Source organism: Vombatus ursinus, unplaced genomic scaffold, assembly GCF_900497805.2.
Source record: "Vombatus ursinus unplaced genomic scaffold, bare-nosed wombat genome assembly UNPS02014812.1, whole genome shotgun sequence".
Taxonomy (NCBI): Eukaryota; Metazoa; Chordata; class Mammalia; order Diprotodontia; family Vombatidae; genus Vombatus; species Vombatus ursinus.
In genome coordinates, this window is record NW_020954590.1 from 49,334,894 (window position 1) to 49,464,287 (window position 129,394).

General features: G+C 37.7%; 2 protein-coding genes across 2 annotated transcripts in view; one reads left to right on the forward strand and one right to left on the reverse strand.

The window, feature by feature from the left end:
* The first annotated feature begins 53,886 nt into the window (after positions 1 to 53,886).
* LOC114054189 (THO complex subunit 1) lies at positions 53,887 to 121,460 on the forward strand. Its single transcript, XM_027877350.1, has 21 exons — positions 53,887 to 53,982; positions 68,537 to 68,610; positions 68,704 to 68,764; positions 72,155 to 72,221; positions 80,088 to 80,206; positions 80,670 to 80,718; positions 81,571 to 81,666; positions 91,300 to 91,382; positions 92,559 to 92,632; positions 98,267 to 98,375; positions 99,328 to 99,459; positions 100,904 to 101,004; positions 103,488 to 103,554; positions 103,773 to 103,823; positions 103,919 to 103,989; positions 108,028 to 108,123; positions 108,823 to 108,888; positions 110,546 to 110,629; positions 118,369 to 118,516; positions 120,361 to 120,439; positions 121,051 to 121,460. Exons 1-21 carry the CDS (start codon positions 53,929 to 53,931, stop codon positions 121,344 to 121,346), a joined length of 1,977 nt encoding a protein of 658 aa, XP_027733151.1. The 5' UTR covers positions 53,887 to 53,928; the 3' UTR covers positions 121,347 to 121,460.
* A 3,133-nt stretch (positions 121,461 to 124,593) lies between these two features.
* LOC114054306 (ubiquitin carboxyl-terminal hydrolase 14-like) overlaps positions 124,594 to 129,394 on the reverse strand; it is a 33,894-nt gene continuing 29,093 nt past the window's right edge. Inside the window, exons 13-16 of the mRNA XM_027877523.1 lie at positions 128,445 to 128,573; positions 127,110 to 127,170; positions 125,520 to 125,627; positions 124,594 to 125,394 (exon numbers count right to left, since the gene is read on the reverse strand). Of these exons, the coding sequence (XP_027733324.1) occupies positions 125,243 to 125,394; positions 125,520 to 125,627; positions 127,110 to 127,170; positions 128,445 to 128,573 (450 nt within the window). The 3' untranslated portion in view covers positions 124,594 to 125,242. The remainder of the gene's footprint in view (positions 125,395 to 125,519; positions 125,628 to 127,109; positions 127,171 to 128,444; positions 128,574 to 129,394) is intronic.

Here is a 129,394-nt window from a genome sequence, read left to right on the forward strand (position 1 = left end):
AGAGTTATCAAATCTTTCACAGTTGAGCATCATTGAGACATTGCTGTTACTGTGCACAATGATCTGGTTTTCTCACTTCCCTTTCCATCAATTGATATTGGTCTTCCACGTTGTTGTTTCTCTTGAAACACCTCCCCATCATTTCTTACACACAATAGGACTCCATCACGATCACATGACACAACTTGTCCAGCCATTACCTATTTTCCTTCAACCCCTTCAGCATTTGTCATTTCTGATAGGTGTAAAGTGGTACCCTAAAGTTGTTTTAACTTGAATTTCTCTAATAAATAGTAATATAGAGCATTTTTCCATATGACTATAAATAGCTTTGATTTCTTCTTCTGAAAGCAGACTATTCATATCTTCTAACTATTTTTCAATCATAGAATGGCTCTTATTTTTATACATTTGACTCAGTTCCCTGTATATTTGAGAAGTGAGGCCATTATCAAAGAAACTTGCTATAAAATTTTCTCTTTATTTTTTTTTTAGGCAATTGAGGTTAAGTGACTTGCCCAGGGTCACACAGCTAATAAGTGTCAAGTGTTTGGTCTGAGGCCAGATTTGAACTCAGGTCCTCCTGACTTCAGGGCTGGTGCTCTATCCACTGCACCACCTAGCTGCCCCACTGTAAAAATTTTTGATACTACTTCATTGTTTATGGTTGTTTACAAACATTGTTTATGTTGCTGTTGTTCATCATATCTGATTCTTCATGGCTCTGTGGACCACACTGTCCATGGGGTTTTCTTGGCAAAGATACTGAAATATTTTGCCATTTCCTCTTCAGTGGATTAAGGCAAAGAGAGGTTAAGTGACTTGTCCAATGTCACATAGCTACTAAGTGCCTGAGGCCAACTTTGAACTCAGGTCTTCCTGACTCCAGGTCCAGAGCTCTATCAATTGAGCCACCTAGACGCCCCTCATCTATGGTACTTTTTAGCAAAATATAGTTTCCCTGATTATTTAATTAAGTCTATTTTTATTTTTGCTTTGTCTAAGATTGTGATTACTGCCCCTGCCTTTTTTACTTCAGCTGAAACATAATAGATTCTGCTCCAGTCCTTTATTTTAACTCTGTGTGTATTTTTCTGTTTTAAGTGTGTCTTTCCTAAACAATACATTATTGAATTATGGTGTCTCGTCCATTTCTCTACCCACTTTCGTTTTGTGGGTGAGCTCATTCCATTCACATTCACAGTTCTGATTACTGTGCATTTCCCTCCATCCTATTTTCTTATGTTTAACCTTCTCTCTCTATTCCGTCCCTTACCAGAAGCCTGCTTTGCTTCTGAGCTCTGCTTCTCTTAATCCACCCTCCCTTTGATCATCTCCACCATACCCTTTATCCCCTCACCCTTCCATTTTTCTATTGAGTCAGACAAATCCCTACACCCAACAGAGTGTGTCCACACATAGATGTCCTCCTCTCTTTGAACCAATTCTGATGACAGTGGAGTTCAAGCAGTGTTCACCCCCTCATTTCCCATGCCACTATAAAAGCTCTTCCTTATGCACCTGTTTTATGTGCAAAAAAACTCACTGTTCTACTTGCCCCTTCTCCCAGTGCATCCCTTTTTCTCATTCTTTCTTTTTCTTTTTTAGATAGTCCCAACATAATGAACTCACACTCATGCCCTGTCTATGTAGACTCTTCCCAGCTGCACTAATAATGATAAAGCTCTTTGAAGTTACATGTATCATCTTCCCATATAGGAACATAAGCAATTTAAACGCATGAAGTCTCTTCTGATTTCTCTTTCATGTTTGCCTTTTTATGCTTTTCTTGAGTCTTGTGTTTGAATGTCAAATTTTCTATTCAGCTCTGATTTTTTCATCAGGAATGCTTAAAAGCCCTCTATTTCACTAAATATTCATTTTTTTCTCCTGAAGGATTGCACTCAGTTTTGACACATAGGTTATTCTTTGGCATAATCCTAGCTCCTTTGCCTTCTGAAATATCATATGTCAAGCCCTCTAGTCCTTCAATGTGGAAGCTGCTAAATCTTGTGTGACCCTGACTGGAGCTCCACAGTATTTGAATTGTTTCTTCTGATTGCTCACAATATTTTCTCCTTGACCTGGAAGCTCTGAAATTTGGCTATAATATTCCTGGGAGTTTTCATTTGGGGATTTATTTCAGAAGGTGATCAATGGATTCTTTTCATTTCTATTTTACTCTCTGGATCTAAGATATTGGGGCAGTTTTCCTTGAGAATTTCTTGAAATATGATTTCTAGGCTTTTTTTTTAATCATGGCTTTCAGGTAGTGCAATAATTCTTAAATTATCTCTCCTCAATCTAATTTCCAAGTCAATTATGTTTTTCTAATGAGATATTTTACATTTTCTTCAATTTTTTCATTCTTGTGACTTTATTTTATTGTTTCTTGAGGACTCATGGAGTTATTAGCTTCCATTTGTCCAATTCTAATTTTTAGGACTCATTTTCTTCAGTGACCTTTTGTACCTCTTTTTCCATTTGGCCAATTCTGCTTTTTAAGGAGTTCTTTTACCATTAGGCCAAGTCTGTTTTTTAAGGTTTTATTTTCTTCAATAGTTTTTGTGCCTATTTTACCAAGCTGTTAATTCTCTTTTCATAATTTTCTTATATCAATCTCATTTCTTTTCTTATTTTTTCCTCTGCCACTGTTTTCTCTTTCTTTAACTTTTCCAGAAATTCTTGTTGGCCTTGTGTCTAATTAGCATTTTTTGAGGCCTTGCTTAAAGCTGTGTTCACATTGTTGTCTTTTTCTGAATTTGTGTCTTGGTCTTTCCTGCCACCTGGTAGGTTTTTGCAGTCAAGTTCTGTTTTTGCTATTTGCTCATTTTTCCAGACTGTTTTAAATTTGGAACTTTATTAAAAAGTTGGGCTCTGCTCACCAAGGGTTGGAGAGACACTCTTCCAAGCTTTAGGCTTTTTCGTGCTGCTTTTTTCAGAGCTAGTTCTGGGGGTCTGCACATTTTTGGTGCTTCCAAGGTGGCATTATGTGAGAGTGGTGTTGTCACTGCTTTCCTGGTCTGTACTCTGGTCTTTACCCAGAAAGGGCTCCTGCTCCCCTGAAGCCACAAGTGCTAACACTCCTCTTGGCCCTGGAACTGTGACCAGGTCCCCTACTCTCCCACAGATGTAAGCATTCGCTCTCCCCTCCACAGTGGAGCTGCAACCAGGGCCCCTCTTCCCCTTGTGACAGACCACAAATGCTCCACTCTACCCCGGAACTACAACCCCAAACTCCTTATGGGCAGTAGAGTCGACAATCTGAGACAGCTGCATTCAGAGCCAGCAAAAGGTCACTTGTAATCTCTTTCTGACCATTTTCCTGACCCCTTTATCTATGCTGAGAGTTCCCAAAGCTGCTGCTGTTGCTGCTACCTACCACCTCCAAAGCCTGCCACTGGCACTACCTCTGTGTGCATGCACTCCAGATAGACCTCCACCCTGGTGTCAAAGACCCCTCCTGCCTACCTTCTAAGCTGTCTCAGGTTAGAAAAATATCTCACCCTGACCTTTTGTTTGCTCTGCTGCTCCAAAATTTGATTTGAGTTTAAGTTGTTTGGAAAGAAATGTTGGGAGAGTTCAACTGGGTTGCTGCCTGTCCTCTACCAACTTGACCTCTAATCCCTGCCCTCTGATTTCTAAGACATTTGAGCCATTTCCCATGATTTCTTGAAATAAAATGTCTAGCTTCTTTTTTTATTCATGGCTTTCAGGTAGTCCAGTGATTCTTAAATTATCTCTCCTCAATGTATTTTCCATGTCAGTTATTTTTCCTGTCAAATATCTCACATTTTCTTCTATGTTTTCAGTCTTTTGGTTTCATTTTATTATTTCTTGATGTGTCACAGGATTATTAGCTTCCATTTGGCTAATTCTAATTTTCAGGGAATTTTTTTGGGGGGGCAAGGTTTTATGTCTCTTTTACTAAGCTGTTAATTCTCTTTTGTTAACTTTCCTTTCTTCCTCTACCACTCTTTTTTAGTACTTTTAAAAAACTTTTTTCTCTTTTCTATCTTTTTCTTTCACTCTTCCAGGACTTATTGTTGGGTTTTATCCAATTTGTGTTTTTCTTTGAGACTTTGCTTATTATTGATGGTTTCAAGTCACTGTCTTCTGTGTTTGTGTTTTGATCTTCCCTATCACCATAGCAGATCTTTATGGTTGAGTTCTTTTCTTGTTTGCTCATTCTTCCAGTCTATGTCTTGATTTTGGACTTTACGTTAGTATTGGGCTCTACTTACTCCTGGGGAGGATTCTGGCTTGAACTTCTGCTGCTTTCATGATCATTCTAGGAGCCTACAAGTTTTCAGTGCTGCCAAAGTGGTGTGATCTGGGAAAAGATCTGTTCACAGCCCCCTTGGCCTGAGCTCTACAAGTTCCTGATCCAGGTTTCAGTCTGTTGATGGGTGTGTAAGTGAGTTTCAGTACACTGTTGCTGGGCTCAGTCACTGTTAGCCTGCTGAGAGGTTCTGCAGGTTCAGTAACTGAGCTGCTGGCTCCCTTTTGGTCTTGTTCTTGGGCCCTCATTTTCTGCTGAAGTTTTATGTGATGGACTAAAGATTAGAACTGATTAACCACTCTGCTCCTTTGCTCAGAACCACACAGATAAGTTTCTGGAATTTGATGGGCTCAGTACTCAGGTAGGGCCCTGCACTTGGAGATGGCTATTCCTCTCTGTCCTGGATTTGTGACCTGTAACTGGGTTATCAGAAATAGAACTGCCAGATGATATTCATTTCTACTCCCAGTACTGGTTCAAGGGTCTCCTGGGATCTCTTTCCTGGCACTTCCTGACCTGGTGCTCTCTTGCCTCCCTTTCTTTCCCTGGACACTAGAATGCTCCTGGTCCTGCCACTGACACCACTACCACCAACCTGCACTCCTGGTCTACCCATGGTATAGACTTCTTTGTCTATCTTCCTACGCTACCATGAACTGGAAAAATGACTCACTGTGATTTTTTTCTTGACTTTCCCAAGCAGTATTTGGCCTGGAACTTCTTCCAGGTTGTTGTGGAGGATGTGTGTTAAAAGAGCTAGGCAAAAACTATAATTTTCACTCTGCCATATTGACTCTACCCCTCCATACCACTGAATTTATTGAATGTAACTAATATTGATTTATCTCCAAATGGAGTCTATGAAATGGATCAGATATAAAAGTACAACAAAAAGGTCTTCCTTTCATGTCATCTTCATGAATTCAAACAATGATATATTGACAAAGAAATTCTGAACAAATGGCTGAGGCATGCAGTTTCATTTACAAAAGCAAAAGTGCATATGATAGTGATTCAGGGCCTCATCACTACAACCTGAAATTACAGCAAGGTCATCCATAAGTAACTTGCACATAGTGATCAATGTACATTATGCAAGAAAATGGTAGAAAACTGAACAACATATTACTTCAAGATGCAAAAATTTACCCCTACTTAATACCTAAAAAGATATGATCAGGAGACCAGAATTATACATCAGAAGGTCTCCATGCTTCATAAAATGCCTAGACTACAAATATAAACCCAAAAATATCTTTGAAAATTCAACAAATAAATTGTACTGAAACCAGAGCATTATCAGTTAATCAATGTGCAACTGAAAAACAACTGGACAAACAATAAATATGCATTTATTAGGTAAGCATCCACCATCTGCCAAACACTGTGGTAGTCTCTGTGGATGCAAAGCTAAAAGCAAAATGGTCTGTGCTCCTTGACAAGTTTAGATTCTAATGGAGGAGGTAACATTACATATACAGCTATTACAAAATAGGTACACGGTTACCTTGGGAGAGGAAGCACTAGCAATTGGGAGTGGGAGGAGACAGGAAAGGCTTCAAGCAGAAGATGGCACTGGAACTTGGCCTTGAAGAAAATAGAAGAGATTCTAAGACAAATTGTTGCCCATAACCACCCAGATATAATACTTACCCATAAAAATTTAAGAACAAATGCTGATAATAGATATTGCCATATAAAATATCCACAAACTTCAGACTAAGTGAAATGAAAAGATTTTAAAATATAGAGACCTAGCAGAAGAAATTAAAACCATGTGAGAACAGAATGAAGTTTATTGCATGTCATTGTCTTATCTACTAGTGGAGCTATCCTGAAGATGATTTCAGTGAGCATACAAAAGATGATCTTGTATTCCAATATTTTTATTCAACTGCAAAAAGTAATCATTTTATCCACCTGGTCAATAGTCCACCAAACATTAAATATAACAAATACAGAATAGAGACTTTTCCTAAGATTTTTTTCTATCTGAAATCCACTGAATATAAGAACCAAAATAATAATAGAAATAACAAATGGCATTTACATAGTAATTTAAAGTTTGTAAGGTGCATTACATACATCATCTCATTTTTGCATCCTCATCCTCAACATCATAGCTAGAATTTATAGAGTACTTTAAGGTTTGCACAGTGCTTTACAAATATTATCTCATTTTATCTTCAAAACAACCTTGGGAGTTAGTTGCCATTATTATCCCTATTTTGCAGATGAGAAAACTGAGGAAAAGAGGTTAAGTGACTTGCCCAGGATCACACAGCTAATAAGTATCTGAGGACAGGTTTAAATTTAGGTCTTCCTGACTCTAGGTCCAACATTCCATCCACTGAACCACTTAGCTGTGAGGTATTACAGGTAATGCATTTTACAGATGAGAAAACTGAGGCTCTAAGAGGTTAAGTGACTAGTCCATGTTTACACATTGAGTAAAAAGGAGAGCAGGGATTTAAATCCATAACCTCTTGATACCTTACTCAGCAACTACCCAAGTTACTTCTTGGGAAACTAGGTTTTTATTAGAAGACTATCTGAAAGACCAGTTTCTAACACTATCTAGTTAGTAAAGTATTGAGCACTCTTTGAGTCTTCACTTTGCATCAGTTCATACAAGTATTCCCAGATTTCTCTGAAACCACTTTTTTCATCTTTTCTTTTTTTAATCTCTTTTATTTTAGACTTAAATACTAAAACTTAAATATACAATAAGAAAAGAAAAAGAAACACATTATAAATTTAAATATTAAAACAAATACAAAGTAAGGAAAGATTTTAAAAACATTCCACATACATGGCAAAATATAAGAGAGGATTCAAAATATATAGCAATAAATTTCCATTTCAAAGGGGCAGCTAGGTGGCACAGTGGATAGAGCACAGGCCCTTAAGTCAGAAGGACCTGAGATCAAATCCAGCCTCAGACCAAACACTTGACACTTACTAGCCGTGTGACCCTGGGCAAGTCACTTAACCCCAATTGCCTAAAAATAAATGAATGAATAAATAAATACAAATTTCCATTTCAAGAAAGCCTATCTCAGGGGTGGGGAACCTGTAGCATCAAGGCCACATGTGGCCCTCTAGGTCCTCAGGTGTGGCCCTTTAACTGAATCCAAACTTCACAGAACAAATCCTAATTTAATCCTAATCCTAAAATCCTAATTCTAGGGGATTTGTTCTGTGAAGTTTGGTTTCAGTCAAAGGGCCACACCTGAGGACCTAGAGGGCCACAGGTGGCCTTGATGCTACAGGTTCCCCACCCCTGGCCTATGTAATAAATACTACACACTGTATTGAGAGCTGTCCATCTTTTCTTTGCTCCCTTGTAAGTTTTCTTTTGTTCTCTGCTGTGCACTGTTTACTTTGTTCTTTTTTCTCCCTTCCTCCCCCTCCTCAGAAGGCTACAATATTAAGAATGGATATATTTATATATAAGTATAGATATATACATACACATATACATATATACACATACATATATAAACACACTTTCCCTAAGAAATTCTACTCCCGATCTTAGTTTTTATGTTTGTGCATATCTCTTATTTCCTACCCTGCCTGACTCCTCTACTTCTATCTTGCCCTCCGATTACTTAACCTACCCCTCCAAGATCCCTCCCTTTATCTCCCCATTCCCATAAATCTAAACAGTCTTCTATACCCCCTCTGACCTATTCCCTCACCCTCCCCTTTAGAGATCCCTCCTTTATGTTCTCACCTCTCCTGTCCCCTTAGCGTTCTATTTCTTCCTGAATTTATAAGATTTTTATACTCTTCTTGATATATATAGTTCCCTCTTGAACCCATTCCCGATGAAAGTAGGTTTCCAGAACCTCCCCCCCATCCAATTCCTCTGTGTCGCTTCTTCTCACAACTCATTTGTATAAGATAATTACTCTTTTAAGCTGTTCCTAAATGGTTTTACTTTTTAAATACATAACATACTCAGGTCTACCCCAATCTTTCTTACAAACTATCCAATTACTAATAACAATCTTAAACATACATTTTACATACATAAAAGGTAAACATTCTGTCCTTATTGAGTCCTTTGTAATTAGTCTTTGGCATGTACCTTATATTTCTCTTGGGTCTTGCACGTCAAATCTTCTATTAAGTTCAGGGTGTTTTTTGTTTTTGTTTTTTTAACAAAGTCCTGAAAATCTGACAATTCATTAAATGTCCATTTTTTTTTTCATTCAGGATTATGCTTAACTTTGCTGGGTATGATATTTTTGGTCGGAAGCCCAGTTCTTTTGCTCTTTGATATATAGTGTTCGAAGACCTGCAGTCTTTCAGTGTTGCCACTGCTAGGTCTTGTGTGATTCCAACTGTGGCACCACCACATTTAAATTGTTTTTTTCTTGTTGCTCGTAATGTTTTATCCTTGAGCTGGGGATTTCAGAATTTGACTATATATACTGCTTCTGCACTCACCAGGCATGTGCTGGTTCCTTCTGAGTCTGGCATTCCTTGTCAGCAGAGGTTCCCTCAATCTTCCCTAGCTCAGATGCCCAATTCCCCTCATTGTGCCAGGGGTAAAAGTTCCTATGGCTGGGGCTGAGGCAACCTCTCAACCCAGCTAAACCCAGGGCTTGCCGTTTGTTGTTTAAATGGACCCTAGCTTGGAGGTGTTTACTCTTCACAGGGACCATGCCTTGTCTTGGGGATTTTTCTTCAGATCTTCTCTGATTGTCCCAGAAGGACCCCTGTTCTGCCCCTACTCTTATTTATTTTTACCCACTCTATGTTTGCCCTAAGGTGCTATTTTCTCTTTTGTGGGGGAAAATTTTGAGAACTTAGAATCTCTTGACCTACTCTGCCATCTTCCCAGAACCCTCTCTCTTTTTCTTCTTTTCTTCTAATGTGCACCAGATTCTCTTATAGGGTGTGCCAAATATTCCTAATATGATGTCTTCATATGCAAATTTTATTATAACAGTTATGGATCATATCAGTATCATCATCAACAACACCACTAATAGGTGTTCTCTATTGCTATGACATTTCCATTATATCCTCAAACCTATTAATGGTGTAGGAGGAAAGAAGAAGATTTATTCCCTGGTCTAGTATCCTTGAGCCTTCTTGTGCTCCAGACATGTTAATTAAGTTCAGCCAGTTAGTTATACAATCTAGAGGAAAGGAAGAAAGGACATGAGTTCTTCTTTTTATATTAAATTGCAAGGTTTATTGTTGTTGTATGAACTGATGCAAAATGAAGTGAAGGAAAATGATTTACATAAGAATAACAATACTGCAAAGAAAAACAACCTTGAGAGACAAAAGAATTCTGATCAATGCGATGACTAACCATGGTTTCCAGAGAACCAGTGAGGAAATGGGCTTCTTACTGCCTGACTGAGAGGTGAGAGACTCAAGGGACAAAATGAGACATACACTTTTTGACACAGCAAATGTGTGTGTGTGTGTGTGTGTGTGTGTGTGTGTGTGTGTAGGGGGAGGGGGTGATGTTTGACAATGCACTTTTTTTTACAATGATATGCTTGTTTTCTTTCGATGGGTGTGGAGAAGTTGGGAGGGAATTAGCAATTGGGTTCAAAAATAGGGTGAGAAAGATGGTCGTTGAAAATTTTTTGTTTTCATTTTTTGAGGGTTTTATAAAGCACAGAAGTCCCAGTTAGTCTGTCTGATCTGAATTCATCTGCTTAGGCTGATGTTGTAGCACATTGGTAGAGAAGTGGAGCTTATTGGTAAGCTTCTTTTTCTGTAACCCTTGGCCTCCAAGGGCCAAATATTGGAGGACTTAAGTGCATCTGATACAAGGAGAGGAGAAAGGAAACAGAAGGAAGTTTGTAAACTTGTAAGGCATTTTTGGACTATGTTATCATAATGAACTTTCAGCCTATTACAAACAGCATTTTCATCTGTAACCTCTATGCTCTGGACTCCAAATTAAGCAGATCTGTTAGTCTAGAATTCACTAGTAAAGTTAGAAGACAGGCATTTGTGCTATTCGATCACATCTGCTCCTAATTCTTCTTGATTCACTGTGCATATATGTATATGTAGATAGACCAATTTTTTTTTGTACTGGTCAGAATACAATGTGAAAATGCAACAAATAACAAAAGGCAAAGTCAATTTGAATAGGGATTAAGAGAAGAATAATAGGGTCACTCAAATAGACTTCATCTTTTTAAATATATTTTATGTATTTCATTAAATATTTCCCAATCATATTTTTAAATTTTTAATTCTTTTTTTTCAAATTTTGAGTTCCAAATTCTCTTTTCCCCCCCATCCTTCCCCTACCCCTTGAGAAGTCAAGCAATATGATACTGATTACACATGTGAAGTCATGCAAAACATATTTCCATTATAGCCATGTTGCAAAAGAAAACATACACCAAGAAAATAAAAAGAAAGAAAAAAGTATGCTTCAATATGCACTCAGAATTTATCAGTTCTCTCTCTGAAGGTGAGTAGCATTTTTCATCCTGGGTCCTTTGGAATTGTCTTAGGTTATTGTCTTGATCAGAGTAACTAAGTCTCTCACAGTTGATCATTATTACAATACTGCTGTTACTGAGTGCAATGTTCTTTTGGTTCTGCTCATTTAACTTTGCATCAGTTCATATAACACTTCCCAGGTTTTTCTAAAACCAACCTATTCTAAATTTCTTACAGCACAAGAGTATTTCATTATAATCATATGTTACAACTTGTTCAGTCATTCACCAAATGACGGGCATTCTCAATTTCCAATTCTTTGCCAACACAAAAAGAACTGCTATAAATATCTTTGTGCAAATAGGTCCTTTTCATTTACTTTTATCTCTTTGAGAAACAAGAGTAGTAGTGATATTGTTGGGTCAAAGTGTATACATAGGTTTATAAACCTTTGGGAATAGTTCCAAATTGTTCTCTAGAATGGTTGGAACAGTTCACAACTCCACCAACAATTTGTTAGTGGGAGAGGGAGGAGATCCCACATTCCCTCTGAGTTTGTCATTTTCCTTTTCTGTCATGTTAACTAATCTGATAGGTGTGTGGTGGTATCTAAGAGTTGTTTTATTTACATTTCTCTGATCAATAGTGATTTAGAGCATTTTTGTGTGACTATCAATAGCTTTGATTTCTTCTGAAAACTGCTTGTTCATATCCTTTGACCATTTGTCAATTGGGGAATGGTTTGTATTTTTATAAATTTGGCTCAATTCCTTATATATTTGAGAAATAAACCTTTATCAGAGAAGCTTACTATAAAATTCTTTCCCAGTTTCCTGCTTTCCTTCTAATTTTGGCTGCATTAGTTTTGTTTATGCAAAACCTTTTTAATTTCATATAATCAAAATTATCCATTTTACTTCCCATGATCTTCTCTATCTCTTTTTTTTTTTGGTCATAAACTCTTCCCTTATCCATAGATCTGGCAGATAAATTTATCCATGTTCCCCTAATTTACTTATGATATCCTTTATATCTAAATCATTTATCCATTTTACTTCGTTGGCCTATACCTAGTTTCTGTCAAATAGCTTTCTAGTTTTCCTAGCAATTGTTGGCAAATGGTGAGTTCTTACCCTCAAAGCTTGGATCTTTGGGTTTCTCAAACACTAGATTACTTGGGTTATTTACTACTATGAATTGAATATGTAATCAAATAGATTTAATCTTAAGGTATTCTGTGAGCTTTTGTTGACTGCCTGACTGGAAATGATAGTTCCCTTGGCTATGCACTAGAAAAGTTTAAGCTCTCTCAACTAGAGAGATACTTACTAGATGCTATATTCCCCAGCAAATGGCAGCAGAAAGCAGCAGATGAATGAAGAGAATGAAGATCTTCAGATGATACTAGAAAGTGATCACAAGATAAGTGGAATTGAAAAGTGAAACCCACATCCAGCAGGGATGATTTAGTGCATTGTTGAAAGGGGAGGCACAATACCAGGAGAGGATAAAATCAATCAATCAACATTTATTAAGTGTCTATTATGTGCCAGGCACTGTGCTAAGTGCAGGGGATACAAAAGAGGCAAAAGATAGTCTCTGCCCTAAAGGAGATTGCAATCTAATGGGGATACAACATGCAAACAAATATATGCAAAACAAGCTATACACATGATAAGTAGGAAAATAATTATCAGAGGAAAGGCACTAGTATTAAGAGGGTTTGGAGGAGGCAACCTGTAGAAGTGGGATTTTTGTTGGTCCTTAAAGGAAGCCAGAAAGGTCAGTAGTTGGAGTGGAAGCACAGAGCATTCAAGGCAGCAAGACAATCAGAGGGAATGCCTAGAGCCAAAAGATGAAGTGTTTTGTTTCTGGAACAGCCAGGAGCTTAGTGTCACTGGATGGAAGACTGAAGAGTACATAATCCAATTCACTTGTAAGTCAAGATATCACCCTCCTGATGTCATCGGTCCGCTTCAAGAAAGTACCACAAACAATAATCTGTGAGGGAGTAAAGTGTAAGAAGACTGGAAAGGTAGGAGGGGGCTGGGTTATAAAGGGCTTTGAATGTCAAACAGCATTGATATTTCTTTCTGGAGGCAACAGGACATAATGACAACACCAGAAAACATTGGTGGCAAAATATAGGTTTGAATTATCCTGGTTACACATGCATGTGCCTGATTTTATTCTACAAATTGTTACTAAGTCTAAAGATATAATGTTTCATAGAAGAAAACATGCAAGGATAGAGAATGCAACTCTCATATATAAATTTATAACACCTTATAACCCAGTTCATCACTATAAGGAGGCTATTGGTGACAATAAGAACATATTATGAAAGTCTTAACAAGGGACTGGGATGGAGGTAAAACCAAACAGAAGAAAGTGGTGTGACTGCTTCATTTACACTAAAATGAAAGCTAGTTTAAAGATGATGTCACTCATGTCAAGACAGAGAGAAAATACAGGGGTCTGTTCTCTTTATCTCCATAAAAGGCCCAATAATTTGAAGACAGAAGTAGGACTGGTGAGTATATCCAGAAATAATTATGATGTAAAAAACAAAAAGCATCAATAAAACAAAGAAAAAAATAAGGAAATTCGAAACTCGGAATATGAAAACCAGCTAAGATAGAAAACTATTTAGATGGGGATGTGTATTAATGGAGAAATGTTTGAACAATTGTGGGATGTGAATGTAATGGAATATTCCTGCACCAGACAAAACAAATAGGAGGAAATCAGAGAAAAATGGGAAGATTTAAAGGAATGAATTCAGAGTGAAGAAAACAAAAGCAGGACAATACAGAGCATCCCAAACATCTTGTTATAGTTAAGTTAAAACTGCACTAAGACTTTTGGGACACCCTATACATGCAATGACCATGATAATATAAATGAAAACAACTCTAAAAAGCAATCAAACTTAGATTTATTGCAGCAACCAACACTGATTCCAAGATAAACAGATGATAAAACACATTTCCTTCCTTCCTATAGAGAGGTGGAAAACTCATGGGTATGAAATAGTACATAATCTATCAGATAGTTTTGTTTTACTGTTTTCTCTGTTATAAGTAAGGTTCAGCAGGGAAGGAGTTTATTACAAAATGACTGTGATGTAAAAAACAAAAGGCATCAATCAAAAAAACATTTTTGAAGAAAGGGTAAGTCAGTGTTGGAGTGGGAAATGAATATTAATACCATTTTTGTTTTGGTCCTAGAGAGACCAGACCTATGGAAGATGCTTTGCAAAGTTCTAAAATCCAATGGTTGCAAATGTGTTTGGCCACTGTGCTAATTACAAATGGTGAGTGGAGGAGAGCGACCATGGAATATGCCAATACATATGGAAATACTCCAACATATTTTCACAGTAACGTTATAAATACATTATAATCAAAGCTCAATGCAGAATTGCAAAACCCCACCATAATGCTGCTAGGCCAACAGCCACGTATAACATTGTTCTTATAAAACTTACTGTGCCATTCTGTCATTTCACCTAACCTACTGTTTTTGCGGAAACAATTCATGACATTAGGTAATGTATATGTATGTACATATATATAATTTCTATATTATGTGGAACTGTATAAATTGGCAGAGTAGTGAGATTTTAATCTCTTCATTCAAAAGTTTATTTCTCTAAAGAATTAAAATAAACAGTGAAACAATTAGGCTGTAGTGGAAGCCTACCCCACACAGGCTTTGTCTCAGACATGCACATGCCATTCTGGGCAGAGCTGCTGTTTGAAACCCTTTGTGAAATAATTGCCATTTGTGGAACAGATCCCCAGGCTAGGAGGTCCAAACACATGCTTTCCACGTGAAAGACAGTAGTCACTCCTTTTCACTAACCAATTTCTACATGCTGGTCCCCCTTTCCCCTCTTTGATACAAATATGGGTCATTAAATGGTGAAATGAAGATTCTTTTGCTACAAGAGTGACTAGCCATCAACAAGACCCTTTTGAATGACCATTTGTGTGTGTTACTATTTGGGTCAGGAGCCTGAAAATCCTGAGGCACTTGGGAGGCTAGTTTCACAAAGAAGCAGGAATGAAATCTATCCTCTGAGAAGGAAGGTAACAATTATTTTCCCCACAAATAGTATTACAAAAAGTCATTTTGACCAGGCCATTCACTTGTCTAGAGAGAACTTCATGTTCAACATTTGCAAACACTTCAAAAAATGAAACCAAAGAAATCTCAACTTTAAAGGCCTTTATTAAATTAGTTCTCTAGAGTTAGCAAGTAGATTTTGGGTTAATGTTGGCATCTCTCTTACCCTGAACATCACCCACTATAGGCACATAAACGCAAATCTATTTGCTCAAACTACAGCAGATTATTTATCCTTTTATTCCAATGTCTACTTTCCCTATTTCCTTTAGGTAACCACTTACCTGAAAACCAAGCCCTTTTTGTTGCCACTCTTGCCCTAAATAAAAGGATTATAATGGGCTACAACTGTAGATGCATAATATGAAACGTGTGTAACAGCTAAGTTTTACCTAACACTTTAAGGTTCACAAAGTAAACTTTACTATGTTACATCAATTGATGCTTACAACAACTCCATGAGACATATACTATTCCCATTTTATGTCTGAAAAAACTGAGGCTGAGAAAAGTTAAGTGATTTGGCTGAGTTGGCATAGCACAGCAGGATTTTAACTCAGACCATCATGATTCTAGTCAAGTCCAATAGTGTATCCATTATAACACTTGATAACTTCACATAACTGATTTATTTCAGTCAATCAATCAACAAGTATTTATTAAGCACTTACTATGTGCCAGTTACTATGCTAAGCATTGGGAATCTAAACACATCTGATAAGGAAGACAATATATAAAAAGAAGCTGCAAGGGGCTGGGGGTGGAGGAGAACAGCGCAGGAACATGATAGAGACATCAGAAGGGGTACAGTCTGGTGAGAAATAAAGAGAGAGCTAGTTGTGGGGAGGGGTACTCCTTAAGTGAAGGTTCTGGGAGAAGCTAACCAATCAGAGGGAAAGGCCTCAGGGGTGCTGGGTACTTCCAGTATGAATTTCAGGGCTGAAGTGATCCTCCAGGATGAAGAGATTTCTTGGACACGGTGGAGAAATTGAGAAGAGTGCAACCCAGTTGGAAATGGAGGATAAATCAGCAATTGGAAAGAGGTATGAAATCATTTAAACCAATGTCCATATAGTAAATCTAACCCCAAGAGCCATATTTATGTACCCTCATTCTGATGTTTTCTCCTTCAAAAAATAAAAAGTAATTACATGGTTTGGTCACAGAAATAATAGGTGACTAACTCATACCAGAGAGGTGAATGGATGACTAGTTTGGATGGATGAATATAAGGTGAAAGATCCTATAAGACCCAACCTACAGAAACGATGCCAACTGCGGAAGAAAGCTGAGGGAGTAGCCATGTCTACTGAACAGCAGTGTGCTATAGTGGAAAGAGCTCTAGACCTGAACTCAACAGACTAGGGTTCAAATCCTATCTCTGACAAGTCATGGGATCATAGATTTTAGAGTTGAAAAGGCCTTTAGAAGTCACCTAGTCCAACTCCTTAATTTTATAGATGAGGAAACCAAAGCACAGAGGGAGTAAGTGACTAACCTCAGGGTCACCAAGGTAGTAAATGTGTGACCTTGATTTGAGTCTATGTCTTCCTGACTCCAAATCTGGTAATACACACACACACACACACACACACATTATATATATATATATATATATATATATACACACACACACACACACACACACACACACACACGTATGTGTGTATATTTATATGCGTATATGTATATAGTATATCACGCTGCTTCTCTGACAAATTTTGCTATTAATAACTTTCAGAACGTGAGTTCCATCTAATACAAAGCCACGTGTGGCACAACATCCATCATGCCAAACTAGGATTCACTCATCACTTCTAGTGCCTTCCTTCTGTTCGTTCTCTCTAGTATATCAAGTATGTAGCCTGTTTGTAAATAGTTGTTTGAATGTTATTTCCCCCATTAGATTGTGAGTTCCTCCAGACAAGGAACTAATTTTTTCTTGTATCCTCAGCACTTAGTACAGAGTCTAGAACATAGTAGGCCTTTAAATGTTGATTGAGAAATGATGAGCAGGCAGACTTCAGAAAAACCTGGAAGGATTTATATGAACTGATGCTAAGTGAAGCAAGCAGAACCAGGAGAACATTGTACACAATAACAGCCACATTGTGAGATGACTGACTTTAATAGACTTAGCTCTTCTCAGCAATACAAGGATCTAAGACACCTCCAAAAGACTCATGATGGAAAATGTTATTCATATCCAGAGAAAGAACTATGGAGTCTGAATGCAGATCAAAGCATACTATTAGCTCTCCCTTTTTTTGTTTTGTTTTGTTTCTTCTTTCTTGGGGTTCCTCTCATTCATTCAATTCTTTTTTACAACATGACTAATGTGAAATATGTTTAATAAGAATGTATATGTAGAGCCTATATTAGATTGCATGCCATCTTGGGGAGGGGGTAGGGGAAGGAGGTGGAGAAAATTTAAAACTCAAAAGCTTATGGAAGTGAATGTTGAAAACTAAAAATAAATTAATTAATTTAAAATTTTTTGAAAAATAAATAAATAAATGTTGATTACCTTCCTAGCTGGGTGTATAGACCAATTAATCTGTGACCAATTTGATTAAGTGATTTATTCCTCATGAGAGAGCTTTGCACAGTCTCTTTCTGGGAGCATAAGGCAAGAGCAGGGAGTAGTGATACATGCCTGCCATATCTCAGAATAGGTTTGAGGTAGGAGCTAGGAAATGGCTAGGAAATGCAAACAAGCAACAAAGAAAAGGCTGCCATGCTATAAATGGCCAAATGCAGATAGTCTATGGAGTTCCAAACAACTGTTGTTCACCACAATATACAATTATGAGTTGAATCCATTCACTCACTAAAACCTAAGACTGAAATGTGTGGAGTAAGAAAAAGTATTAATACAACACAAGACAAATTATAGCTCTGTGTGAATTTGGGTCTTGATTTTTGGAGAAGAGAATATTTGTGATACTTTTCCAGCTTCAAGGATTCCCTTTCTTTCTGTCTCTTATGGGCCTGAAGAAGTAACATATTCATCCTGGCAACATCCTGGTAGCTCATAGCAGCAAACCAAAAAGTCCCTACAATCAAAATCTGTTAATTTGGAGAAGAGATGGTTGAATGAATAAATGAAAAATCATTTATTAAAAACCTACTATGTACCAAGAACTATGCTAAGCACTAGATATGTAGATATGAAAAGAGAGGCCTTGCCCTCAAGGAGCTCACATTTTAATAGAGAAAGACAACACAAACAGAGGAGTGATGGCCAGGGAAGGGATCTTTGGTCTGGGGAGTTACAAATATGGTGATTTGCTCTACAGGTCAGTCAATTGACACAACCTTTCCAGAAATAATGATATAATTAATTTGATTAGATTAGATTACTACTCCCAGAGCAAAAGAAAGAAAGTGGGGTGGGGGAGGAGGGGAGAGGAAGCCAAGAGGAAGGGAGCTCCAAAGATGAGTGGATTAATTTACCCAAGAATTTAGAAATTCCAGGGTATGGAGGTCAAGATCTGGTGTTGACAATGATAATCTGGTAGGCAAAAGCAGGGCAGTGGAGCAGGCATATTATAAGATGATCGGGGTAGACAGCAGGATGACCAAAAGGGACATTAAGGTGAAATGCAGTCTGGTGCTTATAAGGCCAGAGCTAGATATAGTGGGCTAAAGTATCCAGTTTGCACTCACTGAACCACCAATCAACTAGGCTAGGCCCTAGTGTAGGAGCACTAAATATGAGTGTATTAATTCATCTGGCTGGTCAGAATAGTATTCTTCTTAGATAAAAATTTTCAGGAAAGTAGATAGCAGACAAATGTGAGTGTTACACTCTTATACTTCAACTTTTTACTCTATGATTTCAAAAAAAATTGTCTAACTATACTATCTTTGATAAAGCCATTGTAATAATGATAAAATTTATAATATTATGACTTTCACCAAGGGTGGTGAAATAATAATTATTATTACTATGAGTTCAAAAAAATTCAAACACAACTAATTTCAGCACCATTAGTGAAATAAAATTTTTCCCTTCATCTTTACAATTAAGAAAATTGATACACACACAGAAATTGAATGACAACCTCCTTGAGCCTGTTTCCTCATCTCTAAAATGAGGGAATCTCCCTATTTAATCTCTAAAGTCCGTTCCAATACTAAGATTCTATAAATCCATGACTAGCCCCATGTTCCATTCATAAGAGGACAGGATGCAGGATTCTCATGTCCTGAATCAAAGTTCATTCTTCTAAATTGTCTCTCTGTTCCAATCTCTGAATAGCAAGAAAGTAAGTCTTAACTTAGGGAGACTATGAGATCCTTTAGAGACACCTAGGCAGCAGTTTACAGAGAATTGGTTCGAGAGTCAGTAAATCAGGTTGACATTCTATGGTAGTACAGTGGTCATCCACAGACAACAATTTCATAGAGTAAGAAAACATCTCTGGAGGGAGTACCCAAATCAGTGAAATCTCAGGTCTATTAAAATGTTAAAATATTGAAGTACAAAGTACATAATAATATTGATCCAACCATCTCATATCTATCTCCTGAATGATCAACAATAAACATTTTCAAGATAATAGGCCAGAATTTGGTATATAAAACATGGACATGGAACAGAACAAACCTGTCTGACATACTAAGAATAAAGCTATCTAATATGGCTTCATTAATGCCATGCTCTACCAAGTGAGAACCACTCATAGCTCAAATTAAGATAGCACTAAGACCTTTTCTGATCCTCCCAGTTAATAATAATAATAATAATAATAAATAGCATTTATATAGTGCTTTAAGGTTTGCAAAATACTTTATGAACATTATCTTATTTTATCCTCACAACAAACCTGTGATATAGGTGATATTATTATCCCCATTTTATAACAGAGGTTAAGTGACAGAGGCATATAGCTAGTAAACATTTGAGGTTGGATTTGAACTCAGGTCTTCCTAACTCCAATTCCACTGCTTTGTCCATTGTGCCACCAAACTGACCCTTTTTCAAATAGTTTCCCCCAAAAAAATCATCTCATACCTATTATATATAGATAGGGTGTTGTTGTTCAGTCATGTCTGACTATGGACCATATCTTATGGACCATAGCATATCAGTGCTGTCCATGGGGTTTTCTTAGCAAAGATACTGCAGTAGTTTGCCATTTCATTCTCCAGTGGATTAAGGCAAACAGAAGTTAAGTGATTTGCCCAGGGTCATATAGCTAATGAATATCTGAGGCCCAATTTGAACTCAGGTCTTCCTAGTTCCAGGTCCAGCACTCTATCCAATAAGCCACCTAGCTGCCTCTATACCTATAGATAGGTTATAGATCTTCAAATATGTACACATCTCCCCCGCTAGACTGTAAGTTTCTTGAGGGCATGGATTGTTTATACTTTCGTCTTTGTATTTCCAGCACCCAAGGCTCCTGGCACATCATAGACACTTAATAAATGCTTGTTGATTGATTAATTCATTGATTAAAGAAAACACCAAACAGAATCCACGGCCCTTGAGTTGAATCATGACATTATTTAGAGTCAAATTCTGATTTGATGCAGTCAATAATCAACTCTCCTGAAGACAACCGAGCGCATAGTCTAAATGTTAAAATCATCTTACTATTTTTTGTCACTTTGGGTTAACATTAATGATATTCTTAAAACCTGAAACCATACTTCACATTTGAGACATACATGTCCTATCAAGGATGATAATGTTGCTCTAAAAGACGAAAGTTTTCCCTGTATCTCCTGACCCATCATAATGAATTGCCCATATGTACAGGCTCTGGTATGATAACCTCCTGAAGATAAAAAAGGGGGTGAGGGGAAGGAGTAAAATTCCCATGATACCAGACTACCTGAGAGACTTTGTTCAAGACAGATTCCAGGCTATTAATTATCTTTCCAGTCTCTTTGAAAAATACAAAAAAGTGGTTTCCCTTTAGATCACTGCACAAATACTCAGTTACCCTCTGGGAAGTCCGGCCCTGGCTCATAATCTATGTCTTATGCTACAAAGAAGTTGGCATTCTTACTAGAATGTAACAATTAAGAAAGCTGCTAGGGGTTGACTCAGGAGGGGGTAGTCGAGTGTTTTCTAGGAATTTAAAAGCTGTTGGATATTTCAAAGTAATAAGAAAGACTAATTTCCCTTTCTCTGGATTTACATCTTGAAAACCAGCCAAATCAGCATTCTTTCAGAATTGAAGTTGTCATTAAAAAATGTAATCAGAAGCCCTGATAGCAAAGGTTATCAATGGCACACACTTGAATCACAATCTGCACAGCAGCTGGAAGCAAACTGTCAACTTTTGGTTCTGAGATCCTATAGTTAAGGAAAAGATAACTTCCAAGTATTCCTGAAATCTCTTGTTTTCCTTTGAAACTAAGGCTTTGCTTATTGGTTGAGCCTGGTCAATCTAGGAGAATTATAATACTGGCCAAGAATGTCCTTGAGACTTGTTTGAGTTATTATTATTAAATCTATGCGTAAAGTCCTTCTTAGTCCCCCTAATCATTACTGTTCACTCCTACTATCATGTATATATTTATCTGTTTACATGTTCTATCTCTCCAGCAGAACATAAGCTACCTGAGGGCAGGGAATTTTTTTTTCTTTTCTTTGTTACCTATCACCTAAACTCAGTGCCTTGTAGATAGTAGGTACTTAACAATTGCTTGTTAGAGAAGACTGAATCAGTGACTGCAAGAATTCTAACTCCTCAGAAAGAAGTAAATCTGTATGTTACTCAAGAATTCCTTCTAGGGAACCCCCCAGACACACCTTGGATCATGGCTACCAGTTCTCCCATGGCTTCCCTGAACCAAAGCAGTGCTCTTGGGATGGAGTTCATCTGTATCCACCATGGATAGGTTTGTGGGTATTCTTCAGGCACATTCCAACACTTGAGTAATATAATACACAAACTCCTCCTGTGGCCCCTTAATGGCTAATAATAATAAAATCTAGTGTTTATGTAAGGCATTAAAGTTTGCAAAGCAAATTATATATATTATCTGATGCTTACAACAACCTGTGAGGTAGGTGCTATTATTATGCCCATTTTATAGATGAAGAAAATGAGGTTGAGAGGTTCAGTGACATGCTTAGGTCTCACAGCTAGTATTTGAATAGGATTCAAACTCAGATTTTTCCTGACTCCAACTCCAACACTCTATCCACTGCACTACCTGTTTCATACAGCTCAATATAAGCCTACGATATGATGCAGTTGCTATAAAGATAAATATGGTCTTAGACCGCATTAATAGAACTTTAATGTTCAGAACAAGAGAGGTGATGGTCCTGTTTGTACCCTACTGGTAAGATCACATCCATACTACTGTATTCAGTTTAAGAAAAACATTGATGAGCTAAAGTTCATCTAGGAGCAGCAAGTAGCATAGCAAGGGGATAAAAAAAATCTTGCTATATAAGAGGATGAGGAAATGTTTAACTTGGAGAAGAGAAGCCTTGGAGAAATCTTGGTTGCTGTCTCTAAATATTAAAGGGCTGTCATGGAATAAAGATTAGATTTATTTCATGTGGTTCCAGAAGGCAGAATTAGGGTAAAAATAACATGGGGAGGGGCAGATATCAATTCACTATAATGACAAATTTCCTAGCAATTAGAACTGGCCTAAAATAGAATAGATTATACTCTGAGATCATAAAATACCTTCAACTGGAGGAAGCAATGTTTTTTGAGTAAGAATTGAAAAAGTGACCTCTGAGGTCTCTTCCAACTTTAGAATTCTATGATTTACATCCCCAAATTGAAGGTCTGAACCTTGGGAGACCATTAGTGGACCAATAACTCCCTTCTTGGTCCAAGGGGATGGCCAGACTGGAGATGCAATTCTAGGGACCTCTGGGCCCCAGAAAGTTCCATAGGAGCCTAGTTTTATCCAGATCCCTAATGACCCTGCTGAAACTAACTTACTGTTTCCCTTTCTCAAGCAACCAATCCCACAGTGTTCAAGAGAAAATCATCTATCTTAATTCACAGCACATGAGTCCCCATCTCCACCTAATAACCCTAACCAAGTCAGAATAGAACCTATGACATCAAAGAAAAGGAAAGAACATTAACTTAAAACAGAAAGCAAGCTAAATAACAGGGTTTAAAACCAAGTGTCCAGCATTCACACTACCCATTTCCCAAAAATACAATCTCCTTCACAAGTTTGAGGCTGTAATTCTGCTCATCTCTACTCCCCATACTGATCCTCAACATAGTATTATAGGTGTAATGGGTATAATATATGCTGTGGACTACTCTCCCAACCTTTTTTTGCACTAGGAGCCTAGGGCCCCAAATCAAGGCTGCTGCATCACCTCTAAGAGCTTCAAGAGCAGCCCTGAGAAGTTTCATGGTATTTCTTGAATGCTGTAGCTCACAAGCCCTGACTTGTGTGTTTCCTCTATAATTATTGGTTGATTTTGAGTAAAGATTACTATACTTAATTAGCTTTTAAAAGGGGGTAGTTACTAAGGTGATATGGTAAGAATAGTTGATATAAAATATCCCTCCAAAAGTCTGTGACACTCTCCCATGGGAACATATTGAGTTTTGGGGAAAATGGGCTCAAGCTTAGAAAGCCCAAGTGGCAAAAGGGAACCTTACTACTTCTAAATGCACAAAGTCCTTTTCTCCCCTTAATGGGCTCATCACAAAATTACCCTTAGGTTTATTGTGGCTTTCTGATAGATTCTTTGTAGGTCTTAAACATGTCTCTCCTCATTTTGTCTAGTTTATCCTAGGTTTATGCTACAGATGCTGCTTGTTGTTCCAAGAATGCTGCTAAGACTCTAATGGGTGGTACAAATGGGCACCAATGGGCAGTACAAAAATCTTCAACCCTCTAAGTTCACAAAGTTCTTGTCCAGTAAAAAGGGGAGAGGGTTCCAAGGCCACAGTTCTTCTCCTCTTCTTCCCTTAATTACTTATCAGGGGTTTGCCTGGAAGTTTTCTACCTAAGCTACCAGAAGCTCAAACCTTTCAGGGCATGACCAAGTCACAAACAGATTTCCTGAAACACCTAATTGAAATATCTCAGATGGATTGATTCGATGCATTGAATCCAATGCTGTTCTTGTTCATACCTAGTTCACATCTCAGACTGATTAATTCATTGAGATGTATTCTCATCCAACCACGTATCCCAAGTAGTTTTTGTCAGTTACTTTAAGGGAAGTAAGTTGATTTTGTTGATTGATTCAACAGATCCCTATTACAGAGGGAACTGGAAGGGGTGTTTGAGGTCTTCCTATTGGACAAACAGTGACTTCTTGATGCCAGAAAGGTACCACAAATGCTGGAGCCTCAATTCCTGGAAGGTACTTTTCAGCACACAAGTGGTAAAGCCTCTATACCTGGAAGGTATTTCTTATTAAAAGACTTATTCCTTCCTCTTGGGACCTGGGGGGATAGAAATGCCTTTTGCTATCCCTTCTACCAGCTGGTACTGGCAATAGCTAAACATAGCTGAGGGAAAATGTTTCCTACCACTAGTAAGCAGCAGCATAAACTAAATGTATCTAAGGAGAAATGTTTCACACTGCTAGCCCTGGCATGAATTAGACACAGCTTGCATTTCCTTCTGCTCTCTCTCTCTGTACCTCTGTTGACCTGGCCTCCAGGCTGTCTCACCCCACTGAGATTCCCTTCTTCCTTTCAAACTGGGCACACTGAAAGCTGCTGAGTTAACCTGCAGGCTTTTGGTAAATGTGGTTCAGATGCTCATGTACCCTTTTATGGTAGTAATACCAGAAGCACTGGCATCTTCAAATACAAATATGAAGTCGAGGTTGAAGGGGAATTAGACCACAATATAGAAACCAATAGAACATATAGAACAGTATAGAGGCATTAATCCTATGATCTTAGACAAATTTTTGATTCTTTATTTCCATTTATGTAAAATGGAGAGGGGAAGGATTTCAATTTGATGATTTTAATGAGTCTTTCAGTTTAGCATTCTATGATTATAGACATTATTGCTTATATTCTAAAATTCAGTTCTTTGGAAACACTAATAGGTAAATAATTTTATATCAAGAACTAGGTGTATGGGTAAATAAGAATTTTGAATAATTTTCTACAAAATAGCAATAGATGTTATTTTTGGCTACTCTCTCTCTAAGACTGTGAGTTGCAGAAAAGGTAGCAGTCTGCATTAAAAGAGTTAATTCTTCCCTAGGAACTCTACACTATTGAAAATTACAGGCCCATAACAAAAAAAATTAAACTAAACAACAAGTGTAAATTTTAAGAGATATGGTTTATGTTTTGTTTATTCAATAATCTTTTTTGATTCAACAGTTCTAAATCAACTTCTATAACCCAAAAGCTAAGCCCTAGTATATCACATTATTTATGGGCTGTTGGAGGACGAGAGTGATCAACCTTTCACCATACAAACTGTCAAGCAATCACTTGAAAACAAGTCCATGGGGTCAGAAAGAGCTCTTCATCATCACGCTAATGCAGAACGACATACAAAGCATGACCCAGATATCAAACAGAGGCTAGTACTTTTAGCAGATGCCCCTTGTCGTTGAACTAAAAGACGCTGCTATCTGAAAGGCATGTTTAACAAAGAAAATGATGAAGGGTTTTTGGGTGCTGGAATAAGCAACAGTATGTTGGGGAAAAGTCAAGATATGACCAGAGGGGAAAAATAACCCTGGAACTCTTGGGAGCAGAAAATGAGTTTAAAAAAAAAAAGTGGTCTGAATGACTTCTGCAAAAAGACCAGTTATTTTAAATACACACACACACACACACACACACACACACACATCACTCTCCTTAGTTAGCTCGACTGTCTACCCCCACATAACTTGTAACTAATTCAAGAATTAATATCATTTAGATCCACACTAACCAACATAGTATTACATTGCTAAATATATCTTTTCAGTGAGGTTCAGAATGATCATAATGTTGAAGAGAAGGGACAGGTCTATTCATCTCCATATACCCCCTTAATGCTTTATTTAAAGTAGACATTTAATAAATATTTGTTAAAATAATGTTTGCTGAGTTCCCTACGGCATGGCTTTTAGAGCATCAGTTCCATTAATAGCTATAACAAAAGGTACACGGGGGAATACTATATCCAGTCTTTAGAATACTAAGATCAGAAAGCCAATGAAGTCTCAGAAATTTTTCCAAACAATTTAATTTTTTAAAATCCTTAAGAGGGGAAGCTAGCTTAAGCATAGGACTGGCACCCATATCAGCATAAGACTGACTTCCTAAATGATACCTTCTTCTTGAAGGAATGATATTTCAGTTTGGAAATTTCTAATATCTAATCTCTGCAAAAGTATTAAAACATGTAATTAGAAGAATAAAAGAAAGAACCTAAGGAAGAAAGACAGGCCCAAGAGAGTATTTATCCTACAAAACAAGCTAAAAATTGGATTCAAGCTTGAGGGAGGGGAATGAAAGGGAAAAAAAGGATGATAAGGAGATAGCTTTAAAAAAAAAAAAAACAACCAACTCTTCTGCCATTGAATTGCTTTGGATTTATTAGCAAATTCCACTCAACCCACACAGGAATTTGTGTGCTGTCCAACCTGAAGACAGGGAAATGGATCAATCAACAAATATTTATTGAGGAATTACTTTATAGTAGGAGCTATGAGGGCACTAAATGGCGTCTCAAATGTGCTTTCCAACTCTAGAATTCTGTAATCTTGTGTGATCAAAGCTGATGATTTAAAGGCTTATCCAGTGCTGACTTCCAAAAAAGGAAGCTTTCACTGCTTTCCATTCACAAGGAAGGTAGAAAGAAGTGGAAATTGGGTCAAGTAATACTGTGGATGGAAAGTTTAACCTCGGTCAACAGTGGCTGTCCCTGTTTTCATCCCTTAAAAGCAAAACATTTCTTTTTTCACTGAAATATTAAAAATTAAGCATGTCATTAAAATCTTAAAGGAAGCATGAATATTCATACTACCCACGTGTATGATTACTGTTTGTTTTTAAGAATTATCATAGGTAGAGTAACTGCTTCAGAGAAATCAACATTTAAGGCAACAAGGGCTTCTCACTGGCACCATAAGACCATGTTAAGTGGCATGCTAAGGAAAAGTGGTGTGACAAGGCAGCACTTTCCCCCTACTCTTGCACAAAAATTTTCTTGAGTATTTCACGGACAAGCTTTGGTCAGTTTAAGACTCAGTTTAGGGTCAGTGCTGGAAACCCACTGAAATGAAAATCTATTTTTGTCTTAGTTTTTTCATTTTTTTTTTTTAGGAGTAGTTTGCCATGCAAATACTGTCCTCTAGTGGTATGAAAAAAAATACTGTCATGCAATTATTTGACTTATTTTGCAGAAGGCTACAAATCTATAGTATTTAAGCAAACAAATTTGTTGATACTAACGTGAATGGGAGAAAGCAAAATCAATTAAATCCCCACATTTTATGGTAGGATATTTAATAGTTTTCTCATCCATAAAATTCATTTTCCTTGATAATCATCATACCTTTTAATTTCCTTTGTCTTCATTAAATTTAAACTTTCTGCTTCATCCTCATCCTTTTCAACTGCTATCCCTAATCCCTCCAACTAAGCACATGCTTGATCTTTTTTTCTTGATCCTTTTTTTCAAAATCACTTTAATTTATTTTATAATACCACTATGCATGTGGGAAGTCCTCCCTGTGGTTACTAGAAAAAGCTATCTTTTCCATTATGAAACCACAGACTTTTAAAGCTCAAAGAGACATTAGAGAAAATTGTGACCAATCCTCTCCTTTTGCAGATGGAAAAATTGAGACCCACAGTAACCAAGTTCTCATTGCTAGTTACTGGCATGGCCAAGACTAGAGCCAAAGTTCAATTCCAGGCCAATGATCTTTCTACTTCATCTGATGGCCTCCAACATCTTCTTAAAATACATAATATTTCTTCTCAGAACTCTTCTCTGAGCCAATACAGAACCATCAAAAAATGCTGAAAGAGGAACAGCTAGGTGTCATAGTGGATAGAGCACCAGCCATGGATTCAGGAGGACCTGAGTTCAAATCCAGCTTCAAACACATAACACTTACTAACTGTGTGACTCTGGGCAAGTCACTTAACCCCATTGCCTAGCGAAAAAAGAAAAAAAATGCTGAAAGAATACAAACAAAAATTGAAATTATTTTCTCTGGATCCTTGATCCTCCAGCTGCTAATACATTTTCCTCCAAGGTTACCTTATATTTGTTTTTGTTGGCACATGGATAAACCTCATCAGCTTAGTTGACTGGTGCAAGTTCTCCACATGAAGGAGGCTAAGGAATTTGCTTCTAAAGTCTTGATAAGATGGAATGGAAGTGTCCCTAAGGGATGTAGAGCATACGTGGGTATTCTGGAACTGATTCCCATCAGCTAACCATGTGGTGGAGAAGAGGTTCTTTGGCTGTCTTCAGAAATAGTCAAAATGGTTTATCAACACCTCTTTTGCCCCACTCGTTCTTGGGAGACTCAGTAACTCTTTTCCTCATGGTGTCCAGTGACAGAACATGTGGTAACAGAGATCTTCTCTCCTCTGAAACCATATGGTCCTGAGAAATATGCCTCAGTTTTCGGCCTTTTTGTTTGTTCTTTATGTTCCAGGTGAAAGAAATGTCATCTCTTACCTTAGGAACTTCTGTGGTGGGGAAAGTGACCCACAGAAATCCAGGAGTCACAATTCAGGCTATATTTTGCTGCCAGCAAATCATCAATACCCTAAGGATGAAGAAGGCATCTCAGAACTTCAACCCAGTAGAAGGATTCACCCAGCAGTCATGATGCATCTAAACCAGAGATTGGTGGAACCAATACTATGTAGAATCTGAGCTAAGTTGAGGCTAATCAAGAATTAACCTCCAAAAACTGACAAGATATAAGGAAGATTAAGTCCTCTAGGTGTTGGGGAAAATGTTTACACTAGTTTTTTTTTAACTATACCTTCAAAGTAAATTCTCTTTATAAAGAGTAATCAATGGTTAAGTGGTAAAAAAAAAAAAAAAAGGAACTGGGATTCTAGTTAAAAGCCCTCAAAAATTGGGGGGGCAAGAAGGAAATTATAGTCAGTGGGAGTTTGAGCCAATGGCAATAGAGAAGACATATCTTAAACCCTCAGGGTAAATCCCTGAAATTCTGAGGGCAGATGTAACAGTTAAGCTCTGGGAAAAAAGGCCAGAGCATCTCAGTGCATTTTATAGTAAGTAGCTGCTTCAACAAGCTTAAAACTTCACTAGGACTTTTGGGGTACTCTGTATGTATCTATGTCTTACCCTCATTCATTGAATATAAAGTCCCTGAGGGCAGGAAATATTTTTCTGTGTATCCTCATGCTTACCATAAATTCCAACACATATTAAGCTCTTAATAAATGTTTTTGATTGAATGAACTAATGGATGAAAAATCATTTATTAAGTGTTGTGTGCCAATCACTGTGCTAAGCAGGAGGCTAAAAATATAAAAAGTGATATGACTCAAGGGGTTTACATTATAATAAGAGAACACAATACATCTAGGGGAGTGGTAACTAAATAAAAGTGTTTTGGTCTGGGATATTACAAGGATGGTCAGTGGAGTCAAAGGCCAATTGTCTGATATACTCTTTCCAATAGTGGTAGTACTGATTTATTTACTGTTCTGAGAGCAAAAAGATGACAAAAGGATGACAGAAACACTTCAGTATGTCAGGAAGATGGCATGAGTACAGCATGGAGAATCTGAGGCCTGCTAGACTTGGTGAATATTTATCAATCAAGAGAGCATGGAGAAGATGGCAGAGCACAGACAGCAACTCTGCTGAATTCTCCCAACATTCCCCTCCAAATAACTTGAAAATAATTCCTCAACTCAAGTTTTGGAGCAACAGAGCTAAGAAAAGCTCAGAATGAGACATTTTTTCTAGCCTAAGACAACTTAGGAGGTCAGTAGAATTGGTCTGTGACACCAGGTTAGCTCTCAGCCCACAGTCAATAAAGAGGTAAGACAACTGGTCAGAAAGAGAGTATAGGTGACCATTTGCTGGTACTGCCTGGCAACTCCATTGTTCATAAGCAGTTCTAGATTGCAGTTCCAGGGAAGAGAGGAGCACTTCTTGTTGGTCACAAGAAGCAGGGGACCTAGTCACAGTTCCAGAGCCAAGAGTAGCACTAGCACTTGTGGCTATAAGGGACCATGGGCCCCCACTGGGTAAAGACCAGAGTGAAGACCAGGAAAACAGTGATCACACCTCTCCCCAATCACATCGCATTAGAAGCACCATAACCTTGCAGATCCCAGAACTAACTCTGAAAAAAGCAACTGAAGCTTAGGACATTGCCTCCCCACCTCCAGCTAAACAGAGCCCAACTTTAACTTAAAGTTCAAAGTCAAGAAATAGGCTGGAGATATGAGCAAACGACAAAAAAAGGACTGGACCATAAAAAGATACTATGGTGTCAGGGAAGATGAAGATATAAACTCAGAAGAAGACGACAATGTGAAAACAACTACAAACAAAGTCTCAGAGAAGAATGCTAATTGGACCCAAGCCCAACAAAAATTCTAGAAAGAATTAAAGAAAAAAATACGAGTAGTAGAGAAAAAAATTGGGAAAAGAAATGAGAGTGATGCAAAAAAATTATGAAAAGAGAATTAACAGCTTGGTAAAAGAGTCACAAAAAATACTGAAGAAAATAATACCTTAAAAACTAGAATTGACCTAATGGTAAAAGAGGCACAAAAATTCACTGAAGATAAGAACTCCTTAAAAAGCAGAATTGGTCAAATGGAAAAGGAGGTGCAAAAGCTCACTGAAGAAAAAATAATTCCTTAAAAATTAGGATTGGACAAGTGGAAGATAATGACTTTATGAAACATCAAGAAAAAATAAAGAAATTAAAAGAATTAAAAATAGAAGAAAATATGAAATATTTCAACAGAAAATGACTGCCTGGAAAATAGATAGAGGACAGATAATTTGAGAATTATAAGACTAGCTATGAAAGCTATGATCAAAAAAAGAGCTTAGACATCATATTTCAAAAAATTATGAAAGAAAATTGCCTTGCTATCTTAGATCCATAAGGTAAAATAGAAAATGAAAGAATCCATTGATCACCTCCTGAAAGAGATCCCAAAATGAAAACTCCCAGGAATATCATAGCCAAATTCCAGAGCTCCCAAGTCAAGGAGTAAATATTGCAAGCAACCAGAAAGAAAAAATTCAAATATTGTGGAACCACAGTCAGGATCACACAAGATTTAGCAGCTTCCACATTAAAGGAGCAGAGGGCTTGGAATACAACATCCAGAAGGCAAAGGAGCTAGGACTACAACCAAGAGTAACCTACCCAGCAAAACTACACACAATCCTTAAGGGGAATGATATTTAATGAAATAGAGGACTGCCAAGTACTCCTAATGAAAAGATCAGAGCTGAATAGAAAATCTGACATTCAAACATAAGACTCGAGAAGCTTAAATAGGTAAACATGAAAGAGTAATCATAAGAGGTTCAATAAAGTTAAACTGTTTATATTCCTATGTGGGAAGATGATACATGTAACTCCTAAGAAAATCATCATTATTACGGCAGGTAGAAAGAGTCTACATAGTCAGAGAGAATAAATCTAAGTCAATTATGTTGGGGTGATCTCCAAAAAAATTACTGGATGAGAAAGAGGGACGCATTGGGAGAAGGGGGAAGGGAGAGGTAGGATGTGGAAATTTTTCTCACATAAAAGAGGCTTATAAGGAAGAACTTTTATACTGTAGGGGTGAATGGGGCAAGGGTGATGTTTGAGCCTCACTCTAATTAGAATTGGTTCAAAGATCAGTTGGGTATAGAAATCCATCTGACTCAATAGAAAAATAAGAGAAAGGGATAAGAGAAATAAAGTGAAATAATAAAAGGTAGGGCAGATTAAGGGAGGCAGTGGTCAGAAACAAAATAGACTTTTGAGGAGGTATATGATAGAGAGAAAGAGAAGGATAAAGAGAAGAAAATAGAATGGGGGGAAATACATAGTAAGTAATCATAACTGTGAATGTGAATGGAATGAGCTTATTTATAAAACAGAAGTGGATAGCAGAATAGATTAGAAACTTATGCTGTTTACAAGAGACACTTGAAAAAGAAAGCCACACATAGAGCTAAAATAAAGGGCTGAAGGAGAATCTATTATGCTTCCAAGAAAGTAAAAAAGCAGGGGTAGCAATCATTGAGCTCAGACAAAGCAAAAACAAAAATATACCTAATCAAAAGGGATAATCAGGCAAACTACATTTTGCTAAGAAGTATCATAGACAATGGAGTAACACAAAAAATTTTACAGCAAGTTTCTCTGATAAAGGTCTCATTTCTCAAATATATAGAGAACTGAGTCAAATTTATTAAAAAAAAAAGAGCCATTCCCAAATTGATAAATGGTCAAAGGATATGAATAGGCAGTTTTCAGACAAAGAAATCAAAGCTATTTGTAGTCGTATAAAAAAATGCTCTAAATCACTATTGATTATAGAAATGCAAGTTAAAACAACTCTGAGGCACCATCTCATACCTATCAGAATGCCCAATATGACAAAAAAGGAAAATGATAAATGCTGGAGAAGATATGGGAAAACTAATGCATTGTTGGTAGAGTTGTGAACTGATTCAACCATTCTGGAGAGCAATTTATAACTATGCCCAAAGGTCTATAAAACTGTGTATACCCTTTGACCCAGCAATACCACTTCTAGGTCTGTATCCCAAAGAGATCATAAAAATGGGGAAAAGACCCACAAAAATATTTATAGTAACCCTTTCTGTGGTGGCAAAATATTGGAAACTGAGGAGATGCCCATCAGTTGGGGAATGAGCTAAACAAGCTGTGATATATGAACGTAATGGAATACTATTGTGCAATAAGAAATAGCGATCAGGCAGATTTCAGAAAAACGTGGGAAGACGTGTACAAACTGATGCGAAGTGAAATGAGAAGAACCAGGAAAACATTGTATCAGAAACATTGTATGATGATCTCTATGAATGATTCACCTCTTCTCAGCAACACAATGATCCAAGGCAAGCCCTTTGTACAAAAATATTTATTGCAGCTCTTTTTGTGGTGGCAAAAAATTGGAAATTGAGGGGATTCTCATACATTGGGGTATGGCATATGATTTTGATGGAGTACTACTGTGCTATAAGAAAAAATATAGGGAGATGGTTTCAGAAAAAAAAACAAACAAACATCAAGACCTAAATGAACTGATGCAAAGTGAAGAGAGAATAACTGGGAGATCACTGCACACAGTAACAGCAATGTTATAATGATGATCAACTGTGAAAAACTTGGCTACTCTTATCAAAACAATGATCTGAGATAATTCCAAATGATTCATGATGAAAAACTGCTATCCCACACCATTAATGAACTCTAAGAATAAATTGAAATATAATTTTCTCACTTTCTTTTTTTTCTATATGACTGATATGAAAACATATTTTGCATGATTTCACATGTATAATTAATTGATATCATTTTACTTGGTTTCTCAGTAAGTGGGAGAGGGGTTGGAGTAAGGGAGAGAATTTAGAACTCAAAATTTAAAAGGAAAGAATGTTAAATAATTTTTTAAAAAGAGAACAAGAACCAGGGCTATAGCTAGAGGCCTGGGTTGAAGGAGATAGCACAGCAACAATACAATTGGCTCAATTGTTCTAGCAAACAATTTTGAGTCAAAGGCTTGGCTGGAAAGTTCTCTCCTCTCTATTATCAGACACTCAAATATAAATTCTACATATCTACACTCAGATTTCCCAGTCCCAAAATGCTTTGATAAAACAATGTGCCAGTTTGACCCATAAGATATAAGCAAATTTCTTCAGCCTACCTGAAGATATTTCCTATGCAACATCATTCCAGTTAATCAAGGACTTAAAAAAAAAAAACAGTAGAAAGCTGATGATTAATTAATTCAACAGAGAAGTATTATCACCTGACTAAAGTGTATGGGCTTAATATATTGATAATTACCTAAATAGGGTGGAGGGTTTGAGTGATTTATTTAATAGATTCCCCCCACACCGTTAACAATAAAGAAAAACACAAATCAGCCCTCATTCCTGTGCTGCTTCTGCAACCAGTGGCAAAATGGAGGAAAGAGTAGCAAAGATGCTAAGAATTAGAAAAATTTTGGTCCATCTACAAAAATGTGTTACTCTAAATAGGAGATTCTTGACCAATGACCAATGAGTTGAAATACACTGAAAAAAACTGAATCATATCAATTTTTACAGTCTTGCTATATGGGAAACCAGAAGACAAAAGAAAGTTGTGGCTTAAAGAAAGGATTCTTCTTGGAGAGACACTCAAACGAGTTAGCTAAATTAGTTTTATTGTGTATCCAAAGACAATAAGAAACATCATTTCACGGGACATTTGGTCATTATCTATTATAGTATTCATGGTAAGTATTTGCAAGAAGACCACCTTGAAAATAATTGCAGTTTATGAACCACCTGTCACAGAGGATGAAAAGGTAAAGAAATGGTGCTGATAGTGATATGGACCAAACAATATCACAAAAAATGAAGTTAATTGTATGTCAACAGATAGGAAATGACTATTAATGTAGTCATCAATCCTGAATCAACTATGTACAGTTACACCACTCATTTGTTAAGGCAAAGACGAAAATTAGTACAAAACCAGAAGAAGAATAAAAATGAAGGGGTAAATGCCATGTAATTAAAAGAATTCTAACTTGACATTTAAACAAATTATTGACGCTAAAAATGAGAAATGGTTGGGATAAAGGACATAAATACTGATTATGACAATCTCCTATGGAAGTATAAGCAACATAAATTAATTGCCATAACAAGGAGAACAAAAGAGCCTTACCAAATAAATAAATAAATAAAAAACAACAAAAAGGCAGAGAACCTTCACTCCACTGAATCAACTCTTAGTTTTCTTGATGCATATGCTTGTTGAGTATTCTTCCTCTACTTTGACTACTTTGACTAGGACTGGAATATTGGAGTATTTATAACTATTGATTCAGCAAAAGTTCAGTTAACTGTGGTATAATTATTAAGCCACAGTATCAAAAAAGAAATTAATCACAGAGATACTCAACTTCATTGTCATATTTATACTTCATTTGTACAATTGAAAACATAAAGGAAAAGATTATGAATAATCCAAGGATCCATTTCTTTGGATCACATAAAAGTGATCATTTTATGTATGACATAGACTTCTCCATGTGACTATTTTTATTGGGCTCTTAAGTCCAGGAAGACAATGAAACAATGTGTTAATTAGCCAGTCATTGACTTTAATTAGTTACAATATTTGAATTACCCAACAGATGGCACCTTACTTAAACAACTAGCCAAGGCCACCTAGGCCCTCTCCGGAACATGATCACAGCAGAAGTCTTTTTTCCCTTTTTAGTATACTGTAGCATCACCCCTTGGCCACTAGAGAGTAGTAAAGGCTGAAAATAATGTAGTTGCTCTCGGGAAGCTTTGGTTAAAGTCTCACTGGCCTGGTTCCAAATTTGTTAGAGAATGAAATCTAAGTGTTCAAAATACTAAGATGTATAATTTACTGTCTTTATCTGACTGAACCTGTGAAATATTTCATTTTCTTGAGTCCCTTTTTGATGCATTCATAGATTAAGGCCATTAAGCTGCCTGTTATTATACAGATTATCAAAAACTAGAAAGAAAATTAAACAAGGAACTCCTATGTGAAGGCCGTCATTACCAACTACCTCCCTATCCTAAGATTCCCTCCATCTCTCTTCCAAATCTCTAGGAACAGACAGGAGGAATACTAGCTGCATACACTGGCAGCCAATGGAAAGAAATGGAGTTAAAGGAGGCATTTACTTCTTACTTTATCTCATGGTCAAAAAGAGAAATGAGTTTATCCAAGATACTTAACCAAAACCAAGCAACTCTGGATCTTTTTCCTCCTCACAGCCCCTGGTCACCATCTCTGTTCCAAGACTGGAAGCTCTCCCAGTTTATCTTCCTCATCCCACTCCCCTTCCTCTGATCCTTATGGTACCTATAGGAACACTGGAGTCATGGTAGCTGCTGGACCTAGACTGCTTCTAGCCAGCACTGACCCTGTATCTACACTTCTTGTCCATGCATGTCCCTAATCACACAATCACCACTGCCTCTCTGCTACAAGTCCAAATGATAAGGTAAGATGAAGAAAGCTAGTAAGTGGAAAAGGGATCCACAAAAAACAGATTGTTGTTGTTTAGTAGTTTTTCAATCATGTCCAACTCTTGGTAACCCCATTTGGAGTTTTCTTGGCAAAGATACTGCAGTGGTTTGCCATTTTCTTCTCCAGTTCATTTTACCGATGAGGAACTGAGGCAAATAGGGTTATTTGACTTGTCCAGGATCACACAGATAGTAAGTGTCTGAGGACAGGTTTGAACTCATGTCTTCAGGCCTGGCACTCTATACTTTGTCACATAGCTGCCCCAAAATACAGATATCATCCTTTTATTCTAATGTGACTCTGCCCCTTTCACAAGGTGAAGACTCATCCCAAACCTAGAGTGGGAATGGTTAATCAACTTATAGTTATAGAGTATCACTGGGAGAATACCGGTGTTGAAAAGACAGGTTTTGTGTGTCTGAGCAGCTTGGAATTTCACAAAAGTAATCTGTGTGTAATTTCACAAATGCATTATGTCTTAATCTCCTTTCAATTCTGGGCTTAGTTTATTGTCCATCTGTAGTACTGCTGAGGTTTAGGGGAGTTGGGACCCCAAAATCACAATACCCGGGTCATGCCCGAAAGAATTCAACCCAAGCCTTCTTTCAGCCAAAGACAAGGTTCATTAGAACATCCATCATGTTGAGCAGACTCTTAAGGAGTCTGAACATTAGTGAGCTATTGGCTAGATTTTAAGAATCTGAGCATCTTAATGGAGACAAGATAGATCCTATATACAGAAAGCCTACGGGAGGGATCTAGGAGTGGCCAAGTAGTCTATGAGGTAATAGAACTCCAGAGACCTGGACCATGTGGCCAAGGGAGAATGGAGCCTAGATAGGATTAAGTGTGGGAAGTGGCTAGGGCCATAGGGAGGTAGGGCTAGGCTAGGTTAAGGGTAACAGAGAATTGAGAGATTGGGTACAGGCGAATGCCAATTTGGCCACGTGGGAAAGTCCAGGGTTTTTCCTTTTTGGGGTCTAGATCCCATCCTTATCAGTACCTATCCAAGACAGATTTACTTCTAGCAATGGTGTGGTGGTATGTTGTGAGCCTAGGCAAGTTAGTCATTCCTTCTCACTAGCCTCCACCCTTAGGTAGGTCAGGTTACTCCTTTCTAGCCACTTCCTTATCTCCTCCCCTCTAGGGAAGTATTCTTCCTTTCAAACTAGCTTCTGGAAAACAATGGGAGGGGAAGTGGCCAATATCCTGCTGGCATCTCAAAGCCAGCTAGCTCAGCACAGCTTACCTCAGCCAAAACTTGACTCATTTGGAAAATGGATCAATAATTGTTCTTTTGTTCACCCCAAGTTCTCAAGCATAAACTGCCCAGGAAAACATATAATGCAGTTGTAAAAATCTATTTCTCTCCTTCGTTGGTGCCTTCCTCTTTTGTCACTCTCGGCTACATTTGAGTATGAAGCACATGGCTGCGTAATGCAATAATTAACTATATTTATCTTTGAACCAGCCTTAAAGAGAAAGTAAAAAGGAAGGTAAATAAATTTAAAGAAGCTGAAATGTTTTGTTTTTGTTTTTTGTTTTTTTGTTAGGAGGTACACACTCTATCAAGACAAGTGGAGGGAATGAGGAGGAGAGTGAGGAATCGCCATTTTGGAGTTCTGTCCTGCTAGATGAGTTAAGCAAAACTAGATCCATTCAGACACACTTCCTGACTCCAAAGTTCAGTGCTGGCAATCTCATTACTGTAGTTCTCCTGCTTCAAGGGATTGCTTTCCCAAGCTTCTTCTCTGCTGTTTGTGGGAGATGTTCCAGGGCACTCCCTCTTCAGCCCACATGCACTGGTACGAGCTCAATTTCCCCTCTTGAAGGCTTCCACCCTCTCCCTCCCTTAGAATCAAAGGGGCTAGCTTGTCAACCAATGTCCAACTGATCAGTCATGGGATCAGTGCAACTCACTGCAAAATGCTAAGAGAGCTTTGTACTCTTGAAGGATGGTTGACCCATCCAATTGTATTTAATTCTTTCTTTAAGTCCATACATATTTCATTAGTATAGGGAACTCTCCCTATACCATCTTCATTTATGCTTAGATGAAATTCCTTCTACTGAAGCAGATTGGCAAACCTTTGGTTAACAGTCTTAGTGTAGTCTGGATACTGAGAAGTTAAGTAACTTGCTGAACTCAAGTTGTCCTAATTTTAAGGCCAGCTGCATATCCACTATCTAATAAATTCTTCATTCATTTGTTTGTTGGTTGTTTTTTTCATGTCTAGATTTCACCTTCAGAAGATGGCAGAGTAAAAGCAGTGACTTGCTTAAGTTCTCCCCCAAACCCTTCCAAATACCTGTAAAATATGGCTCTAAACAAATTCTAAAGTAGATTTTTACTTCAATCTCTCAAGTGGTCACAGAGCTCATTAAGTAGGCTCTGCAATGGTGGAGCTTAATACAGTTAACACAATATCTCCCATCAACTGGAGCACCTGGGAAACTTCTCTTTATACCAGGATCACTTGCATTTGGACTCTGAGCATTCTCAATGACCATGTTAAACACATTTGACAGACACATGACCTTGTTTTATGTCAGACTTATCTCTGCTGCATTGAACAAGAAACCTGGTATGATCCTGATATATGCTAGGGAGACACCCTGTTGAAGGAGAATCTTTCAAGCTATAATTTGCTCTACCAAATCAAATGTTTTTTTAAAAAATTAATAATTGGGGCAGCTAGGTGGCTTAGTGCATAGAGCACTGGCCCTGGAGTCAGAGGAACCCAGTTCAAACCTGGCCTCAGACACTTACTAGCTGTGTGAGCCTGGGCAAGTCAGTTAACCCCAACTGCCTCCAAAATAAATTTTTTTTTAAAAAGTTAATAAGAGACAAAGTCAGATCTTATATTTTCTATCCTACTCATTCAAACGTACGACTGTGAAGATGCTATCTGTTATATAAAATTGTCTGTAAACATCTGTTAAAAATATTAATAGCAGCGTTCTTTGTAATAGCAAAAACAAACAAAAGAGCCCCAAGGGTGAAACCCGTGTGTCTAATGGAAAAGGAAATGACTAGACAGATCTTGATATGTGAACATAAGAGAATATTATTTTACCAAAATGATAAAGGATACAAATGTATATACATATACATGATTAGTACATATTTGATTACAGTATACACCCAGGGAATTTTTTAAAGCTATTTATTAAATGCCAAATGATAAAGGATAGTTTTTTTATTCATCAAGTAAACTAAAGAAATAAAAACTTAAAACTAAACTCTAAAAATACTAACTTTCAAAATTAGATGCAAAATATCATATTTTTTAAATTAGAATATGCCTGGGTACATGTAGCACATACTACACATATGCCTATGTACAAATGGGAAGACATGAAGTACTTGAAAAGGAAGATATATTTCAAGAGGAAAACAAAGAGGAAAAAGGACATAAAAGGGGAATGAACACCAATGTTTGGGGTGTTAGAGGGTAGAAGAGTATATAGAGAAGGAAAGACCACAGATCGTCCTTCCTTTTGGAAGAAGACCAATGACATCACAGGGTGAGGTCTCAACTCACAAGTGAATTGGATTTAAGTTAGACCAAGATGCACAAAGCTGTCAGCCTCACTCTCTCTTTCACAGTCAGCTAAGTCAAGCGGCAAGACAAAAGTCAAGAGGACTTGCGATGGCCCAGAATGCATCTTAAATATTTAACCAAGCTCTAAGCATTCCACAGCACCTGCTCCAGTCACCATCACGGCCATTGGAACAAATTGTTCTCATCTGCCCCTTCTGCTGAGGGAAGTCTTCACATGAGTGGAGTAGACATCCCTCTAACTGACCAACAGGTTTGAGGCCTGTCAGTTACCCTCAACCTGGTTAAAACCATTGTGATGGAATGCTACTGTGCTATAAGAAATGACAAGCAGGTTGATTTAAGGAAAATATAGAAAGACTTGCATGAAATAATTAGTGAGATGAGTAGAGAATGTTGTATACAGTAGCAGCAAAATGTTATACCAACAATAAGTGAATGACTAAGTTATTCTGAGTAATATGAATATTCAAATCAACTACAAAGTACCTATGAAGGAAGATGCTATCCAACTCCAGAGAAAGAACTAATATATGGAAGTATATATTTTACGGTTTCCACATATATAAATATATATATATCTGTGTCAAATGTTGGCCTTCTCTAGTGCGGGTTTGGGAGGGAGAAAGGAAATCGCTCACAACTCAAAATGTAACCAAAAAAAATTTTTAAAGGAAGGGGAAAAAAGAAAATATAGCAAAAACAAAAGTACAAAATCCCACCTCCAGCACCTCAGAGGCACACTCACTCCATTACTACTTTGGTCTTGGTAGAGAGTGGGCTTAGATTTAGCTCAATCACTACACAGCATTAGTCTCAGGTCCAAAGGCAGCATAGCTGCTAAATGAGTTTTTGTCTCAGCTATCAATGGGGTGCATCCTGAGGGTCACTCCTGAAAGTCACTTCTTGTTCACTAGGCTATATATGGAAAGATTCACTATAAAACCCAGCATCAATTCCTAGAATCCTATACCACAGTCTGGACTACTGGAGACTTATTCTCCTGACCTTTGGAAACTCACAAAGTTAGAGCCTCCAAATTAATCTCCTTTACCTAAACAAAAGAAGAGGAAGTACCAAGGCCTCCCCACCCTGAATCTCACCACGTAACACTTTCTTTTACCTGACACTATTAATGAAGGAGTCAAAGGAGGAGCAGAGATCCATAAGAAAGCAACTGAAGGAGGCAGCTAGGTGGCACAGTGGATACAGCATCGGCCCTGGAGTCAGGAGGACCTAAGTTCAAATCTCAGACCAGACACTTGACATTTCCTAGCTGTGTGACCCTGGGCAAGTCACTTAACCCCAAATGCCTTTTAAAAAAAAAAGCAGCTGAAGAGAATGACTAAAGTTCTGGTCTGTGAGTGCCTTTTCAAGGCACTCCCAATTCTAGTCAGAAAAATCTCCTATCGACATGGTTGTCAGACTGCAACCAATTACAAAATGTCTACGTATGTTATGTTCTAGTCTTTCTCTGGCACCTCCATTGCCCATCATTACCCTCCCAGAAGCAGGGTCCCCAGCCTCTTCTACATGGAGAGTAACATTAGAGAGTAATGTAAGTGCCCGTTTCCTGTTACACAGACATTTATGTTTCTGGTATGCTTTTGCCAATGCAGCTCTTTTGTAAGCTATGGAGGTTCCTCCATGGCTGCAGATGCCAGATTTTGGACTCCATGCAGTGGCAGCCTAATTGCCCTGTGAAACCTGTCTTTCCATGCCTGGAACAGGAGCTGCAGATTTCTGATGACTCAGTATCCCTGAAGCAAGCAGCAAAGGCTTGCAGACACTAAGGCTGCACAGTTTCTGCAGCAACGGGCAAGCCTCTACTACCATGTCCAATGTCCTTGATTAAGCAAACAAGTTGAAAGGAGAAGTGCAGGGCTAGGACTGTGGTTGGACTTGCAACCTTCTGCCCTATATGTTGGAGGTGGGGTGGATGGTTTGGGGAAATAGGAATTGAGTAGTTGCTATGGATGCTTCTTTCTGCTATTTTCCATGCTTTTCTGTATTAAGTAAATTGTCCCTTTTTGCACCATCATGAGATGTAGAACTGATTATTGACTGGTTATGGGAAAGAAATTCAGAGGGAATATGAGTTCATGACATTAATCTGAATAGAAACAAACCTGAATCCAGTTTAGACACTTGGAAATAACATAAGGGATCTCTCTGCAGAATTTGACACTGTTGATACCCTCTCCTCCAGGATAGTCTTCTCTCTGGGTTTCCCCAATGCTGTTTTCTCTGCCTTTTCCTCTCACCTGTCCAACTACCCACTCTCAGTCTCCTTTGCTAGATCACCATCCATATGCTACCCCCTAACTATATGGCATTCTGGACCCACTTCTCTTCTCTCTCAGTACCCTCCATCAGCTCCATAGGTTTAAATATCTGTACAAATGACTCCCATGTCTGTCCGTCTGTGTCTGTCTGTCTGTATCTATCTATCTCTAGTCTCCTCAATTCTAGTTTTAAATTACCAACTACCTACAGGACATTTTAAACTATCTTGTAGGCATCTCAAATTCAACATGTCCAAAACAGAACTCATCTTCTTCACACACACACACACACACACACACACACACACACACACACCCTTCACCCTTCTTCTGAGCTTTCCTATATCTGTCCCTGGCCTAGGTTCATCTGAGGTAACACCCTTTCAATGACTATGGGTTAGGTAAGAATTGAGACAAAAGATGGCCTAATTTACTATCACAAAAATATCAATCCTCTTCAAGAACAAAGAATGAATGATAACATCATTTCTGTCCCAGGCACCACTATACCTTTCAATTACCCAGATTCACAACCATGGAGTCATCCTCCTCACTTTACTCTCCTTCACCCCACAGTTGCTAAATCTTGATTTTTCTACCTCCACAAAATCTTTCATGTATGACCCCTTCTCTTTACTCCCATCTACCACCCTCATTTAGGCCCTCATCACCTCTTGCCTAGGCTATTGTAATAGCCTCTTTGCCTCATCTCTCCCCTTTCCCACCCATCCTCCACACAGCTGCCAAAGTGATTTCCTAAAGCACAAGTCTGTCCAGGTCACCTTACTGCTTGATAAACTTCACAGTTCCTTATCACATCTAGCATTAAGCACAAACACCTGTTTAGCATGTAAGCCCCTTCACAACCATGCTCCATCCTACCTTTCCAGAACTATTATACATTATTCCCTTTCATGAATTCTATGGACCCACCAGACTGGATTTTGATACTTCATATTCTATATCTGTGCCTTCGTTGAGGCTCTATGCCTACAATTCATTCTTAACAACTGCCTTTCTCCCTTAGTGCCCTTCAAAGTTCAGCTCAAGTGTCACCTTTTTCATGAGGTCTTATCCCCCAGCTAAAAGTGCCTTCCCCCCATATCTGAAACAGGAAGGTAGCACAGTGGAAAGAGTACTAGGCCTGGAGTCAGGAAGAACTGAGTTCAAGTCCAGCCTCAGAAACTTACTAATTTTGTGACACTGGGCAAGTCACTTGATCCCTCTGTTTGTCTCAGTTTCCTTGATGGGAATAATAATAGCACTTACCTAGCTAGGTAGTTGTGAGAATCAAATGAGATAACATCTGTAAAATGCTTAGCAGAGTGCCTGGCACACAGTAGGTGCTCACATAAATGCTTATTTCCTTCTTTGCCCTCCATTTATGTATAACCGGGCTTATCCAGGCATGTCTAGTTTGCCTAACATGGAGGTTACCTTGAGTAGCCTTTGAAACATGTCTAGATTGCCTAACATAAAGGCCTCCATTCCCTACCATGTGGGTCGGGATAGCCTCCTTTGATTGGCTGTCTGTACCTTTAAACCTGGCAAGACTGAGGTGTTCGCTCTCCACTGCTGTTTTCAGTCACTCTTATCGAGAGGATAAAAATCACAGTTCACCCACAGCATGGGTGCCATGAACTGAATCAGTGAAAGGAGGCTTTTCCTTCTCCTTCTCCTTCTCTTTTATCCCGTCTCAGGAAACAGACCTGGGGGCATTTGTTTCTATTCTGTGTCATTTGTTCTCAGTTTCAAATGCTGGAGGCAATTCCCAAAGGACCAAAGAGTTGGAGGCTTGGAGACCCTGAAACCAGGATTGCCAGTAGAGTGGTACAGCTAGCCAGCCTGGCATGGAAGCTGCAAGAAGCCAGGATGCTTGGGATTCAAGCCCAAGAAAGGTTTTGGACTTGGAGCTGAGACAGTACTCTATGAGAACCGAGCTAAAGCTATGAACCTAAACCCTTTCCCCTCCCTAGAGACTGAGACAGTACCAAGTGGAGGGGAGGGGTCATCCAAAGCATAAAGAGAGTAAGTTTGTATATTTGACACTATAATTGGAAGTAAATATTTCTTCATAAAAGCTAATCTATCACTGGCTAAATGGAACAGGGGTGCAGGGGTCCACTTGAGGGAACATTGGTTGGGGCTAGAGCCATTTGCAGAGAGCCTAGACACCCCCAAATCCCTTTGAGGGTACTAGAGAACCCTGTAAGGTGAAATGTACCCTCACTGGCCTTCAGGCAGCAGGGGCCAGGGTGGTATATGTTATATACATATTTATTGTGCATGTGTATATTCTTATATATGTTCATATCCATACATAATTGCCATATTATCTCCCCTGATAAAATGTAAGCTATTTCAGGACAGAGACTATTCCCCCCCTTTTTTTTGGCAGCTAGATGACCAAATTGAGTGCCAGGACTAGAGTGAGGAAGATCTGAATTCAAATTTGGCCTTAGACACTAGCTATGTGATCTTAGGCATACCACTTAACTACCGTTTGCTTCAGTTCCCTCAATTGTAAAATGGGGATAATAATAGCCCCTACTTCCCAGGGCTGTTGTGAAAATCAGATGGAATGATATCTATAAAGTGCTTAGCACATTGCCTGTTACACAGTAGGCACTCTCTAAATGGTAGCTATTACTAGATACTAGCATTTTTTTGTTTCTGTATCCTCTGCAGCATCTAGCACAAAATACATACCTAGTAAATGTTTGTTGATTGATTGATTATATATTATAAATATGTACTCATGTAAAGAAGTCTAGGAACCTTAGGTGAGAAACATGGTCAAGAGTATTTGGAACGGGCAGCTAGGTGGCGCAGTGGATAGAGCACCAGCCCTGAAGTCAGGAGGTCCTAAGTTCAAATGCGGCCTCAGACCAAACACTTGACACTTAGTAACTGTGTGGCCCTGGGCAAGTCACTTAACCCCAATTGCCTAAATTAAAAAAAAAAAAAAAGAGTATTTGGAAGAGGATCTATGGAGGGGAAACCAAAAGTAATATTGTTGTAGGATGACTACGACATAAGAAGAATCAGATAAGGAATTTTCAAAATATCACAAACCTGGCAAAGAAACATGATATTGTTGTAATGGAGAATTTGTACTATCCAGACATCTGCTGAAACTCTCTCCTAAAAGCAAAGCAAATAATGAAATCTGCACTTACCTTAATGATACTCACTTCAGTCAATCAACAAATAGTTTAAGAGGTACAAGAAATGTTGCTGAAGTAAAAGAATGAACCTTAAAGGCAAGGGACTGTCCCATCTTAGAGTTTATCACAGTGAAGGTAAAGGAAACCATGCAATATGATTTGCATTTTATGACTTAGACTTTGGGACAGCAAATTTCAAAAGGTTCAAAGAAAAAACAAGTAAGATTAGTGTTCAATGGCCTAATATTTTTGCAGGGGAAGTTTTCCCATGAAGAATAGGAAGCTCTCCAAAACGAAATTCTGAAAAAGAAGCAAAAATGAATGAATGCCATAAGGCAGGGAAATATAAGCATTCTGAAGAAACTGATGTGGACATAAATGGAATTAACTCATTACTGAACTCAGAAATTAAAAAGATAAATACAGAAAATAGAAGCAAAGGCAAGTAAGTGAAGATTAAACACATAAATAATGTGTCAGGAGTAGCTAAAGTTCAGAACAAATGGGGAACCAACGCTAAAGAAACTAAATTCTTAAACAAGGCCTCTAGTATTTCAGGTGGACTCCCTATAGAGAATTTAAGATAGATGGGCTGATTTAAACTTATAACAGAAGGAAAGAATTGTTAATTATCTTATATTTTTCTTCAGTTCTAACAAGGAGAATGGCTTTTGGACTGGAAAGGTCAGAACACCAACCATTAGCAGAACAGGGAAACCCAAAATGAGATGATCAGGCAGTATCTAGTAACCCACAATGAGTTCAAGCCACCAGCCCAGAAGAACAGCCCTAGAGAATTGAAAGAATTGGCAAATATGATTGCTGAACAGCATGAGGAAGTAGTTACTAGAAACAGGCAGTAATTGCCAGTGTGGTAGCCAAGCAATCTTTACAGGTGATGACTGTCCCTACATCAACAAGCTCCACTTCTTATAGTAACCATTATTGAAATCTACCCATTTGCCACTAAAGGCAGACAAAAACCTTGGTCTTATTTAGCAGCACTGGCTAGGCCTTTAGGATGCAACTCCATAACTTTGCTATAGATTAGGCATGGAATGGATAACCTTTATCGTTAGATAACTAAGGGAACTTATACTTGATTAGGTGGTACAATTAATGCAAGAGGAAAGGTCGTTATTGGAGAATTATCTGTGATTCAAACTTAGTTTTTGACAGTTTGAGGAGTTTGAGGACAGATGCATCAATGATGATATTGGAATTAAAGCAAGAGAATTGGTCAGCATAGTACTATAAAAGAAAGAGTGCTAAACTTGGAACTGGGAGAGACTTTAGCTAGAATCCTGCCAAAAAACCCTTACTATAAAATTAATTTTAAGGAAAGGGAAAAGTTAAAGAAGTGAATAAATTTTTTTTAAGTTCCAATACAATGAATAAGCAATGTAGAACAACAACAACAACAACAAAAAGCCAAAGAGAAGATACCAGAAAATGATAGTTTCATCCTTGAAAAGGTGAAATATAACTTCATCCAAGGCTCTAGAAACAAAACTGGATCTATCATAAGGCACTAGAACTAAAGGAAGTTCTAATATCAAAGGCTGAATTTAAATTAATAAAAGAAAGGAAGTAAGTTTTTAAGAAGAGTGACAATTAACACAACTTCAATCAGTGAAGAATATTAATAAAATAACAGACTTGACTTTAATGTACACCTGAGGGTGCTGTGTGTAATATATTGTATACTACAGCATTTTACATTTTTAAAGTTGAGTTTCAATAAATTACAATATTTTGCCCCCCCAAAATAAAATAAAAATAACAGAATTGTTGAAAAAATATACGTGGAGTAAAAATGACAGAACAAACAATAAAAAAACAGAAATAAATACAACTGATAGAATAATTGTGAACTCTATAAGTAAAGGTAATAGAACTAGAAAACAGAACTCAGGGAGATAACCTGAGAACTACTGAAATACCTGAAAAAATATGAAGAGAATCTAAATGGTATATTTCAAGAAATCATGAGAAAGTCAAGGTATAGAAATCAAGATACAGGGTCCAGATTGACAGATCTAGAGACGATGGCACAATAATACATAGAAGAATCCCATATTTAACTCACCCAGATATATCATCAAATTTCAAGAATAGAGTAATAGATATTATTTTACAAGCAGCCAAGAAGAAATATCACATATCAAAAAACATCAATGAGAATCATGCAGAATTTTTTTTTAATCCAGGATGAGAAATGGGAGAGCTGGAATATAACGTGCTGTAAACCAAGGTAAATTGGGCTTTGTTAAATAACAATTACCGATAAAACAAAACCGAGAATCTTTTATCTTCCCTTTTCGATGCATTTTATTTTAACAAAATACAAAAATATTTTCATCCTTCTGCCTCCCCCATCCCCCTCCAGCCCCATCAAAGTACATTCAATGAATGTACATGACATAGTTCTTTTTTTGGTTAAATGTTAAAAGAAGGAATTGATACCTTAATAGCTTTGTACAAATACTGTTAGTATGACTTCAGAGGTTTTTGTCTTTAATGTTGTCTTTATTTACATTGTCATTGTGTATAGTTTTTGGGGGACTCTTTTCTTCATACTGCATCACTTCACATAAATCTTTCTAGGTTTCCTGGAATTCTTTATATTATTTTTATGGTATAATATTAAATTATATTCCCAAATCACAGTTTGTTTAGTCATCCCTTGATTGATAAAATATTTTGTCTCTAGTTTTTTGCTAATATAAATAATACTGCTACAAAAAATTTTGTATGTATGGTTTTTTTCTTGCTGACATTAACCTCTTGGGTTGTCAGTACCCTAATCTGAAGCCTTTGGTCTAATCTAAATAAAAACTTGATTAGTCTTTAACTATGAATTTTGAAGTAGTCACATACTAAAATTTTTTATTTTATTATTCTTATCAAAAGTCTAACCAGTTCCTAACCCATCCCTGGGCCTATCTGATTATCCCAGGACTCCTCTTTCAAATGATTAGGATAATGATCAAATTAAGAGAAGTCTTAATGGAAGTATCTTATGAGCCCACCTTTGCCTCTTTGAAACAAGAATCCTTTAAGGGAATACAGACAATTCTGGATTTACCCAGATACGTGCTGCCTCCCAACCACCCACCAAAAAACAAACAAAAAAACAGCCCTCCAAATGAAAGCAGATGTTTGAAGAGAACGTCACTGAAGCTGGACCAGTTGCTTGACTTGAGACCTCCTGCACTAAGAGGGGACCTTTGCCCACTTTGCCCACCCACCTGTCCTCTCCAGCATCTTGTCTTCCATCCCTCCCATTTGGATCCCCTCGACTCTGTCTTCTCCTGTCTGTGCCCATGTCTGGTCCCCACACATCTACCTTCCCTGCCCACAAACCTGTTCTTCCTCCAGGGTTCCAGTCAGGCTCCACTGAGGCTGGCCCTGTGCATTCTTCCTCCTGCTCTCCCTTCTCTGTCCTTGGCCCCCCACATCCGTGAACTACGTGCTGGCCCCCTCACTCCCTAGGTTGTGTGGCCCCCCTCTTGCCTCCCTCTCATCTACTGGCAAATTCACATTAAGTTGCTTTATCAAGGGGTCTGTGGACTGGTCTACCAGACTGCTTGTAGTCAAAAAGGAATTGAATGATTTTAGGAAAATCATTCTTTAAGGTACGCCAAAAATTAAGTGACTATTATTTGCTGGAGACTATTATCTAAACTCTGAACCCTTCTTCAATCTTGACTGTAAAAGTTTGTTGTTTGAAACTATAAATTGTAACTCCAAAATGGCCTGTGTTCAAGGGATTTCCAAGGATATGAGGAGTTTGGATTTTTGTCTAAGGCGAAAAATGCCTAACTAATCTAAATTAACAAAAATTGTTTTTAGTAGGTTTGTAACTAAAATGAAGGGTATAAAGTTTTCTTCTACATTACAAATTAATCATGGATATTGCCTTTGATACGCAAACCCACCAACAAAAAGAGCTTTATCAAGGTAAAGCAACTTCAAAACTATGAATGTGTTGACTCAAAGTACCTTCAACTTATTTTGAAGAATTTAGGGAAAAGATTGTTTAATTTCCCTTATTTCAAGAGAGAAAACAAAGAAATAATGGCCATTAATTAACAATTAACCCCAAAAAGATAAAAGGAATATTTTGATTGAAGATTTTTTAAAAGGGGGGGGAGTGGAAGGAGAAAGGGAAAATTGGACAAACTCTAAGTAACTCTGCTTTCTGAACCTTGGAAAAGGGTGCTGAAGTTGAAAAAGTTTGAATATTTCATATTCGTAATAGGAGAAACTTAGAAACTATGCTTATAGTAAGGTGTATGTCAGTTCAAAGACTAGAATTAGGTTGACACTAGTGAAATAATGTTGACTGCATTTTGTGCTGACAAATAATAGGCTATGTTTGAGTACAAACCAAACAATAATAATCTTTAATATAAATGGATTCAATTCCCCTACAAAAAGGATTTAAAAAGTAAGACCCCATAGTATGTTGCCTATAGAAAACATACCTAAAGCATAAGGTCAAATACAGACTTAGGATGAGAGGTTGCAATAAAATTTACAATTCTTCAGCAAATGCCGGAAAATCAGGAGTGGCTGTCAGGATTTGAGACAAAGTTGAATTCAAAGGAGAAAGTAATGGGAAAGACAAAGAAGGTATATAATACTTAAGGTACCTCAAACAATGAAACAATATCATTTAATTTCCTAATGTGAGATGATTCTTTTTAAAACAATTTTTATTATGAAATTAACAACTATTAACAACAACAAAACCCCATGTAAAACAAGTGACCAAATCTTAATCAAACTCCTTAGCCTTTTTAATGATGCCTTTTTACACATTCATTTCCAAATATATTCCCTCTCTCCACTCTCCTACTCAGTGAGATCTCCCTGCAATCAATCTACCAATCACTTTGTATTAAGAGTTTACTGTGTAACTAGCACCTCTGGTGTGAGGGCTTGTTGAGCCCTTTTCAGGGCTGCTTATCTGCCTTTTGTGTACACATTTCATCCAACTCTCACCTGTGGCTCTGAAAAGCTGTAGCATGGTACAGTGCCCACACTCCTTTTAGTAAAACTGTCTCACCAGATGGACAAAACCAGATTGAGGGTAACCAAAAGGCCTCAGATTTGTTGGTGAGTTAGGAGGATGTCTACTCCAAGCATGTGAAGACTTCCATTGGCAGAATGGGTAGATGAGAACAATTTATTCCAACGGCCATGAAGTTGGCTAGAGTAGGTGCTGTGGAGGGCTTAGAGTTTAGTCAGGCACTGAAGATGCCAAGATCAATCACTGAATCTCAAGCCATTGCCAGTTGTCTTGACTTTTGTTTTGCCACTTGACGATGACTTCGGAAGAAAGAGTGAGGATGATGACTTTGTGCAACTCTGCCTCACTTTAATCTAATTCACTCAAACAAGTCATCACCCCATGATGTCACTGGCCCTCTCTGAAAATGAAGGATTAACAACAACTCTGTGTGGGGCACCATCTTAAGCCCTGCAGATTCAAAAAGAAGCAAAAGACAATCAAAGAGACAAAAGACCATGGGAGAGCCAATACACAAACAAATATATACCAAGCAATCTATATATGAGATAAACAGGAAATAAGTAACAAAGTGAAGGCACTGGAATTAAGAGTGGTTGGAGAGGGCTCCCTGGAGTGGGATTTTAGTTGAAACTTAAAAAGAAGTCAGGGAGGTTGGTAGGTGGAGATGAGGAGGGAGCGCATTCCAGGCATGGGGGATAGCCAGAGAGAATGTCTGGAGCCAAGAGATGGAGCATCTTGTTCATCGGAACAACCAGGAGGCCAGTGTTGCTGGATCAAAGAATACATGCAGGGGAGTGTGGTATAAGAAGACTGGAAAGGGAGAAGGGGGCTAGGTTATGAAAGGCTTTGAATGCCAAACAGAGCATTTTGTATTTGCTCCTGGAGGCAATAGGGAGTCACTGGAATTTATTGAATAGAGAAGTGACATGATCAGGCCTGTATTTTAGAAAAATCACTTCAGTAACAAATAGAGAATGAATTGAAGTGGGGAGAGACATTAGGCAGACAGACCCACCAGCAGGCTATTGCAATAATCAAGGTGTGAGGTGATTAGCACCTGAAGTAGAGTAGTAACAATGTCAGAGGAGAGAAGGGGGGTGTATTTGAGAGATGTTGCAAAAGTGAAATCAATAGGCCTTGGCAATAGATTTGATATGGGGGGGGGAGGTGAAATAAGCGACAGGAATACAAGATTACTCCTAGGTTGCAAAGCCTGAGGGACTTAGTAGTGTTAGCCTCTACGACAATAGGGAAAGTGGGGAATTTTTGTCCTGGACATACTGAGTTTAAGATGCCTATTGGACATCCGGTTCAAGATGTCTGAAAGGCAGTTGGAAACAGGAGATTGGAGAATCATCAGCATTGAGATGATGACTAAATCCTTGGGAGCTGATGAGATCATCAACCAAAGTAGTACAGACGAAAAAGAGGGCCCAGGACAGAACCCTGAGGGATGTTCACAGTTAGAGGGCATGATCTGGAGGAAGACCCAGATAGATAGAAGGGGAACCAGGAGAGTAGTATCCTGAAAACCTAGAGACAAGAGAGTATCAAGGAGGAGAGAGTGATCAACTGTGTCAAAGGCTGCAGAGAGGTCATGGAGAATGAAGATCAAGAAAAGGTCATTGGATTTGGCAAATAAAGAGATTATTAGTAACTTTGGAGAGAGTAGTTTCAGTGTAATGATAATATCAGATATCAGATAGTAAGGGATTAAAGAGAGCAGTGAAAGCAGAGGCACCTTTTCTAGGAATTTAGCCACAAGTGGGGAAGACAGGTAGGATGGTAATTATCAGTGAGGGTTTTTTCAGGATAGGGCAGACAGGCATGTTTGTAGGCAGAAGAAAATGAGCCAGTAGAGAAGACATTGAAAATAAGTAAAAGTGTGGAAATGACAGAGGCAGCAATTTGTTGGAGACAATGGAATGGGATATCTTGAACAAGTAAGAGGTTAGGTTTGGTAAGGAGTAAGGCCACTTCATTATGTGAGACAGGGGTGAAGGAGGGCGTGGCAGAAAGCACCTCAGAGATAGGAACTGAGGAAGAAGGGAGAAGAGGGAGTTAAAGGCAACAAATGCTTTAATTTTCTTTTCTGTAATATATGAGGTAAGGTTCTCAGCTGAGAGTGGGGGAGGAGGAGCAGCCATGGGAGGCTTGAAGAGGGACAAAACGCTTTGGAAGAAAAATTTTAAAAAGCAGTTCAGCAAATTCTTTTTTTTTTTTTAGTTCAGCAAATTCTTCCTTTTTTTTTTTCTTTTTGGTGAAGCAATGGGAGTTAAGTGACTTGGCCAGGGCCACACAGGTAGTAAATGTCAAGTTCAGCAAATTTTTAAAGGAAAAATCAACTGCTGTTTTAAAGATTGATAGAAAAACAATAGTAGGGGACTAGATATAATACACAAACAGATTATGATAAATGCAACTTAAAGACTTCAATATAAGAATCCACACCCTCCTCAATTCTCAATCCTTATCTTCACAATTCTGCTATGGCACCTGTAACCTCTTTTGTAAATCCTTCCAGCAATTCATTTGCCAGAATGGAAATTAAATGTGCTTTCGGTCAAGATACTACATTGGATGGCCTTGCTCTCTTTGCTTAACTTTTTTTTTTAAGGGATGGCACTATGGGGTGAGGAGGAAGGGGACCTGCTTACCGGGATGTAACTGAGACATAAAACACATCAATATGTTGGTTTAAAAAAAAAATCACTCAAATAGAAATATTCATCCACAGACACATTCCCACGGCTCCCCCTCCCCCCACTCTCAGCTGAGAATCTTACCTATTACAGAAAAAAAATTAAAGCTATTTGTTGCCTTGAACCACAGACTTGTCGAATGACTGCGAACAAAATACGCCCCTATCCTTTTTCCTGTTGACTCAAACCGCTCACCCTTGGTCTCCTGAAGCACCAGGAGAGAGAGAATTTAAGGAAAAAAAACAACAACATAGGTCCATTTTACCACCCCACGTGCCAAACAGTGCAGCAATACCTCCAAAGAGGTATGACCTCATCTGGGCTGGTGCTCCACCCCGGCAGGTTCCAACCACGCTGGGTCTTGGACGGATCGTCTCTGGGCGGTCAGCCTTCTCGTGACAAGGCTCCGCTTTAATGAATGGTCACTTTTCCCAGCTCGTAAGCGCCCACCGGGGTTTGTGCGTTAGTGACAACCTTCGAAAACCCGGGGTCACTTCTATACCCTCGGGAGGACTCAGGATGGACCCTGAGCAATAATTCGCCACGCTAAGCGGCTCAATGGAGAAAGGGGCAGCGGGGGCTGGCGGAGAACCCGCAGGGTCGCCCCTTCAGGAAGCAGGAAAAGGGTGGGCTGGAGGGGGGATTCGCGGACATTTGCTCCGGCCCAGCCCGCGTCCGAGCTCGCCCGGCGGCGGCCTGGGCTCTGGAGGGCGAGGGGGCGGGCCTCGGGCTAGAGGCATCATCGAGGTGCCAACGCGAGAGGGAGACACCTTTCCGGGACTTGGCGAGGCCCCCCCGAACCCCCACCGAATCCCGCTCGCTACCAACGGTCAAGCCGCAGGCAAACACCAGATGTTCCGGTAGGAGCTGAGTCCTCGCACCACCACCGTTGGCAAAACACGAAATCACATGGCACCTTCTGCGGCCACAACCGCGGCAGCCTCACCCGCCCTGTAATCAAAGCTCCGCCCCCTCCACCGACTGCGCATGTACCCTACGCGCCTGCTCCGGGGCCGCTCAAGCCGCGCAAAGGAGCGAGCTGTGTGTCTCAGACCCTGCGTCATCACCGGGCGCCACGGCGCGTTAACGGGCACGCGCAAGCGAGAAGATGTCTCCTTCGCCGCCTCTCTTCAGTTTGCCCGAAGCGCGGACCCGGTTTACGGTGAGATCCAGGAAGCGGAGGGGTGGCCGAAAGCCGACCTGACCGGACCCACTTTCTTCCCTTTCTCTCCTCCACCTTCTCCGTGGTACACTGGCTCTCCCAGGGGGCGGAACCCAGGGCAGGGGACGTGTGTACGCCGAGGCGTTCTCTACGGGCTCTTTGGGGGGGAGGGGCAGGCTACCTGGCCCTTCAGTGCGCGCGTCTCTGTCCTCCCCGTCGCGGCCGCTTTCCCACTGCCGGTATGTCCCTCGCGACTCTCGCCACGCCCTCCCCCCCGGCGCAGAACGCCCCCCCACCCACCCCACAGAGGGTGGACGCGGGAAAGCGATGGCGCGGGGGGCAGCCGGGTGGTCGGTTGGTCCCTGAGGAGGGAAGACCGTTAAAGGCTGAGGGTCACTTCAAAAATCTTGACTCTGCCCAGAAGTCTCGTCCCCATCTCGCCGACTGTAATTGTTGGCTCGGCGGTTCGTTTGCTGCCTTCCTTCTCGCTTTTGATCCTCGGCGTTGTGGCTAAGACCAAGTATAAATTCCGATTCAAAAAATACCAAGCGTCCCCTGTGTCCTAAGGCACTGTGCTCGGCGCCGGGGGATGGATGGAAAAGGACATGTTCTCTGAGTTCAGGGAGCTTATGGTAAACATAGGGCATGGACACGAATAAACAATGACACAAATTAAAATGTGAAATGGGCAAAAAGGAGAGAATCTTGACACAGTACTGTATGAAAATTTCTAGAGTAGCGCTCCTCATGGAGAGAAACTGGGTGTGGAGAGGGACCGGTTTGGAAAAAACCTCGAAGATGTTCAGCCTAGATTGGTTTTACAAGCTCCATCGTGACAGTGGTTTAACGTTGACTATCCCTTAACTGACTTTATAATCTCACATTTATAGAAGTGCTTTTATACACAGACACACACACACACCCTCTCTCTTTCTCTCTCTCACACACACACACACAACCCTGGAGGGACTTGGCGCAGGTATATGTGAAATATATATTTTGTTCCGGTACCTGTGATTTCATCCCTGTAGGGGAAATCCCGGTGTGGAAACTCCCTCCACCGAGGAAGATTGGTGGGTAAATTTTACAGGTGAGGATCTGTTAATTGACTTGTTCATTGTCTCCTAGCTGGTAAATGGTGGAGCTGGATTTCAAACCCAAGTCTTAAAACTACCAAAACCAGGGTGATTTTTCCTGCCACCGCACTGCTTATTTAGCCATTTTCTTTGTTCAAGGCTTATAGATGACTCATTTATACCAGTTGTACAAGGTTTGATTGAGTAATTAACACACAATTCCATGGTCAGCTATGTAAGGTGGTACTGAAATAGGAGCTCTAAAGAAAAAACTGGTCCTGTGTGCTGTCACTGTATTAATTTTCTTACATGCTGATGTTTTCTTTGCAAAATGATTTTTTTTGTGGGGGGAATACTTAATAGATGTTACATTGGTGTTATTTTCCATGTATTCTTTTTTCCAAGTTACTGTTTAAAAGCAATCACCTAGTCATTTTAGTTCTTCTAAGAGGAACTGCTGTTAATCATATACACTGTCTAGACGTGGTGTCTACCCTCTTTAGAGGTTTTCAAACAGAGACTGAATGACCATTTTTAGGAATTATTTTCTGCTATCAAGTAGACCAGATGTCCCTTCCAGCTCTCAAATTCTGTGATTCTCAGACATCATCCTATCTACCCTAACCAGTGGTCCTTTTCCTTATTTGATCCTCCTCTTTTTCTCAACATAATTTTTTAAAAAACTCTTTGTATAGTCTTTAGTGTGTTGTTTACATACTTATATATACAGTATAATTCATTCTGTACTTTAACCTTATTCTTATGAGGCAGGGTCATAATTTTATATTATCAGTTACCCATCCTTGCTTCTATCTTCTTTACAGGTTTTTAAAAGGTAAATTGGTTGGTAATTTTCCTGTGAATCCACACTGGTCTCTTTAGACAATTCTTTTTCCTCCTCATTGGAATCATATCTCTTTGTGTCTTCAGCATTTTGTTTTTGAGAGATTCTAGTCCTTTCTGAACTGATTTTCTTTCTTTCTTTCTTTCTTTTTTTTTTTTTTTTTAGCCGGGGTTAAGTGACTTGCCCAAGGTCATATAGCTAGTACATGTCAAGTGTTTGGTCTGAGGCTGGATTTGCGCTCAGGTCCTCCTGACTTCAGGGCCAGTGCTCTATCCACTGCACCACCTAGCTGCCCCTGAACTGATTTTCTCTATAGAATTTTAGATCATAGCATTCAGTTTCTGAACTCTGAAATTTGGTTTCTCAAAATCTAAGGTTCATATGAAAGTATGATATACTTCCTATTTTCCTTAGGAGAAATTCTGAGATGCAGGGATACCTACCCACAAAGTTGCCATTATGTTTCAGCAAACTCCTTGTTGGTTAAATTCAGGTCCAGAATAGCATTACCTTGTGCTTCTACATTTTGATTGGTGAAACTATCAGTAAAGCAAGCCAATACTTTATTAACATTTTTTCTTTTGGGCAGCAAGAGACAGGCAGAAGATGTCCTGATAATTGAAGTCTGCCATCACTACTATATCATGTATCAGTGCCAAGCTTTGATCTATTTCCCAAACTCATTTACTTGCTCCTTCTGTTTAGGTAGTCTATTGTATCCTCCTGTGGCAGTCTCACTACTCAGAAGATATGGAATGATAGTAATGATGACAGAGGAATCAGGACTACTCAACATTTAATTTGCTTTTGTTTTCTTTACCAAGGAGGATGGTGTGTCAACAGGAAAGGACAAAACAAAAATGGCTACTGGGGAGTAAAGAGATAGAGTCTTGGTACAAAATGTCATGCACTCTCAGCCATGGTGACCGTGTCATTTGTTTTTGCTTAATTGTTTGTTACAGGGAAGGGTTCATTGGAAGGAAAAGAGAGTGATGGAATGACTGTGATGTATAAAAATCAATAAAACTCATTTTAAAAAAGATCTTGGAGAATAGAAGAGGTGCTGCAGAAATGGAAAAGGGCAAATGCCCTTTCAAAAAAGGGATGAAGGAAGCTGCAAACTATAGGCCATTGAGTTTGACCTTGACTCCTGGCAAAATTCTAGAAATATATTATTAAAAAGATGGTTAGCAAATGACGAAAAAAGAGAGTGGTGTTCACAGAGAGTGAGCGTGGCTTCAGCAAGAACAGGGCATGCCATTTTAGCCCAATTTCCTTTTTAGGCAGGTAACCAGCCTAGAAAATTCAGAGGATGTTTAAATGTAACTTACCTAGATTTTAGTAATATATTTGACAGTGTTTCTCATACTGTCCTGATGGATAATCTGGAGACTTATGGGCCAGATGATAAAGTATTTAGGTGACTTCAGGCTTGTTTGAATGACTGGACTGCAAAGGTAGATAGATAGTCATTAATGGTTCATTGTCATCGTTGAAGAATATCTGTAGTGGAGTGCTCAAACAATGTTTTTGTCTCTAATATTTTATCAGTGACTTGTATAAAGGAATATATATATAACATAAAAGTTTGCAAAGGGCATAAAACTGAGAAGCAGTTAGGTATAGTTAAAAGAACATTAGACATAAGTCAAAAGGAACCTAATTTCAGATCCTGCCTTAGATCCTTAATTGTCTTTGAACGTGGGCAGGTCATAGGACCATAGATTCAGAGTTGGACGGGACCTCAGAGAGAATTTGGTTTACTCCCTTTATTTCACAGTTTTAGGAAACTGAGCCTCCGGGAGGTTAAGTGACTTACCTCTTCCAAAGCTACCTTATTTTTGTTTTGTATATATTACATATATATATATACGAATACATAATATGTACTACATATTATATATTCTGTAACATAAATGTCTATATACACATATACCAGGGTTATCACCCCAGTAGAATATAAATACTTTGGAAGCAGAGAATATTTTATTTTTTGTATTTGTATTCCCAGCACAGTGCCTGACTCCTGCCACCAAAGAAATTCCTTCAACCTCTTACCTTCTTTAGAAAAGAACTATTTGGTTTTTGTCCTTATGTCCCCAGTGCAAAATGTAATACTTTTGTAAAACTTAGGACTTTAATAAATGCTTGTCAAATTGTATCTTTCTAGCTTACTTGTGCTTGGTGGTATTGCAAAGCTGCATAGGGTCTGCTTAACCTATAGAGTATTCAAAAAAATCTCCAATTTCCTTTTCCCTCCTGAGTATAAAACAGTACTATCCTTAACTTCTGTTTCTACTGAGACCTAGTTTACAATTCTGTGTAGAACTGGTTTTCTTCTCAAAAACCAGAATGAACAGTTTGGAAATTGCTAAGGGACCAATGATTAGTACGTGTATTCTGGTACACCTGTAACACCAGTGGTTTTGTCACCCCAACATTTATTAAGAATCTGCTATGAAAATGAGAAGTTGTATGTTCTAGTGGATGTATAATAAATGATTTTTGATTGAATATACAGTGTCATATAGGTAGTATCAGAGACAAGATTTGAACTGAAGTCTTCTAACTCCAGAGCCAGTGTTCTTTCCACTTAACCTCTCTATTGTGCATGAGAACATGTACGTAAGAGATTTCGTAAACCTTAAAACAACAAATTCCAATTAATACCAAATGAGCAGTTTAAATGATTAAGGATCTAAAAAGATCTTGATACTGGCCAACATGAGACTTAATCTACTGAGATTACATTTGTGAGGGATAAATGAAAAAGTCTTGCATTTGAGTTCAGAACAATCAACTTGGTAAGGTAAGGTGAGGGAAATGTGTTTAGATTGGGGTTTTGGTAACTGGTGAGTTCACAGTGCCTATATAGCAGCCAAAAACGCTAATGAATTCTTAAAATGTATTAACAGAGGAATCGTGCTTAGATGAGGAAGTTAATAATCAACAAACAATTATTGAGCATTTACTATGTGTCAGTTGCTTTACTAAGTGCTGGGGAGAGACAAAAAGCAAACAGTTCCTTACTGCATAGTGCTTACATTCTAATGAAAGAGTCAACATACAGAAATCAGAATTTACAAGATAAGTAGAGTGAGTAGAAGATAACTTTCTAGGAGATAGCACTAACAACTGGGGAGACCAAGAAAGACCTCTTGGAGCATATTGTCATGTGTTCTACCCTGGTTAAACCATATCTGAAGTATTGTGTTTGCTTCTGGGTACCACTTCTTGGGAAGGAAATTGAGCTGTTGAAGGCATCCAGAGGAAGGTGACCAGGATGGTAAAAGGCCAGATCCCACCATAGGAAGATTAGCTGAAGAAACTGCTGATGTTTAGCCTGGACACAATAGTTGCTCATCTGTAAACTGAGGGGTTTAGACCTGATGGGCCTATAAAGTCCCTTCCGTCTCAAAGTCTATGACTCTATTGAAAACATAGGGGAATTTGATAGTTTTCACCAAGTGTTTGAAGGGCTTTCCTGTATAAGAGGGATTAGATCTGTTCTGTTTGACACTAGTGGGCAGAATTAGGAATAATGGGTACAAAATGCACATTTAGGTTTTAGCTCAGTATAAGGAAAAACTTTGGATGCAATCAGCTAAATGTTAGTAAAATGTAAGCTTCTTGAAGGCAGATTTGATCTTACAGCCCTTGAATCCCCAGCACCTGACAATGCGTGGCACATAGTAGACAATAGAGTGAATGTATCCTTTCCCCTAAGGATCATACTAAATAAATACTTTTTAAGTGCCTGTTATGTGTCAGAGACTGTGCTAAGCACTGGGGATACAGAGAAAGGTATAAAAACAGTCCCAGCCCTCAAGGAGCTCACAGTTCAACAAAAGAAAACAACACAAAAAGAAACTGAAAAGCTGGGGAGTGAGGTGGTAGGCTACCCATTTGGGACCTTGATGAACTGCAGCCTGGGTGGGAAATGATGTGAGGACACAAGAGTTTCAGAGTAGATATCAGCTTGCAGAATGATGAGTTTCTGGAGATGATTAGTCCAAAAAAACAAATGGATAGGAAGTGATGAGAAGAATTCTCTGGGTTTCCTTAAATAATGGAGAATCTGGGAGGACCTCCCCAATGTCCACCCTCTCCAGTCAGAAGTGGGGAGGGGCCCAGGGGCAAGGGTGCTGAGGAGGTGGGAGTTTCAGAGTTGATTTTGTCTTGCAGAAAGATGAGTTTCTGGAGATGATGTAGTCCCAGAAAGCAAACAGGTGGGAAATGAAGAGAATTCTCTAAGGACAAGAGGGAAGACAGTAAGAAACGGAATGACTAAAAAATTCTTGTTGATTGATTGATTATCCAGTGTCACAGTAGTAAGCATCAGAGACAGAATTTGAACCCAAGTCCTTTGATCCCAGAGCCAGTGCCCTTTCCACTTACCCCTTTGAGCTCTTGGGATTGAATGTGGATTTAGGAATAAAAGCTAGCTTTCATATAGAGTTTTAAGATTTTGCAAAGCATTTTACAACAATTTTTATTTTCTCACTATGAAAACCATGAGAGGCAGATGCCCACTTTACAGATGAGGAAATTGAGGCAGACAAAAGTTAAGTGACTTGTCGGGTCACACAGCTAGTTAGTGTCTGAGGCTGGATTTAAACTCAAGTCTTCTTGACTATACTCAGTCACTTGGCTGCCAGTGTTTGAGACCTGCTTCTCACTTGCTATCATGGTCAAGCCATTTAATCTCTTAAAGGTCTGGAGGTAACTCCCTTAAACTCTCAGTTAATTGAGTTGCAAGTCTTTATCAGCCTGGTACACTGGAAATAGATGTGGCTATGAAGTCAAAGGAACTGGGTTCAAATCTTAGGCTATTATATGCCCTACTTGGGCAAGTTTCTTAACCTCTCTGGACCTCAGTTTCCTCTATAAAATGAAGGTTTGGGGCTAAATGGCCTCTCTCTTCTATTCCTAGATCTATGATCCATGAATCTTTAGCTCAGGATTCCAGATGATGAGTTCCTTACAGATCTGGGTGCCAAAAAATGTACAAAACTTTGTTCTAGGTCATGAAAATACAAAGAAAAAAATGAAACCATCTCTGATCTTAAGGAGCTTCCTTCTGGGGAGATACATGTTCACAGATAGTTACAAAGTACATAAATTTTAAGATACAGAAGAAGGTGCTAACAGGTTTTTTGGGGAAGGGGACAGGAAAGATCTTGTGTAAGTAAAAGGTAACCACCTGAGCTGGGCTTTGAAGAAAACTAGGGATTCAAATTGGAAAAAAGTGAAGAGGTGATCCAGGCATGTTTGTATGGTATCAGTAAACCCTAGTGTGTGCAGCTGTGTTTCTATTCCTTGAGTGCTAGAATTGGACTAACTCATTTGTCAGTGAATGATGCATATCTCGGGATAGATTCAACTGCCTCATTTTGAAAGTGTTCATCTACGAGCAAGAACCATTAAGCCAACAATGTGGATTTCAGGTTGGAGAAGACTTCTAGAGTTCTCATTTTCCTGTGGCCAAGCGTCTTTTAAAATTGGAGTGCCTTTCTGTGTGGGAGAAAAATGGGATGGTTTAAGGGAAAGAGGAAAAGCAATAATAAATATGGGGAACAAGATGACAAATAGAAATCTCTTCTTTTAGTAGTGACTAAAAAGCTTTTGGCATATATAGGGCAATGTAAATTAGAGAATTTTAGTATGTAGGTCATGTAATTAACATCACCCTCTTCCAAAAAGCACTAATGACGGTAGCTCAGTGTAGAGTTGATAATCCAAACTGCAATAGAAGTCCAAGCTCTAAGACTGTTGATCGCACAGCAAAAATGCAAGGGGCAGAGCACCATTGGGCTTTAGCATAGGAGAGAGAAAAATGTAAAGCTAATGACTTCTTACCTACTTCTGTAAGTGTGGATTGGGATAGGAATTGGGGGTTTGGAGGAAGCATTGGAAAATCAACCCAGGGAAAATTTGCTAAATTGTTCTATATGAGACATTGTTCAAAGTCTGAAGCAGCTTTCCAAAGCAGATGAAGTTTCAGAACTTTTCTAGTAGTGTTGAAGCTGTGTTTGTGCATGTTTTCAGAAAAGGTACGTGACTACATTCTGGACATGTACACTTGAGTTAATATGGTCTAAAGAATATTGTTTTTGTTCATTGAGAAGTGAAAGTTACATACATCAACCTTTGATTCTGCGTGTGTCAGAGCAAATAAAAGTGGACCATTTCAGTAAACTCTGATGTGTTCAAGTGAAAAAAGGTAGGAGATGACTATTTGAGTTACTGAATTAGTGATTTAGATTTTGAAATTTGTTAATTGATTTTGTAGATTACACAATTTCAGTGGACCCATTCTTATACATGGCCAGTCTAAAACAGTGTTATAGCAGAGATTTCATGTGTGTGTGTATATATTTACATACATGGAATTAGGATGGATTTTGTATAAATAATTTCTTCTCACAAGGAATCAATACCTCTATCTGATTTTCTTAACCTTTTTTTTTTTAACATTAAATTTTATTTCATTTTTATTTATTTTACAGGCAAATTGTATTAATACTGTTTGGTGGATTGCAAATTATAATGGAATAGAAATGGGGTGCTAATATGATTCTAATATCTGTGTCATAATTGGGGAAGTGTTGGATCTGGCCTTCCCTTTGGTCATGAAGGAACAAAGACAATACAACAATAGAAATTAAGACAAAGATCCTATTTGATCAGGATCCTTCCGTGCTTAATGTTAATCATAACCAGAACTTTTTGGGCTTGATTTATAATTCCTTGACAAAAACACAGTTGATATTATCTTAAAGGTGTCCCTCTCTACCCCTTGTACTTCAAATTCATGACATTATGTGTATGATAGTCTGTATTGGTGAACCTCCAGCTACCTGAGTGTTTATAACAAGGTGTTATCAAAGGGTGGCAAAGGACACACTGATGAAGGGATGCTTACACAAGGTGAAGTCTCGGGGTGCAAAATATATTGAGTAGAGCAGTTTCCATTCATGCCCCACTGGAGAGTTACCTTCAGATAGGGTCAGAAACCCCCTTGTCCATTCCTAACCTTTCAGGTCTGTATAAGTATGTCTTCATATGTATTGATACTTGAATTTGTTGGGACTTTGCTTGACCTAGTTTGCAACATTGAGAGCCCCGAACTGAAATTAATTTTTCCCTATAGAGTGCCTCTGATTAAAGCATATATACCCAAACCCACTTTTTCAACTAGAACACAGGAAGATTGGGCCTATGGTCTGGGCATTGGCAGGGTCTTTTAACATCTTTAGTACCTTCAGCCAGACTCATAAAAGGAAGGAATGAGCCATTTCATCAACTCTTCTGGCTTCTACCTCCCCAGCATGCATCTGCCCCCACTTAGGTAGTGTTATCACTTGGATAGCTGGCCTCTGTTACCCAGCTAAAAGTCAGGTAAGGAAGAGATGGAGAGACTAGAAAGTAAAACAGCCGATCTCTTCCTACTTCAAAACAAATAGGGAATTAAAATCTGTTAATACACCCTTTTGAATTCCTTTCCTATTCTAGGTAATGATGAAGCAGTAGGATGAGATCTGGTTAAGAAAATGGAGCATTTAAGATTAGGGAAATGTTTTCATATAGACATAAGATACAGATCAATTTTTACAGCTAGACCCTGCCTGCAGATTATGTATAGCCCTGGCCTAGAAGCCCCAAGGGGTAATCACCCTGGAAGAAGATATTGACCCCAACAATGATTCAACAAGATCTAGGAGACATCTCATTTTAGAGAAATTCTCCCAAACACAGGTCGAGGGGAGGGAGGAGGGAAGAACACGTGAGATTTTCTGAAATAGAATAAATAACTAATAGGATATTTGGATAGCAGTTCTAGACATTTTTGCTTTGAATTCCCCCACCCCCCGCGCCTTTCCCTAATACATTAGGGCTTCTGTAATTTGGATTGTAGAAATGCCCAATAGGGTAATATTTTTCAGTTGGCTACATGACTTGGAGAAGAGTCACATCCAAGATTAAGATGGCGCCCTCTAAGAGCCTGTTGGAGGAAACCAAAACTGTAATGTGGAATAGAGCCAAGAGGCCATCTTTGGATTGCCTTGCCACTTTTTGTCTTCATTGCTACCTCAGCCTGGGTAAACTATTCTGAGCCAGAAGACCATCAAAACTCAGCTGGGATGCTACTGAGACCGCTTTGGGTTTGTTCCTTCATATTAAAGAGGATGAGACTAGGCTTGCTTTGTTCTTGCAGAGACAGAAGATGTATAAAAGGCCAGCAGATGTGGGGATTTGGCCTGGAAGTTAACAGGACAGAAAGCAAAGGAGTAGATTCGGCGAAGGACCTAGCAAAATATCTCCCATAAGAAGATAGGGTCCCACAGTCCTGGGTCGATTAGGTCTACTTTCTTGAGTTTACCTATATAATGAAAAATAATCTGATTCTCCATAGTTTTCCTACCTTTGGCATCTAGAGGAAGTGTGATGCTGGTTATAGTTTGTTCACCATGAATGTTAAGTTCTTCTGGACTTCGAGGGGCATAGGGAACAGGGCCTTCAGATATTCCCATGTTAGGGGAAGAGGTGGTGAGCAATAATGTATCTAAATTATCTGGAGAAAAATGGTGGGTGTAGCAGCATGATGGGAGTTGGGTCTCCTTACTCATGGTAGGTTCTTTCTGTAATACTCAGGGATAGGTGTACCTAGCCACAGGAAGAATAAGCTCCAGAGAGGGGTTGGGTTGTGGGTTGGCACTTTCTGACCAGGGAGATAACCTTATAATTTGTCAGTGATTTTGACCATTGGGCTGGACTCTTACCATCCTTTCTCCCAAGAGGGTCCACAATCTTGTATGGGAAGACAGGGTACTTAGGCACCAGTTGGCTCTTTTCTGTTGAGGTAGCCTGCTGTATGTTCTTGGAGGGCATGATCCCATATCTATAGATTGTGGGACAGTTCATCTACCCACTATCAGAAACTGAGGAACATGAACAAGATTGGACAGCCACAGCTGAACTGGACAACAGCTTTGATGAAAGTATTTCTTATGTGCGTCAAAAGCAATGACTATTAATACTTCAGGCATATTTTCTGTGCCTTTGTTTTAGATTTCCTTAGCTTCTATATTAGGATGGTTTTATATTTGTGGAGGTGGGCTGCTTTTTAAAGAGCCAATGCCACGGACTTGGAAGGAACCTCAGTGGATGCACTATTATCAGTAAAGAAATGGAATGATATTGTCTGGCCAAATAGAATCCTTTTCCCCAGAGGGACTAATGGATGTAGTTAGACAGAAACAGCTTGAAAGACTAATGAATACATAAGTGCAGATGACACCAAAGGAATTTGAACAACCCTTGTGTAAAAGCCTTGTCTAGCTTCTTCATGATCAGAGTGTTCCAGAGGTGCCTGGGAAGCATCAGCTTATCCTAAATTAGAGTATTTGGAAGGACTTTAAGTTCCTCCCCCCACCCCTCCCAAGTAAAACGGTGCTATGTCTAATTGTTTTTGCTGCTCAGATCTACCCTGCAGTTTTGGTTAAACCTGAACTTTTTTTTTTTTTTTAAATATTTACTGCTTTTTCTCTCTGAGAGGAAAACAACTGAAACTATATTAACTCCTAAAAATGAGAGCTGTTTCACTAAGTAGTGGTTTCTCCTTCACATGAGGTCTTTTAGCAAAAGCTTGGTGATCATTTTTGGAGAATGTTGTAGAAGGAATTCTTATTCAGACATGAGTTGTTCCAGGTCGCTTCTGAAATCCTTTCCAACTCTGAGATTCTATGATATTTAGAATTTCAGTCAGAATTTGAGATCTGGAAGAGATTTTTATGATTCCATAGTCCAAACCAGAATATAAAGTGGTTAAATGACTTGCCCAATGTCACAGTTGTAGAGTCAGCATTGGCACCAAGGCATACTTAGTACATAATCTACGTTGGAAAAAATAATTCTTGAATCAGAGACTCAGAGTTGGAACGAACCCAGCTGTTAGCAGGTTGGGACCTAAAACATAAAGGCTTGTTGTGATCCCTGACCGGTGATCATCCAACCTTTGATTGAAGGCTCCACTGCCTTTCAAGACAGTAATTCTATTTCTAGATATTCTTAAGTTATGAAGTTCTTCCTAAAAAAAAAAATCTGAATCTCAGTAACTTCCACCCATTGGTCTTAGTTTTCTTCCTCCAGAACAAAACAAAAAGAATCATAATTTGTCTTCCCTGATCCTTCAGACACTTGAAAACTGAAGTCTTTTCTTCTCTTTTTCAAGCTGTACATCCCCTATTTATTCTACTGATTCTTCTATGACTCAGTTTCAAGTCTCACCCAGACACACTCCTACTTGACATTGTCTTTGAAATGTTTCATTTAGAACTGGTTAATAATTTGCCAGGTTTGGTCTGAAGAGGACATGGTAAAGAGGACTTATTCCCTAAATGCATTCTAAAAATCATATTAGATGTTTTGGCTACTATTTAATATTGTTGAATAATATAAGATCACCATCCACTAAAAATCTCAGTTTTCTCATGAACTGCTTCCAAGCTACATCTCTTTCATCTGCACTTGAATAATCAATTTTCTGAATTGAAACATAAGACTTTACATTTATTCCTATTACATTATTGTATATGACCTTTCGTTCTAGCCTATTAGAATTTCTTTAGATCCTGATTCTGTTGCCCATTGTATTAGATACACTTTTCAATTTTATGCCACTTTGCGAGTTTGATGTGGATGTTTTCTGTATCTTCATCCAAGTTGTTAAGTTTTTTTAAAAAGGTGAAAGACAGATTATGTGGCTTGTCATTAAAAATCTCCCTCTAGCCTGACATAACTGTCTTTTTCTGTATTGAGTTCTTCAGCCAACACTGTTTCCATTTAACCATATTGTTATCTAGTCCCTCTCTGTATTTTGTCCACAAGAATACTGAAAGACTTTTTCAAATGCCTTTCTCAAATCCCAGTATGTTACCATTCCTCTACATGCAGAGAAACAACATGGTATTGTAGAGAGTAATAATGATGGTTAAAAATTAACATTTATATAGTGCTTTCGTGATTGCAAAGTATTTTATATGTATTAATTCCTTTGATTCTCTTAACAACCCTGTGAGCTAGATACTATTATCATCTCTACAAAGAGCATAACAGGCTTAAAAAGGTTAAGGAAGTTACCCAGGGTCACATAGCTAATGAGTGTCAGAGGTAGATTTTGAACCGTGTTCTTCTGACTCGTAAGTCCAAGGTTCATTCCATTGTACCATGCTTCTAGACTTAGAATCTGGCAAGATCTGCTTTAAGTCCCACCTCTGACATTTACTACTTGTGTGAACATAGGCAAGTCACTTGACATCATTGGGCCTTGGTTTCCTCATCTGTTAAGTAGGGATAATAATACCTTTACTTGTCTTTTTTTCCCCTTGATGAGGAGAGGTAGGAAGGAGAAAAAGCAAATTCTTTAAATAAAAAAATTTAAAAATTTTAGGATTTGTCTCCCAAGGTTGTTTTGAGATGCAAGTGAGAAATGGTATGTAAAACACTCTGTGAACCTTAAAGTATTGCCAGCTATTATTTTATTTTTCTGATCATCCTGTAAGAAAAGGAAAATGAAATAAGGTCAGTTAGTCTGTTCGCAGCCTGGCTTTTAAATGCCCACAAACTGTCCCTTAAATAATCATTCTAGAATTTTGCCATAAATCAGCGTCAAAGTCACTGGCCCATGAGTTGAAGGATCTTTTTTTCACCTCTTTGAAAAATCAGCTTGTTTGGTTATCTCCAGTCTTAGAAAACTCACCTCATTTCAGTGATTCCTAATGTATCATTGATAGAGATTCAGCAGGCAATATCCACCAGATCAGTGAATATTATAGGATGTGAAGTGTCAGGCTTAATTATCTTGAACTCCTTGAGGGAAGTTAGGTACTCTTTTAACCTTTCCTTTCTTGTCTTGGGTTTTGATTACTCTCTAACCGTCTACTCTTCCATCACTTTTAAAGGAAAAAACTATGAAGAGTACTTATTCCTTCTTTTAGCCATTTGTATCATTGTGCCCTCCATCTAATGTAGCATTCCAAGAAACAAGTTCCTTATGTTCTTCTTCCTCTTGTCTCAGTGTAGCACTCCCTAAAATCATGTCTTTTGTTCTTAGCATTTATAGCAAGCCTCAGGTTATGCTATATTTGAACTTTCTTGATGCTATTCTTATAGGATCTGTGTTTTTCTTTTGGCATTTGCTTAACTGTTCTCAGTTACCTTCCTCCCTTTCATCTTTTGTTGTTTTAAAATTCACACTCACTGGTGTCCCATGGAATTATACCAGCCTCTTACGTGTTCCCCTATGATCATAAATTATTCCATTATCATAATTTTCTTTAGCCTTCCTTCTTGAGCTGATGTTCCTTTTAAAAAAGAAAAAAAAGTCACACATGTATATAGGACTTAATGCTTTACGAAGCATTTTCCTTACTATAATTTTATGAGGTAGACAGAGACAGTATAGTAAATAAGAAAAGGGATGGATAATAAGGATTTTTAAGGAAAGCTCAACAAGATGTTTTCCTCCAGCACTTATCTGTAAGAGTACCTTTCAAAATTATGTGTAGAGATGTCTTGTTTTTCAGTCAACCAGCAAAATCTTTCCACAGATTTATCACTTTTATTTTCCTAGAATTCTACCAGAGATGCCTTGATCAACAAAAATATCAAGCCATTATTGAGCACCTTCAGCCAATTAGCTGGAAGGTAAGAGCATTCATCTCCCTCAACAATGCACACCAAAGTTTTGTGTTTGCCTGAGCTCTTAACAAAATATAGGTTTTGTTTTGTTTTTGATAGTGAAAATGAGAAAAAATGTACCCTTGATCAAGCTTTCAGAGTTATTCTAGAAGAGGAAATTGTAAGTATACTTTTCTGTTATCAAATCTTAAAATTTTTCTGGCAAACTAAGAAGTTATTTTGTCATTTAAAAGTTATTTCTCTTTTAAGATAAATAATTTAGTTTAAAATGAGAACCATTTTGAAGAATAACTCAGTGGGCAAAAGGCTATATTGTATAGTGTAGCGCTTCTTAAACTGTAGGTCACAACTCCCTAGGCTTGCGAAAAATTTGGCAAGAGTAAAAGATTTCTGAATGTACAATAACAAAAAATTAATTAAAAATCAAACATGTAATGAATCCAAGGTATTTCTGGCAGCGCTTGCCCATGTTGCATCACACAAGTTCACTGCAGTCTTAGTTCTGAACACACAGCATGCACACTTTGCACTACACACGCAACACCATCAAATGCTAGCAAAACACAAAAAGGGGTCACGTGTGGAAAAAGTTTAAGAAACCTTAGTATAGTGGATAGAGTGCTAGGTGGTGTACTTAGAATCAAGAAGAAAGACCCAGGTTCATAGCCTGCCTAGCTGGGGTTTTTTGTTTGTTTGTTTTTGTTTTGTTTTGTTTTTTAGTCAACCAGCAAAATCTTTCCACAGGTTTATCACTTTTATTTTCCTAGAATTCTACCAGAGATGCCTTGATCAACAAAAATATCATGAGCAATTTGTTTAACTTCTCTGAGCTTCAGGAACTATTCTAAGATTCTATATTATAAATGAGTTGTGTGTGTGTGTGACCTGCCTCTGTGAAATAAATTACCATATCAGTGAAATTACAGGTCAATGATAATTAATACTTATTGCTATATATTTGGGCCAGTTTGTCATAGTTAACTGTGTTATAATTGACATAACCATTTCTGAACTAGTTTGAATCAGTACCCACTAAGTGTTTGACAGCTCCTAGGCATTGTAAAACCTTAAGACAATAAATTAGATTACCTCATCCAAGAGAAAGATTTTTAAGTATATGCAAAGACTTACATAGCTCAGGATGTAGTTAAAGGAAGGGCATCTCTTTCAATGATATCAGCAGTGGAATAAAGTTATAGTAGCCAAAAAAGTCTAACTGAAACTGGGTGAGTAACCTTTTTTCCATTAGAATACCAAAAGTCATTCTAAGGTGAGTTCTTACCACTAAAGCACCTGTCTGGAATAGGAAGAATTATTTATATAATGTTTAAAAAAAAGATATTTTCCCCACCATCTGTGTGTGTGTGTGCATGTGTGTGCGTGCGTGTGCATGTGTGTGTATGTATGTAGAGAGAAAGAACAAAAATGTTATGTTTTGCCAAAATTAAGTATATTTTATTAAGAAGTAAAAATAGTTTTTGATATTTTTATTTATGCTTATTGTGAACTAAGAACTTGATGCTTAATTGCATCGTTGTATTTAGTGTCAATGGTTTTCCAAGTGGGCACTTTTTTTTTTTTTTTTGTGATCATGGGCATGTTTTAATTTCAAATCATATGCTATTATAGATTCACAGCAGCCTTCTAAACTACATCAGCCCCACTTTAAATTTTGAAACAGTTTCTCTAAGTTTCATGTAACTATGTTACAATCACTGCTGTTATGGTAAAGAAGGAAAAAAACAGTGGCTATATAATCCCAGAAAAATCAGAATGATAAATTCAACTATAAATCTGTAACAAGTTGTGATATATGATTGTAATGGAATGTTACTGTGCTGTAAGAAATGCTGTGCAGGCTGATGTCAGAAAAGCCTAGAAAGACATATATGAACTGATGCAGAGTAAAGTGAAGCAGAAATAGGAGAATAGTGTACACAGTAATAGCAGTGCTGTATGATGATCAACTGTGATTGAATGACTCAGCTGTTCTCATCATTGCAGTGATCCAAGACAGTTGCAAAGGACTCATGACCAAAAATGCTATCCACCTCCAGAGAAAGAACCGATGGAGTCTGAATGCAGATCCAAGCATACTATTTTTCATTTTATGTATTTTTTGTGTGTTTTTTTTTCCTTTGGGTCTGTGTCTTCTTTTACAATATGACTAATATGGTTAAAAAAAAAAGCTATGAATCTTTGTTCACTCTGTGAACATAGCACCTCAGTTTATTTTATCTTATTTTTTTTTTTTTGGTGAGGCAGTTGGGGTTAAGTGACTTACCCAGAGTCACATAACTAGGAAGTATTATGTGTCTGAGGCAGATTTGAACTCAGGTCCTCCTGACTCCAGGGCTGGTGCTCTATCCACTGCACCACCTAGCTGCCCCTATTTTATCTTATTTTCAAAGGAGCACGTCAGTTTATTTTAGTTTAGACAAGTGTCTAAAAAAGCCATGTTGGAGGTCACAAAAGGCTATAGGTCTTCCTCCCCAGGATAGCCTTTTCTGCACTGCAGTAGCCATTCATTTATATTGTTTAAGAGAAAGGGGGTTAAGTGGATGGGATTGTGTGGATATGAAGTCATATCTTATGTATTACTACTTGCATTATACTACCCGTTCTGGGCTATGGTACGGTTGATTGTTTCAGTTCCAAAGCAAGTACCTTAACCTCCTTCCTTTCCCCTTTCTTAGAAAATCCTGAGTATTCAAATTGTATAACTGTTCAGATTAGAATAAGTTAATATACTGTCCCCATGTCACATATGCTGTTAGAGTATGGTATTAACACAATGAGAAAAAAGATAATATTGTTAGACTTTATTAAATCATTAAAAACTTAATAAACTATTCTTCAATGTGTTTTAGGAGTGTATACTTCAGTGGTTAATTGGAGATAAATGCAGTTAAACAGAAAGACTGGACCTGTGATTTCACTAATATAGAGAACAAATGACTAACGTGATCATGGGTCAGATCTGAAACTTGAACCCAGGTCTTCCTGACTTCAATACTCTTACCATATACTCTTTTGCTAACAGCCAAATAAATTAAGTATGGGGCAGCTAGATGTCTTAGTGAAAAGAGTGGTGCCAGGCCTGGAGTCAAGAAGACTTACCTTCCTGAGTTCAAATCTGGCCTCTTACACTTATTAGGTGTCTGACCCTTGGCAAATCACTTACCCTTGTTTGCCTCAGTTCCTCATCTGTAAAATGAACTGGAGAAGGAAATGGCAAATAAATCTATTATCTTTGCCAGGAAAACCCCAGATGGGGCCATGAAGAGTTGGAAACAACTGAAACGGCTCAACAATATCAACAAAATAAATTGAGGAAATTATGTCATGCTTAAATAATTTAATATAAATATAAGATGATAATCTATCAAGAAAGTTTGGTTTTGTAGGGAAGGGGCAAAAAAGACTTGCTTATATGTTAGGCAGTGGCTAAAGAGATTGTAATAGTCATCAAATAGTTATAGGTAGTTATAGTCATCAAATTATTGCAAAACATTCTTATTTCATCTCAGTCTTTTCCCTTTGTTGGTAGATAACCCGTGCATCATGTGAAAATGTTTTGGCTATTATTTCTCTTGCTATTGGGGGAGTCACTGAAGGTAAGTATTTTTCATAGATTAACCTGATGAGTGAGATATTTGATTTTAACTTTTTTCCTCTTTTTTCCCCATCTTTTCCAATCATGCCCATCCTTCAAAGCCCATCTCAAATGCCATATCTATAATCCCAGCAATACTGATCTACAGTGATCTCTCTCCAGTTCCTAACCTCCTTTGTACTCCCATGCTGCACATTTTGATACTTAATCCTGTTTGTCTTATACAATTTTTGAATTGTTGCACATAGATAAGTCTTGCCTCCCTAAGTAAAATATAAGTATTGTGGTAGTAAAATTGGTGACATGCAATTTTTGCATCCCCCATAATTTCTAGAATGGTATTTAGGCACATAATAAATTCTTATCACATCACCCTGTCCAGATCCTTCTTTTGTCATCTTCTGACTTCCAGGTTGAGCATAGTGTGTGTTTCATGGTCTTACTTTTATCCCAAACCCCACCCTCATCCTTAGTCCCTCCAGTTTTCCTGCAGATGGATCTTTGATGCCTTAGCTTCTTAGTTTATCTACTTAACCAAAGCCTTAAACTGCTATCTCCAGTTTACCTCATCCACCCACAGGGTAGCTCATACCTTTAGATCTAACCCTGAACTTTTTCTTCCAGTGATTTGAACACCTACAGTCCTTTCTCTGCCTGTCCTTGTGGCTCACTCCTAAACAGGATCTTTGTCTTCGCCACAACCAATTTTTCCATTAGTCTGTTGCTACTTTTTTGGTCTCACTTTCCTCCTTTTAGTCTTGAACATAAAGTTGTCTAATATTCTAGTGAATCTGGAATCTCATCAGTGTGGGTATTTCCTTCAGTGACGTGGATCAGAAACCATCCCTGGCTGTCTATGCAGTACCTGTCTGTACCCTTTTGTAAATCCACAAATGGGGGAGGGCAGCAGTTGATGATAGAGAATCCTACTGATGTGCCTGGGAGTCTTTGTTATATTCTCTTGGCAATGTGTGACTTTGATTGTTCGTGTGGGTTATCTCAGTTATCTTTTTTTTCTGGTCATATGTGTCTCCAACTTCATCCTTTTTACTACTTTTGAGAAATTCTTCATTTGTAAAATGTGGCAGGCTGCTCATGCTCACTGTGTATATTTCCATTTCCCTTTGGGTGATCCTCAACTTCATTTCTTCTGAGACTACTATTATATAATTCACAGTCATACAACATCACCAGAAGAAAATTATCATTAAAAAGATGGGCCTTTGTTTCTGAGAGAAACTTGAGGTGATTAAAAACCAATTCAGTCTATTTTCTTCCTCTTCTGGGTCCAGTTCATTGTCCATTTGCAGTATCACTCCAAGATATAAGTTCTGAAGGATGTGCTCTATGGATTGTCCATCCAGTTACATATCAAAGTTTGGACAATATTCAGTCAGGAAACTGATTAAGTACCTACTATGTACCAGACACTGTGTTAAGTGATAGGGATTGAAAAAAAAGAAGATAAATGTCTGTCTTTTTGAGGAACTCACAATCTAATGGAAGAGACAACATGCACATAACTATGTGTGAACAGGAAATAATCAGCAGAAGGAATTAGGGATTGGGAAAGGCTTCTTATAGAAGGTGGGATTTTGGCTGGAATTTGAAGAAAACCAGGAGGCAGAGATGAGGAGGGGAGAACATTCCATTTATGAGGGACAACCTGGAATTGGGTGATGGAGGAGTATCTTATTTTAGGAACAGCAAGGAGTCCATTGTCACTGTATAACAAAGTACCGAGTGTACTAAGGGGTGCAAGGAGGGAGACGGCATAAGGGTAAGGTGTAAATAGACTGGAAAGGGCTTTAAATGCCAAACAGAGGGTTTTATATTTGATCATGGAGGTGATAGGGAGCCACTAAAGTTTATTGAGGTGAGACTAATGGTATGATCAAACTTATGCTTTAGAAAGATCACTTTGACTGCCTAGTAGAGAATCTACTGGAATGGGGAGAAACTTATGGCAGACAAACTAACCAGCAGGCTGTTGCAGTAGTCCAGGTATGAGGTGTTGAGGACCTGTACCTGGAGAAGGGGGCATATGTGAAGGGTGTTATGAAAGTAAAATTGACAGCTCTGAGCAACAGATTGAATATGGGTAATGAGAGCGTAGAGTTGAGGATGACACCTAAGTTGTATGAGCTTGGGTGATTCAGGATGGTGGTGCCTTTGACAGTAAATAGAAAAGTTTGATGGAAGGAGATGTTGGGGGAAAAGATATTGAGTTCAATTTTGGACATGCTGAGAAGTGGAGCTAATATGGCAGAGAAAAGGCTGAAAATTGCCAAACTTTTTGTTGAGCTCTCCCCAGTTCCCTTGAAATAACTTTAAATCCTACCTCAAAATGAATTCTGAAGCAATAGAACCCACGAAAGGATGGGGTAAACCAATTTTCTAGCTTAAGATAACTTAAAAGGACTGCAGGAAAGGTCTGTCTCACTTGGGTGAAAGGGGAGAGCCCCTACCCCCAATGCAGGTGCTGTCCAGGCAAGTAAGTGAGAGACCCCTAGCCCCAGCAAAGATCAGCAACCAAGGCCCCATGGCCCCAGCTCAGCAGGCCCAACAGTGTTCCAGACCTCTAGCCCTGGCACAGCAGGCTAGGGGCCAGGCCTGGCAGGTCCGGAGGCCCCAGCACAGTAGGCAGGGTATCAGGCCGCAAGGCCCTGGTGCAGCAAGCCAGGCCGCTGGCTCACAGTGTACGAAACCTGAGACAGTGCCCCTCCACCCCAGGAGTAGAGCTCAACTTTAAAAGTTAAGGAATAGACTGGAAAATGAGCAAAAAACAAACAAACAAAAAAGCCCTGACCATAGAAAGCTACTATGGCAACAGGGAAGATCAAAACACAAACCCAAAAGAGGATAAGTGTCAAAATGCCTACATGCGAAGCCTCAAAAGTGAAATATGAATTGGTCTCAGACCCAAAAAGTCCTCTTGGAAGGAGCTCAAAAAGGAGATTAAAAATCAGAAGAAAAAGTGTACATGTTGAGTTTAAGGTATCTATGGGACATCCAGTACAAGATATCTAATAGGCCGTTGGAGGTGTGAGATTAAAGGTCAGTAGGGAGGTTAGGGCTAGACAAATAGATTTGAGAATCTTCTGCATAGAAATGGTAATTGAATCCATGGGAGTTGATGAGATCACCAAGTAAAATAGTATATAGAGGGAAAAGAGAAGAGGGTTTAGGACAGCCCAGGAAACACTCATGTTTAGTAGTGTGACTTGGATGAGATCCAGAAAAGGAGATTGAGAAGGAATGGTCATAGATAAGTAGGAGGAAAACCAGGAGAGAGTATCTCAAAAATCTAGAGAAAAGAGAATATTAAGGAGAAGAAGGTGCTTGAATAGTGTCAACAAGAATGAGGAAAGTGAGAAAGAGCTATTAGATTCTGCAAGTAAGAAATCATCAGTAACTTTGGAGAAAGCAATTTCAGTTGAAAGATGAGATTGGAAGCCAGATAAGTAGAGAAGTGAGAAGAAAAGAAATGGAGGCATCCATTGTAGATGTCCTTGAAATTTTGCCCCCAAAAAGAGATACAGGATGATAGCTAGCAGGGATAGAAGGATCAAATGAAGGTTTTGGGAGGATTGGGGAGATATGGTGGACATGTTTGTAGACAGATAGGGAGAGGTTGAAGATAAGTGAGAGAGTGGGAATGATAGAGGGGCCAGTCTATTGGAAGAAGAGAGGATGGAATGAGATCACTTGTACCTCTTAGAGGGATAAACCTGGATAGGGAGAAGAGCCACCTCTTCATATGAGAAAGATGAAGGAAGAGATAATGACAGCAGCATCTGGGTGATGTGAGATGAAGAGGAGAGGAAAAAGGGGAGCTCTTGGTGAATGTCTTAAGTTTTTCCTTTTTTTAGTAATTATGAAGCACGATTCTCAGTTGAGCGTGTAGGAGCCAGGGGAATTTTCTGGAAGGATGAAAAAGTTTGGAAGAGCTGTTGTGATGAGTTTGAGAGTGAGTTAATTAGGGACACATAAAAGGATTGCCTAACATCAGTGAGAGCCTGGTTGAGATTATAATATAAATTTGGGGCAACTAGGTGGCATAGTGTTTAGACTACTAGACTTGGATCAGGAAAACCTGAGTTCTGATTCTTCTTCTGACTCTTTCTAGCCAAGTGACTCTGGGCAGTTCATGTAACCTCTCAGCTTTTGTTTCCTCTTCTGTAAAATAGGGATAATAATAGCACCTACCTGTTAAGTTTATTGTGAAGGTCAAGTGAGATAAGATATGTCTAGTGCTTTGCAAACCTTAGATAATTATGTAAATGTGATGATGATGATGATGTTGTCTTCACTCTTGCTCAAATAAAACTCCATGTCTTAATGCTCAGAACCTCTTTATTCTGATTTCAACCTTTATTTCCCAGCCTAATTTTTCACATTTTTACCCGTCAGTTTTGGAACTAGGATAAAATCAACTCTGCCTTTTTTCCTTGAAGGATTATGTCAGTCTAATACTATTTATTGTGAATTAGTAGGATTTTTTCCTGAATTGAAATTTTGATGGCATGATATTGTGTCATATAACCGTATAGTATTGGATTATAAACAAGTTATTACACGTACATATTGCTGCCTGTGCATGCTGGACTTCCCGACAATGTGTGATGTGCTCACCTGCCAACACTTGCAATACCTGTTGGCAGACTTGACCACTGATCGGTTATAACTTGCATTTTGTGTGTTTATTTGGAAAATAATGTTATCATTATGACTTTAACTCTGTTACACAACAGATAAAACACATAAGTGTGGTTTTTCAAAATTTTGTTTTCTTTCCTTATGCTTCCATACCCTGCCTTATTTTTCTTCAATGCCCCCCAGTTGCACCTGAGGCTACTACCATCCTCCCCCATCATTCCAGTACCCCCCAGGGGGCAGCATTGCCCACTTTGGGAACTTTTGGGAGATATTCCTAAATGAAGAAACATCCTTCTAGCAATGCAGATTAGTACTTTCTTTGCAACTTTCTAGTATTAGAGAGTAGTCTAAAAAATTGATAGATTAAGTGACTTTGCCTGGGTCACATAGCCATATGTGTCAGAAGGGGGGACTTGAACCTAAGTCTTCCTAACTTCAGGGCCTGCTCTTCTTATCCATGACACCATGCTTCAACTCTTTTTTTCCTTTTTATTTATATTTTGAGCACTTGGTACAGTGCTTGGCATATAGTAGGCACTTTTAAAAGTTTTTCCATTCATTCATTCATTCATTCATTCACACAGTCTATTTTTGCCAAACTTGAATACTTGTATTCTCCAACAGCATTCCATCCCTAATCTTTATGAATTTATTAAGCTGTTCTTTATGCTTGAAATATACTTCCTTATCATCTGTGAAGCTTTCCTTGATTCCCTCCTCACTCAACAAAAGTTGTTTCTTCCTCCTCAAATTTTCCTAGAGGACTTTTCCTAGATCTCTCCTTTGTGTCTATCATACCTTGTATTATATCTATCTGTGTGTCTATATCCATTTCAATTAAATGTAAGCTCTTTGAGGATTAGAACTATATCATTTTTAACTTTTTATGCCCCTGGCACTTAGAATGGTGCTTTGTGTGTTATAGGTCCTTGATAAATGTTTGTGGAATAGTAGTCATTCAATAACCCATTTTTTAATTGGATTGAACACCTCTCACAGCGGTTAATTCCCCAGTATTCGTGTTTTTAACTGGTTAAATGTGTTCATTGAAGAATTGCAGTATTTGTAGGGAAAGGTGGTATTTAACAAAAGCAGCAATCTATATTTGTGATATTAAGTGTAGTTAGTATTTTCGGTTTTTAACAATATTGAATTTGTGTGCATATGTTTACCAATTCATGTGTTTATTAAAAAAATATTTACTGCGTATCCAGATGTTACCCGACTTCCTTTAGGTCCTACCCCACTAAAAATCACACCTTCTGCAAGAAACCTTTTCTGATCCCCTCTTAATGCTAGTGCCTTCCCTCTGAAATTAACTCCAATTTATCCTTTCTGTTTCTTTTTTTGTATACAATTGTTCAAAGGTTGTATTTCCCATTAGACTTTCTATAGAGCAGGAATTGTTACTTGGTACATAGTAGTACTTAATAAATGCTTCTTGATTTGATTTGATTAGTGCAATCAAGTTCAATTTATGTCATATAATCAGTAAAGGATAATAATAAGTAAATGTTTATTTTAGTATTCATGTGGCCTTTGTGGGGGAAAGGACCTATTAATTTTTTTTTATTTGCAGTTCTACCAAGTCAGCTGTTATAATTAATTTCTTCGGTTTGTCAAGGCTTGAGAACTTAGATTTTATAATGAAGGGTTGTGGCAAATTTAGTTTTAATTTAAAGGCAAAAATTTTTTCCTTGAGAAAAAAATAACACTTGTATAACATTTTTCAGAGTTCATAATGATGTCTAGTTTTTTGATGGTTTCATATATAGGTGTTAAATTAGTATATCTCTGAATAGAGCTCTGGCCTTGGAGTCAGGAGGACCTGAGTTCAAATCCAGCCTCAGACACTTAAGTAGCGGTGTGACCCTGGGCAAGTCACTCAACCCCAGTTGCCTCACCAAAAAGCAAAAAAAAAAAAAATTACTGTATCTCTTCTTTCTATTCTTATAGCACCATCAGTTTGCAATTAATTCATCAATTATATAATATCACTTATTGCCTTGTTTTTGTTCCCTAATCTATTCTGGCATATTGAACTTTTCTTCCCAACTAGATTGTAAACCCTTCAAGGGTAGGAATAACCATATATCTTAGACATTTTCTGTTTCTTTCCACACTACCTTATAATAACTCACATTTATATAATTCATAACTCACATTTACATAGCTAATAAGTACTGGATCAGGAACAGGAATCCAGATCTCCTAACTCTAAGGCCATCATTCTTTTCATTATACTACAGTGCCTCTCTGGCACAGTATAAAACAGATAGATGCTACATAAGTACTGTTTGATAGATGGTTAAAGGAAACAGCAGTTCATGTTTACATAGTTTTAGTAGATTCACAACACCCTTGTTTGGTAGATAGTGAGAGAATCAACCTAAGAGTCCCGAAGACCTGTGTACAAGTTCTACCTGTAATCCTTAGGCTGTGGGACCCTTAGCATGTCACTTGACTTCTAAATGTCCAAAGCAGCTCTTTAAGACTTAACTTTCAGTACGGTGCCAGTTTGTACTGGTAGAAGCAGTTTCTTCACAAGTTCAATTCAAAATATTGTTGTCGTGTGTAGGTATACATAACATTCATGCATCCATGCATGTACATGTGTGTGTCCATTGTGGGGATAGATAAAAATTAATCTCCATTTTACAGATAAATAAATTGAGATTAAGTTATTTGCTGCAGGGCTGTACAACTAGTAAGTGGTAGAGCTGGTACTTGAAATTGGACTCAACTGAATTTCTTTGTATATATAACTACTATGATTTCTTGGGGGGAAAAGTTTTCTTATTAAATAATGTTTGTTCATCAAGGATTTTTAACAGCATTGACTTTAAAGGATAACATCATGAGAGAGATACAGAAAGAGGAGATAGTGAGAGCACCCTAAGTGCTGGGGGGATAGACACATTCTTGTGTTTCCAAGGTAGTCTCTGTTCTCAGGGAACTTGCATTCTAATGGGGGAAGGGAACAGATAAAGTGGGAATGGGGCGGGGGAAGAGAGAGAGAGAGATGGCTGAGAAATGGCGTGGAATCTGATCTCCATTATTCTTTTCTTAAATTGAAGTAAATCTCCCTGTGCTCTTTTTTAAAAAGGATTTTAAATGTCTGTTTTTTAAAATTCTGCATTAATCTTCATAGATTATATGAACATGCAATTCCCTGAACTTTCTAATTGAAATATGTCCCCACTTAAAGGTATTTGTACAGCATCTACACCTTTTGTACTGCTGGGAGATGTTTTGGATTGTCTTCCTTTGGATCAATGTGACACAATTTTCACCTTTGTGGAGAAAAATGTTGCCACTTGGAAATCAGTAAGTTTGTTTCTCTTTTTTATTAACTCTGTTTTTCCTCTTATTTATCTTTATAGAAATCCTCCAGTATTATAACGGTATATCATGTAATTCTCCCTATACCTCTTATTTGAGACGAAAGATCATATATTTGCTAGTGGTTGAAAGGATTATCCCTGTGTAAATTGTACTGGGTGTCCTGAAAAGACTTGCATTACTCTTAGATTCCTAGAGAGTCATGTGAGAATCATATCGCTGGAGAAAGCTGAAATAGGAAATTTGATCATGCAAAAGCAGTTAAATGAAGCACTTGTTAAGTATCAGGTATTCATCTCTCTTGTATTTCTGAAATTAAGATTTTTGTAATTGAAGAGCAAACTTAGTTTGTTACTAGATTTCCTACTTTTGCTTCATTTATGGAAGAATACTTTAAAGATAACAGAACATGCTACAAATTCCATGTAATAAGTTTTTTTATTTACAGAATACATTCTATTCTGCTGGAAAAAACTATTTATTGCGCATGTGCAATGGTAAGTAAAAAATATCTAAAAGTAGAAATATCTTTTTTATGATTACATTTAGATTTGTGGGAGCTATTTAATACAAGAAACAAAAATCTTATCATTTACACTGTGAAAATTTGTCTAGTGACATGCAAAGTGTGGTATAGTTTTACTTCTAGAGAACAAGGTATAATGGAAAGAGTACTGGATTTGGAGTCAGGAAAAACCTGAGTTTGAATTTTATTTCCATACTACCTTTGTGACCATAAATGAGTCAGTTACTCTCTCTGAGCTTCTGTTAAATGGGAGTAATAATACCTATTTCATAGTGTTGTTTTGAGAGTCATATAGTTAAGGCACTATATAAAATATCAGCTTTTACTATTATTATTATTATATAGCTTTTTGTTTGTTAAAAATATTTTTGACATCCTTAAGATTTCAGGAGACTTAGAGTAATTCCCTTAGGGTAGTTGTTGTCAAACATTTTTAGTCCATGAGAAAAGTGTTTCACAGACCATCTACTCCAATTCTTGCTCGTGCAATAAATAGAAACAGAAAAAGAGAAATGACTTTGAGAACAGGGACTATATCTTATTTTTCTGTGTATATACTGATCATAATGCATTTCATATAGTCTTGTTAAATAAATGACAAAATTAATGAGATGACACCATTGATTATTAATAAGTTATATCTTAAAGCTATAATGTTATTTTAGGTAAGAATAAATAGGGGGACCTTACAGACCACACTTGGAGGAATACTGCTTATGAAGAATATCTTCAAGCATATAGTTAAGGCACTTGGGTATGGTTGTAATAAATACAAGGTCCTTCCTTGTTTCTGTTTTGCTTTCATTTCTATATATTGTTTTAGATCTCCTAAGAAGATTATCAAAGTCCCAGAACACAGTGTTCTGTGGAAGAATTCAACTTTTCTTGGCGAGACTTTTTCCTTTGTCAGAGAAATCAGGTAAGATTTTACAAATTAGAACAAAGGACTTACCTCTGACTTTTGTACAGTTGTTAAATGGATTGTTGTTTACTATTCCTGGTAATGGAACCTTAACAAAGATATTAAAGTAATCATAATTATGTAATTTCATAAAAGTCATAGTAGAAAATTATTGCTTTTAATTCTTCTACTGGTAGATAAAGCCTATAGAAAAATGCCTTTTATTCCTAAATTAAAATCATTGACTCCTGTTGTTGAAATTTTTAGTTAATAATATCTTTCATTGTAGTTGAATCTTCCTTTCCAAAATATTTTCACATACATTATCTTATATCTTCACAATCTCTGTGACTTAACGATTTTTTCCCCCACTAATTTTTTTTTTAAATAGTTGAGGCATCTGCATAGTCAGTCTCTAAGCTTTTAGGTTTATATTCATGGATACTGAACCAAATTTTCAAACATTCTCCATTGACAGTATCATTCTCCATTCTCCATTGACAGTATCAAGAACAAAAGTATGTTTTAATTAGTTTAGAGTGTCTTGTTACATTCTTTATAGAACATCTCTGCTCCTTTGCAAAGAATGCTGTTGTATAAGCTGTAGTAATCTTCATCATGGTCTTTATAGAATCATAGGTATTTTACAGATAAGGAAACTGAGGCTGAGAGCAATTAAGCGATGTGCCTAGGATCAAGTAATTTCAGGCAAGATGTGAAGTTGAGTCATCTTGATTACATGCCTAGTGGGCTATGTAGCTGCGTCTATTTCTTCATGCTTGCTCTGAGCAGTTCAAGAAAAGATGACCTAATATACCATGCATTGATGTTTCTCATTATGTAATGAACTTACTTCTGGCAGTTCTTTTATTCACTTCTTTAAGGAATGCTTATGAGTTATCCAAACACATAGCTATGAACCTTTACATCTTCATGTCCTGAAGCCTACAGAGAACTAGGGATGAGATCCAGGTAAACCAGTTTATACCAGGAACTGGAAAGACAGCACAAAAAGCTGAAGTTAAAACAAATGGGCCAACATTTTTATAATGAGCTATTGTCACAATAATAGTGGAACTCCTACTCTTGGACTGTACTCCCCTCCATATTCAGTATGCTATTTGAAGAAGTGGCAGAGACCCTTCAGCAGTTTGATTAAGGAAGTGCAATTGGACCTTCATACAGAAGAAATCTGTGCTCATAGGGTGATACCATTTTAAAGGCACATGGGAATCTGTTCTCAAGATATCTCAAAGGAGGGAGAAACTCAAAAGAATAGAAATAGTCAGAGATGGTATTTACCAGCCCCCCCAAAAAAAACCCAACTCCACCTAGACACTGATAGCCACTAGTCTATCTAAATCCTTCCTTATTGGCCTAAAATCATTTGAGAATAATCTACAGAGGCACATTAAAGGCACCCTCAATGAAAATATGAGAAGAAATAATTCAGCAGTCTGATCGAGGGTGACATATCTTAGAAAGCAACTTTTTAAAAAATATGTCTTATTTTTATTACTCCCTTTTATTTTTATATCATATACATTTTTCAGTGTAACCTTCCTCCGTCTCTTACTCATCAAGCATATCAGAGGCATCTGATGATACAGTAGATAGAGCATTGGCTCTGGAGACAGGAGGACCTGAGTTCAGATCCAGCCTCAGACACTTAGTAGCTGTGTGACCCTGGGCAAGTCACTTAACCCTACTTGCCTCCAAAAAAAGTGGAAAAAAATTATAACAAAGGTTGTTTAAAACACATAAAAGGGCAGAGGAACAAAATACATGAACCATATCTGACAGTATATACAATATTCCACATAGTTCCTACCTGCACCTTTTTTTAAAACAGAAAACTACCTCTTGCAGTAATAAAATTATCTGAGATACAGAGAATAAGATAGTGCTTCATTGATTGATTTCAAGAAAACATTTCAGTTGGAACAAAATACAGCCTTAAATGTTTTCTTCAGACAAGTTGTTGTTGTGCATACATCATAACCATCCAGAATCCCATGATAGACTTGACTACATAGATAACTTTCTTCAACAGTCTGTTGAACGCTGACACAAAACAAGCTATTGAGCAGGGAGATATATGTTCACTCAAAGTATTCGCCAACATTGTGGAAGATTTTCTTTGTAAGGTTAAAGAAAAGACTTCACTATAATAGCAGGGCCTGGCAGATACTCTTGTTTCCTTATGTGTTAATTGTATTCAACCTGGTGAAACCACAAAGATACATAAGTGAAATACACATGAATATGAAAGATTGAGCCACACATAATAAAAGAACATTGGATGAAAAGATGAAAATTATGGTGTGCAGCTGCATAGGTGGCCTGTTTAATTAATTATTATTAATTCAACATGTATCCAGTTATTACCTATTATTAATATTAATTATTGTCTAATTAAATGATATTAACTAATATTAATTGTGTTATTAATTATTGATATGCAATTATTAATACAATTGACCCATTATTTAATATGGATAAGGTCTGTAAATGAATCTTTCAGGCTATTAACTAGAATATGTTTCTGGAATGCTATACCTAATTCAGAAAGGATAGTAGTAAGAGGGACAGGAAGAAATCACATTGCATATATATAGATATACTTTTGAGAAACTCTAGGAACCAGGAAGATGGGAATAAGATGGTAATAAAGCATAATGGAGAGCATTTGGGTAAAGATAATAGAAGCTGAAACACAAGCAATGTTATCAATAAAGAATACTAAACACCACCTTGTCAGAGGAAGTAGATTTTGATCATAAGCCTGGCTTGGCAACATAGTACACAATTAGTAGGAAACTTAAATTATACAGATAACTGTTGGAACACTCAGTGTTTCTGGCAAAAGCGGAGCTGCAGCTGGTTTCTTAGTTAAATGATAACTTCATCTTTTAAAAGATGGAGGCACCAGTGAGAGTAAGTGGTATTGGATCTGATTCTCACTCATAAGGGGAAGCTGGAAAACTATTACTAAACCATCTCAGAATTTGTAATAGAAAGGAAGAGGAAACCTAGGCATAGTCTGACATGGTCTAAATAGGTCTCCAAATAGCTTTAATTCACAATAGGTTTCAAAAGATAGGTAGGATTCTTTGGACAAATCTACAGGGGAAACCAGTCCAAGAGGAATGGGAAGTTCTCAAGAAATGCATTCAGAAGACACAAGAAGATTAGTTCTGATAAGGAGTGAAAGAACAGATTTTTTTTTTAAATGAATTTATTTAGTTTTAGTTTTCAACATTCACTTCCATAAGATTTTTAGTTTTAAATTCTTCCCCCTCCCCAAGACAGCATACAATCTGATATAGGCACTACATATACATTCATATTAAACATATTTTCACATTGGTCATGTTGTAAAGAAGAATTAGAACCAATGGGAGGAACCACAAGAAAGAAAAAACAAAACAAAGCAACCAAAAAAATAGAGCAAATAGTATGCTTCCATCTGCATTCAAACTCCGAAGTTCTTACTTTGGAAGTGGATAACATTTTCCATCATGAGTCTTTTGGAGTTGTCTTAGATCACTGCCTTGCTGAGAAGAGCTAAGTCTATCAAAATTAGTCATCACACAGTATTGCTGTTACTGTGTACAATGTTCTCCTGGTTCTGCTCACTTTACTCAGCATCAGTTATATAAGGACAAATTAAAGATGCTAATATAGATAGAACTCATTGACCAACTTAAATTTTTAACATGTATTTTTTTTTTTTAAGGCAGTTGGGGTTAAGTGACTTGCCCAGGCTCCCACAGCTAGTAAGTGTCAAGTGTTTGGTCTGAGGTCAGATTTGAACTCAGGTCCTCCTGACTTAAGGGCCGTGCTCTATCCACAGTGCCACCTAGCTGCTCCTAACGTGTATTTTTAAAATGTAAATTAAATAGAGGCAAGTTCTAAAGGATGAGTACAAAAGCAAGGCATGGTTGTCCTTTAAGAATGGTGGCAAAGCGGGTGGAGCCAAGATGGGAGAGTGAAAGCAGTGACTTGCTTGAGGTCTCCCCCAAAGCCCTCCAAATACCTGTAAAAAATGGCTCTAAACAAATTCTAGAGCAGCAGAACCCATTAAAGACAGATTTCTGGTCCAAGACAATCTGGATGGTTGATTGGAAAAGTCTGTTATGCTGGGCTGGGAGAGGAACACAGTTCAGCGTGGGTGCACAGGCAAATACCAGGCCTCAGCAAACCTGGGGCAGGTCTCAAGGGACTGAATCACTGGCAGCTGTAGCAGTTTCCTGACTTCTCAACCACAAACACCGAAGACAACTTAGAAGGTCAGTAGAAAAGGTCTGTAACCATGGTGAGAGAGAAGCTTGGTCCTAGCCCCAGTTCTGGTGCAGCCCCGGGGAAGTGGCAGCTTCTGGAGCTTCTGGCCCACAGACAGAGGGGGAATTGATCAGAGAGGGATTGCAGGGATCTCTTTGCTGGTGCTGAGGCAGGATTCTCTTACTTTGCCTGTGCTTGGATCTGGGTTGCAGCTCTGGGTGGCGGTCCAGGGGCGAGGAGGAGAACTGGCATGGTGGAGCTTGTAGTGGTGGTGTAGAGACAATCCTCCTCATAGTTCCAAGGCAGAAAAGAGTGCTTGTGGTCACTCATAGACCAGAATACGGGCCAGGAAAGGAGTAAATACCTCACCCTTGATTGTACCACTTTGGAAGAACTGAAAATTTAAACAGCTACACAAAACCCCCGAAGCTTGGAGCAGTACATTCTCCACACTGGAAGCAGACCCCTACCTTAACAAAAAGTTTAAAACTCAAGTAATTGGTTGGGAACATGAGCAAACTGCACAAAAAAAGTCAGACCATAGAATCTTTCTTTAGTGACAAAAGAAGATCAAAACATACAGCCAGAAGAAGATAACACAGTCAAAGCTCCTACATCCAAAGCCTCCAAGAAAAATATAAATTGGTCCCAAGCCATGGAAGAACTCAAAAAGGATTTTGAGAAGCAAGTAAGAGAAGTAGAGGAAAAACTGAGAATGATGTAAGAAAATTATGAAAAACAAGTCAACAGCTTGCTAAAGGAGACCCAAAAAGATACTGAAGAAAATAATACCTAAAAAAATAGCCTAACCCAAATGGCAAAAGAGGTCCAAAAAACCAATGAGGAGAAGAATGCCTTAAAAAGCAGAATTGGCCAAATGGAAAAAAAGTTCATTGAAGAAAATACTTTCTTAAAAATTAGAATGGAGCAAATGGAAGCTAGGGACTTTATGAGAAATTAAGACATTGTAAAACAAATTCAAAAGATTGAAAAAAATAGAAGACAATGTGAAATAGCTCATTGGAAAAACAACTGACCTGGAAAATAGATCCAGGAGAGATGACTTAAAAATTATTGGGCTATCTGAAAGCCATGATCAAAAAAAGAGCTTAAACATCATCTTTCAAGAAATTATTGGGGGCAGCTAGGTGGCGCAGTGGATAGAGCACCAGCCCTGAAGTCAGGAGGACCTGAGTTCAAATCTAGCCTCAGACACATAACACTTATTAGCTGTGTGACCCTGGGCAAGTCACTTAACTCCATTGCCCAGCCAAAAAAAAAAAAGAAAGAAAAAGAATTGTCAAGGAAAACTGCCCGGATGTTCTAGAACCAGCGAGTAAAATGGAAATTAAAAGAACCCACCGAGCACCTCCTGAAAGAGATCCCCAAAGGAAAACTCCTAGGAGTAGCCAAATTCCAGAGTTCCCAGGTCAAGGAGAGAATATTGCAGGCATCTAGAAAGAAACAATTCAAGTATTGTGGAAACACAATCAGGATAACCCAAGATTTAGCAGCTTCTACATTGAGGGTCCAGAGGGCTTAGAATATGATATTCTGGAGGGCAAAGGAATATGATTACAGCTAAGAATCACCTGCCCAGCAAAACTGAGTATAATCCTTCAGGGGCAAAAAATGGATGTTCAGTGAAATAGGGTACTTTCAAGCATTCTTGATGAAAAGACCAGAGCTGAATAGAAAATTTGACTTTCAAATATAAGACTCAAGAAAAACATGAAGAGGTAAACAGGAAAGAGAAATCATAAGGGACTTATTAAGGTTGAACTGTTTATATTCCTACATGGAAAGATGATATGTGTAACTCACAAGACCTTTGTCAGTATTGGGGTAGTTGGAGGGGAAAAAAAATTATATGTATAGATAGATTGATAGAGGGCACAGGATGAGTTGAAGATGATGTCTGGGTGATAATCTGGAGAATAAAATTAAGAGGTGAGAGGATTATACTGGGAGAAGGAGAAAGGGAGAGGTAGAATGGAGTAAATTATCTCACATAAAACAGACAAGAAAAGCTTTTACAGTGGAGGGGAAGTGGGGGAAAATGAGAGGGAATGAATGAATCTTATCAGATTTGGCTTAAGGAGGGAATACCATCCACACTCAGTTGGGTATGGAAATCTATCTTACCCTACAGGAAAATAGGGAGGAAGGGGAAAAGAGAGTGGAGGAATGATAAGGGTGGGGGGGGGCAGATTGGGGGATGGGGTAATCAGAAGCAAACACTTCTGAAGAGGGACAGGGTCAAAAAAGAGAATAGAATAAATGGGGGGCAGGATAGGATGAAGGGAAATACAGTTAGTTTTCCACAGCTTGACTACTGTGGAAGTGTTTTGCATGACTACACATGTATAACCTGTATCTGGTTGCCTTCTGGATGAGAGTGGGTGGGGAGGGAGAAAGGAAGAAAATTTGGAACCCAAAGTTTTAAAAACAAATGTTAAAAATAGTTTTCACATGCAACTGGGAAATAAGATAAATAGGCAGTGGGGGTATAGAAATCTGTCCTGCCCTACAGTAAAATAGAAGGGGAAGGGGATAAGAGAAGGGAGGGCAGATTAGGGGAAGGGGTATCCAGAATGCATGCTGTCTTGGGTCAGGGGGAGGGATGAGATGGGGAGAAAATCTGGAACTCAAAATCTTGTGGAAGTGAATGTTGAAAACTAAAAATAAATAAATTTTAAAAGAATGGTGACAAAAATTCTGAAGTTTAGATTGGTGAAGGCAAAGAAGGTGGGGGTTAGCTAAATTGAGGAAAAGAGAAGGCTCAAAGAAAGGATGGGCTACTAGTTGAAAATTAAGACTAATGGGGAGAGGGTTATTTACTTTGGGGAAAAGAAGTTCAAAAATGGATAAGACTGCTGATGGAGGAATCTGGGATAATAACAAACAAGAATGCGTGTCTCCTTATTTTGCTTCTGTTTTTTCTGTCAGGGAGAAGGGTATTTGTACTGGAAAAGACAACAGAAATGGCTGATAGGAACTTGTTGCCAAATATAACAGAAATATAGTAAGGGAGACCATAGATGTTCACGATAAGTTCAGGTCATCAAATACAGATGACCTATAGCTTAAAATATTAAAAGAACTGGTAGGTGTGATTACTAAGCTCCTTATTGTCAGTGATCTTTGAAAAATCTTACAAGGGCATACATTCAACAGGTTCTGCAATTTGTAGTCCAGCAAAATTGACTTCAGTTTCTGACCAGAAGGGATACGTTTGTGAATATTTTAAAAGGGAAATGGTATTTAGAAAAAAAACTAGCATGTCTTCTTCAAGTATAGGTTGTTCTAAACTAACTTCTTTTCATTTTTGCATGTCACTAGATCATTGAAATGCTGTAGATTCAGGATACAAAGAGCATTTGACATATTCTCCATAATTTTCTTGAAGGATAGATATGGAAGGACGAGGTCATAGTTGAATGACTGGAACAAGTAATCATTAATAGTTTAGTGTCTCTAATGAAGTGTCCTAGGGATTTATACTTGAGCCTGTGCTCTTTAATATTTTTATCATTGACTTGACTAAAGGCATAGATTGGTTATCAGATTTTCATATAATACCAGCTAACATGCTGCATAGCAGAATTGAGATCTAAAAATACCTGGACTGGCATGTTGAATTAAAACTCGAGATGAAATGCATTTGTGTTTTGTCTAGACCTATCATTTCATCTATATAGGGACCTCCTGGTATGGAAACTAAATTCTACCAACACAGATGACCAATTGCTCTGTAACCTAAAGTCTTAGATGGCTGGGGGATTTGAAAAGTTAAGTGATTTCACTTGTGATCACTCAACTAGAGTGTGTCAGAGGCACGAACTAAACCCAGTTCTTCCTGGTTCCAAATTCAACCTTCTATCCACTACACCTGCTGCCTCATAAGACAAAATTTAAAGATGTAAACATGAAGTCTTATACTTGAATTCATAAAATCATCTCTGCAAGTACAAAGTGATTAGGTAGTTCATTTAAAAATCTGAGAGGGTTTAGTAGACTGCATTTTCTGAGTCAACAGAGTAATAGGACAGTAAGACAATCTAATACGATCTTCGCTGGGTTACACAAAGCAATATTCATGACTAAGGAAGTTATGTTCCCTCTTTAGTCTGTTCATCTAGACCACATCTGAATTATTATATTTAGATCTGGGTACCACATTCAAGAACAATTCTGATAAACTGGAGATTGACCAGGATGATGAGAGTGTTCTTGAGACCATTCCACATAAGGATCAGCTAAAGAAACTGGTAGGTTTAGCCTATTAAAAAGATGTATTGGGAGTTATAACAGCTGTCTTTGAGTGTTTAAAAGGCTGTTATGCCAAAGAAAAATTAGTATTTGTTTTATTTGGCCCAGTGAGCAGCACTAGGAATAAGTAGAAATTTCAGAGATTTAACATAAGTAAAAGTTTCCTAACAATTAGAGTAGAATGAACTGTGTTGGAAGATAGTAAGTTTTTCCCATGAAAAGTCGTCAATCAAGGGCTTGAGTGCTCAGTTGTTGGCTGTGTTATAAGAAGAGATTCTTTTTAGATAAAGGTTGGACTAGATGTCTTCTGAGGTGCCTTTCCAACTTACTCTTTGGTACTTCCCAGATAGCTAAAAAGGTAGGGAGCCTCTCGGTATGTTGGATAAATCTTTAACTTAATAAATTTAATAAAAATTTTAATTTAAGTTAATAAAGTAAATATTTTAATAAAAATTTAATTTATATTTCATAAATGTAAATTTAATTTTAATAAAAAACTTGGACAAGAATTACACGAGATAACAAGATAATTGTGGCCGGGTGAGCTCCGTTACTCTGGGTGTAAATCACGGATTCAAGTATCTTGAAATGGAACCAAGTATTATCTGTGAGAGAGGTATTGTTGTTTTTACTTTTGTCCTTTGCAATAAGTTTAAAGTGAAAGTAGAGTTTAAACACCATGCCGTTTTCCAACCTTTCCTACTTGTTTGCAGTCCATTTTCATTATATTTCAAAGATACTTCACAATCCCTCTTCATTCCAGAATTGGTAATATACATAGGGAAGCTGCTCTTAACATAGTCTGGTTTTCTAAAGCTTGTCTACCACCTAAAAGTAGATTAGAGTTAAAGAACTAACAGGTTTTCTTTGAATATACCTCTTTATAAAGTGAATTTCAAAAAGATTTTGCAAATCAGTGGCTTGGTTTTAGTTCTATCTGTAAAGGTGGTAGATTGATTTTTAAATTAATTTGCTCTTGCTTTAACTTTATATCATCTTTGCCCTTCCTGCTCCAAGTACTTTAGGTCTTTGAGTATTTTGATACTAATAAGCTCTTTCATTATGGCATACATGTTTTTGTTTATTTTTAAACAGGCCTTAACTTGCAAAGTCAGTTTAATCTTGAAAATGTCACTGTTTTCAACACCAGTGAACAGGAGAGCACCTTGGGTCAGAAGGTGAGACCTGTCTCGAATCTTGCTTGCTGAATGTTATGTGTTTGTTTTTGAAGAAGAGCTGATGTCAATTAGCATGGAAGTGCATTTCGCTGAGAGCTGTGAAGCACTAACAGATTTTCTTTTTAAAGATTTATAGCGTATTAGTCTTGACTTAAACTTGGAAATTTCTGGTATACTTACCTTTCAGGTAGGGACGTATTGAAAACATTTCTAAAGCAAGCTAGAAAATCGAGGCTGATTTTGATGTATAGCTCAGGTGCCTAACGTGTAGTATTATACTAATAGTTATTGCGGAATCTAGACTAGCATATACAGTATGGCTCGAGGAAACCATTTAGTTCTCCAGCTTGGGAAACCAGGAATTCCTCCTTCTGCATTTGGATCCCTTTTGGAGGTTGAGAAGGTCCATGAGGAAAAAAAAAGGTCAAGCCTTTTCCCTGTAAATTCCAGGGAATAATCCTTATTCCTTGGCTGACAACTGGTTACTGCTCTTTCAACTTTTTTACCCTTTTGACTTCTAATATCTTTTGCTTTCGAATGGAGATTTTTTTTTTGTCATCCTCTGGTCCGTGTTGTAAAACAAAAATGGGTTCCATAGCTTCCCCTGTACTTTTAGCCCTACAGCCACCGAAAACACTACCTCAGACAGTCAGGGGAATGGGGGCAATGGGACAAGATGGGAGAGATGGTGGTGACAAAGGTAGTGGTCCCAGGAAGCAGCTAGAAAACTTTGAAAGAGAATGAAAGAAAAATCCCAAACAATGGAAGTAGGGAGGAAAAAATGCTTGTGACCACTAGGCATTTCATACTCAGCAGGTATGGAACCCCCTAAATTAGAAACGGCTTATGTGCCATGGATGTTGGTCTTGAACTTGGGGAATAGGAGGGAACATACAAGCCTGGATTCAGGGTAGCTTAAATCATCTTCCTTTGTCTTCATGACTGCATTATAGCTTTAGAATGCTGAGCTGACATGACACTTCAAAGATCATCTCACCCTGAAGTGTCAGACATTATTATAAGTCTAACAATGGTGTCTACAGTAGCTTGTAATAGTTCATGATCCCCAAACTGCCATAATAGTGGCTACCTGTTAAATATAGTGGTCTAGAATTCTAGCATTGTTCATGTCCCTGAAAACTAGCATTGTCTTTTTTTTTTTTTTTTTTGTTAAAGCACATTGAGGATAGAGATGAAGGAATGGAAGTAGAGGAAGGAGAAATGGGAGATGATGAGACTCCGACAAGTTGGTGAGTTTGAGGAACTTTTATTATTGTCTTTATTATTATAACAGTATGTCTTTTGCATCTTGCCAAATATTAGAATGGATATAGGACCAGGGTGGAAGAAAAAGTTGCTGTTAGCGAAAATGGCAGGGGTCTTAAGACACACATCATCGCCTTAAAGTTTTGTAAGTCAATGTGGCCATGGTAGTGGATGTCAGGGATAGTAATATCTTTGATTAATATGGTACTTTTATTTATTACTCTCGTATGTTTCCATAGGAATGTTGTTATATAAGGGGGTTAGATTCTATACTAATATTACTACTGAACTAATAGGGTGTGGCAACCTGTGGCACTTCTGAAAAAATTTTGAATGTCAATGGCCCAGCTGCTGGAACAACATTGTGAAGTAGCTGAGATTTATCTTTGGTACTTTTCCAAAATACTTCTGAAAATTGCCACTTTGGTTTCTCAAGCTCTCTGTACCTTTCCTCACCCTCTACCCCCTCATTCTGATAATTTGAGTGTAGGTTAATAATTGCTTAATGTGTGTTCTCTGGTGGAACTTTTTTGCATTTTCAAAAGAGACTCATGAACCCCAGGGTTATAAAAGGAAGCAAAAAGAGATGTAGGGCATCTTCAACTCTCTAGCATTATAGGAAAATTGCCTAAGTTAATTTCCTCTGTGGATCTGCCATTGGGCTAGTTTTGGATGCCTTACTTTGCATCATCTTTTCTGATCGATGCCCTCTCCCTCCTGTCTCCACTCCCAGCCAGTTTCTCATTTTGCTCACAAGACTGTGAATAAATGAGGATTTAGAGTCATAAAATCATAGAATTATAGCTCTTGGAGAAACTTTAGAGATCATCTTTTCCAAGTCCTTAGTTGAGCAGATTGGGAAATTGATTTTGTACAACATCTTCAAAAGGGGATCTTTTTAGCCAATCATTTCAATCTCTTTCTCCCATTGAGAGCTTTTATTAATAAGGAGCAAAAAGGCAGATGAGTTTGTCTTCTTTCCATTTCTCCTTTGAGAAGCCACATGGTATAATGAAAAAGAAAGTTTAACTTAGAGTTCATTTCCAACTCTGTTATCAATCAGTTAAATATCTCTGGGTAATCTAAGACTAGGAAAGGATTTCGGCAAATATCTGTTCTCACCCACACTTAATAAAAAATTCCTTGCACGGTATATACCCAGAATAGTCAACCAGCCTTTGCTCACTAAAAACCTCCACTGAAAGGGAAATCACCATCTCCGTAGGAAACAAGTAAACTTTTAGAAATCTCTCATCATTAGGAAATTTTTCCTTATATCAAGCCTAAATCTATACCTCTCTGAAACTTCCACCTGTTGCTCTGAGTTCTTCTGGGGCCAAACAGAACAATTGTAATCCTTCTTCCATGTGATAGACCTTCATATACTTTGACAGCTGTTTTTTCTCTAAGCTAAACATACCCAGTTCTTTCAGCTGATCCTTAGCTGGCATACTTTCAACATCCTGCTTGCCCTTCTGTATGCTGTTTAACTTAACATAGCCTATCAGTTTTCTTCCTAAATCGTGTCTTTCAGAAGTAATCAAAGTACTTTTTGATACAGGCTAAGTTTGAATTAGATTTTGACTTTGATGTCACACTCTTCACTCATACTGAGCTTTCAGTCCACTAAAATGCTCAGAGCTTTCTCAGGTGAACCAATATTTTGCTACAGTTTCCCCATCTTTTACTTGTAAAGTTGATTTTTTTTTGCCCTAAGCAAAGTACTTGACAATTATGTTCCTATTTGAGTCGTCCTTATGAGTCCTTGAGATAGGCAGCAAGGCCCTGAGTGGGGAGGATCGCCCGTTCCGGATTCTGGAATCTGAGAGCGTGAGAGGCAGCACACTACTCCATGGAATACCTGTTACTCTGAAGTAAGGGGATCTGGGTTGAAATCTTGTCTCTAATGCCTCCTACTTGTGTGACCTTGGGCAAGTCACTCAACCTCTCTATGCCTCAGTTTCTTCACCTATAAAATGATGTAGACTATATGCCTCTGAAGTCTCATCTAGATCTAGATGTTATCCTGTGACTTAAGTTCAGATCCTGTCTTTTTTACATAGTCCCAGTATGACTGTAGACAAGTCAATTTATTTCTGGGACCCCATTTCTTTAACTGTGAAATGAGAAGATTGGACTAATTATGTCTTCTAAGATCCCTTCCGGCTCTAAGGGTGATTTTTTTTTTTCAACTCTAGCCCTTCTTTTCCTTCATCTCCTTAAAAGGACTTGTGATCACATGACTTGTGATCCTCACAAATTTCCCCTCCCCCAAATCTGGTCTCCTTCACAATTTCAGAAAGCTTCACACCTTCATAGTTCTTCCTCCATCTAAAGCTCTTCTGTTCTCTCCCCACACAGTCTTCCACCATAGCCAAGACTAGTTGCATGCCTTATTTCTCTAGCTTCTTGGGGAATTAGTATTTCATGTAGAGTGAATTTTTAAGATAAATTTACCATTTGTGTCAAAATTTACTTAGCAACCATTTTTGAGGAAATCTTTATAAAATGTGTTCTGCCTTAAAGTTTAGATGGAAGAACTGAGGCCATCAACCCCCTTATTTACAGATGAAAAAACTAGGCTCATTTAACTGAGGTTAAATGGCTTGCCCAAGGCACACAGGTAGTTAGTAAACTTCAAGACCAGAAATTGAACCAAGGTCCTTTGATTTCTTTTTCCACTGTACAATGCTATAATTAAACTTTTAAAAATTCCAAGGCAGGTCGTCATCATCATCATCATCATCATAGCTGATACTGTGTAGTGCTCCTAAGATTTGCAAAACCTTTGCTCACCTTCTCTGATTCTCAGATTAGTAGCCCAGTGAGGTAGGTACTATAGGCATTATAATCCCATTTTACAGTTGAGAAAACTCCAAACCCTGAAAAATGAATCGATTTTGCCGTGGTCACATAATAAGTGTCAAAATGAGATTTAAACCTAAGTGCCTTATGACTCTAGCGCCAGCATTCATTCCATACCATACTTTTTTCTTTAATAATGAGCAATATAGTAATACCTTTGGTAGGTTTCAAGGTTCAAAGGGCTCAGTAAATGACTCCAGACTGTTGTGCTTTTTTAAAAAGTAGTTCTTCTTTTGGGTTTTTATAGTTCTTATCTTCTTTTCTACACTATCTCTCAAATGAGAACTCTTGTTCAACCAAATTGCTTAAATTGTTTCTCTTAATTTACATATCATTCTGAGATACTGAGCTCTAGGGCAGAGTCTGACAGGGTCTTTATACCTTTCCTAAAGACTAAAGTGTATAGACTTTATAATTGTTTTCTTCCCCTTACAGGCTATTTTCAGTTATTTACAGCTGTGTTCTGGATAGTTGAGGTTACTGAAATTTGACTTTTAGGTACCTGTGGAGTTTTGCTCTGAAATTCTGTGATTCTATACATGAGTGGGTATTTGTTCACCAAGTATTGTTTTTTACTTAAGGATCTGGAGTTTTGCTTGTCTAATATTCCTTGTGCATGGTGTGACTGAATTAATGTGACTGATTTTTTAATGAAATACCAGAATTTATACATCCAAATGAGTGTTAGCCCTCAGAGTAGTCACCTTGGGGGGGGGGGGGCTGTACACTTACTACCACTGCTCAGAACATTTTTGTAGCTCCTCTTTTGGAATTGCCTTCAGAACCACACCAGAAATTCATTCTCGTTCCTTTATAGTCATACCTCGTTTTGGATCGAAAATGACATGACCCAGCTTGATCTGAACGACTGTACTCACCAGACTTTGTTCCTACTGTCCGTTGGCTGTTTTCAAAAACAAAATCCACCTTCAAAGGAAAAAAAATTGCCTCCACTGAGACTATTAAAAACAAAAACAAAGCAAAAAAAACATTGTTCTGTAAGCATCAAGAGAGGAGATTGGAAAATGTTTTGAGCAGTGTCAGCAACATTTGAATAAGTGCATGGCCTTCCACGGTAACCACTTTGAAGGGAACAACACTTGGATGAATAAATTCTGGTATGTTTGATTAAAAACTTAATAGTCACACCACATATTTAAGGGAATTGTATATAAATTCATTTTGGGCACTGCAGATGTAGAAATAGCCAATCGAAGAGTACGGGTATTAGTGTAATTTTTAAGAAGTTTTAACAAAGTAAGCACTAAATTTTGTCATCATACTGTCTTTGAATTTTTAAAGTGAAATGATCTTAAGAGGTAGTGGATTCCCTCTCACTGTAGGGCTTCTAGTAAAAAGTAGATTTCTGGTATTAGGGATGTTGTTGAGGAGATTTGCATTGAGCTATAGGTTTTAGTAAATAGCCTCTGCAGGTCATTCCCCACCCTTAGTGGGGAATCACTCTCTGTGCTCATTAGGCAGTGTGATATAGTGGAAAGATCACTAGTCAGAAAACTCAGTCAACTCCTAGCTCTGACACCTACCAGCTATCACCCTGGAAAGGTCATTTAACCTTTCTGAACCTCAGTTTCCTCAAATGTAAAATGGTGAGAGGGTAATAATACTAAATACTCTTTTAAGTGACTTGCCCAGGGTCGCACAGCTAGTAAGTGTTATGTGTCTGAGGTCGGATTTGAACTCAGGTCTTCCTGAATCCAGGGCCAGAGCTCTATTCCCTGCGCCACCTAGCTACCCCTAATACTAAATACTCTTGAGAAACAGTGTGGTATAATGGATAAAAAAGGAAGCTTCAGAGTCAGGAAAACCTGGGTTCAAGTCCTGCTTCTAGCGTTCTGACTGTATGACTTCTTAGTGCCCTAAATGCCTCTTAAGGATTCTCCAAGAGCCAGTCTACCTTAGCGAAAGAAGTTTCCTCAGGAGGTATTCCCTGTATCCATGAAATCACAGATCTGGCCTCCCCTTCTTCCTCTTCAGTCCTCCTAACTTGCACCTACCTCACATGGTGAGGAAAGTCCTTTGTAATCCTTAATGTAACCTAGTATTGTCATTACACCATTGCTATAGTCACAGGCTCTGTATTGATTATGAAAAGAAGTAGCTGCACCGGTAATCTAATTTTCTGTTTTATGCCTTGATCCATTTTACTAGCTTTCAATTCAGTTCAGCAAACTTACAACCCGCCTACGTGCCAGCTACTCTGTAAGGTGTTGGTAATATGAAAACAAAAACAACATCTTAAAAGGAGCTGGGGTGGGAGGGTGTGATATATATACAGACATATGTATCTATCTGACTGTATATAAGTAAAGTTTTATACTTTTGCAGTTGATTTTTTTTTAAACCCAAGTATAAGTTGTGGAAGGCACGGCTATACAGTAGTTCATTGGGAAAGATTGGAGATTTTAGTGAACTGCAAGTTCAGTGTGAGACACAGAGCCATATTTAAGTTTGATTTAAGGAAAAGCTTACTAACATTTAGAATTATTTGAAAGTGAAACAGGCTGCCTTGGGAAGCAGTGAAGACCTCCCATTCACTTGAGGGCTTTCTTCAGGCGAAGCCTAGATGACCACTTACGGCTTATGTTTTAGAGGGGAGTCTTATTCAAGGACTGGTTGGACCAAATGACTTCCATAATCCTTTCAGCTTTGAGATTCTGCCATTTTATTTGCCTTAGATACTTTCTAAAGAAATAGAATGATATAATTAATTTGCTGTTTGTTTTCTTCATTAGCTCCATTCCAATTGATTACAACCTATATAGAAAATTCTGGTCACTTCAAGATTACTTCAGAAATCCTGTGCAGTGCTATGAGAAGATTTCATGGAAAACTTTTCTCAAGGTAAATTGCTTCATTAATTTCATGATGTTATTCCAATTTTGTAGTTTTCAGAAGTTAAATTGCAATTCCTATTTGAGCTATTGTTCACGTGGCATATATTAAGGAATGACTTTAATTTCTTTTGGATTTAAAAGTTCCAGTTACAACAAAAGTGTGAATATAATGGAAAGAGCACTTGTCTAGGCCATTTACTAGTTCTGTGATCTTGGACCACCTTAACCTCTCAGAGTTTGTTTTTTCATTGGGAAAATGAAGATAGTAACATGTCCTCTGTCGAATTCACAAGATTGTTGGGAGAATCAAGTGAGATGGTGGATGTGATAGCTTTTTGTAATTTAAGAATCACTATGCAAATGTAAGTTAGCGTTCTCATGGTACTATTCAAGAAATGTTTTACTTAATGAGGAAATTAAACTGATGGGGATAATTTAACAGCAGCTTTACCATGCCTAGAAGTGGTTTGATGTTGCTGTTTATTTTTCCCTTTTATATTTTATTCACAAGAAATACTAGAATAAAATAGTTCATCAGATACTAGGTTGGATGGATGCTGTGAAATGAGGAGGATGAGCTCCTGAGAGGCTAAGGGATTGCCCGACATCACACATCTGTTCAGTGTATTGGGCAGAATTTGAACCCATGTCTTCCTGACTCCAAATGAAGTGTTCTCTTCTACATCTACAGTTGTTTAAACAATCTCATCAAAGATTTTCTACAGTTTGTTCTGTATCCTAACTACATAAAAAAATTAAAAGAGGGATAATTAACCTTTTAAAATAGTGAGAAATCCTATTTGATAAGTATCTCAGTCATAGTTTTCCATATTTAATATGTTATGATATATGAATAAGCAGTCAATTGCCAGTAAATGTCTATTTTTCTAATAAGTACAAGGAAACAGATTATTTGGTGACTTGGGAAGATAAAATTAATTAGTATTTTCATTTTGCAGTATTCTGAAGAGGTTTTAGCTGTTTTTAAAAGTTATAAACTGGATGATACCCAGGCTTCAAGAAAGAAGTTAGAAGAATTGAAAACAGGAGGAGAACATGTATATTTTGCAAAATTCTTAACAAGTGAAAAGGTATGAAACCTTCATTTTCACAAATACCCAATTTTAAAAATCCTCTTTACTTTTTACCACCTGATATCTCTTTCATACCATATTTAAATTAGATGATAATGTTTGCTGCTTAAGTTGGTTAAATGTGTTAACTAACCCTGTTTAGACAGTACAGTCTGAAGGAAACTACAATTTGATTAATAGTTCTAATTTGATGTTGCAGGATAGACATGTCGAGGAAAGATTGGTTTGATTTCGTGTTTTGGTTTTTTTTAATTGGGCTAAAAAACGTTTTAACGTTAATTTTTTTTGAGGCTCCATATTACTTAAACTAGGGTAAGAAAGTCTTCAGCAATCTACACTAAATAAATAAGCAAATAAATATGAACATTTTCCACTTATAAGTTGCTTTTTAAACATAAGTGGTTGTTTCTCAAGTGCTTGAAAATAATTTTAGGTCATTTAATTACTTTCCTTTTAATCTTATCTTGTACAGTTATGTGGCAAACCCTTTATTCACAAATATTATATAGTTAAATTTCAGCCTAAGTCCTGTTTGTAAAATTCTTTCTTATCACAAAATCTAATTAATGAAGTCTTGCTATTTTCATTTATAAGAAAATCATTTTAAGTATACTTGTTTTAGTAGAAAGCCAGAAATGGTAAAAATTCATAATTGACAGAATTTCAGAGCTTGAAGGAACGTTACAGACCTATTCAGTTCTGTTGGTTTACAGAAGAGATTAGACCCAAGTCTTGCTGACAGTCATATAATAATAATCTTAAACTGCCTATCGGAGAAGTTGGGGGTCATGTAGAGGGCAACTAAGAAGGTGAAGGGCTTTGAGTTCATAACATATGAAGATTGATCAGGGATATTTATGCTAGAGAAGATAAGATTTGAAGATAGAAGGAGGAATGAAAACTGTCTTCAAATATTTAAAGACTTGTCACGTGGAGAAAGTTTTAGATTTGTTCTCTTTGACCCTGTTAGACAAAACTAAGAGTAATGGGAGGAAGAGGAAAACAATAGGTTTGATGTCAGAAAAAACTATGTAAAAATTAGAGCTATCCGGAAATGAAATGGCCTATTTAGAAATATTATTTTTAGACTTTTAAATCTTTCCATTAGCCATCTATACAGATACTGTATTTTACCTGGTTTCCTTTTACATTGAAAGATGAAGTTCATATTTGTTGATTTTCATCTGAAACTTAAGATCTCTGCTCAGTTTATGCCCAGTTCCCAGTACTCTGGATAAAAAAACAACAATTGCTAGTCATTGATAAATATATACATGATAAGAAATAGGCCAATATATTTTCTCAATGGAGTCTTCATTGTTGTATCATTCATCTTACTTTTCAGTAGCAGAAAACTAAATTTAGGCCAAGTTTGACTTTTATTATAATACATAAAGTAAACGTTGTTGTTCTATTGTGTTTGTCTTTTGTATGCATATAGCTTATGGATTTACAGCTGAGTGATAGTAACTTTCGTCGTCACATCCTTCTTCAGTATCTCATTTTATTTCAGTACCTCAAGGGGCAAGTGAAATTCAAAAGGTAAGCTTATTATAATTATTAAATTACTTATTAGCAGAAGCCTGAAAAATATAGCTAGAATTACAAAATGAGGCTAGCTATAAGTAAAACTAAACCTGGGTTGCCTGGTGTTTTCTTCTTTCCACTGTATCCAAGGGCCCCCTTTGTGAATTAGGGACTCAGAGCAACCATATATTTGCGTTTGCACTCAGCAAAAAACTAAGCACTTTAGTGCTTAGGAAATTGAGGGTACCTGCCAGAAAAACTAGAGAATAGGGATTTATTTATCCAAAACTGTATTGCTGCTGTAAGGAAATGGATTTCTAAGGATTGGATTATGGTACATGTATGTTAATGTTCTATTTGGGTTATTTCTCCTGTCCTGGATAGTTTTGAGAACCAGCTCTCTAGAACTAGTTATATAGGTGATTGATCTGAAGTACTTTTCCTTTTCCCAAGAAGGGTAAGGTGGAAAATGGTGACCACTTTTGGTTTAGAGAACCACAAGCCCTAAATATGAGGATCTGAGTACTTCCAGAAAAAGATCAAATCAGAAAATGGGCAGATCCAGGAACCAAAGGCCAAATATGTGTTCTTACTGAGAATCTGTAGTCTGTCCTTTTACACTTGTCTTTTAATGCAATCTGTTCATATCCTTCCTCACCAATGGGGGTCTCCAAACTTTCTGGAAGAGTACATTTCTTTTTTGGGGGGGGGGGTGAGACAGTCAGGGTTAGGTGACTTGCCCAGGGTCACACAGCTAGTAAGTGTTATGTATTTGAGGCTGGATTTGAACTCGGGTTGTCCTGACTCCAGAGTCAGTGTTCTATCCACTGTACCACCTAGCTGCCCTAAGAGTACATTTCTTACTGGTGGGTGAATATTCTAGATCTAGCCTTAATGAAACAGCCTTGTATCCCTATCCCTTCCTTTACCCAACTTAAGTCAAAATAGTAGTCTCACTATTTTTTTTACCTCAGCTTGTCTTCTTTTTTGGGCTTTGTCATTCATACTTCTTCTATAGCAATTCCAGCCATATATCCCAAGCCAGCTCATGGCCTAACTCAGTAGCCATGCATTTGGCAGTCCAACTAGCCAGAAAAAAAGTCTAAAGATTATCACTTTCTATTCATTCTGTCACAAAACTTATTTATTTTTTTTTGATGTAAGTATTTCTAACTTCAGTTAAATAAATATCGTCTTGTCATGGTTATAACTGAAATGAGAGAATGATTATTCAAAGCTACTTGTACTACAGACAAGAGCCTGTGTAGTATTACTGTGAGCATTGGAAAAGAGCCCAACTGCCCCTGCCAGCTTCCTTAATTGAGCATTCCCCTGACTAATCAGACTATCAGTAGGAGTTAGTAACCACTTAAATATAATAAGATTATACTTGAAATTGTTATGGTTAAAATGTTTAATTTTTTTTGAGCTGCTGGTGAACAGCCTAGACTTCTATTAGAGGCAGGTAGGATTTTTATATATCCTTTTTTCATTGCTACAGAAAAGAGGAAAAACAGATTTCTTCTAAATACCAACAGCAAAAAGTCACAAAAGTGAATTGTGTCTCTATGCTCTTGTTGCTTCTCTGGCTGTTTTGGCAATAATGGCTATGAATTAAATGCAGAAAATAAAAAATCAAATATAGTATTCACAGATATATGATAACTATATTGATTTTGTATTCTATTTTAAGAATGCAATGGGGTGGGCTGATCTTTGATTTCATCATTATGATGAAGTTCTCGTGTGGAAACTCCTTTCTCCAATACTAAAAACAACCAGAGAAGCAACTCATTTGTAACTTAAGACTTTTAGAAATTTGCCTTGGGATACTAAAAAGTTAAGTAATTTGCTTATAATGGAGCAGCTAGGTGGTGCAGTGAATAGAGTACTGGCCCTGGAGTCAGGAAGACCTGAGTTCAAAATAGGCTTCAGACACTAGTGGTATGACCCTGGGCAAGTCATTTAACCCTGTTTGCATCATTTTCCTCATCTGTAAAATGAGCTGGAGAGGGAAATGGCAAACCACTCCAATATCTTTGCCAAGAAAACACCAAATGGTGTCATGAAGAGTCAGACACAACTGAAATGGCTGAACAACAACAATTTGCTTCATCACACACTACTAGTGCGTATCAGAGGCAGTACTTGAACCCTGCCTGTTCTTCTTGACTCCAGGGCTGGCTATCTATACAGTATATACCATGCCACTTCTCAGGATGCAGTAAATTTAGGAAAACTTCCTGGCATCATTTGACACATTTGCTCCAGTAATAATTTATGCTTAGAGATTATTGTGATATTTGTTCCATCCCTGTGGACTGTATATTGACTTAGAAAAAACATTAATGTCGTCTGTTTTATCATATTTTTATTTATCATAGTTGAATATTTCCCAATTACATTTTAATCTTGTTCAGACTTCACTAGGGAGTGCTGTGTGCCATGGATTTGACACCTTAGTCTTACATTGTCCTTGTATTTGCTCTCTTTTCCAGTTCAAACTATGTTCTAACTGATGAGCAATCCCTGTGGATTGAAGATACTACAAAATCAGTCTATCAAGTAAGTTCAGTACAAGACATCAGTGATCAAAATCTTGGAAATTTGGAGTTTTCTCTGTTTATGAACTAGATTTAACAGTTTCAGCCTCATATAGGAAAATAAGGATAACATTAGTTCAGGTACGGGAACCACAAACACTTTTATGGGGTCTCTGCCTATAAACCATTCATATGATGCAGAAAGTTGTTGAAAGCTTAGTGTGTGCTTTCTGATCACAGCTACTATCTGAAAACCCCCCTGATGGAGAGAGATTTTCAAAAATGGTAGAGGTATGTATCTTATGTTATTGTTATTTTTTGTACCATATAGAATTTTAAGTATTTCTATTGTTCAGATATCGATCGTCTGTGTGTATTTTTTCCAGCATATATTAAACACTGAAGAAAATTGGAACTCATGGAAAAATGAAGGCTGTCCAAGTTTTGTGAAAGAAAGGTAAAAATCACAATAAAAAAAATCAAAGGTTTTTTCAGATATTGTTTAAAATGATTTTTCCATTATGTATAATTTTTGAAGATATCTATACTTAAGTACTTTCATATATCTGTGTTCTCATCAATGTGAGTACTCCCACAAGCAAGACAAGATTACAACCCATCCACATCTTTTCATTCTGTGCAACTCTTGTACATCTCTCACCTCTTGCTATGTTCTCTACAGAGGGTCCATCCTAGATACTAGAGGCTTTTCCTCTAGATGTTTTGACATTATGCTGATACTAGTAGAACACATGGGGTATCCATCTGTTATTCCTTTTTTTATTTTTGTTTTTTATTATCTTTTATTATATGAGTAGTCCATTTCCTCTTTTAGTCATACATCTCTTGATCTTGTATGCATCTTGGTTGATAGTTCTTTGTTGCTAATATGTTACAACCTAGCCATATGTACATTTTACACATTTCTCAATTGTAGAGTGATCTGTAATTCTAATTCTTTGAAAGCTACTGTTCCATGTTTCTCAGCCATATAGCATTAACTTAAGAATATCGGTATTTAGAAGTTGTCCAGTCCAGATAGGATGGCTCTATTATCATTGATAGAGAAGACAGTTTGTTATAAAAGTCTTGACAGATCTTTTCCATTTTTATTTGTTTATTGCCTGGCTTCCAGTTTCATCCTTATTCTCTGTCTTAACAAACTTTCTATAAACTTGTCTTTCTCTCGACTGTTTCTTAACTGTTTTATGCTCATAATCTTGCATCTTCTTCCTCTTCAGGAATTTACAGATTATTTTATTTTATATTTTAAAGCAGCGTTACCCTTGCCTGCCATGTCTTTTCATTTGTGTTGCTACTTGATAAGTATACCAACTTTTTAGTGGTTGACGCAATTTCTAAGCTCTTTTGCCCCCTGGTTATAGTGATTGATTTATATAAGTTAAATTTCATAGGAAATAGTAGTAGTTTGTGTTTTCTGTTCTTTTATTTACTTTTATCATCAGTAAATCAATAGATTTCTCTCTTTGATGATTATCAGCTTTTGTGGTACGCATAAGATAACTTACATTCAGAAAAATATTTGGTCACTCAAGATAGCTAATGCATGTCAATTAACCTTTTTATTCTAAAGACAGTTGGAGATGTTTTTATTTGTATGGTATGTTTTCTCATTTTTAATCTCACTTTTGATTTTTGTTTTGTTTATGTTACCATGCATATTTTCTCATTTTTAATCTCACATTCTGATCTTTGTTTTAAGAAATTGGGAGTCTGACTGTAGATACCTTTGTGGATTAGAACATGGCTCTCACATTAGTAACCAGTCTGATATAGTTTCATTTTTCATGATAAGAACTGAATAACATAATGTAGAAAGCAGCTGTGTAATATGTTTAATGCCATCCAACTCTCTTCTGGAAGAAAGTATTCATGATGCATAATTGTTAGGCCTCTGGATATTTTACACACCTTTAGCCTCTTTCAGTTCTTAATCTTGAGCCATATTTTCCATCATGTTTACCATCTTCCCATATGCCATTTATGTTATCGAGTATTCAAGCATATGTTGATTTCATTTGGAGAAGGTCTTCTCATATTCTTTCTAGAATTTCTCTTCCACTTTATCCTGGTGCATAAACTAGTCTTGTTTGCAAATACTGAAATAGCATGAAATTTTGTTTCGTATTGGCTTTGGCCATACAATAAAATTAATTCTGCAGACTCTTAACTGCCTTGCCAAAGAGAACAAAATGTGAGGCACTCTTCTGTTTAGCTGCATCCTCATTTTTGTCTTCTAAGATCAATTGTAGCAAGACAGTTGAATGATATGAGTCATTTCCTTTAGTAGAAAGTCCATATGAGATGAGTCTCATTTAGCACACCAGCAGTTACAGTCATATTTGTAAACAGTTTAAAATTTATGATACATAGTACTGTCTTTCCCCCATTATGCCATCCTGCCACAATTGCAGCAGAAGCTAAAAAAGGTTGCACTGAACTGAGGGCCATCTTGTATTTTTCTTTGTTTCATGTGTTTCCATGATCAGAGAATTTATCGCCGAGTGACAAGTTTACTTCTGGTGAACCTCTCTGCACTTAATTAAGTTTGTTGTCAGAAAACAGGCATAGTCTGTTACTGGGACTATATACTCAAAGCCTTTAAAGCATGGTAGAAACCACCAGAAGCTTGTATTCAACTGTCATAGCCTTTGAGAAACCAGAATTGCCTAATGCCGCAATAAAGCATGGGAGTAGGATTTTCATTGGTTACATAAAACTGATATGTGTGGCACAATTTTCTCTTATCAGTCAGCAAGGATTTATTATGTGAATCATGGAGTTAGGTCCTGGGGAATACAAACACAAAGAATGAAACCTGTATTTCTTTCAGGGAGCTTACATTCTTTTGGAGGAAATGAGATGGCAAGAGGGGAAGGTAGGAGAACAGAGTGGGGGGGGCGGGAAGTTGCAGAGAAAAAGCATGAGAGCATAAGTATTAGTATTTAGTGTGTGCTAAGAGAGAGACATAAATATAAGCAAACAAGATAGTCTCTGCCCTCAGGGAGCTTACGTCCTTTTAAATTTAATAGGTTTTTATTAACATGCTTTGTTTTTACATTGCCTAGATAGCCCCCTGATTTCTTATTTGAGGCCAAGATTTTTCTTTACAGTATCTCAGCATTCATCTTCAGCTGTTTTGTGGTGGCGTTTTTTCCCCATTTACTTTGATGTAATCATTATACACACACATACACACACAGTTTTCCTGGTTCTGCTTGCTTCAGTTTGCATGAGTTCATGCAAGTCTTTCCATGCTTTTCTATATTCATTATTGTAATGGGAGACTGGAAAGAGGGAGGGCCATTAATGCAGTGGTGTGGTTTGGAGTTGGTGGCAGGGAAGTGAGGTGAAGACCTAGATCCATGCCATTTAAGACAAATTAAGAGCCCAAGCTGGTTCCAAGAACAGAGTCCAAGATTCTGATGACAAAAGGACAGGGACAGAATAAATATAAGTATAAGGCAGTTGGAAGGAAGGCACTAATAGTCAGGGGGATCATGAAAGGTTTCATTTAGAACATGGTGCTTGCAAAAAAAGTTTTGAAAAAGAAAGAAAGAAATTAAATGGTGCTTGAGCTATATCCTGAAGAGAGGAATTCTGTGAGGCAGAGATGAGGAGGGAATGTATTACAGGCATAGGAGAGAGGTATTGCAAAGGTACAGAGATGGGAGAGAGAGTGCATAAAAAGAAACCCAGTTTGGCTGAACCCTGGAGAATAAGAAAGGAAGTAATCTATTATGAGGAGGGAAGGCTTGGATTAAGGTCAGGTTGTGATGGACTTTAAAAAGCCAGATAGGAGTTTATATAGGGTCTTAGAGGCAGTAAGGAGCCATTGAAGTTTATTGAGTAGGGGAGTGATGTGGTCCCAGCTGCATTTAAGGAAATAATTTTGTCAGCTCTGTGAAGGATTGACTGAAGCAGGAAGAGACTTTGAGGCAGGGACACCAATTAGGAGGCCGTTACAATACATTACAATTACAGTAGTATATGCAAGAGATGATGAGTGCCTAGACTAAAGTACCTGTGTAAGTAAAGAAAAAGGATCAGATGTGAGAGATGTTATGGAGGTAGGAATGTTAAAATTTGGCAGCAGATTGAATATGTGGGGTGAGAGAGGATGAGAAGACAAGGATAACACCAACGTTATGAAACTGGGAAACAGGAAGAATGGTGTATGGATGGGTACATCCTTTTATATTTACCTAATGTGTTAGTTCATTTCTTTTTGCCAGTTAGTTACTTCTCACTTGAGACATTCCTAAAACAAAACTGTTATATTAATTATTGAATTGCTTTATGTAATTTCTTATAAATTACGGTACTTCTCATCTAAAGCAGTGTAATGCATTAATATAAAACATTTCATCTTAAGAAAAGTGTACTAAAAGTATTTCCTTATCAGATCTAAAATTTCTTCACCTTTCCTAACCACGTATAATTCCAAAAATAGTGTGCGTTCTATTTGCCGTAGACCATCAGACTCCAAGCCAACAAGAGTGGTACGAAAGAGAACAGCACCAGAGGATTTCCTGGGGAAAGGACCCAACAAAAAAATTCTGATGGGAAAGTAGGTCAGCTTGTCTTCATATCTGGGCCAGGATTGGTAACTCTATATTTGATATGTTTGTTTTTAAAAGTACTGTTTTAGAGTTTTTATAGTTTCTTGCTGCCAAATGTCACTTGTTTGTTTGTTTCTATAAGAGTGGCCAAGTATAACCTACATTCCTTGTCATGTTGATCCTGCAATTAGTCTAGCCTTTTTTTTTTTTTGTAGGTTGCTTGATAAGCCTGTTGCTTCTTTCTGCACTATCTCTTGATGAATTTTGGGCCATATTGAGCCACCTCACTTCTAGTTGTGCCAGGTGGTCATGATCCCTGCGCTTCTGGTGGTTCCCAATGAGTAAATGTTCATGAATATGCCTGAGAAAAATTAATGTATTCAAATACTCCCCCTGCTGCTCTCTTTCTCCTGAAAGGTGGCATAGGGAGAAATAATTTCACTGCCTAGCATAAAAATATTATCAGTGTGATTGATTGATAACTTGTATTTTCCTAGGAACTTTTAAGCAAACATTCAAAAGCCATGGTTATGGCCCTTTGTGAACTTTAATTTTTTTAGCATGAACCATTATATTCAGTACATTTTCTTTACTTTTTAATGAATATTTTAAGATGACTAAAGCTTACAGAAGTGGGTGCTTCATTGACATCATTGTGTTTTTTGACTGAGATAATTATAGGGATATTTTTCTTTTTTGTTTTTCAGTGAGGAACTAACAAGGCTTTGGAATCTCTGTCCTGATAATATGGAGGCTTGTAAATCAGAATCCAGGCAAGTGAAAATTGTTTCATTTCTGTGTGACCTTAACAACATTAAAGTCATGGGAGCAGCTAGGTGGCGAAGTAGATAGAGCTCCAGCCTTGGAGTCAGGAGGACCTGAGTTCAAATCTGGCCTCAGACATTGACACTTACTAGCTGTGTGACTTAACCCCAACTGCGTCACCAAAAAGCAAAAAAAAAAAAAGAATAAAGTCATGATTTTTCTCCTAGTGGCATCAGTCCTTTTTTAAGCTTTGAACCACACAAGAATAAAATTTTTAAATATTGTTGTGAACAATAATAACAAAAAGAAAACAAAGAGGAAAACCTGAATTTTCGGAGCCATTTATATCAAATCCTTTCAGCTTTGTCTGGTGAGGTAGGCAAAATGGTGATGCTAAGATTTCATGAAATCTTAGAAGCCACAGGTTAGGGATTTGTGTGGTATTGAATTGTAACTGATTCATAGAGGAAAGTACTTAGTTTGCTTTTGGAGAGCTTAGTATTCTGACTGTCTCTGAAGGTAATATATGGTCCTGAGATCTAATTTACTTAATTACCTAATACAGAATATTCTTTGATAGTTTGGCATTTCTGAATTTTACTTATAAAATGCCCAAACAATGCTCTTTATCCATAGTAATAAAGGTCTAAAATAAGAGTGAAAGTTAAACCCTTGACATTCATGTGGTTAATATTAAATGGTTAAAAAAAAAAAATTGTAGGTTGGAAAATATTTTATTATCCCCAAAATCTAAAAGACTTTGTTTTTATGAATGGCAAGGTATTGAGACACTTTACAACTCTTAGATTATACAAGAGTTGAATTATTCAGTGTACCGTTTAAAACCTGGACTTAGGAAATAAGATTACTAGCTTCTTCTTTCCTTTTCTTATCTCCCTTCTTGGGCCTCTTCTTCCCCCCAAAATGAAAAAAAAAGTATATATACATATATATATATATATATAATTTTTTTTTAAAGCCAGTGGAGTGCATGTTTGGAGACATTTACTAGAGCAGAGGTTCTTTACATTTTTTGTGCCACAGACCCATTTCGTAGTCTGCAGAAGCCTCTGCAATAATGGTTTTAAAGGCTTAAAATAAAATATATAGATAGGATTACAAAGAAAACTAATTATATTGAAATGTAATTATCTTTTTATTTTTTGTGAAGGCAATTGGAGTTAAGTGACTTGCCCAGGGTCACACAGCTAGTGTCAAGTGTCTGAGGCTAGATTTGAACTCAGATCCCCCTGATTCCAGGGGCAGTACTGTATCCACTGTGCCACCTAGCTGCCCTCAAAATATTTTTTAAAAATTTCACAGATCCCTGGCTATGAGCCCCTGTGCCGAAGAGAAAAAAAGTCTTTACAGCTATAGATAAAATCAAAATCTTCCATTTCCATAGTTTCTCAATAAGATAAAATGTCCTTAGAGAAAGAAATAAAGCAGATATAGGAAGGAAGCAGTATTAAAAATATGAAATCTTAGGGGCAACTAGGAGGCACGGTGGATAGAGCACCGGCCCTGAAGTCAGGAGGGTTCAAATCCGGCCTCAGACCAAATGCTTGACACTTACTAGCTGTGTGACCCTGGGCAAGTCACTTAGCCCCAATTGCCACACTTAAAAAAAAAATACAAAATCTTGAATTCTTTTCCAATCAACAGGGAATACATGCCAACTTTAGAAGAGTTTTTTGAAGAAGCCATTGAGCAGGCCGACCCAGAAAATATGGTTGAAAATGAATATAAGTAAGTAATGTTTCTCATGATGTAATTTTAAATTTCCTTCCATCTTTAGAAGGGTTTAGGTCTCCAGAAAAAGCTTTCTATCTTGTAAATCACTGTTGGCCTCGTTTCATGCTCTCAGTGAAATGACTCCTTTACAATCATTATTGAACAGGCAGGAGCAGTACTGGACCTGACAAGAATATTTTACAAAATAGGCTGAGAGTAAGGTGGTGCCCTTCATGTAGAACAAGACATCTTTTTTCTGGAAATTTTGAAAATGCCTAAGTCGTGTAAATTTGAGAGTAGTGTACTCTGGTGAATTGAGCACTGGTTTGAGGAACGTAATTCCTAATCTTGATTTTTCTGATTCTGAGACTAAGACTTTTGGCCACTCCCGAGTCTGCAGCTGCCAATTTTGCCCTCTGCAGTTTCAGTGTAAAACTTCCCAAGGGTCATCATTGCTACTATTCTCTTAGAGATTCCCCTTCTTCTCACTTTGCACATATACAGCACCTTCTCATGCTGCCAACTCTGTCTCACAGTTCCATACTGATAGCAGCTACCTTAACTTCTTAATTCATAAGACCAGTCCCCACACTTCCCATCCCGCTTCTTAAAACTTCCCAGCAGCAGCAGCATTCACTCTCTTATCACCCAGTCCCAGAGTTGGAAGGCACGCAGCCCCAACCCAAACTGTTCCTGACCGAGAGACTCCTATACAGTATCTCCAACAAATACCCAGCCTTTGTTTGAAGACCCTCAAGTGAGGCGAACCCATCACTCACTCCATGAGCCAAACCTGCTTTTGGTTTTGAGATCATTCTTGTCTAAATCGGCTTTATTGCAGTCTGTTGCTTTTAGTTCTGCCCTTTGGGGCCAAACATAACAAACCTAATCCCCCTTCCACGTGACCACCGTTAAAGTACTTGAAAAGAGTCATCATATTCTTCCCTCTTCTCCCTATCCCTTTCTTCTATTCTAGGCTAAATAACCTCAGCACCTTCGTTCTGTTGAATCTTCTGTAGCGTGATTTCTAGTCCCCTTTACCACTGGATGCTCTCCAATTTTGTCAGTGTCCATCCTAAAATGTGGTGTCCAGAACTGAGTGTAAAAACCAGGGCAGGTAAAAATAAAATTGTAGGCTTCGATTTAATTCAACCTCAAAAGTATAAAATGGGGGCATGATGACTACTTAACAAGTAGTTTGAGAAAGATTGGGGAATGTTTGTGAATTGCATGCTCAGCATGGATCATCATTGTGATAAGGCAGTCAGAAAAACCTAGCGTGCTGTTAAGAGGACTATCCAGGGTAGAGTAGTTGTTGGTCCTAGTCAGACCATATCTGGAATATCATATTCAGTTCTGGACACCATAATTTAGTAAGCACATCGATAAGCTGGAAAGCATACAGAGAGTCACAGGATGGTGATCCCATATGGTGATTATTGGAAGGAACGGAGGATGTTTGCTGGAATTGGCAAATGATGGCCCAAGGGCCAAATCTGGCCTGCCACCTGATTTTTTTACAGCCCACATGCTGAGAATGATTTTTACATTTTTAAACTTCATTTAAAAATAAGTTTAAAAGTTATATCAATGTAACTTTATTTTAAATTCTTACCTCACAGGCCATCCAAAAACAGGTAGTGGGCCAGATTTGGCCCTTGGGCTATAGTTTGCTGACCCCTGGCTTAGAGGATAGAATACTTGGTGGAGAGGGGAAGTTAATAGGATGGAGAATGATATGGCTCTTCAGTTATTTGAAGAATAAAACATGGAACAAGATTATCTTTTTCTGGTTGGAGCGGGGATGGAGAAGCAAGGGAAAGGGAGGAGTTGTAGAACTCAGAGCAGTGAGTAGAAATTACAGAGAGATTAATTCAGACTTGATAGAGAAAAAAATTTCCTAACAATGTTTTTTCCCTTGTTCCAAACCTGTGATTTTGTTGATATATGGGACTCCCAGTGAAGAAATTGTTGTCTCTGTCTATATACATCTGCAGTTTACTATTCTGCGTCACCTGTCCCCTCTTTAGTCCATTTTCCAGACAACTGTAAAAGAGATGTTCCTAAAGAATTAGTCTGACCATGTTACTTTTCTACACAATAAACTCCAAAGGGTCCCAATTGCATCTAGCATCAAATATAAGTTTTCTCTGTTTAGTTTTGAAAGGCCGGCACAACCTGACTCAACTTACCTTTCCAGTCCTATTACACATTACTCCCCTCCCCCTCACTCCACAATCCAGCCAAACTATCCTTCTAATTGTTCTATTATTAACAAAAAAAGCTTTACAACTATTTCATTTATTCCTCATAACAACTTGCAAATAGATGCTATTATTTATCCCCATTTTACAGATGAAGAAACTGAGACAAAGGGAGGTTAAATTACTTGCCCAGGGTCACACAGCTAGTGTCTGAGGTCACATTTGAACTCAGGTCTTCTGACTGCAGACCCAGCATGCTATCCACTGCACTTGAGTGCTCTTGAGGCTTTTGCACTCATTGACTGTCCCCTATTCCTGGAACACTCTTTCACCTCTCCTTTACGTATTGGGATCCTTGTTTCCTTCATAATTCTGTTCACATGCCATCTTTCCTGAATCAGGCCTTCCTCATCTCCCTGACTTCTCATGCCTTCCGTCCTCAGAAATTTTAAATTTTACACATATTTTGCACATACTTAATGTGCATTTTGTCACCCTCGACAGAATAGAATGTAAGTTTATGAAGAGCAAAGATTGTTTAATTTTTGTCCTTTTCTCTGTAGAGCTTTCTTAGTAGTGTGCCTCGCAGATGTTAGGCATTTAATAAATGTTTCTTGGTTGGTTAAATGATAGAGTAGTCTTGGGGTACTGTTAATGTTAAGTGAGTTGCCCAGAATCACACCAAGCATGTGACAAAATCAGCACTTGAACCCAGATCTCCTAGGAGGCTGACTGTCCACACACCATGCTTCCTGGCCCCAGCCTATCTTTCCAGCCTCAATGAATATTACTTCCCTTTCTATACTCTGCAGTATAACCAAACAAGCCTTCTCTCTGTTCTTCCTCTGTGTTACTCCATCTCCCATCTCTGAGCCTTTTCACTGGCCATTCCCAATGACTGAGAGGAAGAGGGATGTGCATTTCAGCCATGGGGGACAGTCAGTGCAAAGGTAACACTCAGATATGAGAAACGTGCATTTCAGCAATTATATTCAGTATTCCCCCTGAAACAAGGCAAGATACATGGTAAGATGTAGCAACAGAGGCTAGGATTCTTATGATGTAGCCACGGCTCAGATTCCTAAAATCTAGCCACTACTTACCCATGTTCAGACTCCTTAAGAGTCTGCCCAATATGACAATGTTCAAATAAACCTTGTCTTTGGCTGGGGGGAAAAAAGATGTAGCAGCAGAGAAAGAAAATCACCCAGAGCACATTTTTTTTTTTTAAAAACCTAATATTTATATGGCACCTCAGTTTGTTTTGTTCTAAATGAATTCACTAAAATGGTATTAGTTTGTATTTTTAAGTATTTATACTTAATGGACATCCTGATGGAAATGAATTATTTTGCTCATCTTCCTTTAAGATGAAGCTCAAGCACCATCTTCTTCATGAGGCCTTTCTGGACTTCCCCCAACTTCTAGTCCCCTCCAACTCAAACTACCTTATAGTTAAGTATTTTGTACTTAATTCTTTTTATGTTATTTGTCATACATTTATGTATATGCTGCTTATCTTCCCCATTAGAATGAGGAAGTTAGGTGTTCATTCTAAGTTAGACATTATTTCATTCATTGTATTTATATACTGATTGCACAGCTTAATAAATTCTTGTTGATTGATTGATTGCCTGTCTCCTCCCAACTCGATCTATCCAAAAGTGGTCTAGGCCTTCTCAGAAAGTAGAGGGATTTCTTCCTTTTTGTATGTTTCCAAGGAGAGGCTGGATGACCATTTGTAACCTGACTTGGAAAAGGGATTCTTATTCACGTACAGATTAGATGGCCTCTGAGAACCCTTCCAGTTCTGTCCATACATCTTCATTAAGGTTATTTTCCTTCTGACTGCATGTCACTCTTCCAGGCTTCTCCAAGACCTTTCTCAAATGATCAGCTTCCCTTTAATGCAGCTCCAATTTTTCCATCTCTACTGGCTTCTTCATTTTTTTTTCAGGTATGGTCAGCTCTCAGTTCAAAAAAGCTTGACATTTCTACCCTCCCTTATTGCCTTCCCATGTGTACCCCATTTCCTGTATAAACTCTGCCCTGATCTTGTCTACTGATTTTGGTAATGGCTTTTATATCTCCTACCTTCCGACTTAATATACTGGTATGTCTGTTAGAGAGGTGCAAAATAATATATTCCTGTTTTGTATTATAGTCATGTGTCATATCCCACTTCTCAAATTCTTACACTCCATAAAGTTGACAGATACCATGTGTTATCCACATTTTGTATCACCCGACTTCTTCCCCCCACTGGAAGGGCCTAGCAGAGTGTCTTATACAATTCAATTTCTTCCTTTAAAAAATTTTTATCAACATTTGTTTTTACATCATTTCCAAATGTATTCCTCCCTGCCTCCCCTCCCCAACAGTGCATCCCTTAAAATAATAAAAGAAAGTAAGGAGGCAGGGAAGAAACAAGTCAAACTAAGAAACACATTGACTGAGGTAATATTGCACGCTCAGAGTCACCTACCTCTGCAAAGAAGCAGGAGAGGGGAGATGCATTTTTTCATCTTTTCCAGGATCAGTTTAAGTCATTATAATTAAGAGTTATTTTATCATTGTCTATATTGTTTTCCTGGTTCCACCTACTTTGCCTCAGTTTGCATAAGTCTTTCCATGTTCTTCATATGTCTTCCCGTAATTGTCTAAATTCTTATTCTTTATTTCTTATGGCATGATAATATTCCATTACATTCATATATAGTTTGTTTAGTTATTCCACTATGGATGAACATCTGTTTTCATGTCTTTGCTATTACAAAAAGTGCGCTATACATATTTTGATGTATAGGCAACCTTTATTTCTGTCTTAATATTATTATCATCATCATCATCATTGTTGTGGTTGTGGTGGTTATTATAATCATCCTTGAGTTATATGCCTAGTAATGGGATCTTTATGTATACTTTACTTTTTTTTTTTTTTAAAAGCATAAGGCCAAACTACTTTCCTGAATTTTTGGACCAATTCGTGTGTTCACTAGATATGTCTGTCTATCCACAGCCCCTCCAACATTCACTATTCTTAGCCATTATCATCTGTGCCAATTTGCTGGATGAGGGATGAAACCTTAGAGTTGTAATTTCTCTTAGTATCAGTGATTTGGAGCAATCTTTCATATGGTAGTATAATTCACTTTCAATTCAACAAGCTTTACTAAAGCCTACTATGTAATAGACATCCATGCTAGGTGCTCTTGGAAACCTACTTTCTTTAACCCTTCAATGTTTGTTTGTTTTTTTATTTGCATCATTTCAAAAAGAATATAAAATATTTTAAAATTTAATAATTTAGTGTAAATTCGTGGAGTTTTTCCTGCATTGAAATTTTGATGATGCAATATTGCATCATGTAACAATATAATATCATATTGTAAACCAGTCATTATACACACATATTCCTGCCCATGCATGCTGGACTTCCCAACAATGTGCAACATTTTTCTTCAACTCCCCCCATTTGCACCCGAGGCTACTACCACTCCCCCCCATTCTTTCCAACGCCCCCCAGGTGGCAGTATCACCCACTTTGGGAGCCTGTGATTTAGAACAAAACAAATTGAGTTGCCACATAAATATTAGGCTTTTTGGTTTTTCATGTGCTCTAGATGATTTCTTTCTCTACTGGTACACCTTACTGTGTTTCAGGAGCACTGTTGCATATAACACTGAAATGCATGTTTTCCATGTCTCTAATATAGCTTTGTTAGGGAGTAGCATATTCTAATGGATTCACATTTAAATCAGAATAAAATTCTATGCTTTGCTCTGTCCCTCTGTGGCTTTTGGTTGCTTTTGCCCTGGTTTATCTATAAAAATGAAGTTGGTAATATTGAGAAGGAAGTGAGGAAAGGTAACAGTACAAAGCATTATGATAATCATGAAGTAGCATTGCTTAAAAGGATTCAAAATTCAGTTTCAGATATCATTAATTTCTCGAAGCTGACATAGTTCACTTCTGCAGGTACCATTTAAAATATGAATGTAATCTAGCTAAGTATGGTTAAGTTGGGGATTTTTAGTTAATCAGTCAATCACTAAACATTTATTAAGTCCCTACTATGAGATAGGCACTGTTCTAAGCACTGAAGATAAAAAAAGAGAAAGGGATTTTCTGCCTTCAAGGAGCTTACAGTCTAATGGAGGTGACAACATACAAACAAATATGTGCAGGACAAATTGTAAATAATCAAGACAGGGAACCTGGCACTGGAATTAAGAGGGGTTGGGGGAGGCTTCCAGTAAAAGATAGGAGTTTATTTGGGACTTAAAGGAAGCCAGGGAGGCCAGTAGTCAGAGTGGAAGAGGGAGAGCATTCTAGGCAAGGGAGACAGCCCCATGGTGTCTCCCATGAGCAAGAGATGGAATATGTTGTTCCTGGAACAGCCAGCAGGCCAGTGTCACTGAATCAAAGAATATGTGTTAGGGAGTAAGGTATAAAAAAGATTGGAAAGGGAGCAGGGGGCTAGGTTATGAAGGGCTTTGAATGCCAAACAGAACAGTTTCTATGTGATCCTGGAGGTGACAGGGAGCCACTGGAGTTTATAGAGTGGAGAGGTCACAAGGGGAGGGGGAGGTTGATATAGTCAGACCTGAGCTTTGAGAAAGTCAACTTTAGGGGGCAGCTAGGTGACGCAGTGGATAGAGCACCAGCCCTGGAGTCAGGAGGACCTGAGTTCAAATCCGGTCTCAGACCAAACACTTGACACTAGCTGTGTCACCCTGGGCAAGTCACTTAACCCCAACTGCCTAAAAAAAAAAGAGACAAAGTCAACTTTGACAGATGAATTGGAGTAGAGAGATTTGAGACAAGTAGACCCACCAGCAGGCTGTTGCAATAATGAAGGCATGATGAGGGCTTGCACTAGATTGGTGGGAGTGTTAGAAGAGAGGAGGAATCATATTTGAGAGATGTTACAAAGGTGAAATCAACAGGGCCTTGGCCGCAGATTGGATATGGAGACTAAGAGATAGTGAGAAATCCAGGATGACTCCTAGGTTGTGAGCCTGAGGGACAGGGACGATATCCTGGTGCTGCCTTATACAGTAGTAGAGAAGATAGGAATGGGGGTATTTTAGGGGGAGAAGATGATTAATTTGGTTTGGAACATAGAATTTAAGATGTGTGCCAGTTTAGTTTGTCTGAAAGATAGTTGAAGGAGGAGGGCTTTGGTGACTCCTGCCCTGAGGCTGTAGGGAGACTCTAGCACTGAACTGAAGTAGTTGCAGAAGCACCTAGGTATTCAATTAAAACTGTCATTAAGTGAAATTAAAATAATTTAGTTGAATGTGTTCTGAAAAATGTAGTACATCTCTTTAAGACTGTAGATTCTAAAGTCTGTGGATTTCTGTTGCCCTTTTAAATTGGGATGAATATAACAGACTATAGATTTGTGTTTCTGGGTTAGACAAGATTATGATATAGAGCAGTGCTTCAGCTCTGACATTAGAACCATTAATGAGGACAGGAGTGTTTGATGTACTTTAGTATTTTAACCATAAATGATGAAAATATCATCCATTTTGTTTTTATAGGGCTGTGAATAACTCCAATTACGGATGGAGAGCCCTGAGGCTGTTAGCACGTCGAAGTCCCCACTTCTTCCAACCAACCAACCAGCAGTTTAAAAGTTTACCAGAGTATCTAGAAAACATGGTTATTAAACTAGCCAAGGAGTTGCCAGTAAGTACTTTTGTCTTTATCGGTTTCTTTCAGGTGTTAAATTTGCAGTAAGTGTCTGTAGTACTTTTTACTTCATTTGCTTGAAGGATTTGTGACTTCATCCATGTGGGCCTCCAGCTAAACAGACAGCAACCCCTCTACACCTAAGATCGTCTCTCTGTGTATAAAGTTGCATTACCTAATGGCTTAGTATACATAAAAATACTGATAACTCATGAAGGTGCTTTTAATAGTAATTTGCAAGGCCCTGAGAACTACTTTTAAGATGCTGGCTATATGACTGCTAGATGCTGTTTATATGTTTATTGAAAATCTCTTGGGGCAGCTAGGTGGCGCATTGGATAGAACACCAGCCCTGAAGTCAGGAAGACCTGAGTTCAAATTCAGCCTCAGACCAAACACTTGGACACTTACTAGCTGTGTGACCCTGGGCAAATCACTTAACCCCAATTGCCAAAAAAGAAAAAAAAAAATCTCTTATACCATTTGCTTAAAATCTAGTGAAAATCATTTGGGATTATTATGGTCCTGTTGTTGCAAACTTTCCCCAAATGACTTATTTTTGTTTCCTTAAATTCAGGTAGGAATCACATAATCTCTTTATTGTGCATCTAGCATAGATTCAGATGACTGATAACATCCATATACTTCATTCACCTTAAGTACTTACTATGCGCCAGGCACTTGTGCAATAGCAAAAACATTCAAATGTCTTCAACAATCTTACATCCCCAGTCTATTCTGTACATATTATGAGCCTGTTTATTCTTGTAGCACAATAATTTAATTTACCTATCTCTTACAGAGACAAATAAGTAAAAAATAACCTAATCCCTTTGCACATATAGTGGCACGTTTGTGGAATGTAAGAGCTGGGAGGGACCCTCACAGGCCATTTAATCTAACCCATAGCTAAATGTGATTGGCCATTCAGCCTTTTCTTGAAGTTCCTCAATAAATGAGAACCAGCTACTTTCCAAAGTGGTCCAGTCCATTTTGCTCTAATTGTTCAAGAAAAGTTTGTCTCTCTCTATCTGCATTTTCTGCCCACTGGTTGGAAGTTTTGTTCTCTGGAGCTAAGTACAACAACTCTTCCACAGCTCCCCTTCAGATACTTGAAAAGTTTTCATGTCCTCAACAATAGGGACATTTGATCATTTGTTTTTTATTTTGTTTTGTTTTTTTATTTATCCTCAACATTCAGCTAGAGTGTTTTTACTCATAGTAGCTCAATAAATATTTGTTGAATCCCTTCTTCCCCTCCCTTTAAGTCTTTTCCAGGACAAATATACACCTATCTTTCAATTGTTCCATAAAGCCATTTCACCATTCTAGCCCCTCTCTGTTTCTCCTGCTTTCCAGTGCCCTTAACATGTGGGATTCAGGACTAAACAGTGCTCCAGATGTGGTCTGACCAAGGCAGAATACAATCAGTGGGACTTTTCACCTCTTTCACATGATCATCTTTTAGGGGTGGGTAGCTAGATCACATTTGCTATTTTTTGAGTATTCTAAGACAGACTTTATCCAGACCTAATAACTTGAACTGATTGTGAGTAGCTTGATGAACTGCCTTAAAATCCATTTAGTTTACCTCATACTAACCATTCAGTCTCTCCCAGTGCAAAGGTCATTTTCCTTGGAAGAAGGAAAAACTCAAGTGTAACTCCTGTTGCCCCCCCAACATCTTTTTACTTGGAGATACACAGTTCTCTGTGTACACTGACTAGGGAGTAAAGAACCTGCATTTCAATCTTCTGTCTATATATTTATTCACCTGTTGCAAATTTCTGCAAATTTTGTTTAAAATAAATTTTAAAAGGATTACTTTTTTAAAATTTTAGCCTCCTTCTGAAGAAATAAAAACAGGTGAAGATGAAGATGAGGAAGATAATGATGCTTTACTGAAGGAAAATAATGAGAGTAAGTGTTAACTACTCTTTTAATACTCTTGTTAAAAACTGAAACTTTTCTTTGATTTCATATCTATTCAAAAATCTTATCACTGAACTTGTCGCTTTTGATTAGTTTTATCTCAGGTATATGCTCATTTCTTTTAGTAAGGAAATTATAAACAACCCCCCCCAGTGAACTTGAGTAGTTTTATTTATAGAGAAACTTGAAATAGAAACCAAATCTAAGTACATTTGGTACAATTAATTTTTAGAGATTTTATTTCATTTGGGTTTAAGATAAGGAAAAAGCTTACTTTAATGAAAAATTGATTTAATCTTTGCAAGAGTTCAATAAGGCTTTATCTTTCAGAGAATACCATATGTGTAATTAGTGTGATTTCTAAAAACATACAGTTCAGTTTGTATGCCTGAAGATTAGGCTAAAAATGAATGGTGATGTCTCTCCTGTTGTTTATTTATCAGTCCTTTCCTCCTACCTTCTGCTATAGACTGTTACAGATTCTTGTATATAGGGTGTATGGCATCACCATTATTTTGAATACAGAGAAAGAGGGTAAGAGAATTCAGCATGCCCTTGAAAAACAGAATATTGTGTAACTTTTCCTATTTTTTTCCTAGGTCCTGATGTTCGGCTTGACAAACCTGTAACAGGGGACCAAATAGAGGTGTTTGCTAACAAGCTGGGAGAACAGTGGAAAATACTGGCTCCATACTTAGAAATGAAAGACTCTGATATAAGACAGATTGAGTCTGACAGTGAGGATGTGAAGATGAGAGCTAAGCAGTTGCTAGTGGCATGGCAGGATCAAGAGGGGATACATGCAACACCTGAGAATCTCATTAATGCATTAAATAAATCTGGATTAAGCGATCTTGCAGAAAGTCTAACTAATGACACTGAAACAAGTAGTTAACTTATTTCTTATTATATTTTTTTAATTAAAACTGTGATAAGATTTTTGTTACCAAGCAGCATTTGATAAGAGATCCACTTGTTTTGGTAAACAATAAACATTTTTTATAACATTTGTGTACAGTTGGTTAGTGCTTTAATGACAGCAAAACAATGTCCAGTGTCAGTCTTAATAGGAAAAAGTATAATTATCTGTTAAGTGGATAATCATACCTACAAAGCATGCAAATACCTATTTATAAAGAAGTTGTATCCTCAGGTATCTATTGATGAAGGGTGAAGAAGACAATTAATATGACATCCTGATGCAGGGAAGTAACCACAGATACACGTGTAAATACAGTATTTTTCCTAGGTTAAACGGATAAACAAACCCATAAGACTACATTTTCAGTGGTAAAATACAAAATCTAGAACTGCCAGGCAATGTGTCCTACATAAAGGCTAAGAGATTCTTTTAATGTATATACCATTTTAGGGCTCCCATAATAAATACCACTTAACATTTACACCATGGAATCTGGGCTCTTGTGTAGTATAGGTTAGACTGGTTTCTTCACTGAAAAATGCTACTTGGGTTATTCTGTAAACACTTCAGTTTAGTTTCTTTTAAATTAACTAGGTCTTTTAACAGTTCCCAAAACAATGCTCATATTGAAGGCAAGTAAGTAGGAAACTACTTACTTGTAGGTAACATCTGAATGCCCCTGGGTTTCTTGAAAGTATAAAGGCACTTAAAGTAATCTGGAAATCTTCCAGAGGACCCTTCTAACTGCTCCAGGGAATGCTTCCAATCCCTGCTCTGCTACTTAGCCAAGATCTCTTGACCTCACTTTTTCATCTGCAAAACAAAGGCATTAGACAAGATCTTTTCTTGTTCTTTACTCCAGTGGCATAATTTAGTTATATCTAATATTTCTTGAGGTAAGCTGATTTTTTAATCCTCCTATGTCTGTCTCTAGCTTAAATGTTAGTCTGTCTCTAGCTTAAATGTTAACACAAAGTAAAAGAGCCTCTGCTCTTTTACTCTTATTTAAAGACTTGGCTAACATACCTTTATTTACATTGCTGGACTGCACTGACAACCTGAACAAAGAGAAACATTTTATGTCAAATGAAATAAAAGCCTTTACCTACTTTCCTGTTACTACGATGCTAATGGTTAAAATGAACAAATTAGGTAAGTATTATTACTAAATTCTCTGATTTGAACAAGTCATCTTAACACCTAAAAGCAACCTTATCTAGTCTCATATAAATATATATATGTATGTGTGTGTGTATATATATATAGGTGTCAATAGCTGTATCTAGTCGTGTTCTATTTTTTTTGCTTCTGTGGTGAGGCAGTTGGGGTTAAGTGACTTGCCTAGAGTCACACAGCTAGTATCAAGTGTCTGAGGCTTCATTTGAACTCCTGACTCCAAGGCCAGAGCTCTATCCACTGCATCACCTAGCTGCCCCTGTTCTACTTTTAACATGCTTTTTTGTTCTCATGTGAATCTTTTTTGTGTTTGTCAGATAGGAAAAATTACCTGCCTTTTATCAATCATGCAAGGTTCAGAATCAGATGAGAACCTCACCAATAAGACTGAAAATCTGAAAAGTCAAGACACTATAAATATAAGGCATCATTACAAAAAAATTTCACTTTGCCTAACTGTAGGCAAATTTCACTTACCTTTCATATTTGGGCAACATGGACTACATAAAACACAGAAAAGATTCTTATATGGAATAGGGCTGGTGGCAGGAATTTCTGTACCAGAACGGAGGTAGATGAAAGTTTCACAGGGAGATTTTATTCATTATAACTGACTGAGGAATAAAGGATGTTAGAATCCTCATCCTCGCCTTTTTCCTCTGCTGATTCCTACTACAAAGTGCTCCCTGGTTGCGGGTGAGAATGCAAGTTTAGTTGTTGTCCTGGACAAATACAAAGTCCTCAGGACTGTTGCTAAGTAAATCCCTCACCCCCCACCTCTAATCCACTAAAAAGGGGGATAACCTCTAGTTGGGGCTAGAGGAATGTCCCAGTATAGCCTGGGAAGGGGAAATACTTTTGGGGGGAAAGTAACTTAAGTGTGAATGATACCACATTTTTTCAAGAGACTAACCTAAATACTATAAGGAATCAGTTTCACTAGGGCAAAGGTTCCCAAACTTATTGGCCTACCACCCCCTTTAAAAAAAAGATTACTCACCCACCCCCTGGAAATCTACTTTAACCCTTCAAATTTTTTTGAATTTGCATCATTTCAAAAAATATGTATTTTTTAAATGATGCATCTTAAATAATATTTTTTTGTAAATTTGTGGGGTTTTTCCTGACTTGAAATTTTGAAGGCACAATATTACATCATGTAGCCATATAGTATCTTACTGTAAACAAGGCATTGCAGGCACATATTTTTGCCAATGCATGCTGGACTTCCTGACAATGTGTGACACACTCCCCTTGCTTGTAAAGACCTGTCAGTGGCCTTGATCACTGATCAGTTACAACTTGCATTTTGTGTATTTGGAAAATAAAGTAACTGTAATATGACAGACGAAATATGTAGGAATGGTTTTTCAAAATTTTCTTCTCTTTCCTTATGCTTCCACTGCCTCCTTATTTTTATTCAATGCCCCCCCAATTACACCTGGATTGGTCCAACGCCCCCTTGAGACTTTGGGAACCTACGAACTAGGGGCCTAAAGTAACTTTTTTAAATGAAGGATTGGCCAATTCAAATTTACTGCAATGGGGGCAGCTAGGTGGCACAGTGGATACAGCACTGGCCCTGGAGTCAGGAGGACCTGAGTTCAAATCCGGTCTCAGACACTTGAGCTGTGTGACCCTGGGCAAGTCACTTAAAACAAAAACAAATTTACTGAAATGAAAGCTAAAATGAAACAATCTCTCAGATACATCATTGCCATGACAAGTTTAAGACATGTGTTATGGTCTGCTAATTTTTTTTTTTTTTTGCCAAACCAAGAAATGAATCCAGATCCTCTCAGTTATTTTAAATCAACTTTCGTGGAAATAATTTACTTCTAATTTTTTTTTCTTTTTAAACTGAAAATCAAGATGTAGATGGTTCTGAAAAATGATGAATCCCTGAAAAACCTTTTTCTGTTGAGAGATCCTCTTAGGAAAATAAAAAATGGCCATTGTTTGTTTAAGAGCTTAATAACTGATGAACAGAAACAAGAATATGTATAGTCACACTATAAAGACACAGAAAACTATAATCAATATGTACTGTTATTGATCACAATTTATTTTGAAGTCATGAAATGCCAGCAACAGAACAGACTGAGTCAGCCGGTCAGGCTGGACAAATACTTGATTGTAGCCATGATTCCATGGGCTATGGGCAGCAGCACTGAGTTACACAACAAGGGCAACATTCTCCCTTCCACCTTCTGGCAAAACTTTGTTAGATAAGGCAAAAGGATGGGCAGCTATTGAATGGTGGTTTGAACCATGCAAGAATAACAACAAATGATGGAATAATAGGTGTGCAATAAATATTTGATTGCTGAATCTTGGGCTGGAAAAGGCAGAAAGAGAAACGCTAGGAGAGAAGGTAGTGGTTGAAAGGCATTTCCACTTATAATTTTTTAAAAAATTACACAAGAAATAAGCCTTTTAAAAAAAAAAGTCTTCCTGCTTGCTACTTTTATACAGGGGCAGCAGAGTCCAAAGATAAAACTCTTTTCTGTGTATCCTGTTTTTAGTTTTGTTTAATACATGGAACAAATTTCAAGTCTGATTTCACCCTCTTGGCTCCACATGAGGGGAAACCATGTAGAACCACCTAAAATTTCTTCTAAAGCTCTGGGGTTTAGAAATGATCAACGAACAACATTTATTCCACACCTAGTCAGAGACAGCTAAGATGAAGATTATTGTGAAGTTTCTTCTTCAATTACTTCAACTCTGCGAGGCCCATATAATAGAACATACGCTATGTGCCAATCTCCACCACCAGATAACCGCAAGATATCTTCTGGTGTAACAATGCTGACTTTATCATCATCAAACTTAATCCATTCATCTAAATAACAAAAGAGAGAGGAGAGGCATAACTATAAAAGTCTTTTCAGTGATCAAGGAACTAAAAATAGACACAATTAGTTTATAACAAAATATTTTATAGTTTAAAAAAATGGAATATTTTACCTTGTTTCCTTTTCACCCATGACACATAATGGCCTGAGGAACTAGACCTTCCCTGATGTGTTAGCACTGCTTGTAAGTCATAATAACCACAGTTATTAGAGCCAATATCTAAAAAAAGGAAAGAAAAGAAAAGAAAAGAAAGACAAGTGCATCCATATACATGAAAAAGTAAATGAATATATGGAGCAAGGTGGCACAATAAATAGTGATGGGCCTGGAGTCATGAACACCTAAGTTAAAATCCAATCTCAGAAATTTATTACTGTGTGAGCACTGGCAAGTCACTGAACTTCTGCCTCAGTTTCCTTATCTGTTAAAGGGGGATAACAATAATGAGGTTATAGTTGTAAAGCATTTAGCACAGAACCTGGCATAAAATAAGTGCTATATAGCTATTATCACTACCACCATCATCATCAGCATTTTGGTGCAAAACAACAGAACTGAGCACATAAACTATAGACCAGTGGTGGTAATCTTTTTTTTTTTTTAATTTTTAGGCAATTGGGGTTAAGTGACTTGCCTAGGGTCACACAGCTAGTAAGTGTCAAGCATTTTGGTCTGAGGCCAGATTTGAACTCAGATCCCCCTGACTTCAGGGCTGGTGCTCTGCACCACCTAGCTGCCTCCAGTGGTGGTAATCTCAAATAGAAAAAGGAGCCACTAAACAATACGTAACAATCTCTGTAGGCCACATACTTGACTTATAAAATATATTTTGTTAAATACTTCCCAATTACATTTTAATCTGATTCAGGCCAGACCTAGAAGTGTTATGAGCCACATGGGACCCATGGCCGACGTGTCTGACACCTCTGATATAGATCACCAAAATGGAAGAGGCATCAGATTAACTTAGAAAGCCATGGAAGAAAGAGGTCTTAAACAAAGTGAAAAATGGGAACTGACCAACAAAAATTCAAACGATGTCTGCTCAATTTAAGGGTTTACAATGTACTAAGCACTGTGCTAAAAGCTGGGGAAAGATACCAAATTTAAGAAGGAATGAGATCTTCCCTCATGGAGTTCATAGTGAGGCAGGGAAATAACACACACAGATATACAACACTTCAAGGATATGAAAAGCCCTTGGCATATTATCTCACCTGATACAACCCTGTGAGGTGTGTGCCAATATTCACACACTTTGCAGATGAGAAAACTAAGGTTTAGAGAGGTCAAGAATCTTGCCCAGGGTCACACAGCTAAGAAATGTCAGAGACAGGCTATGGACACAAATCTTCCCGAATTCAAGTCCTGGGCTCTAGTCACTGCAACACTTAGCTGCCTACCATACCACTACTAACAAATAATACAGAAGTGCACTTATTTGAGAGGTACAAAAAATGCTGAAGACATGAGAGGAAGGGATAAGGAGCTAGCCCCTCCTCTTAGTTTGTTAATGTCAACAAAGGTGGGAAATAAGCATAATGTGGGGGAAGGAAAGGAGATTTACTTAACTGCAAAGCAGAATCCATGTTGGGAAGTAGTAAGCAAAAGTAAGGTTAGTCTAGGTAGCTGACCTCCACAAGTATTTTTGTTTGCAAATACAGAGCTTACAGAAACAATCAGAAAAAAAATTTCCCTTACCATCAGGAAAAGAAAATGGCTCATATTTAACTTCTTTCTGTGCACCACCACTTTTGCTAGACTGTAAAGAAAAAGATATTACTGTAATTCTGAATCATAAATTACGGGGGTGAATATTCTCAAAAACCAAGTAGAAACCAAAACAACCAGTGGTCTATAATGGAAGAATCCTGTTATTATGTAGCAACAAACCACCTAAATGACTGGGAAATCATAGTCCAATAAATATCATTAGTATTTCTAGAAGATAGAGTACAGTATTTTTTTTTACACAGTACAAATAAAGATATCATAATTGTTCCCTTAATGGAAACAGATGCACCAGATGTACTTAAACTACTTCTCTTATACCTTTCATCCAAGAACTCAAAGCTCTTAAAATGTTATTTCATAGTAATGGCCACTGGTTAGAAATAGGAAACCCAAATATACTGTATTTATACGGGAAGAGAGACAGTATATTTACATCCAGGCAAGTGGGGGTGGGGATGAGGAACATGTTCCCAAATTCCAAGTCAGTCAAAACAAAATCCCTGATAGCCAAATCACAGTTTAAGACTGTTTATAATTTTCTTCAAAACCAGCTGCGGCTAAAACAGTAGAGAAGATGTCTAGGGAATAGTTTTATATCCTAAGAAAGAAAAGTTCTCATGGACACAATTTGATTTAGTTTAGTTGATATATATACTACCTTTAAAAGACTTGGGTTTAAGTATATTTTCATTATATAAAAATGACAAGAACATACACAGTTGCAACATATAAATAGAGATATCTATACAAATATAGATACACCAAGAAAACAGGCCACTTTATGATCAGTTAAGTCCTACAAAATTATGGTTTTAGAGATATGGCATTCCAGCAGACGGAGTTCAGTGGCCTTGGGTGAATCAACTTTCTATACCTTCATTTCCATCTGTAAAATGAGGAAAAATACTATACTGTATAAGGAAAAACAACATAACATACCTATTTTACAGGCATGTTGAAAAGACTAAGTGAGTTTCTGTGAAGTGCTTTGAGAACCTCAAAAGAAAGAAGCCATAAATTATAAACTGCAGATAGTGTGGGGAAAAAAAAAAAAACATTGTACTTATAAGAAATGGAGTACACCTGATAACAAAATATCAGATTCATAGTCCGTGTCTCTTATTTTTAAAATGTAAAAAAATAATTTAAAGACCTATAATGTCAGATATATTTACCAATGTAAGCTATGTCAAGCACATTCGATGTGTAATTTTAGGTTAGGCTCCACCTAATGTCATTTAAAGGTAACCACTGGCTGCTGGCCCTGAATTTCAAATATTAAATATTGAAAAATAAACCTACTGTCTTTGGCTGTTGATTTACTTTTTTGTCTTCTAGATCCTTGAATTTTGACCGAAAAGAGACCATTTTTTCTTGAAGTTCTGGTGTACACAGTTCATATACATCCAACATAAGAGGAAATTTAACATCCTATGTATGAAAACAGAAAAGATCAAGGGTGGGGGCAGAGTAAATAAACATTGCAAAAATTGCTGGAAAAAATAAACAGAAATACCCTTTGTAAAAGATTAAAGGAGAAATGAAGACGTTTTGATAATGACCTCACCTTCATCAAAATTTTTCAAATTCATACTTTTTAGAGTTTAAATAAAACATAAACCTAATATGAAAATCATTTGGGGAAAAGTACCAAAATAAGAACAAGTGATTGGGAAGATAATTATTTTTGCTTTGGAATTTTACTTTCTTGGGGTTAGTCAAAGTGGTATTTAGAGTCTGTCCTGCTAAAATATCATTTTACATTTTATGCCCTCAATCTAAACTACTAAGATCATAAGTAAGAGAATCAGTTTTCTACACACACATGAAATTCTTTAAGACAAAAGCCATGTTCCAAAAAAATAGTTATCAGCATAGATTGCCCCCATCTTAAAATAAACTGGGCCTTTGCAATTTCCCCATAAAAACATTATCATTCAATTATTCCAACAATATTATTCATGGGATTAGGTCCTTAGGTCAACTCATGAAAGCTTATTTGACCCATATTTTAGTAATACGTGGTATTCTTTTGGCGAGTATATCATTCACAAATACAAATCACAACCCCTCTATATCTCAGTAGATGATCTTTAGGAGATGCTATGGTTTGGGAAAACCCTCCCAAGGGCACGCGCGCACACACACACCACTTCCTCCCTTTCAACACACACACACACACACACACACCACTTCCTCCCTTTCAACACACACACACACACACACACACACACACACACACACACACACAC

Bases quoted from the DNA above. Each gene is read 5' to 3' on its own strand.
- LOC114054189 (XM_027877350.1), top strand. From the start codon at position 53,929: ATGTCTCCTTCGCCGCCTCTCTTCAGTTTGCCCGAAGCGCGGACCCGG. The intron at 92,633-98,266 runs GTGAGTTTGAGG...TTTCTTCATTAG, and splicing joins GATGAGACTCCGACAAGTTG to CTCCATTCCAATTGATTACA. The intron at 120,440-121,050 runs GTAAGTGTTAAC...TTTTTTTCCTAG, and splicing joins ACTGAAGGAAAATAATGAGA to GTCCTGATGTTCGGCTTGAC.